Source organism: Cricetulus griseus, chromosome 7, assembly GCF_003668045.3.
Source record: "Cricetulus griseus strain 17A/GY chromosome 7, alternate assembly CriGri-PICRH-1.0, whole genome shotgun sequence".
Lineage (NCBI taxonomy): Eukaryota > Metazoa > Chordata > Mammalia > Rodentia > Cricetidae > Cricetulus > Cricetulus griseus.
Window position 1 is genome coordinate 10,190,255 of NC_048600.1, and position 144,179 is coordinate 10,334,433.

General features: G+C 43.7%; 1 protein-coding gene across 1 annotated transcript; it reads left to right on the forward strand.

Moving 5' to 3' along the window:
• The first annotated feature begins 40,095 nt into the window (after positions 1 to 40,095).
• On the forward strand, positions 40,096 to 100,470 carry Capn13 (calpain 13). The gene is made up of 21 exons (XM_035447609.1): positions 40,096 to 40,293; positions 51,503 to 51,575; positions 53,056 to 53,171; positions 58,447 to 58,583; positions 64,976 to 65,150; positions 65,982 to 66,056; positions 71,193 to 71,278; positions 75,436 to 75,510; positions 77,185 to 77,330; positions 79,235 to 79,377; positions 83,528 to 83,539; positions 85,750 to 85,952; positions 86,849 to 86,885; positions 87,292 to 87,348; positions 90,221 to 90,278; positions 90,366 to 90,424; positions 91,991 to 92,059; positions 95,346 to 95,421; positions 97,267 to 97,395; positions 99,436 to 99,491; positions 100,444 to 100,470. The coding sequence occupies exons 1-21, from the start codon at positions 40,096 to 40,098 to the stop codon at positions 100,468 to 100,470; spliced, it is 2,007 nt and encodes a 668-aa protein (XP_035303500.1).
• Positions 100,471 to 144,179: the final 43,709 nt, after the last annotated feature.

Consider the following 144,179-nt stretch of genomic DNA (forward strand, 5'->3'; position numbering starts at 1 on the left):
AAACTCAATGTTCATCTTAAGATAGAAAAATAACAGTGATATAAACCAGTTTGGTGAAGGAAACAAAAACAGGATGGCTGAAATCAAAGATATATTTAAAGCCTCATGTCTTCCTTGCTGTGCCTCTTCTCTCTCCTATGAGGTCAAGGCCAAGGTCTCAGCCTAAGCATGATATCTGAAGCCATTCATGTTTTCTCATCTCTGTCTCTTTGCCCCACTGGTTCACACTCCCTACATGCTTCATGACACATAGATGCCAATTTTCTCATCTTTCCCTAAATACCTTCTTTCTGATGCCTTCATTTTATTAGTCCTGTTTCATTCTGTGTGAAATTATTCCTACCCACTTCCTCCCAGCAAGCATCTTATAATCTTTTAAATTTCAGATGAATAGTGTTTTGTCAGAAGTTTCTGCCACTTCTCTACCAGGTAGAACACAAGTTTCTTCCTCTCTGCTACACAAGGACTAGTATATACACCTCATTGCCTGTATCTCAGTGATGACTACCTCGAAAGCAAGATATCTACATTACCAATCCCTACAAGGATGCTCTAGCTAAATGCCTAGAATATACAAGGAAGTAAGAAAGAACATTTATTAAAATGATAAATAATAAATGGTTATAATGACCATAATATTGAGTGATCTCTACCCTTTCTTGGCTGGAATATTTCTTCATGTTTGTATAACTTCTTTCTCTACCTTGGACTTGGGGCACTTGTGAGCTTCTGTTTACTGTTACCTGCTTCTAGTACATCAACAAATGACTTAATCCATCCTGTTGGTGACTTAAATGGTCTCTCCTCCCTGATTTTGAACAGACTAGGGACAATATGTCTCCCTTTTTCTTTTGTTTTCTTTTCTTTTTCCCTTGATTCTGGCACATTCTACCTGCGAGCATATTCTAAATTTCTTCAATTGTCCCATTCTGGGAGAATTTTGTTGGGTGGCTTAGTCAACTTCCTCCTTACTTTTTCTGAGTAGCTTGACTGATTCCTGTGGTTTTTGATGTAAAGTTTTAGATGGAAGTATTTCTAGTCACTAGCCCCAGCAACTGTTTCCTGTGTGAATTCCACGTTGGTAATTATCAGCTTAACTGCCAGGCACTCGTGGCTCAGATTCATTCCTTTTCTTTACAGCCTGCCCACTGGCTTCTCCATCTTTGAGTCTGGTCTGAATATTCCCCACATCACTGGATCACAATCATCTGCACCTCTGTATTGCTGGATGCTGACATCACCAAGTCTTGCTCATGTCTCCAGAATACCTTCCATGTTTCTCTCCTTGCCCTCATTCCCATGCAGAGAGTCCTATATCTGTTCTCATCATTTCTCTTAGATTACAGACTAACATTCTAATTGCTGCTCAGCACCCAGTATCTTTCCATCTAATGTAGTCTTGGTTTAGTTCTAAAACATAAAGCCGGCATGCTTCCCACATTAAAACATCTTTGTCAGCTCCTTGATACCCATTACCCATGGGAGACAATGTAAATGCCTTAGTCTGAAGTTAAGACACTGAAAAATTATTGGGTTTGAATCATATTTTGCTTAATTTTTTGAGATTTCATACATGAGTATTATATTTACACCATTCCACTCTTCTTTTCCCCCTCCAACTCTTCCCGTTGTCCCCCTCTACTCCCTCTCAAGTTTATGACCTCCTCCTCTTTATCATTCTCTCTCTCTCTCTCTCTCTCTCTCTCTCTCTCTCTCTCTCTCTCTCTCTCACACACACACACACACAGACACACACACAGACACACACACAGACACACACACACACACACACACACACACACACACACACACACACACACTTCAGACACAGAATTTAGAGAAATGTAATGTAAGTGGACTGACCTAGAAGCCTCCTCCCTGAGGACATCTCTCATAGTATTGGAAGGTGCTATGCCAGTTGCCAAGAGAGAAAAACAACCGGTAGCCCAACCCAGCTGTTAAGCCTGTGAGCCACAATGATGACCAGCCACAGCAAGATAGCCCCCAGAGTGTAAATTGTAGAACTTAAGTCTTGAGGACCATCTAATTGAACTTATGCCCCACTCAATAGGAGGGAATTTCTAGTTGTATAAACCTAACCAACCACTCATAGCAAGTGAGGTCATGGACCCTAGAGGAGAACCTGCTATTGCCACTTTCCTAAACCATTGCAAATTTGACTGCATTCTAAAAACATGTCTTTATACACACAGGTAAGTGTAGCTCTCAGCCTTCCCTGAGGAAGCTTCTGTTAGGGCTTGCATCTTTTCAAGTTCATTTCCAAGTTCTCCCTAGACTGTACCTTGTGCTTGAAGCTGCCTGCATTTCCTAATCCCAGGTCAGTAGTATCAGGGGCTCTGCTGTAGCCCTAATGCTGCTGCACCTCTGGCATACAGTGAGTGAGGACACTTTTAGTCCTTTTGTCTTAGCTGGACAATTGTTCTGGGATGCCCTACCCCTGGTCCCTCAGGTGTCACTGTCAAATCACCATCCTTTACGATCAAATTCACATATGAAATCTCTATGAAGGTTGATATAAATACACCCTAACCAACTCCAAAAACATGTGACTTTCTTTCCCTCTGTACCTAAGGCACTTGCTTCAAAATGTCAGTTTAACATTTTCCTTGTGGTTATTTGAATATGTATCTTTTTGATAGATTTGAATTCTTAAGAGGGTCCCTGTGTCCTGCTTATGGAAAGTTTTGAACATTGAACTTCATAGTGTCAGAAAATTCCCAATAAACATTGAGATGGAAGAAGGTGGAGTTGGCTTTCTACCTTTTGTTGATATGGAGACATCCCTTCATGGACTGGTGATATGAAGACAGTCCTCCAGTGCAGACAATGGACTGGTGATGTGAAGACAGTCAGTCCTCCAGTGTAGACAAGGGACTGATGATGTGGAGACCATCCTCCAATATGGACAAGGACCCGCCTCTGCTTATTTTCTTTCCCCCTTGTATCCATATACCTTCTGTTTGTCTCCACTGAGCTGTAGGTGCAAAGTGAGAATGCAAAGGGGAAACTGAGGTACATCAGTTGAAATGACGTATCAGAGGCCACATAGTAAGAATGAGCCAAAGCTGGGAATACAGCAGCTGTCCTTTTCAGAACAGTGCCTTTCTATTTTACCCTCCCTCTCAGAAGCTATTCACTTTGGCATCATTTTCAACCAATTGTTTCTCAGTAGAAGGACAAAGTCAGGGAGTGGAAGAAACCCATGTTTTCTAAGGAGTGATGCCATTGAGAGAGGGAGAATGGGGGAGAGGGAGAGAGGGAAAGGAAAGAAGGAGAAAGAAGGGAGGAGAGAAAAGGATTTTTCTACTTCTGATTCTACCACCATCTGCAATGGCCAATTCTACTACTATCTGCAGTTGCAATAAACTCCTAACATTGAGCAAAGAAATCTATAACCTTGAAAGAAGTGGTGAAAACTCAATTGCTTCCTGGTTCTTCCCAACTCATTCAGTTTACTCTTTAGAGCAAGCCCAGTGCCTACACAAGCTGAGCTATGGCATCAACCTCGTCACATCTATGGTAGGTCCCTAGACAGAATGGAAATGATAAGCTGTATTCCCTCCATCTTCTGGACAGATAACAACTTAAAGACAGCCTCTGACCCCCTGTGGCCTAGACAAGAAGCAAAGAATAGCTCCAAGGGATGTCAAGTTTCAGTCATTCTCTTATATCAGATGGGGGGGCACTTTACCCTCAATAGACACAGTTTTATTGTAATTGCTTGAAATTTGAATAGCATGCCATAACCATCCCCATAAATTGGACTTCTTTAGATTTATTAAGCTATTTATTGAATGTTGGGTAATAAACATCTAGGATTAACAGCTCTGCAACTGTTCTGCACCAGTTTCACATAGAGTTACTAAACTCCCATAAAATAATTATGAATCAGTTACCATGCTGACAAACCATAATTGTCGAAAGTTCAATGCAGACTCAGGGCCTTGTTTCAACATTTGTTCTTGTCTGCAGCTTTGGTTCTCATCATTGCTGGTTGCAGGCTCTGCCTGGTTTCCATTTCCCTACACTTTCTCCTCAGTCCCTGTGATGTCTTCTTCTCCTCTCTTGCCTTTCATTCATTATATATAAGGTCGACATACTGTGAAAGAAAGTGCAGTGATCTGGGGATCTGGGTCATCTCTACCATCCCTGGGATGCTGAGCAAGTCATTTCTCTTAGTTATTATCTTCTTAGCCATTGTCTCATTGTCTTTCCCGGTGTGGTGCTAAGATACATTGACAAGAGCAATTCAGTGAAGAAAGGGGTCATTTTGGCTTACATTTCAAAGGTTTAGTCCATCACAGTGGTGAAGTCAAGTGGTCAAGGGCTTAAGCTGCTGTTGTAATGCCTCAACAATCAGGAAACAGAGAATGATGAATGCATGCTATGTCTCAGTTCCCCTTCTCTATGCAGTCAGTGATCCTAACTAGGGAATGGTGCTACCCACAGTGGGTGTATCATCCCAACTCAAGATTAAGTTATCAGAATACACATCCCTTGGCTCGTTCAGATGTCCATCCTCCATGTGAATCTAGAGCCTGTCAAGCTGACTACACTGACCATCATAGCCATCAAAGTGGAAGCCTATGGCACTGTCAGCAGCTTTGACTTTCTTCCCCTCTGTGGCTCCTGCATCCTCAACTTCACTATCCCATTGGCCCTGCAGCTCAGCTGGGTCCAGTGACCCTCTTCAACATCCCATCCAGCCGTCAAACCTCTCAGCGATTGCCACACCACCTTGTAACTTTGTTACTGACTGTATCAACTCATATAGCCCCCCAGTGTTACATGGACTTTAACTCCTATTAAATGAAAATGTTTTTTTAATTGTGATAAAATATTCATAACCTTAAACTTTCCTTGTTAACCATGATTAAGTGCACAGTTTAGTGGCATTTTGAGAACACTCTCACTGTGCAAACATCATCATCATCATTCATCTTCAGAAATCATTTCATTTAGCAAAACTGTCCAGGAAACGTTAACTCTTCATTCCTTTCTCCCTACTGTTGTCAGCCTCCATTCCATTTTCTGCCTTTGACTTTGACTGCAGTAAATGAAATTATACAGGATTTTCCTTTGAATGACCTGCTTAGTTCAGCTAATAGAATGTCTTCAGGATTTCCCCCGTATCAGAACTTTCTTCCTTCTTAAGACTGAACAAGACTATACGTACTTTGTTTACCATCTGCCCACAGATAGACATTTGTGTCACATGTTTCATTGGCTGTTGTGAATAATGCCACTACAAACATGTGGACACACATCTGTTGGAGTCACTGCTTCCAAGGCTTCTGGGTCTACATGCAGAAGCGGAGTCACTACATTATATGATAATCCAGTATTTAATTTTATGGAATTGCCTTCTATTTTCCCCATGGTAAAAAATTTACAACTTTCAATTAGGTTAGAATTTTAAGCTTAAATTACTTTTTTCATTTAAATTTTTAAGAATACCTTGAATTTTCAATTTTATAGATAATTTGAAAAACATAGAAAAATTTGTATAATAAATAAATTTCTTATAACAACATCATTCAGAGTTAAGCAGGTTTTACTTTCTGGAAGAATCCCAGCTAATCTTCTTTTTCTATATAAAATTTCATTCATGGATTTCTTTGGCTTTAATTTTCAAACAGAATTATTTAGTTTGTGCTATCTATATAATCTTTTTTTTCTTTTTCTCTACATTATACTATAAACAGTTCCCATTGTTGTTAACTGTTGTATAGGTATGTAGGTGTGTGTGTGTGTGTCTATACAATGTTTCAATACTCAAATATACAATTGTTTATAAGGCACAAGTAAAGAAGATGAATAAAAATGCCACTGAAATTTTTTCCTGGGGTTGGAGAGCACTTGCTGCTCTTTTAGAAGACTGAGATTTGGTTCCCAGAACCCACTTCAGGTGCTTAATACTCTGGCTCCTAAAGCTCTGACTCCCTTCTCTGGCCTCCCTGGGCACACACGGCAGACTCCCAAAAATAGACACACAATAATGAAAATAAATCCTTTAAAAACTATTCTCAGACAAAATTATCTTTCGTTTTAGAAAAGTGGGGCAATGGTGACAAATTTATGTCAGTAATCATCTCCCTCTTTGAATGTTTCCAAGTATTGTAAAACTCAAAATATCTGTTTGCTCAATACCTATATCTCTGGTCCCAGTGACTTGTAAACAAAATAGTGACTATCATCTTGAAACAGTATACCATGAAAATTTACAAAGAAACAAAGAGAAAATGGCTTACCATCCTGGCTATTGGAAGTTGCAGGCTTTGTTTTGTGAGCCCTGGGTGGTGGTTGGCTTTCTTTCTCTCCTTTCCTGTGACTGTCATGCATTAGCTGATGGTGATGGAGCTTTCCATGCATAACCATACTCTTAACATAACCTTGCCATAACCTACTCTTAACAAAATTAAATGTGATGGTTTGATACTATCCCCCTGAGGACACATATCATAATTTACCTACATCCTGGCACTGATTTGAGAGAACTCATTTTCCACCCATTATCCACGGGTTTCCCCATTTTCTAGAAGTCCTTCCCTTTTGGGGAACTATGGCTTTTTTTTTTCCGGGTACCATTGTTTCCCTCCTCCTGGAAGCTCACTCATCTGATGTGACTTGTTTCAACACTTTTTAATCCTGTTAGTGTGTGGATGCATATTCCGTGAGAGAATTTCAGGATAAATCCTGGAATGCACCTCTTTAAACCGATCCCCTCCAAACCCAGGTTCTCATGGGTCATTCTCTCCATTCGCTTAATGGACTTTATATGTGGATGCCCCTACCCCTGAACACCCAGCACCCTCACAAAAGAAGTTAATAGACCATTTCAAAAGGAATATCCCTGCACGCTGACTGAGGCTAGATCTTATTATCTGCATATTATTCTCCTTAGACCCCCAACTAGATAAAAAAAAAACACATTTTTTTAAAAGAAGTTTCAGAAATGGAACATTGTCCACTGGGAAATCAGAACATTACATTTCCATTGTTACATAAATGGACCCATTTGCAAACTGCATCCAAATTCAGTCTGCCAAAATCCTACTGAATCTTTGCAAATAAAATTAAATTGTCTCCTTAAAATAAATCACAGGTAACTTTGGGTCATCTATTCAGACTAATTCCTTCAAAAACTTTGGTGATGTGAAACTTTCTAGAATCCTCATTTTCTCCTAACATTTTGACACTAAATGATAATGCCCTCTATCCAATAGTCCAGAGCCAATTTTATCTCAGGAACCAACATGGGAAAAGCTTTTCAGTAGCACCAGTCCCAAGGGGGAAAGATCAATCTGTTTGTAGGCCTGCTGCAATCAGCCTGGTGATCCAAGCTGGGCACGGTTACCTCCGTGCTGAGACACTCAAGAATAAAACATCTCTATTAAATCCATGAGCAGTTTACAGTTGTATGATGCACTTGCATTGAGATTTGGGTTATTTAAGTCTTAGGTTGAGTCTTCTGATACACCTTAGAGCAGTGGTCTGTGGGTCTCCACACCTTTGGGGGTCAAATAACCCATCACAAAGTGACTTAAGACCATTGGGAAACACAGATATTTACATTTCCATTCATGACAGTAGCAAAATTATAGTTATGCAGTTGCAATGAAAATTATTTTCTGGTTGGGGGGTCACCACAACATGAGGAACTGTATTAAAGGGTTGCAGCATTAGGAAGGTTGAGAGCCACTGCTTTAGAGTCACAGTCAATGAATTCGTTTTCTGTTTAAGAATTATTTTTTTTCTGTGTATGAGCGTTTTTGCCACATGCATGTCTGTGCACTACACCACATGTCTGTGTAGTACCCACTTCAGATACCCTGGGGCTAGATTACACTTGCTGAAAGAGCAGCAAGTATTCTTAACCACTGAGTGATCTCCCCAGCTTCTAGATAGTGAATTCCTAAGAACGGAGTTTTATTTCCTTATGGTTGTTTATACTGCTTTATAACTTGTAAAAGCAAAATATTGCATTTAGTAACTGACAAAGGAGAGGGGACAGGGTAGGGACCAGAAACTCCTGAGTTGTTTTAATGGTACATCTCAGGCAGGCAGTTGCCCCAGCCAGGAAAGCTCTGCTTGGGATCTTGACTGACCAAGGCCAGTGTGTGATGAACCCAAATATCTTGACTTCAAACACCTGTCAGCCATAGTCTGGGTTTCTTTCAGAGTCCTCTGAGGTACTCGAGAGACTGTACCTAGGAGAGGGGTGTAGCAGGGAAAACCTCATTTGGAAGCCCCAATATAGAAAATCAGATTTATACAAAAATCCAAAGGAAGGTCCAGAGAAGTGGTTCAGTGGACACTTGCTGGATTTGATCCTTGGGATCCACATAGTGGGAGGACAGTTCCTGCAAGTTGTCCTCTGGCCTCTACACACAGCTAATGAAACACACACACTCCCTACATGCATACATTCCACACACGTGCATCCTAAATAAGTAAACAAAAATTCAGAGAAGCTCTTTATCAGTGTTACCAATGTTCTAGATGTATAATACACATGCATATTGTCATGGTTACACATATACACATATTAGGAGTCTGACCTCTGTAGGTACCCATCTTTGGAGAGTCCTACAGTGTTTGTACTTTTTGTGGCTGGCTTATCCACTTAGCATAATGTCTCCGAGATTTATCCACATGGCAACATATGTCAGGATTTCCCACCTTTTAACAGTGTAAACAATTCCATTGTGTATATAGACCACATTTTAACCATCAATGGATACCAGGATTGTTTTCATGTTTAAGTGTTGCAAATACTACTATTGTCATCAGTGGCATTCAAATATGTGTTTGAGCTCCTGCTCTCAGTCCTTTTGTGTATCACCTGGAGCAGAATTGCAAGGTTATATGGTGTTTCTGGTTTTGTTCCTCTGAGCCATTGCCCATCCATCATGCCTTCCAGCAGAGCACAATTTCTAATTTCTCCAAATTATTGACAACACTATCTTTTCTATTTACTGTCATTGTCATGGAGGTGGTATTTCATCATAGTGTGGATTCCCATTTCTCTGATGCCTTTTGATGGTCTTGATCTTGTCATGTGTTGAATGGCCTCTTCTCTATCTTCTATGGAGGGAATGTTTGAGTCATTTGCCCATTTTTAAACTGGAGCAACTCATTTTAAAAAAGTATTTTAAATTCATGTTTCAAATTAAGATTTGAAGAAACAACTCCAGTGATTGAGAATAGATGAAAAGGCATATTTAAAACCATTAATCTATGCCATCTGCCATTTTACACACCAGAACCCTCCATCTGAGCTTAGGAGTGGGCTGTGAGAGTTCTATCCTGCCTTTTCCACAAGTACCTCTCTACGGGGATAAACCTCCGGGTTCCATATTGCTGTTCAATCATTAAAGGTAATTTCCCCCACATTCCTGATGCTGCATTTTGCAAACTAAATCACTGGGTTTGGCAATGTATCAATGGATTCGATTTCAGGATATTTTCCTGGAAATTGAGATGTGTAAGGCAATTTCTGTTCCAGGGTCTCCTCACTACTTTATGGATCATACAGTTTGCACAGATGTGATATGTACACTGAAGAAAGAGAGAAAGAATGCAAAATGAAGCCTAAAGACACATGTGTAAGATTAGTCCTGGTCAGGAAGTAACTTGGACAGCAAGGTGTCCCTATCTTTCATTTCCTGCTAATAAGAAGACCTTACAGGTAAAGAGAAAGGATTTATGAGGAAGTCAGTTGAAATGGAGACATGAATTGTATTGCCTCCATTTGACATCCCACCCTCCTCCCCTAAGCTCCTCTGCTCTTTTATATTCTATACCTGTCATTGAGCCCAGCATGTCTGCTTTGACTCCTTGGTTAATGATACTTGTGGGCTTATTCTGGCCTTAGAATAACATCTATGTTTGAAATTCAAGAAGCAATAGAACAAAATGTCCAATCCTGTTTGGAGGTCATACCCTGGGCTGAGTCCTTCTCTGTGTCCAGAGGCAGCCATCTGGTCTTGTCTCCTCGTCCATGATAGTCTGCCTTTAACTAACTGTACCAAAACACAATCTTGCCTTCTTGGCATAGCTGTTTATATTGTTTTATAACTTGGGAAAATGAAACACTGCATTTAGTTACTGTCAAGTGAGAGAGAGGACAGGGTAGAGAAGAGGAGACCCCAACGTGTTTTAATGACACTTGCCATAGGCAGGGAAGTGTAGATCTTCACTAACAAAGCCAGTGTGTGGTGAACCCTGAGATCTCGAAGACATCTCAGTTTCTGAATGACCTAGTTTATCTGTGTCTTTCCCAGCCCCAGTTATTAATGATCGTGTAGCACAAGCTGGAGTGGATTACTAGAATGAAGAGATTTTCTCCCCAGTAGGACCAATGGTAGAAATCCCTTTGAGAAACCTGTGTTAATCTCCCAGTTGCCTGTAAACGCTACACTGAGGAGCTTAAGCAATAAAAAGTTACTGCCCCAAACTTTTGGAGGCCAGAAATCCGAGGTCAAGTTTTGGCAGCCCCTGTTCCCTCTAAGTCTCTAGAATTGGTATTCCAGGCTCCACTCCTGACTTCTTAGTAGGAATTTGCAACAACACTACCTCATTTTCTCAGTCATGCAAACTTGTCCCATTTCCTGACATGCCAACCATGTTGAACTGTCCTGGTGACCTCATTTTTAACTTGGTTACCTCTGCAAAGACCCCTTCTCCCATTGGCATCACCTGATAAGGCACTATGGTTAAGATTACAGTGAATGGTGTTAGTTGTTTAGGTGGGGGAATAGAAAGGCTGTTGAGTTCAACCTAAGCTACAACCTGTAGCTTAGAATTTTGGTCTGGATTCAGACATGCAGATCCAGGCTTTTCATGAGTCTTTCTGGATTTTAGGTCTCTGTAAAATAAAGTGTAGGACAGGTAAAGCCCATAATGTCCCCCAACTTCTTAAGTTACCCAAGTTTGAATAGTTCTTTTTATTCTCAGACTTCCTCAGATTTCTACTAAGGGTTCTGACAATAATGGATTAAACACAGGAAAGACACTTGAGATCTGGGGAGATAGAGCACCCAGAGAAGTGCTTGCTGTCAAGGAATAAAGACCAGAGTTTGATACCCAGAACCCACTATAAGAAAGAATCTGGGTGTGGTGGTATGTAACTATAATCATAGTGCTGGGGAGGCAGAGATGGGCAGATTCTTGGGGATCACTCATCAGCCAGCTTAGCTGACTTAATGAATCTCAAAACCAACAAGAAGCCTCTCCCCTCCCAAAAGGTGAACAATACTTAAAAAAAAAATAACAACTGAAATTACCCCCCTGATTTCTATGAACACACATGTGCACATACACCACATGAATGTGCACAGGAAAGACACATGAAATCAGAAACATAGTACTTGTTCCCAAAGTCCCAAGACAAGGATCAAGAAACTTTAAGAGTGGTACAGCTGCCACGGATTATACTTCAAGACAGATAGCACCCATGAAACCTCCTTCCATGCCACCCTGCTTCTCAGTGCCTCCCTGTGCTAAATACAGCCTCCTCTCCCCCATGACATCTTGTGCCAGACTTCTCAGCCTTTTCAGTCTCAGCCCTGGTCCCCGAGCATTTGCCTCCTCTCTTTATCACACCAGGAGAGCCACTCATGCAGAACTGCAAATGTTGTCCTCGGTGATAAAATTATCCTGTGCGGCTGGGAAATCCACCCCACGCAGCAGGCAGCCCTCAGCTGACAATGCAGCCCCCAGAAAATACCCAGCATCCTGGCTCAGAACGGTGATTAGCACAAGTATGTATTTTGCTTCTGTCTCTGCACACAGACACTTTAACTCTGGTGAGTGGTAAGGATGCCCAGCTTTGCCTTCCTCACTGTGTGGCAATGTCATCTAGGGAGAAGCTTGTGGGAGGGATGGCATGAGGGACCCCCTGCTGAGAACATATTTCCTGCTTTCTTTTTCCATTTTTTGTACCCAACTCCCTGCTCATTGTGGGGAAATGTGTAACTGTAGAGACAGGTGAAGAAGGCAGGGAGAAAAGAAATCAGCCATGATCTTACTATAAAGAGGCAATTTTGGCAACATCTTGGTACTTGTGCTTCTAGAATTTTCCTAAGCTATTAAGTAGCAGAGTTGGAATCATATCGAATGTATTATTTTGATTCACACTTTTTCTTTGCACTTGACATGCTCACAGAATTCCTCCAAGTCTAGTTACTAATCAGCCACTCAATGAATAATACTTGGGAGACTTATGACCTGTGGGCCCTCTCAGATTTAGCCCTCCACATTGGCTTGGATTTCCTCAGATCCAGGAGGATGGTGGTAGGTCTCCTGTTACATTGTAACAGTGTTCTTATATTGCAAGTCTCCCTGCTCTTTAAAGGAAAATAGGCCAAGGCACTTCTTTATGTTGCAGTAAGAAATTTGGAAATCTAAGATTCAAGTCCAGGACCAAATGTGAACAATGTTCCCAGTAGAGGTGTTATTATCAATGCTCTCATGTTCTCAGCTACCAGGACATTGTGAGAATTGAAGAGAAATGGCTCATTAGTGTCCAAAGATCATGTTGTCATATGGAAAAATAGAGACCAGGGCAGGAAAGCCCACTCAGGATGGAGACTGAGGGTATACACCCTATGTCCCAGATATTGTCATACCAGGAACTTCAGACCTCATTAACTTTGCATTGAACCCATTTATGACCCTATGTTAAAGATAAGTCAACTGAGACTAAGGTTTTAAGTGACTTGACTAGAATCCTAACTTTTGGAAGTGGCTGTACTAGCCTAGCATTTCAATCCAAGCCCAAGATGTCTTACAACATTCCCAGGTTGCCTTTCAAGGGCCCCGGGTTCCCTAATAGCTAGTTAGATTCATATTGCAAGCATCTCTCAAAAAAACAAAACAAAAAACAAAAACAAAAACTTTGAGGCATGGCCAGTGTCATGGATAATGGGGTGGGTGATAGGTAAATTGTGATTAAAGATTGAGGTACCTAGTTTTCCACTTGTTCAGCTTGTTTACACGAGTTTCCAGTGAAGCTTTCTCTGGGCACTGCTTCAGTTTCCATTAACTAAAGAGGACTACCTCATCACAGGTCAAGGCCACGTAGGGGACTCAACAAACCTGCTTTTGGCTTCCGAGTAGGCATGTTCCTAGGAACTGCATGGATTGCCCTTGCAAAAGGCTTTGCTTCAAGTACACCCATGATAACTTCTACTCCCACCTATCCATGCCATCCTATATTCCTGCCTTCATTCTCTCACAGGCACTGATTCTCCCCATCAGTGCTTCCCTAGAAACCTGTGCATGATTTCCCTCAGTGTTTGCCTCACAGGCTTTGACTAAGACCATTAGATCTCTAGACATTTAGGCTAATGGAAAGGCTGTAGACATGCATAACTTCCCTTGGGGACTCCTCCAAACAACATCTTCTCTTAGGGGCTCAGTGCTGGAGAAGAGCATTTTGTCTATGCGAGAGGAGAAGAGGAGGGCTTAGGGGCCCTGAGAAAGAACACGGTTCAGTGGGATGGTTAGCATTATGCATGTGGGCAGCCAGGTCATGTAGTTCCAATGCCGAATTCTCAGAGGAGTGTCCACCCTTCAGAACCAGAAAGAAAGAACCCAGAAGGCAAAAAATGAAAAAGCCTGTAGTTCTTAACCCTCACTGTGTAGCCCTTGTTGACAGGAGTGCCCTCATTCCACTGCCATGATCCTGATGACTGCTCCAAGGCACAGCTCAGGCATAAACATCTTTAAAAATTCTCTCAGAGATCTAAGGCGCAGCCAGGACTGATAAATTTGTCTCTGGAGACTAAGAAGCCGCAAAAGCCAATAGTCCACTGAAATCTATTCCACAAGTTTGCTCTGACCCCTGGGTGATCAGCTTTGAACTTACCATCCAAGATCAGTTGCTGAGCAGTGCTCATGGGGATAACCATGTCTCCCAGTCTACTGAAGGTCAGATGTGCAGTGGTTCTCAACCTTCCTAACACTGTGAACCCTTTAATACAGTTCCTCATCTTGTGGTGACCCCCAACCATAAAATTATTCTTGTTGCAACTCCATAAGTATAATTTTGCTACTGATATGAATTGAAATATAAATATCTGTGTTTTCTGATGGTCTTAAGCCACCCCTGTGGAAGGGTCATTTGATGCCCCCAAGGGATTTGCGACCCACAGGTTGAGAACCACTGCCCTATAGGTACCTGGGTCCTCCCTAAGGGCCTACATATGTAAGTGGTAATCTAAGTAGCTAACCAGTCAGAAGCAAGATGAGCACAGGGAGTCTTAAGGCAGGATCTTCTGAGATGCTAATTAAGCCTGTGGATTCTCTGACCCCAACCCATACATAACCAGAATCTGTAGGGTAAGGTTGGGAATCCAAATTGCTTATCAGACACCCGAGTGAATCTTCCCCACAGGAGTTTGAGACCTGTGGCTCAGAACTCACTGCCAGGCACTGTTTACCAACATGTTTCCTGTGTCTAAAAAGAAAGGAAAAACCTTTCTGTTTATGTGTTGCCTAGATCACACTGCATTTTCCAAAGCACACTCAAGGACTCATTCCCGAACAGATGTATCAACTTGTCGATGAATATCTAAGGCTGAGAATATTCTTCAGCACATTCCTTTTAGCTCATTTTTTCCCTGCTAGCTGGTGTGGTAAACATATCTCGTGAATTGTTCCAAATATTTTTTTGTCATTGTGCAATGGAATTGACAGTTTTGTATAATAAAAGGTTAACATAATGAGCTGAAAAGGAAATGAATAAAGCTTGATTGCTCTGTTCAGAGGCAGTATTTGCAACTGAGCACACTGTACTTATCTTCATGCTTGGCCCATTGTCTAATGATTGTCTTCTTGGGATGTAAGATGGCTCTCACAAGGACAAAAATAGATATTACGAGACTTGTGTACACTTACCCAATAGTGTTCCCTTATCAAAGTAATACAAATATTCCTCTGACCACAGTGTAAAAACAACAGCATATGTGAGCATGCTTAAGGCTCTCTCATAGGGCATGTTTGTGCCTTCTTCATACCCAGCTCCCATGACTCTTCTAACTTCTTTAATTATTTGGTGATGACATGAGCGTTCATATAAATGAAATGATTTTCATTATCTTTCACAGTAAATGCCAGCAGGAAGCAGGCCTAGAAAGAGCCCTAAAATTGAATGTAATGTGGAGTCAGAACTAGATTGATAACAGATAGTTTATTAAGAAAGTACTCATGCAACAGAACCAGTGGCCAGGTTTACACCCTGCTCTGCTGTTCAGCCAGGTGGGAGAGAGAAAAGAGAGACCTGCCTGCATGTGTCTCTGATATTTAAACCCTTGCTATGTCACTCTGACCACACCCAAGAGGGCATGGTCAGTGGCATCTGTGCCAGCCCCAAGCAGGCGTGTCAGCATTTCCCCCTACAGAGCCCCAAGTGGACCCTACACTAGTCTGGCTCCAGCGTTCCCCTCTTCTTTCTTTAAAATCGGTTTATCTCCTGGGGATTCAGTTATCTATTGGGTAGTCCTTCTGTTATCCCCAACCTAGGTGGAGACTGAGACAGCTCCATCCCAACATCCCTTTCTTTCTTCCCACACCCAAATGAGCACAGGCATCCCTTTTGCTAATTTTCTTGTTTAGCACCTTAGGGAGCACAGAGACAGGCCCAAGAGTCCATGAGAAGTTATACCAGGCCACTTGGACTGTCCAAGATCATTTTCTTAAAGGGTCCTGTGATGGTCAGTGTTAACTATCATTTCAACATGAGCTACAATCACCTGGGAAGAGAATCTCAATGAGGGATTGTTTAGATTAAGTTGCTTTGGGGACATGTCTGTGGAGATTATCATGATTATGTTCATGCCTACCCACTGTGGGTGGCACCATTACCTAGGCTAAGGATTCTAAACTGTATAGGGGAGAAAATGTGAGCTGAGCATAGTTTCATTAGTTACTCTCGGTCTCTGATTATGGATGATTCGAAGTGACCAGCTTGCTTAAGGTTCTGCTACCTTCTCTAATATGATGGTTTGAGTCCAGGAGCTATAAGCTAACTTAACTCCCTCAAGTTGTTTTTCTCAGAATGTTTTATCAGAGCAACAGGACTAGAAACTAAAAGACAAGTACTAACAGGCTCTCCTGTGGGGACTGGGAGTCTCTCTTCAGAGGACAAACTAAAAACAATGCACCTGTCATATCAGTCCAATGTGTTCCATAAATTTCAAGTGGTAGGAATGAGTTCTCAGTGTGATAGAGTGGAGGTGGGGAGCTAATAAGTAGATTAGTGTTATTACCATGGAATCAAAGTATCTGTTGTAAGAGTATATTTGATATAAAAGTGACTTCATCTCTCTCATTCATCTGTTGCTGGGCTGTCCTGCCCTCCTGCCTCCTACCATGGAATGACACAGTATGTCAACTCAAGGTATTCTGTTGCCTTGATATTGCACTTCCTATGAGAGTGCCAGAACTACAAGACAATTAAACTTAAATTGTATATAAATCAGTCTCTCTGTAAATATTGCTGTACTAGGGAAAAAAAAACAGACTAAACATCTACCAACTACCCTAGTCAGGGCTTCTGCTACTAGGACAAAATACAGAGTTGACCTCTTTTTAGACTATGCTTTCATGGATCTGGGTGGCAACTACAAGAACACAATGTGATGGGTACTAAAACATGGCAAGCTCGCAGTCACCCTGCCCTGGTGTAGATACATTCCCCTCCAGGTGTCAACTCCCTACTCCTTCAGTGTAACCAGAACTTAGTTCCTCTGAGGCCCCTGCACCACGGCTGCTATACCAAAAGGAATGAGATGGCTGTTTTCCTTTCCTTTCCTGTTAATTCATTACCATAGCTTCCCTGTAAGGAACTGGGTTCATTTCTCTTTGGTTAGATTCTTCTGTCTTTCTGTGTATAGCAACACATGGTAACTCCAGAAATGGATATATTGCCAGTCCCTCAATCTCTTCTGGAAATCCTTAGCAATACTGGCTTTCTTATTCTCAAAGCAGTTGAAAATGTGCCCCCTATCTTCTAAGGAATTTCCTACTCTGCTCATTGCCAGGGCCTACTTATCTGCCCTAGGTCACCACATTTCTCCTTCCCAGGAGTAACCTTGGTTTCCACAATAGGAGTCACAGCTTCTCTACTAATTAGGTTCTCTTAAGGATAAGGTAGAGTCCACTTTACCTGCTTTTGGCTTTAGCAGTTCCATCATACCTGATAAGGACACAGGCTAATAGTTAACAAATTTGTCCCAGCTCCCACAGGTATGTGTCAAGACCAGGAGAAACTGGCTTGAAAACTTGAGTTCTTGTAACTTCCTATTAAGCATAATACCAGATTTACTATTCATGGTAAATCTCATCTATGGTATTCTCTTAGCCTAAGAGCGTGGCAATGCCTATACTTCATAGAGACTATAAAGATCAATGGGCTCCATCATTCTGGAGGCCAACTACCTTGAGTAGTACTCCCCAGGCTTCCATGTCACTTCCAGACTCTACTCTGGGAACTGAAACTTACACTTCATTTGCCTAGGTGAAATAATTGTTACAGCCCAAGATAAATGAATGGTCTACCTCACTCGAATAAGCCACTTGATTTAGGAACTGCACTTCATGCCACACAGATTTATTGTGTACCTACTGTAGGCCATGGATCTGCTAGGAGGTTGAGATATGGAAGATATATTATCCATGCCTTATAAGTAACTCAAAGACTAGTTGGGAAATGATCAAGTGCCTAATAGTCAATGCGAGAGAGAAAATGATTGCATGGTACAGGGAGGTGAGAGGAGGCTGGAGAAAATTCCATAGAGGGTAGGATCCTGTAGTCTTTGAAGTAAGAGTGAACCAAGTTCAAATCACGATTGACTATTTACAGCTATGCGATCTTGAGTAAATGATTTAACCTTTAAAATGCACTGTGTGTGTGTGTGTGTGTGTGTGGGTGGGTGGGTGTGGGTGTGGGTGTGGGTGTGTTTGTGTGTGTGTGTGTGTGTGTGTGTAAAATGAGGACAGTAGTCTCTTCTCATAGAGTTAGGAGAATTAAATGAAATATTTAACCAAGTCTCCTATATAGAATCCCATGAAGAAGTAATAACAATAATCGTGATTGCTAAGATACACTGAATACTTGCTCCTGATAGATGGTAAGAAGAGACATCATATTTGAACAACGCTTTGAAAGTAATTTGGGCTAGACTGGGCAAGAGAGGTGTGATGATAAATTTTCTGCAGGGGAGCAACGTAGCAAAAGTCTTGTGAACATGGAAATACAAGACTGTCCCAAGGATTGTCAAGGCCTCCCATGGCTGGGAACTGTCCATGGAGCATGGAGCATAGAGGAGATGACATGGCTGGGAGCTGACTATAGATCATGGAGGAGATGACATGGCTGGGAACTGACTATAGAGCATGGAGCATGGAGGGGATGAGACTGAAGAAGTGGCACTGGCTGTCTGAGCATGTGAGCTTCCTTCCCTTGTTGTAGTTCACTTCTCCACTGCCCAGTGCCACGTCTTCCTCCCATATTCCAAGCAGGGTGCAGCAATGCAGCAATGCCTCCGTGGGTAAAGAAGCTGCCATACAAGCACAAGGACAGGAGTTTTGATTCCCCAGATAAATGTAGATACCAGATGAGTATTTACAGTGATTCCTGGAGCAAGTTGATACGTTACAATAGTCACTTTGGCAACCTCTTTGTTCAACTTAGAGATGTGGCCAGGCGTTGGTGGCGCACGCCTTTAATCCCACCACTTAGGAGGCAGAGGCAGGCAGATCTCTATGAGTTCGAGGCCAGCACAGTCTACAAAGCTACACAGAGAAACACTGTCTCGAAAAACCAAAATAAATAAATAAACAAAAAATTCTGCTCAACTTAGAGATGCTGCCTCAATGAACAAGGTATAGAGTTATTGATAAAGAGCCCCAATATCAACTTTAGGACTCCACACACAATCACACATATGTGTTGTGCACCTGTACATACACATTGCCCACACACATTAAGCATGAATATACACATGCACATACACCACACATGCAGAGCTATATCAGAAAAACTGTCAGGATAAAAGAATGGCCTTTGTGTAGTGCTAGAAGGGTATGGCCTTTTGAAAGCATATTTCAGCAATAGAAACCAGAATATTGGGCCAGTGAGATGGTTCACTGGGTAAAAGCACTTTCTACCTTGGACTGTCATGGAGGAAAGGGAGAAAAAACCTTCTAAATGATTTCTCTAACCTCTACACATGCATTATACTACACACACACACACACACACACACACACACACACACACACACACACACACAAATAAATGTAATTTTAAAAAGAAATCAAAATCATTCATAGTGTTCATAACTCTTAACCCAGTGCTTTCACTTTTAGAAGTTTAGCATAAGAAATCCATCAACGCCATTTAGGGAGATTGATGCAAGCAGATTTGTAGTGGATAACATTCAGAAATGATTTAAATGTTCAGAAATGCAAGATGAGTTAGTGTCACCAAATGTGAGTCAAGGAGCTTGAAGCATGGAAAAACCAATGCCTGAAGATGAATTTAGGAAAGAAAAGAGATAGGCTTTATGGAGGATGCTATCAGGGAGGCAGCTATTTTAATATCTCAAGAGCCACCTTGTCCATCATTGGAAAGGTAGAGGCATTTATAAGAGGACCCAATGAAGGGTCATATGCAGATATCAGTATTTCCTAGGATTGGAGTCATTGAGACACTAACCAGAATTGAGGGCAGGACATTCCATTCTTTTCAATTAATGTTTTAAAATTAAATGTAATCAAAGTATTCATATAATATAATCATATAATATAATCATAATATATAGTATAATTATAATGTAATTGTAATTAATTAAAATATATCACTTTCTCCCTTCCCTTTCCTTCCTATGTGACTCTCTTATTATTTCTCAAATTCACATCCTCTTTTCTTTATTTGTTTTATATATGTGTATGTATACATACACACTCTCCTTTGCACTTTCTCTCAAATTAACATCCTCTTTTCCTTTGTTTTATACAAATATCATCTCCCCCACAAGGCAAGGGGACATGATTATTGAATCTTATAGCTGTGGCCCATCATGGAGTTTGACGGTTATGACTCCTCTATCACAAAACAATATTCACACATTGAAGAGCTACTTAGTCATTAGGAGCTGTGGTTCCAAAGATTAGATAGTAGCATAGAAGGAGCATGTTTGTGGTTGAATTTTAAGGGAGAAGGGTGGGATGTAGAATGATATTATAATCTGAGGTTTGTTTAAAATGTCAAGGAAATGATGTATCAAGAGACACAGGAAAGAGTACTAATGCTGGGAACAAGTTTCCTTTGGAAGGCTGAGAGTCTTAATACACACCCTACCCCTAGAGATGTATCATTGCAGCAATGGTTGTAAGGGAGAAGGTTCCAAAAGCCTTTGGAAGAGGAAGAACTAGAGCTAGAGACAAAAAAATGAGTCAGAGACCTGCAGCCTGGGCAAGGTGGGTCTTCTCTGGCACCCAAAGGGAAGAGAACATGTTCTGTGGAGACCCACAAGACACCCCAGGACCCACCAGAAACATGGAGAAAGTCTTGACAGAGAGAAGGCTGAGTTGACCTGTTTCAAGTGTAACTGCTGACTGGAAGGCTGGGAATTTCTGAATTCTTGATGGATGGGTGTAGAAACACAGACATAAAGGAGTAAGAGCTGCCATGTCATTTAAAAACCACCTCTGGATCCCCTGTCCCTGATGCTTTCACCCTCCACCCATTTGTGCACACTCTCATTTCTGCTCCACTGGACATGCAAATGGGACTCTTGGTTGCTGATGGGGCCCTGCCCTGCAAGGGACAGTAAGAAATCAGAGTGGAACAGACTTGGGCCTGGCTTGGGTCTGCAGTAAGTCCAGTAGGCTGAGCTCTGTCTCTTCATAAGTCTTTGCACTAACAAAAATCAGCTCACTGTTGTTTCCACCCAGCTTGAAATTTGTTAGATGATACTGTTAACTGTGTGGCAAGTGCTCTGTAGACCTGTTTACCCTGTCAATTGTGCCCTTTGTCATGTTTTCACATAGACATTTTTAATCCCCTAAATCAACATTGCTGTTTTCTTATAAAGGAAAAGAGAATAAGGTTTATCAGAACCAACCAGACCAAGAGCATTTTACCTTGGGGTGCCTTAAAGGATCAGTCTGCCCAGCAAACTTCTGGGTACCCATTATACTCATTCTCTCTCTCTTTTTCTTTCTCTCTTCCTTCCTTCCTTTCTTTCTTTTTTTTAAAGCAGGGTCTGTATTATATAGCTCTGACTATCCTGGGACTACCTATGTAGACCAGGCTGGCCTTGAACTCACAGAGATCCACCCACCTCTGCTCTTCCATATACTGGGATTAAAGGTGTACATCACCATACCTAGTCCCCATAGCACTGTTTCTTAACCTGAGTGCTGGTATCCTGGGTTTCATGTGGAGAAAAGTCATGAAGTAAGCACAGGATTGTGCTTTCCTATCTCTCTGCTTCATCTGTACACATTTCACCATGCCCATCTCCCCACTAGCTCTTTGGCATCCTCCACACAAGAAAGAGAGAGCTAGAGAGAGAGAGAGAGAGAGAGAGAGAGAGAGAGAGAGAGAGAGAGAGAGAGAGAGAGAGAGATGTCCCATGACTCCTACTTCAAGGAGTCTTCCCTTTTTGGAACTTCATTGAAGGTACTAATGAATATCACAACACTCATATCAAGTCACACTGTGTGTGTCTCTATCATTAAAATAGTCAGAAGTGCCAAGTTCCACAGCTATGTGTCCTAAGCCTGGCAAAGAGCCTGGGAAATACAGTAGCATAGGAGCCAGTAGTTTGTGATGGACTGATGAGGGGGCAGAGAGGGAAAGTCCAACACAGGGCTCCAGGAAAAAGATAAGGAAAAGCCAGGAGAGGGAGCTAGGAAAGGCTTTGCCTCTTTTACTCATGTGTGGGTATGTTGAGACCTGGAGGAGGCTGGGTTTATATTTACATGGGTAAGCAAAGGAGATTCCAGAAAAGCAGTCTTTCCTTGGGAAGGTTGGCTGACCCAAGGACTGTAGCCCGGGCTAAGCTCAGAGTGTAGCTCCTAATCCTAGTCTCTCTCGGGCTTTTTTCTGGCTCCAAATACTAGAAAAAGAAAAACCCTTCCCTCTGTTGCTTCTACAGGACATTGAGCAAGAGATGTGAAAAGCACAGACCTGGGATCAGCCATGGCAGAGACAGCCAAGCCATTGTCCAGAGAAGGTGGGCATTGTCATAGGCCATGGAAAACACAGTCCTGGCTTGGGCCACCACAGTATCTGTGTGGCTATTACAAATTGTGACAGTGGTGGGAGATGCTTCAGGAGGCCTCCATGACATAGTTGCCACTGTGCTACTGTGCCATGACAGGAAATGGGTGGCTATTGTGCCTCCCACTTGGGAACCAATGGGCTGCATTTCACAGCAGGTATGAAGTAAGGAGTCTACCACATTCTTCCAGAGCAGGAAGTCCAGTTAAGATTTTATGGTGAAGTTTATAGTTTCAGGATAGAATTCACTAGAAACGCAGATCACTGGGAGCTGACTGCTAGGGAGCATACAGGAGAGGGAGAGGAGAATACTAACAAATCAGCAAACAGCTCCTTCACGGCTGCTCTTCTCTGTTCTTACAGCCCAACTGTCAGCAAAAGGGACTTAGCTTCTGCATCAAACACTCCATCAGAAGAACATTTCCCTTTGAACTCAGTCCTCCAGTGACTATTGTAAGCACAAGGACTCTTGCTTTTAGGAGAAGAAATATTTCATGAGATGAGAGAAGACAAATCCATCATCAGTAAGCCAGAGAAAAAAAAGCCCAATTATTTTCCTGGAGGTGCGATCTTAATATAGGATTGTGTGGGTGGGGTTTTCTGAGATATTTTTCACTATTCTGTTTTCTGATATGACGGCATTCAAATGTTTTTGACTACATATTCAATCAGTAAAATCATTTAGAGCATGTACCACAAACATACATATGTATGCATATTTATTCATAGTTATTATAGAAAGTGTGCTGTTTGTTGTGTCTATAGTCAAAGTCCTAATGGTCTGTCCCAATAAATAAATAAGACTCATCTCATAGACTGGCAAATGAAGACTTACAGGAAGAGTCTTCCTCAGATCTGATTGAACTTGTAAGGATGGATTAAAGCCCACTGTAAGTCAAGCCAGGGACCTCCCCCACCAGCTTACTCACTCACTACCCTGTCTCCATGCGTGGTCTAAGCCGCATCCCCCAAGTAGTCAGGGTCTTCCTTCTGTGTCCCAAGTCTCCTTGCTCCCCACCCCTCTCAGTTTGGGAACAGACCGTTCATGTTAGCTTCTAGTAGTTTTCACATTTGTCCTGCTTTGCCCGTTTTCCCATCAACTTCTGTAACCCAGGCTGAACCACAGTCTCAGGGTTCTGCAACTGGGAGGCACAGGCTTCATGGGCCCCATCCATTTCCCCATGCTCCATTAGGCAGAGATGATGTGGAGTCCATCTGCGGGTCTCACCATGCCCAGGGGTTAATGTATTCTGAAATTTATTTGTAAAAAGAAAATGTGTTGTTTGGCAGAAGGAACATGAGATGTGACTTGCTCTGAGTGACCACACCTGGCAGGGAAGTCAAGGAACTTTTTAGTTTCCGGGATACCATGAGACATGAAGGAGAACTGCTTCCCTGGTCTTGTAAAATCACCAAGTTCCAGAAACAGAGTAAAGATGAAGCCGTCTTCAGGAATACCTGAAAACAAGGAAAATCCCAGTAAGGCAGGTGAGAAATCAGCAGTTAGTGTGTCAGAAGTTAGGCAGGGTTGGGTATGGATGGAGTTGGGGCCAGGGGTGGAGGGGGCAGTGGGAGTGAGGGCTGGGGGATCTGGGAGATCTCACAGTTGAAAGCATATTCAGCTCTCTGTGTGTCTAGGCACCAAGGCTGGAATTACTGTTTAACTAAGGTGAGGCTGCAGTGCCTGCTGAACCCATATAAGGAAGCACCGGAGAGGAAGAAGTAAGCAGAACCTGCCTGGCATTGCCAGTTGTCTTGTATTTCCTCCAAAGTGACAGCACTCTCCTCCATGGTCCCCTCTGCCACTCTCCAACCTTCAAGAAGGCTGCTGCTCAGTGTGTGCAACTGATTCATCCCAGTGGGCTTCCTGCAGGAATACAGCCCACCTGCAGAGGACACAGGTGAGGTGCTCTGGACCTAGATAATCCTCCTGCCATTAGTGAGTCTGTGTGTTTCCCCAGAAACCTGTCTCACCTTGTGATACTGGTTCTGGGTCCTGTCCCAGGGCTATGATGCAGGAAGCAGGGGCTCTGAAGACCATGCCTTTCCTGTGTACCTGGTCCAAGGAGATAGATGCTTCCAGAGGGAAGAGTCAGAAAGAGGGGAACTCGTGATCAGAATATATTGTATTTAAAACGTCTATTTTCAATTAAAAAGTATTAGGGACAAACACAAGTCTTGTAGAGAGGAATATCACAATTTTGCCCCAGTTCACAAAGAGTGAGGGTCTGAGTCATTTAGTCACCTTGGCTTTCTATTGATTCAGGGCCACGACCTTGAGGTTGTTGTTGGCCATAGGAACACTCTGATGACAGGAGTCATTACTTCTTTCTTATCTATCGTGTGTGTGTGTGTGTGTGTGTGTGTGTGTGTGTGTGTGTGTCTATGTAGGTATGTGTGCATACATGTACTTAGGTGTGGAAGTTCAAAGGTCGACCTTGGTGTCATTTCTCAGACATTGTCCACCTTATTTGTTTACTTATTTATTATGTGTATAAGTGTGTGTGTAGGTGTGTGTGTGTGTGTGTGTGTGTGTGTGTGTGTGTGTGTGTGTGTTCAGAGGCCAGAGACCAAACTTGGGTGCAACTCCAGTAGTCACCTGCTTTGTTTTGTGAATCAGGGTCACTGGGACCCAAGTCTCAATATTCCTACTAGACTGATTGGCTAGCGAGTTTCAGGGACCTGCCTATCTCTAATCTCTGCTGGAATAAGTGTGTGCCACCATGCCCAACTTTCTACATAGGTGCTGAGAATCTAAGTTGGGTACTCATGCTCCTAGCCCAGTAATTGTGACTTCTATGTCCACGGATTCATAGGTCTGGGGAGTAGGCATTATATATATATATATATATATATATATATATATATATATATATATATATATGGAAGCATGGAGCATGGACACTGTTTTCTAATAATCTGGTATAATAGCTACAAGAATGAAGTTGAAAAAAATCTGAGCTCAACACAAAAGGCAGGTCACGGCCACTGCTAGAGGTTCAGGTGACTTCCATAACCTCCTGCTATGTCATAGTCACTTGAGTGCCTCTGTTGTTGCTGAAGTGACCCAGTCTTTGAGATGTGATGCTGTTGTCAGGGTGACACTTCCAGTGGGATAAGTCAACCCCATGCTTCCCAGATTAGAACAAAGGCATATTTCCCTTTGTGCTTAGAATGGGGTCACAATGACAGGTGGACCTCTGTTTACCCCCAAGAGGCAGTGACGGGATCTTCAGCCAGAATACTGTGTACTCGGCTTGACCTCCCTGCTTTCTATGGGGAGGTTTGGCAACTATACGAGGGCTTATTTATTACTATGTGAAGTGGTGAGATACAAGAACTACTTTGTGTAATGGGCAGGTGTTATAAGTACTGTGAGTTCATTATTCCCAATTTGTAGATGGAGAAGGTGACTGTTAAGCTCTTACTAAATGCAAATGACAGAGCCAGAGTTCTGTCACGCCTTGGTTTGCTCCCTGGTTCCTTGATTGTGTTTAGTGACCCTCTTAGGCAAACAACTTGGAAGAGAAGGTACTGGGAGGTGATGCATAGTAGAATGTCCCCTCATTGGCACTGAGGGCAAACTTTGTATCCTTACTACCTTATCTGTTGGAAGTGTCCCAGTTTCCTCTTCGCTAAGATGAGGTAGCCACAGTACCCTCCTCTGAAGACTAAAAAGTTAAATAAGATGGTAAGTACAAAGGACTTTGCAGTATATGGAATGTGGTTATTGCTCAAGAAAGTTGAGTCCTTATTAGTGAAGATACTTTATCCTGGGGTCCCTGTTAACCAGCTACTGGCAAAGATTAAGTGCTCCCGTACTAACATCGGGAGCTACCATCCAGGCAAGCAAGAGTGAGGGAAATGGAAAGTAACCAGAGAGACTCACCCATCTGGTATCTCTTCACACAGAGACTTAGCCCAGTCACTTAGCTCTGGATTGGCTGTACATCTTGTCTTTGCATGGAGACAAGAGGAGAAGTGACGCACATTCTGTCTCCCTCATTTTCCTTGTTCAGATGAACTTACTCTCCTGCTCTCCTGCCTGTGTTACATGGTTCATTGCCCCACTTTGAGAAACCTACATCATCTAGCTTTTTAGGGTGGGCACCTCTTCAGAGTCTGAGCAGTTGGCAAAGGTGTTTCCTTGTCTGGGGTAGAAAAAAAAAAACTGAGAGGCTGAGTAACAATTTCTTTTTTGTTGCTGTGAGAAAACATTTTGGCAGGAGCCACTTCCAGTGGGAAAGGATTTCAGTTCACAGTTCCAGGTTACAGTCCATCACTGTGGAAGAAGTCAGCACAGCAAGAACAATTCACATTATGTCTACAGCCAAAGGATGAGATCAATGAATATAAGCATATTAGCATTTAGCTTACTTTTTCAACTCTTACACAGTCCTGCCTGGGAAATAGTTTCACCCACAATGGGTGGGTCTTCTTACTTCAATAAAGGTAGTCAAGATAATACCCCATAGACATATCCAGAGGCCTATCTCCCAGGTGGCTATACCCTCTTACCAACACTAACTGTTCACACTAAGCATGGAGGCACAGGCAATGAAATATGCCTCTTCATTGAGATAGTGGCGTTGAGGCCATCCTGAGCTACATGAGATGTGTCCGAACAAAACAAAATAAAAACCAGGCAAATAAGCAAAGGAGTAAGTAGGGAAGAAAGAGGGAGGGAGAGAAAGAAAGAAGGGAAGAGGGGCAAGGAAGGAGGGAGGGAAGGAAGGAGGGAGGGAGAGACCAAGAGTCCCAAAAGACAGGTGAAACTACAAGAACCCGGAACAAAATGTAAGTTCAAAAAGGATCAAATAATCATTTTAGTATTTTACTAATTACCAATTTTCTCAGCACAATGTAGTATACTAGTATTTTCTATGGGGTCATCTCTTTCACCCATGAGAGAACCATGAGGGTTTCAGATGGCCCCATGTCTTGTGCGTTTGTAAGAAGTCAGATGATGTGCATACCAAAGTTCTGAAACTCCTCATGGCAGAACATGCAGCAAGCGGTTGACAGGCAGAAGAAAGCCTGGAGCCATAAGAAACCCAGAGTAGAGCATGGCTTTCCTGCTATGCTCTGCCACCTGCCCCCTTCAGACAGACTCTTGTGTAGCTTAGAGTCTTGTTATGGACTTGAAGGTGGCCTTGAATTTCTGATCCTCTTACAGGTCCTGAGTGCTGGATTACAGAAAGCACCACCATGCTGTTTACCTAGGACATTGTGTGTGGAAGGCAAACACTCAATCAATCAATCAATCAAATGCCCTGCTCCACTCTACCTCTTCAACAGTGCTGCCTAAAATACAGTACACAGAGTGAAAGTAGCAATCAAGTAATAATAAACAAGAAAGAAAGAAAAAGGAAGGAATGAAAGAAAGAAAAGTGAAGAGGGAATGGAGAAAGAGAGGGAAGAAGGGAGGGACAGAGGAAGGAAGAAAAGAGGGAGAGAGGGAGGGAGAAGGAAGGAAGGAAGGAAGGATGGAAGGAAGGAAGGAAGGAAGGAAGGAAACAAAGGGGACTAAGACACCCAAAAGATAGATGAAGCTAAAAGAGTCAGAGATAAATAGTAAATGACTTCCGAAAGCTGTAGTTGGGAGCTCCTTGGTATAAGGGGTTGATGCCAACATTTGGGCTAATGTTGCATTCTCTCTTTCCTTTGCCTGGAGGGTTATTATTCAAATCTGCATATAAAGGCTATGAAAAGGCCAGAAGAAAGGCATTGAACCCACCACCTCTTCCTTTACTGAATACCTATAGGAAGCACTGCTTTTGACCATGGTAGTTGTGAGCAGGCCTTGATCTCCTTCTGCCTTGATCCCTGAATTCCCAAGGGACTTTACTATGTTCTTTTTTTTTCTGTTGCATAGTTTTTTTGCAGAAAAATTCTGCAATAATGAGAAACCAAGCAGTATGTAGAAAGTTCATCAACCTGCACGGCTGAATATCCCAGTAAACATCTGGGTCCTGGTTCCTCATCTTAATGATGAAGACAGTTGTATGTGAGATGTGTGAGGGGCCTTCTAGCCTTCTGTAACAGCGATATGTTCAAAAACAGCTGTAAACCAATTCATCCAGCTCCTGCATTGCCTCAGAGACAATCTAATTGTCTTCTTTTGTTTAAATCTATATTTATTACTTATATCCAGCAATGGATCCAACTTTTTAAAGAGCTGGTGTAGGGTACAAAGTAAGTTGGTCGCACTAGCTGCCTGTTTGTCACACTGGCTGCCTATCTGGTAGAGTCACACATGAGAAGAATATCGTATAATAACACAGATGTCCAGGTGTTCTGTTGTGCTGTTGGGTACATGGATATTACCAGGGATGGTCCTGTTCTAGTACCAGTGTCTACCTTGGACCTGTGCATGAACCCTATCCACCTACTCAGTGAGGTTGCTTTTCCCAAATGGACACAGGGCCCCCAATGACTCCCTGTCAACCTCAGGTATCTTAAAAGGTGGTTCAAGCAACAGGAGAGGTCTTGACAGCATCCCTATCTCTTCTCAGAGAGAGGCTTCAAGCCTGTTGGTATTCACAAGGGCTGGCCTGTCCATCCCAGCCCTCTGCCTTTTTACCTCCAGGCTCCTAAACCATTCCTTTCTTTCTATTACTGTCCTTCCTTCTTAGACACTGTTCTCTCGGAAGTTACCTGGCCCCACTTAAAAATCTAAAATCTGGGGAGTGTGAATGGATGAAGAAAGGCAAATAGGATGCCTTACAAGCTTAGTCATCCTTCCAAGCTTGCTTGCCTCTGCCTCCCTCACTCATTAATACATTCACACTCTTATGTGTACACACAGACTCGTATTCTAAGTCCATTCTCTTTCGTACTATTCTTTGACACATTAAATGTAGAGGTTCTGTTTTCTGAAAACTCCCACAGGTCCATGCCCTGTCCCTTACTCTGAGAGGTGACCTTATCTACTTGGAAACTTGGCTTGAGAACCTGGGATCATCATCAGGTGTCCCAGATTGCTTCTCAGGAAAAGAGAATGATCCCCTTGGTCAAAGTGCTCTTTGGCTGTTGGTACGGCTTACTCCTCCTTTCCCGCCTCACCACTCCCATACCACGTTGGGAGGCGCCACTGATAGAGTCAGAGTTGGGCTGGGTTTCCATTCCAGGGCTCTGCCATACACTTGTGAGGCTAACACTGACCAGGATAGCCAGGCCAAAAGTTAGTATGTCAAGCCAACTGGCAAGCCAGAAGCAGAGATAGAGGGGTGGGGGCTATCTTTAAAAGCACCATGTAGAGATGCGTCACAGCAATGCATGCTTTATGGATGCATATGAATGGATGAAGAAAGGCATACAGGATGCCCTCCAGGCTTGAATTCACATACTTGAATGCTCACTGTGGAGAGGTAGGAGACTCCTGGCACTGCACAGTTTCAGCACTGGAATTATAAGAGAATGCCTTCCCAAGACAGATTCTGTCCCTCCCTGCATCTTGCCTTAGGCCTCCTCTTCACAGTGTCTTCCCCACTGAGTGGCTGTCTCTGGCTTCCTTTCTGACTGTCTCTGGCCCCTTTCTGTCTAGGTCTCTGGGCCATTCTCTTTCTCTTTGTGTTCTCCCTGCCTTTGTCTGCCTCTCTCATCTATTTGCTCTTTGTTTCATGTTAATGAAAGACCAAGAAGAAAGGCCAAAAGGCGATCTTTTAAGAATAAATGTGACCTTACTATCTAAATGTGACCTTAACTTTGTGGTTTCTTTTTCTTTAGGAAAGGAAATGGTAGAAAGACTCTGAACCTGTGCTGTCTGATTTAGCTTTTGGGAAGTGACCAGGAGTAGCGGGGTTCAGTCCTTCCAATGGAGCTTGGTTGTAACACAGAAGCTCACTCATCATGACCCAGTATTTTAGCTTGGCACATGCCCAGCACCAATGTCCGAAGTCTTCCTGACTTACTTAAGAAAAAATTGGAATGAGCTAAGTTTGAGTGTGAAGTACATGCTTTCTTCATAGGGGAAAAAAAGTCTATGCCCAGAAATCTAGGAACATAGCAAATACTATACAGTGTCTCTCAGATGCATCCAGCTGTAGAACCCAGAAAGAATATCCTACCTTGTTGGTAGAATACAGCTAACAGTCTACCCGAGAGCCTTCTAGGTATGTTTCCTAATAGAGTGATATTTATCAAAGATCTTTGGAGACAGGAGAGACACCAAGACAAATGTCTTTTCTTTATGAGTGTTGGGACACAAACTTAAACACAGTAAAAAGGATCTCACCTTACTGCCTGGTAGTACTTAGAATATATAAGAGTTCATACATATTCTCAGCACCAGAAACACAGAGCATACATTTAAAAGGCGCGGGGGGGGGGGGAGACTTTGAAGAGACAGTCCAATTTGCTTTCAAAGGGAAAAACTAAGGCTAAGGGAGACAATGCTATATATGAGATCAGAATAGTGACACAGATCCTCTCTGTTCTTTCTGTCACCTAGAATTTCCTGAGATATTCCCATTGGTTAAGATCTGTGTGCTTCCTGAGGCTGTGAGGGAGGGAGATTGTGAGGGAGAGGGTTGGGAGGCTATGTTCACGAGCCAGGCAGGTGGGAAAGAGAGTGGTATGGCTGCCATGTCTGCTGACCCACAGAAGGTATCTTCCACACTCTGTGCTCTCAATGCCAAGCTGTCAGTCTCCTTGGCAGCCAGCTCTGAGGCTAAACCCAGTCACTGGCAGAATGCATAGTTCTATTCTGAGCACTTACTTCTCTGGCACCTGCTACAGAGCCGAGATGCTTCGCTGCTTCTAAATCTGAGCATGGAGAGAAGCTTCTTTCATGTCTCCCACTCCCGTGTCCAGTTGGTGGATTAGAGATTATCTCGGAGGATGGCAGTCACTTGCTTCTTCCCATCCCTTTCAGCTCTGATTAAGCAGAAGGGGAAATGGACAGATGCCATGTGTTACTGCAGGGCGGATTTCCAGCCCTGAAACCAGGGATAGTGCAGACGCCCCCCAAGTGTTACCCAACTTATCCCGCTTAACTTTGAACCTCAGTTTCCTCCTCTGCAAATGGAACACACTACAATTTTTGTGATGATAAATCTCGCTTGTCAGCTTAACTGGATCTATAATACACTATGAGTTAAGATCCTGGAGAGACCTGTGAGGGATTATCTTCATCACATAAATTTGTAACTGTGGGTGGCACCATTCCCCAGCAGGGGAGTCCTACACTGTATAAAGTGGAGAAAGCAAACAGTCCATGCATGCACCACTCCATTGCAGTCTCCTGCTATCTTGACTTCCCCACTGTGATAGACTATACCTTGAATTATGAGATAAAACAGCCCCCTTCTCTCTTAAGTTGCTTTTGTCAAAGTATTTATATAGCAGCAGAAAAAGAAACTATGAGAGTTTTCCTCTGAGATCTGCTTTTCTGGGAGACATAACCCCCAGCCATGGCTTTAGATTGTAAAGGGCTGGGAACTCCCTGAGATGTCTGAAGCATGAACATAATTCAGGCTCAACATTCACCTAGGAGTTTAATTCCATCTTCAAGACCTGTCACCGATGCTCATTCTCACACTGGCACCATCTCCCTCAAGCCCTCTTTGAGAACAGTTCTGAGCCTTCCACCAACGGCAGGTTAGCCTATGCACAAGGGCCTCTTTCTTCCTTCCTTTCTCATGCTCCTTTGCTTTACTCTCCTCTTGCTTCCCCCTCCTCCTTCTCCCCCATCTTTCTCTGTCCCCAGTTCTCCCTCCCCCTTTGCTCTGTGGACTGGCCTCTCTCTCTTCTCCCCTCAATCCTTCCTTCTTTCTCTCTCCCTGAAGCTCCTAGGCGTGTCAAGGTGGCAGATAGCTTAAAGTGGTTTGCACCGGGTGTTTTTCCGCCAGAGAGCAGTTAAGTGCCTTATTTTCTCCACTCCGGTAACTAAATTATTCTCCATGTGTTAAACAGTGTAATTAAACACATACACATGAGAGTGAGCAGGCCCCTTCCCCCACCCTTCCTTGTTCCTTGTCAGCAGAGAGTGTGTCAGCCCCAGCCTTCAAGCTCTGTTAGTTTTAATTTGAGTTGTGGAATTAGTAATGGGTTTTGCTGTAACACTGTTGTGGGAAATAGATCGCTCCTCATACAGGGTTTGGGCACCATTTCAAATGAGTATTTGTTAAGGGGAAAGCCGTCCCTTGTCGTGTTCTGCTACATTACATCAGATTTATTTCCATTGTTCTGAAAAACACCAGCCAGGAGAGGGCTGTGTGCATCACTCCTGGGCAAGCAACAATTGAACACTTCTTCCTGTTTCTTAGCTGACTTGAAAAAAAAAAAGCAAACCAACTCACCCTTTGTGGCTAGAATATTCCAAGTACTTCCTGTAGGCAGGAACACCAGGACAGCTCAGGCACCTGTCAGTGCAAGCCTGGGGGAGCTGCTTTTCTGGGCCTGTCATTGGAAGGAAGTGACTGAGTGAGTCTGTGGTGGGAAAATTGGATGCTGGAGAAAAGTAATTGAGTGGAGAGCGCCCAGCAGGCCAAAGTTGAAAGAGCTCTGCAGGCTGCAAAGATTCTTCTGCATCTTTTTGCAGTGGTCCTCCTCTGTTTGATGAGTCTGACTGAAATTCTCTCATGTTCTTCCTTGTCATGTTCTTCCTTCCATTTCATGTCATTAGCAGCTCTTTTCCTGGGAGCTGCCCAATAAGGCAGCCACTAGTTGCACATAGATGGGCACAGTTAAATGCAATTTAAATGTAAATGAAATGAAATGGAATCAAATTAAAAGTCAGTCACTTGCCTTATACCAAGAGCTCAAGAGCCACATGTGCCTAGTGATTCTTGTGTTGTATGTGACAGTGTGTTAATCAGAGTTCTCTAGGGCAACAGAGCCAAGAGAAAGAATATATATTAAAATCATGCTTATTAGACTGGCTTGCATGATATGGCCTGATTATTGCAACAATGGCTGTCTCACACCAGAGAGTCTAAGAACCCAGTAGCTGTTCAGGGTCTAGAGACAGTCAAACTTCTGCCTTCCTAGAACAGCTGTGTTCTGAAAGGCTTGGGAACTGGGATGCAGGGGCTGGGGACAATGACATTTCTGTGCCCTCCCTCCCAGGAAACTTATTTAGATACTGATGTGGTCTCTAGGCCCCTTGTCTGCTTGACTGGACTTCCTCCAGCCTGTATATCTTATTTGTTCAAATTCAATAAAGTCACCCACTGCTCCAGGTGGATATGACTAACATGTCAAAAAGCCTGCCTGCAAGTAGAATGAGTACTTGCCTCCCTAGCCAAATTTCAGAGAGAGAGAGAGAGAGAGAGAGAGAGAGAGAGAGAGAGAGAGACGAAGACAGAGACAGAGACACAGAGAGGGACAGAGAGAAAGAGAAAAACACAGAGAGGGACAGAGAGAGAGAGAGAGAGAGAGAGAGAGAGAGAGAGAGAGAGAGAGAGAGAACAGCAATGGGCCACTTGGAATGTAGCCTCTGGTATGGAAGCCACACATTCAACACCCCAGTAGACCAAGATCAGCTTAATATACAAGACTAGAGCCATTCCCTCTAGAGCAACTCATTGACTTTGAAGTTCAGACCCCAAACATAGTCCTGCTCCATTTTAAGCAGGAAATTAGATATACAGAGTGTTTTCTTTTTGCTTTTGTGTCCAACATAATCTTTTTAGTGAATATATGGGAATTTCATACAATGCTCCCAAATAACATTTGCTTCCCAGGCCTCTCAGGTCTATCCCCACCCTTGTGACTGCCCCCCCCCAAGAAAAGAAGAAAAAATATGCCAAGTCCAGTTTGTGTTGCCCATATACTTATTGGAACATGGTCCAATGCCCAGAGTATTTTCAAAACGAAGTCATGCTAACTTTGACCCTGCGCTCTTTAAATGTGTACAGTTAGCCTTCACATGCAAAGACAGCTTTGTGGCAGGCTGGGTCACACTTCATTACCATAGTTCTGAGGTGGTGTAGAGCTTGGATTCCGACAAATCTTGGGTTGTGGCTTTCTTGTATTAGACATGATGAAAAAATTGCAAAGGATCTTCATTTAAATCTCAGCATTTGTCTTTGGTGACTGAGGTAGAAATGTAAGCAGGCCAGGGCAAGGACCATAATTTGATAACCATGATGGTACAGTGATTCCAAGGTAATTCTGACTCCCTTATCTGCATCTCTGGGTCAAAATGTGAACTGTGGATTTTGTTTACTGTGCTACATTGCACAGTGCTTCCATCTGGCAGAATGCACAACCTGCCCAAGCCAGCCTGAGGTTACCACCTTACATGTGCAGGGTAAGATGAGATTTTTACAAAAGATTGCTTTTAAAGACAGGAACCACACACACACACACACACACACACACACACACACACACACACACACACACTTTCTCCAGCATTATTTGCTAAATACTCAAAATGTTCCTTGTGAGTCTATTTCAGTTTTTTTTACCAGACTTGTTAAAGTTGCCATAGAGCTATAAAAATCCTTAAATCAGAAAATTTGTAGTGTTAATTAAAAATCAACTTTAAACAAACAAAAAAGGAGAAAAGCTCACAGTGTTTTATATTAAATACCCACAACTGTTAGCATTTGGCTCAGTTTATAACATCTAAACTGATACTTTAATATGTTTGTGTAAATTAGAAGATAGTCGTGTTCTTCAAAATGCCACTGTGAAAGGAGATGAAGCCACAAGCTGGACAAAGACATTTGCCACATATACCCAATCAAAGACGACTACTCAAGAAGACAAAGAAGTCCTACAAATCAAAGAGAGAAGGACAAGCCAGTCGATAAATGTGCATAAGATATGAATATTCATTTCTCAAGGGAAGGAGCATGAATAGAGAAGAAACATATTGAAAAATGCTCAGTCTTACCACTAATCAGGGAAACAAATTAAGACCACAAGGAGTTGGTTGCTATTTGCTCACACTAGATGGATACTAATGAGAAACTTGCCAATACCCAGAATCATTCATGATATACAACAGTGCAGACTCTTCCTTGGAAAATAATGTACCGGCTTTGACTGTACATGTACACATTCTACACTCAAAACTTCCACTTCACAAGATCCAACCTTGAGACATTAGGGAGAGGTATGCCCAACCATATTTATGGCATAACTTTTCATTACAGCGAAGAGAACTTCTAATATCAATGGAGAGGTGGCTATGTAAGTTGTAGGATAATGTGTGAGATAGGAAGGAAAATGAATGATGAATATTATATAAAAGCTATGGACAGCACCTACTTTTAGATACAACTAATGCATAACTGTACATATTTAAAGTACAGACATGGATGGAATTTGAAAGCTGCCACACATGTGCTGTCCTTACCACACTCAAGATGAGTATCAGTGTCACCCTCAAAAGTTGTAATGCATTCATTCTTCTCCCTCAATTTATGGGTAACCGCCAAAAATTTTCTGTCACAATCACATTAGTTAAATGTGCTTGTATGGTGTGTGTTCTTTTCATCTCATTTTCTTCATTCAGCATGATGATTTTTGAGCTTTATTAGTGTTGTTGCATATGGCAACAAGTATCAGCACTATTCCATTAAAGAGGCCTTACCATCTTTCCATTCATTCAAATATTTGTATACTTAGTACTGGTAAGTGCTGCCTGGCCAATCTTCCTCATGTCCACTGACATCCATTCCCTTCTACCCCAAGGTCCTAATTAATATTCCTCAATTCCCTTGGATCTGCAAACTTCTTAGAATATATATGTAATCAGTACCAGGAAAGTTGTTGAGTCAAACTGGAGTGAATTAGCCACTACTGCAGATTGAGCTGAATTCCCTCCACCCCTACCAAGACTGGTATGAAGGAAACCTAGCATGACTGCATCCAGAGATGAAATCATAAGGAACTAGCTTGTGTTAAGAGTAAGGCCTTATCAGATGTGCCATCCTAGAGCCTTTATCCAGTAGCTGATGGAAGCAGAAGCAGACACCCACAGCTAAACACTGAGCTGAACTCTGGAATCCAGTTGCAGAGAGGGAGGAGTGATGAGCAAAGGGGTCAAGACCAGGCTGGAGAAATCCACAGAAACAGCTGACCTGAACAAGGGGAAGCTCATGGACCCCAGACTGATAGCTGGGAAACCAGCATAGGACTGCTCCAGACCCCCTGTTCGTAGGTGTCAGTTTGGAGGCCTGGGCAGTCTATGGGACCTCTGGTAGTGGATCAGTATTTATCGCTAGTATGAATGGACTTTGGGAGCCAACTCCACATGGAGGGATACTCTCACAGTCTAGACACACTGGGGAGGGTCTAGGCCCTGCTCCAAATGATATGACAGACTTTGAAGATTCCCCCATGGAAGGCCTCACCCTCCCTGGGGAGGGGATGGGATAGGGAGTCTGTGGGGGCAGGGGAGGAGGGGAGGGAGAGGGAACTGAGATTGACATGTGAAACAAGCTTGTTTCTAATTTAAATTTCAAAAAAGGAAAGAAAAAGAGTAAGGCCTTATATAAAAGACTGTGGCCATGTATAAAAAGGAATTGAGAACACAAAACTAGGCCTCACTTCTAGCCTCCAGATGGAATCAATAAAATCTGTTGCTAGTTGGCCCAGTTTGTGGTGTTTTGTTATGCAGCACAAACTGACTAAGACAGTTTTCCCCTCTGCAGAGGAGTGTAGAGAAGGCTGGATCCAGCCTGTTTCATAGATGCAAAATTCAGCGGAAGGGGAGGTTTCATAGCCCCACAACCTCCATTCTTCTTGAAGCCTGACTAACTAACTTACACAGTTTGTCAGTTTCTACCCATTCTGCCATTGCCATACCTCCCTATGCCATTTTTCTTGGAATAACCCCCAAGGATACCCAGCAGCCAGCTAGACTTTAATCTGAGCATCAGGCAGGGCTTTCCTCTCTTTCATTGTCTTTCTCACATCAGTGCAGTCGAGTCTTCACTTGTTTTTGTTTCTCTTACACTGTGAGGCAAGTAGGGGGAAGAAGAGAGAAAGCAAAGCGACAAGTGGGAAAACTAGTGGGCCCTTTCTGGGACACATCAAGTTCTGCAAATGAATAACTCAGGAGAAGACATGGTAGGTGTGAGATATGAGTGCTATATGTCTGTATGTGCACAAATATGTTTCTGTTAGCTGAATGAACCTCCCTGTCTGTCCTTTCTGTTACCAATCACGATCCCCCCTCCCCACCCTGCAGAGGTGGACATGAAGTCCCACCCCTGACTGAGGCACCCTTGGTAATTGATAGCTTCTGAGAAAGGGAAAGACAGCTATCATTAAGGGTGGGACCTCTGGTTGGTCAAGCATGCTGCAGGAGATGGCCCTATGCCCTAGTGAATGTGGGCAGCACACAGTGGACTCAGTGGGTTTAAAAAGAAAAGAAAATGAGGGCAAGAAATTGAGTGAGCAGGGAGATAGAGGTGGATCTGGGAGAAGATGGGTGGTGAATATGTATGCAACTCTCCAAGAATTAATAAAACACGTTGTTTTAAAAAAGCAGGATTGAAAAGAAAAAGATTCTTCCCTGGAGTATCCTACCTCCTTCAGCAGCAGACATCATCTGCCATTGCCCTCGGAGCATTGTCCTTCCCCCTAGGCCTAGACAGCCCAGTGAATGAGCAAACAGTGGAGAACAAATAGCAAGAAAGGTATGTTCACACTCTTACCCTCATCCCTCAAGTAATCCTATTCTGGAATACAATGCAGTTCTTGCCTTAGACCATGTCAGCCACTATGTAACCCACTTATCCTGAAATGACAATGGTCACTGTGCTAATAACAATTACCCATTGACCACTTTCTATTTACCAGTTACGGTGTTGTGCATTCTACAGGCATAGTTTTTTCTGGGTCTCAGAATGACCCTATTATGTATGTAAAAATTGTCTCCATCTTACAAATCAGGACAGTGACTCTTAAATGGACATGCCTAAAGTCTGGCCAACCCCCTACCCAGTAGTGGGCAACGGGAGCTCTCTAGAATAGGCTAGGGACTCATTCCCCACTTGTAAGACCTTTGAATGATTCTGAAAAATAAATGAAACAAAAATCCTTTAAACTTTAATTTTTACATGCAATTATGGGCTCCTTACTAGCAATCCCATAATTGTGTTATTAAGGGTAACTATAGTGTTGTTTTCATATGCTAAAATTAGGTCATTGCTAAAGTTTTTCACATACTCCAATTCAATATTTGATGGAGAGGCAGGAGGCTGGGTAATACCGTGTTGGTTCCCCAGTCCTTGAGCACGCACACAGTTGGCAAACCCACAATTTCCTAACTCTTCATTATCAGGTGTCATTGCCATTGTCTTGAATTGACAAGCAATTTCTATCACTGTTTTCCTGCTCTTGAATGATAGCTTGCTGTTACTTCAGCTCTGTCATTACTATTTAATTTGTTGTAGGCTCTCTGTATAACCCCATTGCAGGTGGTGAGGTGTACAAAATACTTTAGTTTGTTTTTTTCCCAAGAATTAAACTGAAGAAATATATATACCATACTAGGTGAAGAGAAATTAATTGGCCTGTAGTTAACCATTATTTTACCTTAGGTTAAACTATATGTATCTGACTATATTTTACTATTTTGATCCACAATGCCAGTTTTGTAGCTCTCAGTCTAATAATGCCAATGTAAATTATTCATACCTTATTTGGGAGAAATTATAAGTACAATTTCCCTCTGAATGTGCTCGTACAATGACACTTAACTGGTGATAGTCTGCCTGTGAATTCACGCTCAGTAATTTGCCACAACCACTACCAAGTAACTGCAAGATAATTGCAAAGTTATTTTAAGTTTGCATATGTTTTTCTGGGATTCACAAGTCTTGGCTGTCAGTTCCTGTTATTCCCTTATAAGTTACTTCCCTGTGTTCTCTTATTCTTTCTCGCCTGATTTATTCACTGTGAAGCAATAGCAGGTGGAGAAAAAATGGACATTTGGACTTTATGTGCCACCTAAGTATACCTGTGCCAAAGAAGCTTCAATAGCAGGACTTTAAGACCTGCCAGGGGTTTTCTTATCCCACTAATAAGGTGAATTTTGGACTGTGATCCAAGCTAGCTTGACAGATAGAGGATGGGATGTGTATGTTCAGTCTGCCTTTCTAGCCATTTCCCCTAATACTTAACTATTCCAACCCCAACCCCACTAAACCCTCCAAGTCACTTCCTATTTTCCCATATCCTATGATTTCACAAGTCAGCTTCCAGGGACTCTGTGTTGCACTTGCTATTCAGGGCAACCACAGATACTTAAAACATTACCTGCCATTTTTCCATCTGGTAAATTCTTCTTCCTTCAAGGCTGATTCAGATGTCACCACCTATGGAAATGTCCTCCCGGGCTGTCAGAATTATGGTGCTTTCTCTTTAGGGCCCCAGACTCCGTGCACAGTTTTAATTGAGTGGTGTCTGTTGAATGATAGCGGGTTGTTGAAATGTCTAATCCGTCTTTCTCACTTGATAATGAGCCCCTAGAGGATAAAGATCATGGTGTATTTATCTTTGGATTGCCAACGTTCAGAAAAGTGCCTGGCACAAGGTTAATGCTCAACAAATGTTCATTAAAGGGACAAATGCCCTCATAGTCTCTGGTTCACACAAGAACACACGGAGATGCTAATTCAGTACATCAAGTTGAATGTAACCAGGAAGTAGGGATGTTGAATTTTAGTTGAAGCTTGCCCACCCCGGGGCTCTATGCCAGGGACAGCAGAGATCTGAAAGTGGATGCATCAAAATGAGCTGGTGCTAATCGTTTTTCTTTTTCTCACTAGAAAGAACGGATTCCAAACATCTCTCTAGAGGTAGTCATGGCACATAACCCAGAACCTCCAATAGAGACCTCCGTGGTCAAGTTCAAGAATCAAGACTTTAGGACCTTACGGGATCGGTGCCTGAACAGGGGTCAGCTGTTTATAGATGACACATTCCCTGCCGAGGCGTCTTCCATAGGCCAGAAGCTGCTCAAGGGAAAACACCTTTCAAAACTGGAGTGGAAGCGACCACAGGTGAGGGTGCTCTGTCTGGGGACAAGCCAAGATCTGCCAATCTGGGATCTGTGGACCATGGCATCTCCTAGTGAAAAGAGGGTAGTCCAGCCACAAAACAAACCAGAAAGAAAATAAGGTCATCTGGTTTCTCCGCTGTAGTCCCTTGTCCAGTCCAAGGAATAAGAAGGCTCTGTTCTCAGAGTCTGAACCTGGACCACTGCTGCTAACTCAGTTCTAATAATGACCTCATCAGCAGATTAAAACATCTCAGTCCCATGACTAGAAAAATGGCATGTCATGAATTGGGAGGCTGTGCTAGTTGGTCCCTGGGGTCTCTCCACCTCTTTAATTGAGCCCATCTATCAGTCTGTCACCCTTTATTCTCTTCAGGTGTCAGTGTCTTTATGCTCCTTTCTTCTTACCTACTAGAATTTACTCAAAAGGAATGTATCGTGTCAGTCATTTATACTATAGGATGAATTTAAATAATTGCTTTGCCTGTCTTTTATAATCATATTCTCAGTTCTTGTAAAAAGCCTTCAGACATTTCCTGTGACATCAGAATGGTAGTGCAGCATTCAAATCACCCTGACTCCCCCAACTCAGCAGACAGCCACTAACTCTACTTTGCAGTAGGGTGAGCCCTGCTGGTTTCGAGAACTATCTCAATTTTAGTGCAGGAAGCTCTGTAGGAAACATTTCAGTAAGTTGAAGTTTCTCATGATCTCATCAGGACTCTCATGAATGCAAAGGAGCTAAACAGGAAATGCTTTGGGATGCCTGATTCTTCCTCATCATACCTCCAAATCTGCCAGTGGAGCCTTAAACAAGAAAATAGTACAAACTCTATCAGTGGATTGTGAGAACAGTTCAAAGCACTGCTTACATGCCAAGCACTGTACTGGGCACACTGGGCAACACCAGACTAGCCTCTAGTGATTCTGGGAAGAGGTTTGGAGACCTGGGAGATGCTACAGTGTCTCTCTCATGCAAGGCTATGCAATTTAGTTGTGCACACAGAAAAGAGAACTCAAGACACTGAGCTCCAAAGAGAAAACTTCTTGCCTGAGCCTGAACAGTTCTATCTCTGGGAAAGGAAAGGGCCAATGGAAACCAGGTGGGGTTTTCAATGCTAGTTCAAGAAGTTCAAGAAAGCTGGATGCATTAATAAGTCTTGTGTGGTTTATCCCATCAGTCCTTGGCAGCAGGTCCTTAGCTATGGCTCTTCTTTTGTCTTTACCACCTAAGGAAGTAAACAACTCTAAAGAAATTATGAGGGGTCATTTTTCCTCCTCTGTTGTTTTGAAAAGATGAGGTTCATTTAGAAAGTATTTTTGTTTCCCTCACAAGGTGCTGAGCAGTCTGTGTGAGGTCTTATAGTGTTGAGAACTTAATAACATTCCTATTTAGAAAGGTGGACAGTGCCTGATTATAAATTCCCATCAACATCTCAACTTGTGATGTCTGTGGGGAGCAAGGAGAAACTGAGGCAAGTAGAAATGACTCATACAGAATCAGACCAGCAATCCAGAGGTAAGACAGAAGCCATGTTCATTTTCCCATTATGCCCCACTCCAGGGGCTTACCCATATTCTACTAATGGTCATGGTTTATTTCATCATATATTTTCAAATATCATATTTCCTAATGTGTTCCTTAATCAAGTTTAGCAATGCCTGTATTTATATATGAGTTTCTAAAGCTTTCCTGTAGCTTATCTTACTTGAAGCCTTTATGTTTTTAATGTTACAAGAAAGATAACAGGGCCAGGTGGTGGTGGCACACTCCTTTAATCCCAGCACTCGGGAGGCAGAGACAGGCGATCCCTGTGAATTTGAGGCCAGCCTGGTCTACAGAGTAAGTTCCAGGACAGGCTCCCAAGCAACAGAGAAACCATCTCAGAAAGGAAGGAAGAAAGAAAGAAAGAAAGAAAGAAAGGAAGGAAGGAAGGAAGGAAGGAAGGAAGGAAGAAAGAAAGAAAGAAAGAAAGAAAGAAAGAAAGAAAGAAAGAAAGAAAGGTAATAAGGATGAAAACTGGACCTGCACTATACTCCATATGATTATTTTAGGAGGAACTGAATGCAATGCTTAGTATCTAACACATTGTAAGCACTTACTACACAGTACCTATTGCTTCTTTGATCCCTCAATGTTCTTGGGCTTTCACAGTCAGAGAATTTCAGTTTCAAACCTCAGACAAAAATTAGTAATGTTTCCAAGGAGAAATGTAGGTCAGAGAAAACCGTTAGGGGAGCTAAGTGGCTTCTGGGAAGGGATGTGCAACGTACGTTTCTTCACATGTTCTGTATCCCATCTCTGTTTTCACAGTCAAACCTCCCCCTCCTACAGCCTGCTTGATGCTTGTCCCTGGATCTTATTGGTTCACCTTCTCCAAGGCTCGATAGCCCGTCTCCATATTCTAGCCTGTTCTAGATAATGGAGAAACTCCATACTCTAAGCAACTGCTAAGCTACCAAGGATATTAGTCTTCCTGGAGTATCTATCCCAGTTCAGTAGATTCAACAATAACCTACATGTCAGGGGCCTGAGATCCAGGCTGTTTTCTGGCCCTATCACAGAAAAGTTGTTTTGTGTCCCGTAACTCTTTTTCTCTCTTCCTCTTTCCCTTTACCTACTGTATTAGTTACTTTTCTTGTTGATGGTCCAAAATACCTGACATAAGCAGCTTAAGGAAAAAAAGAGCTTTTTCCAACTGATGGTTTAAGGGTATTGTCCATCATGGCTAGGAAGGCATTGCAGCAGGAACAGAAGGTGGCTGGTTGCATTATGTCTCACAGACAGGAAGCAGAGGTGATGTTGATGTTCAGGAACCTTTATTCTTTATATTTAGTTCAGGACTTTAGCCCATGAAGTGGTTCCACCCACATCAAGGATGGGTCTTCCCACTAGATTAACATAATCTAGAAAATCCCTCATAGATATGCCCACATGTTTGTTTCCCAGGTAGTCCTTAATCCCATCAGGTTGACAGTCCAGATGGGACTGTTAACCATCAGCCTTACATTTCTTCTTCTCTCCTCCCCTTCCCTCTAACAATGAATCCAGTATGTTTTTCTGCTGTAATGTTGTGGAAGGGGAATGTTTCTCACAGCCTGGTGCATCCCGTTTCTCTGGAAGGAATGCCCAACCCTGCTCCTCACTTCAGCTTGGGCTCTGCAGTAGCCTGTGACCTTGTAGGGAGGAAACTCAAGGATTCATCATTCTTAATGTTTCCTATAACCTCTGCTCTCAGTAAGAGATAATGCCAAGAATTAAACATGAGGTGTGTATGTAATACATTCTCTAAATTAAACTTGGTACTTAGATGGCCCCCTTTTAGGAGAAATTTTATTCTGTGGATAATAGTAATAAATCCCACTTACTGAGTATGTACATAGTTGAGGTATTATACTAAGTGCTTACATCCAATTTGTCATTTAATTGCCCTCACCGTCCTGTAAGGTGGATGATAATATTATGCTAACTAAATAGATCAGCAGTGTCCTGTAGTCCTTTCAACAATGATGGAGGTGCTCACTATGCTCCATTCACTGCATGGGCACCAATAAAATGTGTTTACTGAGTACTTGAAATGTAAATCGTTTTGCTTGGGAGATGGAAATCTTAAGGTTGTTTAAGTCTAAATCAGTGGTTCTCGACCTTCCTAATGCTGCAACCCTTTAATACAGTTCCTCATGTTGTAGTGACCCCCAACCATAAAATTATTTAATTGCTATTTCATCATCTGTAATTTTGCTACTATTATGAATTATAATGCAAATATTTGATATGAAAGATATCTGATATGAGACCCCCCCAAATGATTTCAACCCAAAGGTTAATAACTGCTGATCTAAATCAACAAGTATAACTATAACTATCATAGTGGTCAGCACAAAGCTGAAGATGGTAGATTCTCACCTCGTCACCAATGTCGATAGACCAAGGAATTGGAATGTCGTCTTTGACCCTGTTCAGGGAAAAAATAATCCACTTCTCTACCAAAGAATGAGATGGTATGTCTGAAGCATGTTCTCCAGCAGATTCTAGTCAGTTCATAGCTTCATTGTGGACCCAGTCTATGGTCACTCCAGAAAAATTAATTTGCCTGCCCAGGAAATATCTTCATGTAGTCAGAATAGTTTCTGATGGGATCATTCACTCACTATAAGTGACTCACCAAAATGTATTGTTCATAAAAAGAAGAGGAGAAAAAAGAGATGGAGTTCTGAATGTGGGTAAATAGTAAAGATGTCCCATCATGTAACAGTTAACAGAAGGTACCGGAAGTAACTGTGCCAACAGCTAATTGCCATGGAGCCAAAAAATCTTTGATGACAACACATCAGAATTCTCTCAGAAAAACAGGAAAGGAATTATATTGCCACCTGTCCAAGTAAAAGCCTAGTCACCATCTGGAAGGACTGAGTGACAAGATGATGAGTCTAATTGTTACCGACTGAATATGAAATGTTCCATGGGCTTAGGTGCTGAGTGCTTAGTCTACAGCTGATGGCAGCATTTTGGATGATTCTGAAAACATTAAGAGGTGAGGAAGTAGGTAGGAGGAAGTAGGTCATTGAAGGGCATGCCTCTGAAATTTATACCTATTCTCCAATCCCTTGGCTGTTCTCTACTTCCTGTCTACTATACTGTGAACAGCCTTGCTTTAACACACCATCTCACTACTCAATGTTACAGCTAAGGGCATCAATGAACCAACCCCCACAAATGGTGTTTTGAAATAAACCCTTCTTCTTCTAAACTTTCCCCAGGTATTTAAGTCACAAAGGAAACTAGTATACAGGTTTTCTTACCCAAGACCAGCACTTTGTGTGGGAAATTCATACATATATTCAAAAAATACTGTGAGGCAAATGTTCTCATACTGGGGTGATATCTCCAAAGATGATCAGGAACAGTGGCTTCTGTAGTGCCACTTAACTGATGTTTGCCAAGATTTGCATTCCATGGGTTTCTGATATTCGTAATACAAGAGAGAGTAACCCAAACTTGACCAGGAGAAAAGGACCTACAGCCTAGACTTAAGTTACTATGATTACTTAATGAGACAATTACTTAGTTTGATGATTATTGATGGCTTATGTAGTATTCAGATTTTCCAAATACATGACAAAATCTATAGTATATGTGTATGTATATGCATATCTATATAGCACTGATGTATAATTATATATTATCAGTGGACTTACCAACATCCATATTGATAACATGTGCTCATATACTAACCCTATTAATATACCTATCTATAACCTATTGATGTATTTATTAGGAGAAATTTATTTTAGTAATTGGCTTGTGTAGTTCTGGAGGCTAAGCAAGTAATAGCACAATGTACAGTCTGCATCCTAGAGGCATAAAGTCTTAAGTTAGTGGCCTGGGAGCTGGGGAAACCACAGGTGTGATTCCTAGTCTGGGACCAGGAGAACATTTTGTCAGCTCAAGCTGAGAGCAGGCAAATTCTTTTTCCCCTTTGTTACAGACAAGTACCAGATGAGTTGGATAGGATCAGATAGATGTTCCCACCCACAGTGGGGAGGGTAGACTGTAGTCTACAAATCCAGATATCAGTCTACCCACCCTTTCTTTAACAGACACACCCAGATAAAATATTTACCAAATAAATGACTCCCTGTGACCCAGTTAAGTTGACATATCAAATTAGCTTCTACAGTTTCCTTTGGTATACCTAACATGTCTAAGCCTTCAGCAGCTCTGTCTATCTCAAAGAGTCAAAAACTTCAAGCTGAGAAAGACTCTAACTACTGGGGTGTTTTAGAGGGGAAGAGAGAACCATGGAGGCAAACTGACATGGAGCATACCACTGAACTTCTCTGAGCCTGGTTCCTTGCCCTGGATGGCCTCAGAGTCACCTGAAATTCCTGTTGGTCTATAATGCTACCTCTAGCTGACCTGCTGATTCATAGGGGTGGGAAGTGGGGCTCCACAGCCTTCAGGTCTACAAGGCTGCCAGCCGACTCTGAGTCACCATCTGGTGGTAGTTTAACACAGATCTCTTCTAGGATCTTATCATGATAACTTTCCACTGCCCTGCTTTGCCGAGTTCCCAGAGTTCCCAGGCCCAGAGCTCGTGCTTTCTCAGTCACAATTACACGTGTTCCACATGGGTCTTTTTTTGAGGAAGCCAGATGGACAACCTGAAAGGCTCTGATTGAGGGTGGAGGTTGTAGAGCCCAGCATGAGGCATGGGGCAGACACTTGAGGGACAGGAGTTGGAGATACTGTGTCCACCATTGATGGGTCCACAAGTTAGCTTGCAAACTTGATGTTAGCTATTGATTTCAGATCTATTCTGTCCATGGTGAGTAACTTTTTGTTCTTTTGCTTATAACTCCCATTATTTTGGTGAAAGGTTGTGTATTCATCTAATGCCTTCATAGCATTTAGCAAAAGAGTATAAAATTTACTCCTTTTGTCCCATGTAAGTACATTTTGTGTTATCAGAGATCCTGAAATGAAAATATCCATGCATTTTTCATTCCTGTGCAACTTCCTTCTTGGTTATAAGTTAGTCTAAGTCAGTCTAGTTTGTGATGTCAGCATGTGTGTGCATGCATGTCTGTGTGCACATGTGTATATATTTGTGTAGTTGTGTTTACTCTCAGGTTGTACATAAGACTTCACTGGCTTCTTAAATGGCAGGACAGTTCTAACTCTGAAACTGTAAATGATACAAGGCTTGTTTACCCCCTGAAAGTTTGAGAGAATGCAACAGGAAAACTATATAGATATGTATACTTGGGTGATAGTCTTTGCAATCCTAAAAATAATGACCAAGATCGTTGATTTGGGGTGTTACTTATTAATTTAAGTCATTTTGTCGTTGTTAGTATTTTTAATTGATCAGCATAAAATTTTCTGCTGTGTTTTTATATTTCTAAAGCCCATTTTTATTTCCAATTGTATTTGGGTTTCTCTACCATATTTATCAAAGGTCAGTTCTATGTGAAGTCACTATCCAGAGCAGAACAATTTATTTACCTTATTATTTTTTTCTGTGTTTCTGGCTTCTGTGTTTTATAGCTTACAGGTTGTTTTCTTTATCACTTCCTTCCTCCCATTTTTGTCCCTTTCTTTCTATTATCTATGAATTGACTGCTTAATTTATGTTTGATTCTGTCTTGTTTAATAATGGATGCATTCAGGGCTATGGGTTTGTCTATGAGCATAGCCATTTTAATTTTGCAGCTGTCACACAGGAGAAAGGAATCAATAATTATTGAACACACACTCTGTCAGAGGCTGTATTAAAGCGTTCCACATCCTTCCTCATTTGCAAATGTAAGGACTCATCCTGCTTTGGGAGTCTATTCCGAGATTGCAGGGAACAGCCTAGGAGCGCAGCATCTACCACTTATTGAGAGTTTTAGAAAAGGTGACTGTCACCTGCTTCAGAGTTTGATTCTCTCAGCTGTCCCTCTGCTTTTGTCACCACTACACATGAAGATATTGAGCTACAGCAAAGAAGAAGAAAGTGTTCAAGGTCTCCAGGTCACCTGGGGAGAAATGTCAGGGCAAGATTCCATATGCATGTGGTCTGTCTGTTCAAGTCCCCTCCTGTGCAAGTCACTGAAGCAAAGCCAACAGAGCAGCTGCTAAAGGGCTGAAAATTAACTACAGGATTGGCCATGCTCCTGCTCCAAACCTCCATTGTCTACACCTTGTCCTGTTACATGTGTATGCATGTGCGCATGTATGTGTATAGGTCACTGGTACATATGTGCACATGGAAGCTTAAGGGCAATTTCGGCTGTCATCTTTCCTAAGGGACCATCCACCTTGATTTTTGAAATGAGGTCTCTCACTTTTACCTGAAATTTGCCAAGTGGGCTAGGCTAGTTGGTGGGTAAGCCACAGGAATCTGCTTGTCTCTGTCTCCCTAGTGCTGGGATTATAAGTATACCACACCACTCCATATACATATATATATATATATATACATATATATATATATATATATATATAATTTACATCATTCCCTCCTTCACTCTCCTCCTATTAACTCCTCCATGTGTCTCCTCCCCTTGCTCTTTTTCTTTAATTATTGTTACACACATACACATGCACACACACTCCTAAAATATAAATGCATCATAATCAATCTGTATAGTGTTGCTTGTATGTGTACGATTTCAGGGATGACCATTCAGGATTGAATAACCAATTTGGGGGCTGTTACCTGGCCCCTTGACTACCTGTACTTTTCTGTCTAGCGTCAAGACCTCATGGGCTTTCCCCTTCCATGTATCATGGCTATTGGCACCATCATTGGTCAGCTCATGTTTAGGCAACCATGCTGAGGAGATTTCACAGGAGTAGCTTCTCTGGCATTCTAGGAGACAGAATCTCACAGTAAACTTCCTGTTCCTTTGCCTCTTATCATCTTTCTGACCCTCTTCCTCAATCATCCCTGAGCCTTAGGTGCCCGAATTGTGTTATGGATGTATTGGTTGGCACTGAGCACCGCAGGATCTCTTTGTTTTCTACATTTTAAGCAGTCGTGGTTTTCTGTAATGGTCTCCACCTGTTGCAAAGGGAAGTTTCTTTGATAAGGGGGAAGAGCTATATTTACCTGTGAGTATAAGGATAAATATTTAGAACATAGTTATGGATTCTGCTGGTTTAGTAAGGCAGTTGTTGTAGCCTTTCCTTCAAGATTCATGACTTTACTCGTCCTGGGTACCTGGCTAGATGTCAGGTACAAAGCATGGTTTCCCTCTCGTTGAGCAAGCCTTTAATATGGGGTCTGGGGCCCAAACTCAGGTCATCATGCTAGCTCAAAAGGCAAGCACATTACACTGAACTGTCTCCCCAGGTTTCCACCTTCTTTCCCACTTCCTATGTGGCGTATCAGAACTGATAGCAGACCTCCTTTGAGATCTCTAGTTCCTTTTCCCAGTAGAAAAAGGGACAATCCATGGTCAATAAAGTGCACCCACATTGTTTTAAAACCAACTCCACATCCAGTGCACAGGACCATGGTCCCTCAGAGCAGTCGTTTCTACTTGTGTGAATTGGGAAGGTTTCCAATTACACCCGGTGTTAGGAATAAAGCGTGAAGAACCTTGGCAGGCAAGAGTGACCAAGGCTGGGGGACAAAAATGCCAGGTAGACAGAGCTTAAGTGAGAAGTTTTATTAGAAAGGGAAGGGGGGAGGAAAGAGAAAAAAGGTAAAGAGACACAGAGACAGAGAAAAGGACAGAAGAGAAGAGGGAACAGTCCTAGGGGAACAGCAGGAAAGAGAGTGGGAAAGAAAGAGGAAAAAAAGAGAGAAGAAAAGAGAGAGCAGAAAGGTAGTGTAAGTGGACAGAGGTCTTTTGTTTTTGTTTTGGATTTATTTATTTATTTATGAATTTATTTGGTTTTTTGGAGACAGGGTTTCTCTGTGGCCTTGGAGGTTGTCCTGGAACTAGCTCTTGTAGACCAGGCTGGTCTCGAACTCACAGAGATCTGCCTTCCTCTGCCTCCCAAGTGCTAGGATTAAAGGTGTGCGCCACCAACGCCCTGCGGAGGTCTTTCTTTTAAAGGGGTCCTTTGCACCTGGGCTGCCCAGGGTACTGCCTGAGTGCATTCTGCAAGGTGACAGGTAGACCAAATAATGCTTGAATCCTTATACCCTGGCCATGGCTGTAACAGGGGGTCTCATCGGTGAGCCAAACTGTGCCTCTCCTGGCTTATAATGGGGCTTATAATTCACTGCCAAGAAAGCGAGTGAAGGCTGGTAGGAAGATGCCCTTACTCGATAAAACAGGAAGGTGGGTGCACCCTTGCTTGTCCTCAGTCCATGTTCTCACCAGGAACCTTTGTCAGCACAGGACAGGCTGGTAGGGTTGTCCATGGTGTAGGTCTCTGTTCTTTTGTGGCTGCTAGGGCCCTGCTCTCTGGGGACTTAGGCGTCAGTGTGAAAGGAAACGATAGTGGAACAGTTACCCAATTACACAAACATACACAGTAGAAGAGCCACACAGAGAGGTTACAGGGGAAAACCCCATGGCCTCCCTGAAGGAAACAAATTTAGAGAGCTGGGGGACTCTGGAGAAGGAGCATAGCTTTACTCTGGTGTGTCATAAAAGTGTCTGGAGATCCCCCTTAGGAATTTTGTAATATTCATATCTGCCGAGAGTCCTCAAAATTCACCCAGATATCATATTTTGACAATATCATATTTTACCTTCTGTGGCAGGTAAGTGTGTATCGGGGGTGTGGGATGGGGGACTAGATGCCAGGGGCAGATAGAGGTTTCTCAGACTTAGTCTGTGAGTGGGCGAGGGGGTGGCCAAAGATCTGAGTAATTTGAACCATAGGTCCTATATAGCATTTGAGTTGTTACTGGGCACGCTGATTTCTGAGGTATGCAGTTGTACTGGCTGGTCAACTTGATACAAGCTGGAGTCATCAGAATTGAAGGAGCCTCAAATAAGGAAATGTCTCTATGAGATCCACCCACAAGGCATTTTTTCAATTAGTGATTGATGCTGAGGGCCCAGCGCATGATGGATGGGGCCATCCCTGGGCTGGTGGTTCTGGGTTCTACAAGAAGGTGGGTTGAGCAAGCCATGGGAAACAAGCCAGTAAGCAGCTCCACTCTATGGCCTCTGCATCAGCTCCTGCCTCCAGGTTCCTGAACTGTTTGATTTCTTGTCCTGACCTCCTTCAATAATAAACAGCAATGCAGAAGTGTAAGCCAAGTACACCCTTTCCTCCCCAACTTGGTTTTTGGTCATGGTGTTCCATTGCGGCAATAGAAATTCCAACGATGACAGCCATTTTCTAGGAAAAGCTTTACTCAGAGAAAGTGTAGTTCTGATATTTTTCAAAGTCTCTCCTGACGAATGGATCCTATTCACTTTTATTTGTTTATAACCATCTAATAAAACACAGGCTTGTTGGGAGCAGACAGGCTGACTACTATTTGATATAAAGATTTTCAGACCTTATTTATGAAGTTTCCTTGTGTAGTTTCTTTGTGCATTTATTGCCTGTCTTGTCAGCTACATACACACCCCTTTGACACCTGCTTTCCCGAGACCCATAAAACCCAAAGAACAAAGGAAAGTTTCCTAATTCATATTTTAAGCACCTACTTAAGAATTAACCTCTGTCTCTCAAAGATGAAGTGAGTGATGCTGTGGGTACCATATTGAGGCAAAAAGGAATAAAAGAGGCTTTCATTGTCTTTTGTAAGGATTTGTCAGAGGATCCCCCTCACTTCATCCTGGAAGGTGCAAGCAGATTTGACATCCAGCAAGGAAGAGCAGGTAAGAACTCCACAGCTCCCATCCCAGTCTTTTGACTTGGCCTTCACATGGGAAATCATGGTCTCCTCCCCCTCTTCCTCCTCCTCCCCCTCCTCCTTCCTTTCTTCCCTCCTCCTCCTCCTCCTCCTCCTCCTCCTCCTTCTCTTCCTCCTCCGCCTCCTTCTTCTTCTTCTTCTTCTTCTTCTTCTTCTTCTTCTTCTTCTTCTTCTTCTTCTTCTTCTTCTTCTTCTTCTTTCTTCTGGGGGGCACATTTTGAGACTGGGTTTCTCTGTGCAACAACAGCCCTACCTGTCCTGGAACTAGCACTGTGACCAGGCTGGCCTCAAATTCACAGAAATCAGTCTGGTTCTCTCTCCCAAGTACTGGGACTAAAGGCGTGCACCACCACTACCCCTCAGCTGGGAAATTATAGTCTTAAGCCAAGTTCATAGACACTTAGCCAGCTTCCAGCCTGTCATCTGCCCATTAGTTTCCCCTAACTGGAGAAGGAAAGGACTCCTCTGAAGCTCTCTTTGCCATTTCCTCTCTGAGCACAGTGCCTGGCATTCAGAGAATTGATGGTGTTGACAATGAAGGGGGAGCCTGAGACAGGAGGGAAGCATAGTTAGAAGGGCTCGCATCAATACTTGTGGAGAAGGTCAAGGCTACTCATCCATCAAGAGGAAGCACAGAAAATTCCTGCATGGGCTGGAGAATCCCTACATAGGAAGGGGCCGGGCAAATATTAGCAAAGAAAAATGCAGGTGCATTTTCTGCAATGCATAAAGTACCATTGCTGATTCTGCTCGGTGATTTAAAAAATTGCTGGATGTCAGCCCTGGAAACTCTAGGAAAAAGAATCAGGGAGCAAGTTGAACCCCTTAATGCCAAAGCCGAGCTGGGGCTTCCCTGGCCTTCCTCACCAGAACTTACCCCACCCTCTGTCTCCCAATACTTACATCACCAGCACTGGTTCCTCTTCTCCATCTCACTCGGAACTGGCTTGGTAAATTCTTTCCCCAACTTTCCTCCCTCAGAGGGCAAAACTTCAGCATAGCTTGGCTACCCTTAGCTCGAAACCCCCAAATTTTCACTGCTCCAAACTCTGAATTCTGTGAATTCCGAGAGTAGGACACGGAATCACAGGAAGAAAATTACATACCTGAGCTCACATGACAGGTCACGGTCAAAACACAGGTGTGAAAAATAAGCCTTAAGTTTACCTCCAGTCTGAGTATATGAGAGAAATACATGTGAAGCATAAAGGAAGTCATATTTAAATGTGGGTCACATTCCCACAATAGTTTATTATGTGTGCAAAAATAGTCCAAAATTTAAAATCATTTGATTTCAAAATCATGTTCTGGTCTCAAAGATTTCTGACTGATATTCACTCCATTGGTAGGAAGATTTGCTAACTCTGGTATCCACGACCAGTAAAACTCAGGAGGTGTGATTTCTGGTTATGACCAGTCTCCATTATGGCTTTATTTCCTCCCAGGAGACTGCTGGTTTCTGGCAGCACTGGGCTCCCTGACCCAGAACCCAAAGTGTCTGCAGAAGATTCTGATGGACCAAAGCTATTCACAGCAGTATGCTGGGATTTTCCATTTCCGGGTATGTGCACAACTATACTGCTGGGGAACTCTTGTGAGTCAGGCCTGGGAACCTGAGCTGGAGGTGACATCTGTATGTCAGTGACCCTTCGTCCTCCAAAACAGGGTTCCACCTTTCATTTATGGCCCAGCCACACACAGAGAAGATGAGGGGTGAGATGTTTGCATGGGATAGAGATAGTAGGAACAGGATGCTAAGGAGTCCCCTTGGGCATACTTTGAGGGGTGTGTGACAAGAAGTAAAAGAACCACTGACCTAGAAGCTAAAGGTAATGACCACCGAGTTCTTGCATCTTATTCCTGTGCCATACCTTGATGTCAGTGACAGGAGAACTGTAGGAAATCACAGCATCTGGGAGGATATGCTCTGCCTTGTGATTCATTCTTCTTTTCTCAAATACCTTGGTAACCCTTGCACATTTCTCTTCCTGGGGAATTTTAAAATAATTTTGTCTAATTAAACAGAGAAGCCACTGTGATGTAGAATGGAACAGTGTGCAATTTATGTATTAATTTGGAAAAATTACATTTTATTGTTTTAATTATTCCTTTCCAGAAGCATGGTATATCTTTCTATTTATTCAGAACTGATTTTATGCCTGCCCATAAAATGTTACAGTTATGCTTTCGTATTGGCACCGTACCTTTTTTGGTAAATGTATTCTCAAATATTTTACAACTGTATAGCCAGTGTGGAGTTCCTTTTGTTCTTCTCCCCCACTTTCCAAGTAGATGTTGCTAAAAAAAGAGAAAAATGGCCACCTATTGCAGTAAACTGTCTGGACACCTTACAAAATTCTCTCTCTAGTCCTCCTTTTTTTCCTATGGTTGAATCTGGATTATTTTAATTACCTCATGATGTGATCTTCAAGCAGATGGAGTTGTTTCTCCTCCCTTAATGCCCCTAGTTGTTATTTTGTTCTTTTGTCATGTCACAGCCTTTGAATCAGAGTGCCAAGAGTCAAACTCTTACTGCCTCTTGATTTTAGTAAGAGGCATTCCTGATGCCACCAGCTTCAGTTTGTTAAGGGTTTCATTAGAATTTCTGTGCCTATGTCATGTCAGAAGTTATTTTCTGCATTATGTTATTTTTAAATCATGCTTGAGTTATACTAGCTTTGTAAAGTTAACTATTACACACTTGGTTATTTGAAATAATTTGAGTAATGTTTGCTAGTCAAACATTCAGCAAAGTAGACAAAAGTGAAAGTATAATAGACAATAGTTAGATTACCTCACTCCACCTCTTTTTAAAATATGACTTCCTTAACTCTACTAGTTAGTGTATTCAGCAGCTATTAATTGGTTTGCACCATTTGTTTCTCTTGGAGTTATTTCTTTTTTAATTGTTATTTTTAAGATAATAATATAATTGCAACATTTTTGCCTTTTCTCCATCCAAACTCTCTTATATATCTCTCTTTGCTCTCTGTCAAACTCATGGCCTCTTTTTTCATTAATCATGAATATATGCCTATATGTATACATACATACATACATCATACACACACACACACACACACACACATACATACATACCTAAACATAACCAGATCCATCTGTTTTATGTTACTCACATGTATGAGAACTAGCTTTCAGGGTACCAGAAGGCACCATGCATGCTTCCAAAGGAGGGAGACAACCAACAATCCTACCTTGCTATGATGCCTATGAACCATAACAAGGACCAGCGTTGCACAATAACTCTGAGGGTGCAGTAGTGGTACACAAACCTTGGAGGTAACCAACAGCTCTCTAATTGGACTTAAACCTTCTCAACAAGAGGGAAAACATTCTTGGTACTGGGGACCTAGCTAACTAATCAGTGCTAATGAAGTCATTTATCTTGGAGGAGAATCTAAAACCACTACTTTACTAAATCAACATAATCCCTGACAACAATTTGAAGATTTGTCCTTATACCCACAGATAGCTAGAGTTACCTACTAATATTTATGCTTTGCCAGAAGGAGTGTTTCCCAATATAATGTCCTGAGATCCTCTGATAGTTCATTTAATATCTTGTTATCTGTGGGCCAAAAAGATGTTTCAACAGGCTTGGGCCAACCAAACCCGATGACCCAGGATCTACATGGTAGAAGGAGAAAATCACTTCCAGATGGTAATCCTCTGACCTCCACATATGCCACATCATGCACACAGACACACCTTCTGCCATCTGGTTATCTTGTCAAGTTCCTTTACCTCAAAATTCCCATTGTCTCATTGTCTTATTTCCATTGATGTAGAAAAGTCCAGTGTCAGTCTACTTTACATGTAGCATGTGCTGTCAAACTTCAAGTATCTAAGTGGTTGTCTCTCCCTGGAATTCAGAAATTTCTTTAGAGTACATTCAGATGTACACCATTTAAAAATTACTCATGGGGGATGGAGAGATGACTCAGCAGTTGACAGCAATACTGCTCCCACAGGGAACCTGAGTTCAGTTCCTAGCATTCACATTGAATGGTTTCCAACTGCCCTCAACTCTAGCTCCTGAGGAACTGATATCATCTTCTGGCCTCTATGAACATGCACACATTCGTGCATGCGCCCCCACACACACACGTAACTTTTTAAGCATAAAAAAATATTCTTGAGCTAGGGAGATGGCTCAGTCATGGCACTATGAACACACAGAGACATACATACACATATGCCCATCTACACAAATGTAGACACATAAATACACACATACTCTTTCTTGAAGGTGAATGAGACATTCAGCCTAAACACTAGCCTCCTTCTGTTGCTACTTTTCATTCTATCATTGCTGGTTCTCTTTTTTTCTTACTCCTGTTCCCCACTTCACAAAGTCCAACTAGGTAATATTTCTGACAGGGTCACTAGTGATGTTGGTACTGGTAGTGATCCAAGGGCCACACTGAGGGGCACCAGAGAACATCTGGGACTGAACTGAGCACCAGCTCACCATAGGACTGCTAGCATTGCTGGGTCATGCCTTAGGTGGTTAGGATAACCAGAGACCCAGCAGAATACACTCTACCTTTGCCCTAAGGTAAGCCAACCAATAACCCAGTCCCTTTGGGTGGTAAGATGACTCTATACTTACCCTAAGTCTGATGTTATGTTCAAGCCCCAGGACCCACGTGGCAAAAAAAGACAGCTGGCTCCTACAAGTTGTCCTTTGACCTCCACACACAAGCAGTGGTACACACACACACACACACACACACACACACACACACACACACACACACACACACGTAGTAAATACTCCCCAGTATCAGCTCCAGTTCTGACTTCCATAGGTCTCTCCCTAGCACTCTGAACTTGGACTCCACTTCTAGAAAGCACACAGTGCCCAAGCACCCCAGAAGAATTCTTATTTCCCAGCTGGGCACATGACATTGGCAAAATGGCACCTGCATGGTTTTTGAAGGGTTTAAACACTGTCCATATGTCTGTCCTCTTCACCCAGGAAATAGGACATGGCCTTATTCCTGACCATCAGTCAGCTTGCTTTATTTTTTTATCTTTATATTACGTTATTTATACATATGTATCAATACATATATATACATAATATATATACACATACATATATAAATACATATAATTACAATGAAAGCTCATCATGTTTTACATAATTAATAATATACATATGCCGTGTGTGTGTGTGTGTGTGTGTGTGTGTGTGTGTGTGTGTGTGTGTGTGTGTATTCTTGATCTCTAGCAACAGCAACCTTACCTAGTCTTCTTACACAGAGAAAGCATGTTTGATCAGTCTACATGAGAGTAGTTTCTAAGACAAAGCTGGCTATAATGGTTTCCTTGTCCCAGGGCACTCTCATTTGTGACACCATCCTAGTTGCTGAACAAAGCAGCCATAGGATTCCACACATCATAGTGGCTCAAAACCCACCCTGTTCCTCTCACTGTCTCACCTGGTCTCAGTATTAGCCTCTTAAGTAGTTCTTTCATCTTACCATCATTTGACAGATTGGAAATGGAGTCAAGGTTAAGGAAGAAGTGTCTTGCTTAATAACTGTTACTAGATTAATGAGAGATAAAACCAAAATTCAGGCATAGTTCTACCAACTGGACATTATCCTCTCTATGTTTACCCAGCTAAATCCAAAGTTTGAATGGCCTTCTTGTCTACTCTCTGGGAACTGTGACTAGCTTTCCTTGATGGCTCTCAATAGCATTCCTGTTTCCTGAACTTCACTGCCTACACAGCTTACTGGTTGAGAAACATTTATCTAGTTGTGTCCAAGCCCTGGCTCATTAATGACCATGAAAACATCTTTACCTTGTTTCCACTGACTTCTCAGTCTCTGTTTCCATCTTTGCTCTGATAGTGTGTCCTCAGGTTGGTGTGACAACCCTGAGACATCCAGCTGTGGAAAGGGTGGTGTGAATGAGAGTTCATGTCCACCACACTTTAGCAAGCCCACCTGGAGAAGACTTACCTTCATCCAGTTCAGCCCTAAACCAGAAGTCCTGCTGCTCCATCCAGCCCAATGGAAACCATCAAAGAAACTTAAAGGGCTACCTTTGGAATGAATGTTCCTCATTTGCCAATGTCCCTGGGCGAACCGTTTAGAGTTGAATACTAAAGATGAAAGCAGTCTGCTTTGGAGAGGAACATCTGGCTCATTTGTGCTCTTAGCAGGAAAAGTGTCAGCCAGTTTCATTTCTCTATTATAATAGCAAGGCCAGTGTGACATGAGGACAGAAGGGCCAGAGTTAGGCTGTCTCCACTCAGTCCTCCTGAGCCAGCTACACCATTCTGCCTTGAGGCCTTTGTCCATTCTGTCTTCATCATTTGAGGTGCATTTGCAATATGCCTGTCATGCTTCCTTCCTGGAGCCCCCAGCTCCAGGTCAATAGTCCTGCCCTGCCACAGCCCTGAACCTACCGCTCTTCTTGTTATTTAACATATGTTCCCCCTGCTGCCCTGTGAGTGCAAGAAAGATCTGGATTCTCCTGTGTCTGTTCATAGCTTGCAAAGGATTTGTCAAAATAAGGCTATAGTTAATTGCAAAGTTGAAGTAGACCCCACACATTCATCTTCGCTGCCTAGATTCCCCTTAGTTAATTGACTTGTATTCTTGATTGCTATCTCATTTTTCCCTCTTACCATTGGAGATGATGTGCATACGTCCTTTGGGCTGTGATATTGCTCTGGATCGAGTCTGTTATTGGGTCATGGGAGTCAAATTACAAAAATGTTTTGGCTTAGGTCAGAAAGTTACAGAAACTCCCTGCTGCTCCAGCTATACTAAGACACATCCTTATCTTTCTTCCAGTTCTGGCAGTGTGGCCAGTGGGTGGAAGTAGTGGTTGATGACCGATTGCCTGTCATAGGCAAGAACTTCCTCTTTGTTCATCCTCGAAGAGGCAACCAGGAATTTTGGCCCTGCCTGATGGAAAAAGCCTATGCCAAGTAAGTGTGAGCAAGCCTCTCTGCCCAGTTTCAGTGCTGGCTTTGCCTGCCCAATGTCTTGCCCTCACGGATGCAACTTAATAGTATCTGTTTTGAATGTAAGCAATGTCTTGGGCATGCTTTGATCCCACCATTGGGAAGCTGAGGCAGGTGGATCTTTGTAACCAGCTTGGTCTACATAGTGGGACCCAGGTCAGCCAAGGGCACATTAGAGAGACCTTGTCTCAAAACAAATAAACAAACACTGTCCATTTGAGCATCAGAGGCCTTGTCACCCAGTGAAACAATCTCTGTAAACAATCACCAAATTCAAGGTTTGGTCCTAGAGCCATCAGGAGGGACCCACAAACACATAGTGAGGTGTGGACTCATGGGCTCTAGGCCCATGTAACATGAATGATTAGACAAATATAAGAATCTAGATGAAATATAGTTGTCCTTGGTATCTGAAGGAGATATCAAGAATCCTCCCATGGATATTAGAAGCCATGATGTCGAAGATCCTTACATGAAATGAAATAGTATTTACATATAAACTACACATATCCTGTATGCTCTAAATCATCTATACATACATTACATATAATGCCTGATACAATATAAATTCTATACAATTAGTCATTATACTGTATTGTATAGGAAGTAATGACAAGGGATGTTTATGAATGCTCATTACTGACAAAATTTGTTTCCAATACTTTCATTCTGCAGTTGGTTTAATGGTGGGTGCCAAGACTGCAGAGCCAAAAGACTGGACTGGCTATAATCTGCTCACAATATGATGTGGTATAGAGGAGAAACTGATCCTGACTCCCTGGCCTACAGAGAAGCAAGCCAGGGTTGACTCAAGACAGGACATTTGAGTGAGATGGAAGGATGGGTAGGACTCTACAGTGAAGGAAGACATGGGTGGAGGCAGTGAGAGGAGACAGACTTGGGTGGAACACTTAAACTGTGGTCCAGGAACTGAGTGTCCCATGTGGCTACTATGAGATTTCATTTGTGTGGGGGAACAGTAGATGAACAGAACTTTCTCCTCCTCTTGTGGTCCACACAGGAAGCTCAGGGACCACCTTGTGGTCCTGACAAGCTCAGAATTTGCATGCACCCCAGCTCGCTTGTTTTCCTGAGGCTTTCAGGGTTACTTATTCAACAGATGCCCACTGAACATTTTACCATATGCCAGGCACTGTGTTTGGCACTGCCTCAGACACTTGAGCAGTTTGGCTCAAGCAAATGTGTATAATGATATGCATGCACACATCTATATAGAGCAAGGCACTGTTCTAAAGACTCATACAATGCCTGAGAGAGGTTCAGCCTTTCTACAACCAAAACAGAAAAAAATGCAAATTTTAAAAAGTAAGATATCATCCTTCTATGTTCTAGACTGCAAAAGTCAAAGCTAGGCAAGGCCAAATGAATGCCAGTATTGGGGAATCTAGGATTCCCCTGATGGATACAGCCTGAGATCACCTCCTAGGGCCACTTGACTACTCTTAGATTACTCCCAGGCATGTGTCACACCCCAGGACACTCCTAGAGGGGCTTTAAGAGGCAGACCTGGGCTGTTCCCGATGGCACTGTGGATGTGGTATGAGGTATCCATGCCAGGATCCCCACATACCCTCGGGTGGGTGTACACCATGGACAGCCACACAGCAGTCAGAAGCCATATATGCAGTCTAAGCCCAGGCTAATCTTTGGAGGGTGGGCTCTAAACAAATGGGGCAAGAAACACTGAGCAGTAAACTATGAACTGTTTATGGACATGTACATTACAGCCACTGTGGTATGTATTTTTTTTCAAGAGCACAGAAGAAAGAAACATTGTAGATTAAGCATTCTGCAATGGTTGGAAGGAGTAAGAAACCCAGTGGCCTACCTGACTCCGGGTCTCATCTCTGCTTGCGCCACTAACTTCATCTCCCTCAGGATGTTCTTCCTCTTGGCTCCTCATAGCAGAACTTGGCCTCATGGTCTTGCTCTTTATCTCTCCCTCAGGCTTCAGTCTACTCCTTTAGCCCTATCTTCTGTTCTTTACGAGGCTCCAGTTGCAGAGACTGGCAATCAAGCTGGCCAGTCTTACACTGGGTCCCCATTGGCCTTTTCAACCATGGCCAGGGCTCAGTGGCCATAGAGCCCTGTGAGCAAGCACTGTGGAAGAGAGTGTTTTCCCCAGGAGGATGCAGGGGTAGAGACAGAGAAAAAAACACTTAGCGGGGAGGCAGGGGTTTCATAGCTCACAGGAGGAAGACCATGATACAGTCCACATCCTTGGGGGAGAAAGGGGACAGGAGAAAGGGATATAGGGTTGGAAGGCTCCTCGTTCACACATGAAGCTGAGCCTCTGAGCTGCCACTAGCCAACAGGTGCAGGCAGTTGAATCCCTCGGTCACCTGCCTGGGACTCCACCTCCAGGGCTGCAGCCTGGCTGGGTTCACAATCTAGATGAGGAGGTTCCTCCAGACCTCTTTGTATGTGTTCTTTTTTTTTTTTTTCTTTAAGGCAATTTGCAGGAAAACTAAAGTTGTTTCTCCTTTCTTTTGTTGGGAAGAGCCATGCACTCGCATTGGAAAAAGAAGTCTAGATAACAGCCAGGGCTGTTGAACCAGAGCAGGCGTTCTGGGAGGTTAATTCACTCCTAAGCTACTTACACAAACATTGCCATTATCTTCCCAGGCTAGATCCCACCCTTATCACTTCTGGGCTTTTATTTTTCCTTATGTAAAAAGAGGGAGCCCAAGAGAATTAGAAAGCTTGAGGACAGAAATGATGACTTTGACCCCATTTTGTTAACAGCTGACCTAAAGCAATCATTCAGCTTGAAAAGAAATGGGAGAATGGGCCTAAATCCCACATTTCTCCCACCTAAAGAAATTTAGCTGGGGATAAAATGTTTCAAACTATTAAAGCTATTTAAAAGCTTTGCCCCTACACACACACACTCACAAAGAAGAGATTTGCAGAATGCAAAAGTGAATGCCAGCATCTCAGAGCCTCCCTCCTATGAGAGATGAGAAAGCTGAGGCTTAGGGGACACATCACCTGCACAAGGTCACAGAGTGGTCAAGACCAAGCTGGGACCAAGAGCCGACACCCCCTCTCCCCCCACACACACACCAGTTTCTTTCTGAAAGGTTCTTGATCTTTCCAGAAAGAGGTCCATCTTGTTTGTTGCCTGACAGGGGGACCCCACACAAACGTGGAGAGCACAGCTGTCTGTGATAGAAGCCACTGCCCCTCGGAGGGCATGGAAACGGCCCAGTGGACATGCAGACTCCCAATTCTCATGTATCACTGTGCTGGGGAGTCTGGAAGTAAATTAATCAGATCAGTCAAGTGTCAGGCAGAGTAACCTGTGTTTGGAGATTGAAGAGATGGGGACAAGATCTGGCAGGCTGCATATGGGCCATTTCAGTGTTTCTGTGGGTCAGAACTGTAGCATCTCAGCCTCCTGTTAGGCTCAGGTTTAGACATCTGGAGTCTTCTATTTTGTCAGAGCATGGAGACAGTCATTTCCTCAAGACAAGGCTCAAGCAGAGGGATCCAGACAGGCTTGCTCAGAATTCCTGGGTTCAGCTGACAGGGCATGATGACAGATGTGATGAGCAAGGCTCTCTCTCTCTCTCCCTCTCTCTGTCTCTCTGTCTCTCTCTCTCTCTCTCTCTCTCTCTCTCTCTCTCTCTCTCTCTCTCTCTCTCTCTCTCTCATTTTTCCTGTCAGCAACCTGGGCTAAGAATAGTTGCCATGTTCCTGGCGCATCAGCAGGATCCATAAGCCCGCACCTTTAAAGAAAACCAACTCCTTGTCAAAACATCTAACTGCTACTAGGACAAGCTTTGTAGGCACCAAGGACAGACACAGAGAGAAGGTTCTGGAAGACACTTCTGGAGAAGTGCTGAGTGTGGGAGGGGGACAGGGAGTCCTTCCATTGTGTGTGGTATCTCTGTGGTGACAGCAGAATAATGTGGGTACCAGACCTCAAGTAAATCCCAGGGCCACCGAGATGGGGTTCATCAGTGAAGAGGACCGGGTCAAAACCCCCAGTTGTTTTCCTTGAGAAGCCACCTTCATGGGTCTGTCTTAGAGCTGGGAGGGCCCCTTGGTACAGGAATGAAGGACTGGTGCAGTGAAACACTAGTAGACTTTGGAATGATCCTTGTTAACTTAGCTGTCCTCAGTAAAGACCTGTGACATAAAGAGTCAAGTCTTCAGACCTAACTGGGCATAACCCTGATCAAAGAGAATCTGTGTCACTGACTGAGCAAACACTGTGGAGATAAAAAGAATTTAAAGCCAATTAGATTCTGAGGTCTCAGGGAGGCCAGGGAGGGGATAAGATCAGCACTCATTTTAAACAATGTGGGTAAACATCACAAGTGTCCCTGTCCATTTGTCCTTTTAGTCTGTGGATCCTTAGGTTTCTGTAATAATAGGTTTTTTTCTTAGCAACCCTTGGCATGTGTGCCTGGGACACAGTGGCTGCTTAACACATATTTGCTAACATGATTTTGCTAGAATTCTATGTGATTCTAGGAGGAGAGTGACCAAGGTAGAAACAGGATGAGAAAGGAATATCTGTGGGCCCCAGTGTGAGCCAGTCCATCCTGCAGTGTCTAGTGGAAATTCCAAGAACAAAATGGAGGAGGGTCATCTCCAAGGCCAAATACCTTGTTATAGGCAGTGGTGACAATGGACCCAGGCCCAGACTCCCATTTGATTTTATAGTAGGAGAAGAAGCAAAGAGTCAAGGTGGGGGCTCTGACCCTTACCAGTGAAAACATCTGCATCTGCTTGCCAGTAGGGGACAGACGCACAGGACCTGTCAGGGGCAGAGGGAAGGGCAGCTCCTACATCCAGGAGACTACCCACAGACCTCCATCTCCATCCTTCATGTCTTGCTATGGCTATAGTTTAGAAACCCACAGTCCCCACCTGAAAGTCTGACCCTATGACCCCAGCTTTATTGATACCATTGTTACTGTTCCAATGCCCTATCTCCCAGAGAATACAGACTTCCCCCAGCCCTGTTGTCTACACTCTAGGTCCACCATGCTTTTCTGCAGCAGTTCTCAACCCATGGGTTGAAAGCCCTTTCATGGGGTCACATATCAGATACCCTTGCGTATCAAATATCTACATTACAATTCATGACAACAGCAAGATTACAGTTATAAAGTAGCAATGAAAATACTTCCTGGTTGGGGGTCATCACAACACAGGGAACTGTACTACAGTGTCATAGCATTAGGAAAGTTGAGAACCGCTGTTCTACTGGCTCTGGGATCCTCCCTCCCTGGGATGCCCCTGGCACTCTCTTTACCCACATGAAACTCAACTCCAAGTGGAGGAGCCCAGACTGGGACCAGTCTGTCTTCTGTCTCCCATGGTTACTTATTTGTTTCTTGTAGGAAATAGATATTCCATCAGGTCAAAGAGCTTGATTTGTGATCACTGACAACCCTTTCTAAAGAGATTAAGTCTTGATGCCAAGCTCTGGTGTGGAGGATAGAATGATCTGGAACAGGGAAAAGGAGACACACAGACCATTGTGACCCATGATGCTGGTGGTGGCCAGAGGTTTTCTCTGTGCTGCTTACATCCACCTCAGTGTGGCATATATAAACGTCTTCTCCTCCAACAGGCAAAGGGAGCCTGAGAAAGCTCAGTCTCCTTCCAGGCAATGGGAAAGCCTATGAAGGGAGCCAAGGGAACCTCGATAATGTGTGATAGGGTCCTGAAACAGGCCCAGAGAGGCTAAGTCAAATCCTGCCATCACACAGCCAGGAGGTGATGAGCAGGGTTCAAACACTGAGATCTGAAGGAAAATCAGAAAGAAAGCAAAGCTGAGACAATGAGGCCAGGGATTTCTGAGGTGCAGATGCAGAAACAGAAGGCCCAAAGGCTGTGGGGGTGGGGGAGGTGTCTAGAGAACAGGTCTGAGGGTGTGTCATGTATGCCCAGACTCATGTCTTCCTAGGCTACCTTCACTAAAGCCTTTCTCCCTCCTAATTTCCAAGGAGATGGGTGGCATTATAAACAAGAGTTCTGAGTCAGTTTTCTAAGAGTGAAAACAAAGGCAGCTCATTGCCAGGCTGAACTTGGGGGTGTTGGTTGTAACTTCTTTGAGGGTGGGGAGGAAGTCTTGTTCATCTTTGAGCATGTACCTAGGGTGGCCCTGCACATGCCAGTGCCCACTGTGTCTTCAGAACAAGGACACAACAACAAAGATTCTCAACAAAATAGCATTCATTGTTTTCTAGGGGCTGGCTCATCCTGGCCTTCCCTCTTCCTTGCGGTGTGGTGTGTGTGGTTCCTCATCTAGGGGACATGCATAGGGTTGATGTGCAATCTCCTGCTCCAGGTCTAACCTGACCTCCTCCTCCCAGGCTGCTTGGCTCCTATTCCCAGATACACTATGGCTACCTTCCTGATGCCCTGGTGGACCTCACAGGAGGAGTAGTCACCATCGTCAACCTGCACTCCTCCCCTTCTGAGATACTTACAGCAGTGAAGACTGCAGTCAAGGCAGGCTCAATGGTGGCCTGTGCCACCCCAAAGGGGGTGAGTAGTTGGGGCTTCCTTGGTACCCAAGACATTTGTCTTCTCCTGGGAGTGTCTATCCAGAGTCCTTAGCTTGGGAGGAGACAGGGATTCCAAAATCATACCATCCAGGAGGAAATGAACTCAGAGAGATTAAGTGAAGTTTCAGAGTCACACAGCTAGAGGGCACTGTGCATAATTGGGATGCAGTGGACCCCCAAATCCTCACATACTGCTTCTTTATGACCAAGAGCAGCATGTGGTACAGGGTGACAAGGTTTTCAAGGTGTCAGGAAAGGCAACTATATCTACAGATAGCTCCATTGTTTTTTCTTTTATTTATAAAAAGCCCTGGTTCTCACCAGCCTAAGAGTGGCATGTCTCATAGTTTGCATGCCCTCCAAATTATTTGAATCTATTCTAAGATGCCTGGGTCCCTGTCTACACAGCACTTCCTGTACTCTTAAACATTGGCCAAATCACACTGCCCCTTCCAGGAAGCAGGAGTGTTGTTTGGGGTGGGAGACCCTGCAGGCATGTGTTATTCTGTGTCTTGCTCATGCAAATAGTCAGTGGAGCAAGCAGCCAATGTTCTCAGAGTCCTGTGAGTTTCATAGTCAGTGAGGTAGGTAGCTCCTGGGCATGAAACATTGGGACCTCCCAACCAGTAGCCTCCACACTCCTGGCAAGGGTTTTACACACACACACACACACACATGCACGCATGCACGCACGCACGCACACACGCGCACACACACACTTCCTGCTGGGGGTGCAGATAGTTCACCAGTTCTGCTGCTACCCAAATGTGTATTTCTGTGTTTCCAAAGAGCTCTGTCTTCTCTTCTGCAGCTGACAGAGGAGTCTGAGGTGATGGAGAATGGACTGGTGAGCCAGCATGCCTACACAGTGACCGGAGCTGAGCAGGTAAGGCTGAACTAGCCTGTCATCTGTCCCCTGGAGTCCCCTGATTGGAGTATTTCTGTCTCCCACCCTCCCATAACCCCCACCTCCAGCAGTCTCAGTCCCTTGTCTAAAGTTATGGTGCCTAGGGTCACTTCTCCCCCATGGCTCTTCTCCCCCTATGTTTTTGTTCTCTGTGAAGTCATCACAGAGGGAGGTATCTAGTTAGATAGGGTATTTACTTCAAAGGGAGCTAGCATGAATCACCTCATTGACTCTGAAGAACACTTTACCCTGAAATTTGTCATTTGTGACACATAAAAACTAAACTGATAGAACAAAGGCCCTCTAAACTACACATACTTAAAGAAGATAGCATATACTTCTCTCTCAGGTAAGCAGGTGATCCTGGATCAGTGGGTGTCTTAATCACTGTTCCATTGCTGTGAAGAGATACCATGACCAAGGCAACTCTTATAAATCAAAGCATTTAACTGGGGCTGTCTTACAGATTTCAAGGGTTAGACTATAATTGCCATGGTGAGAAGCAGACAGGCATGGTGCTAGAGCAGTAGCTGAGAGTTTTACATTATTATTATTATTATTATTATTATTATTATTATTATTATTATTACTATTATTATTATTGTTATTATTATTATTACTATTATTATTATTGTTGTTATTATTATTATTGTTATTATTATTATTATTATTATTATTATTATTATTATTTTGGTTTTTCAAGACAGGGTTTCTCTGTGCAGCTTTGGAGCCTATCTTGGCACTCGCTCTGGAGACCAGGCTGGCCTTGAACTCACAGAGATCTGCCTGCCTCTGCCTCCCAAGTGCTGGGATTAAAGGCGTGCACCACGGGAACTAGCATTCACCACGGGGCTGAATTTTACATCTTGATCCACAGGAGAGGCAGAGAGAGAGAGAGAGAGAGAGAGAGAGAGAGAGAGAGAGAGAGAGAGAGAGAGAGAGAGAGAGAGAGAGAACACCTGGGCCTGGTGTAGGCTTTTGTAACCTCAAAACCCTTTCCAGTTACACACTTCCTCCAACAAGACCACACCTCCTAATCCTTCCCAAATGGTTCCACTAACTGGGGACCAATCATTCAAATATATGAGCCCGTGGGGGCCATTCTCCTTCAAACCACCACAGTGAGTAACTCTGACATCTAGAGCATGGGATTCTATCTGTGAATTCAAGACACATGGTACCCTTGTCTTCTGCCTTGGAGAAAGAAAGAGGCTAGCGGCCACCCTTTGCTCCCCATAGTGGACAAGAATAAGAAGAGATCCACCCACCCACCTCCACAGCACACTAACCTGCATTTAATCCCCCAGCCATACAGTGACTCATAGGATTCTGGGAAGTGCTCTTTGTGGCTGCTTCTATCTGCTCAGGTGCAACTTTACTCCATGAAGAGGAGGGCAGTCTATAGAACTGACTCCAAATGAATAAAAATGTGTGTGGTTTCTGCATAAAGTATGATCCATCTAGAAAACACTATGGAAGTCCAGCTCCCTCCATTCTGAAATGAAGATGCTAAGAGCTGATGGGAGGAAGATCTCTCTGAAAGTCACAAAGATGGCTACCTGTGGCATAGCTGCCTGGTAGTTAGCCTGCATGTTTGCATCTGCAATCATCAAACAGCTATACAGTGACAGAATTTCCTGACCTCCCAAGGGTTTCCCACAGCACTCTCTGTCACTGTATTTCCCACTACTATTGAAGACATGCATGGCTTCTATACCCTAAGAGACAGAGTTCCAAACCCCTGGGCAGATCTCCCAGGTACCTGTAAACTAAGGAATGCAGAGTGCCAAGTGCCCTCTGTGGCCTTCTCAACTTGTCTTGACTCTTTTGTGCCAATCTGTCTCTCCCATCCACCAACTTAAAGCTAGTTACCCTATTGTTTCACATCCCAGTTCACAGCATGGGGGACCTTCTTCTGTACCCTGCCTGCCTGCCTCCAAAATGGCAAATCAACATCGATATACTTGAAGACAGTAGGCATCTAATAAATGTTTCTTGAATGGATGAATGCAATCGCATGCATGAATGAACACATTTGCCCTTGGCCTGAGAAGATGACATTGCTATTCCCCTGTCATGGAATATATGAGAATAGCCTAGAAGGCATTTATATGAGCAAGGTCATGATGGCTGCAGACTCCAGTCCTCAGAGCTGTGCACCAGACCCTCTGTTCTACTATTCCATGAATAGTCAATATTGTCATCACACTGGCCATGTGTAGACACTCCATTTCCTATGGCCCCACTATCCCAGATGTAGATGAGTCTCCAGACTGCAAATAGAATTTCTCTCTTGTGGCAGCTGTTATCACTTAACTACGCTGTTTGAGTTTCTAGGTTGACAAGACTTTGATATTGCTTACAGAATTGGAGAAAGAGAGCTGTAATCAGTTAGTCATATCTGTGGTGAGCATGGGATGAGAGAGTGGTCTGAACAGAGCACCTGACCTGGGATGACAGGTGATCAAAACCATGTGGCCTGCATAATCCTGCCCTGAATTTCTGAGCAGGTGTCACATCGCAGAATATACCTCTAGGAGATGTTCTTTTAAAATGAATACATTTGGAGACTGTTTCTCACCATTCCTGCCTCTTGCAGATGCAGTGTACAGTCACAGATTAAAGGTTCTGAGAGTACCTTCTTTAGTGCTACTCGGTTTTAATCAACCATTAATAACAAAACCACTCCTTTTGGAGTAGAGCTATTAATAGTCAATGGGACTATCATTCATTCAGAAAAATGCATATAAGAAGCTGTTATTTAGAACAGATGGCCGGGTCTACCTCTTGTCCAGTGACACCTTTGCTGAGGTTGACCAAGGTCAAGAGGATGCTTGGGAGCACTGAAGCCATGAGCCACCCCATTCTTATCGCTATCCATGGCCTTAGCTTTGACTGTGTGACCTCTACACCCCTGGCCACAGCATGCATAGCTACCAACTGGGCAGGGTCATAAAGGACACAGGGCTCAGGGATTTGACTTTGTGAGCAACTCCCTCCCCCTTCGGAGCGAGAAGGCTATAACTCTGAGCCACAAGTACTAAGATTAAAGCAGCCTGTAAATGTAGTATGCTTTTTAATCTGCTCATCCTCCCTCCAGGCAGGACACAGACAGGAAGATAAATGAAATTGGCATTTTTTATTATGCACCTAGCTCTGCTGGCAACTCCCCTGGGCCAAGGGGTGAGTGTTTATCTGCATGCCTCATTTAGCCCTGCTCTCAGCCCTTCTGAATCACTGGCTACTTCTCCTCCCTATGCCCAACTGAGCCCCTGACTCCACTGGGCACCAAAGGGGCACTCATTAAGCTCTGTGGCACACAAGGTGACCCTGCTTTGTGGGTACCAGAAGATGCTGGCAGTTGAGGGGAGGCTTGAGATAGGTCAGAAAAGATGAGAACCTGGACTTGTGTCAGGAGCCTCTGCCCTCTGGAGGAACTGTAAACTTCCAGTGCATGCTGGTGAGAAACAGGGCAGACCTGAAAAGAAAAAAAAAATGACCTTTTTCCAAGCCAAGGTCCAGGCCCTGTACCATGCTGTTCTTCAGAGCTTACCTATGAGAGATCACGTGGGCCTCAGCAAGGTGACTCAAGGGTTTATCAGAGGCCAATGTCACAGCCACATCAAGGAGTCTTTATCTATATCTAATTCCAAAATTTAGAGCTAGGCCTAGGGGACTAACAGCAGCTTCAACGGGAATTCTCCCCCTGCCTGCCACTTGTCTACTCAGTGGTCTTGGGAAAGTTTATTTACCACCATGATTCTGTTTCTTCCTCTGCATGACAAGGATTGTAGAACTACCCACCTCAGAGAACTTAGAGTAACTTAGCGGGAGCCTCAGCACAGTCTCTCCTTGTCCAGAGACAGGCTGTTGAGTTTCTCAGCTGCCTCTGCCATGAAGCCAGTGGGCAGCTCCTCCTTCCCTAGGCCTTCCATCTCCGTAGACAGCATTAGCATGGATCAATAGCCCAGCTACAACTCAATCATGTTTCATTCCCTCTCTCCAGGCTGAGGGCTCCTTGCTCCTAGAAGTGTGGGCTGGATGGTTTGTTGCTGTCTGATGTAACATCCCACAGTCCCTACACTCTAACTAATGCAAGAGCACAAATGAAACCTTGCATGATGATGAAGGGTGTCGCTGGTCCCACAGCCGATTAGCCCCAAATAAGCACAAAGGGAGAGATTAATTATGAACTGTTTGGCTGATGGCTCAGGCTTCTTATTGGCTAGCTCTCTCTTAATTATTAACCCATTTCTATTTACCTAAGCATTTCCACGTGGTCTTCCCAGACAAGGGTCCAAAACTGTTACTCCTTCCTCGGCTACATGGCGTCTCCGCAGCTTCTCTCCACCTCCTCTCACCGGAATTCTCTTCTGGCAGCCCTGCCCACACCCCCTGCCTGGCTACTGGGCAACCAGTGCTCCACTCATCAACCAATAAGAGAAACATACATACAGAAGGACACTCCCCCATCAGAAGAGAGGGTTAGTCAGGCTATTAGAGGCCACCTTCTTATAGACTGGGGCATCTGGTCAGGAGCAAAATGGGGAATAAGGAAGGCTAGCTAGCCTTGGCTATCCCAGCTCCAAGGATATCCCTGTCTTGGTCACATCAGCCTTCTCACTCACAACAAGACTATAGTGCAGCCCCTGGTAGGCTGCTGGCATGGATTTAGCCAGGCTGTATGGTGGGATGGAGATGCCTTCTGTGAGAGGGATTAGAAGAGGCAGGGGACCACAAAGCTATCTCCCCTACAGCCAAATGCAGAAGCCCATGCTAGGTGTCTGCAGTTAAACCTGAGTTCACCCAACTCCAGGAGACAGCATCCAACATGATGGAGCTACCCATGTGCCTACTGGAGGCTGAGCAAAACAAGGGTCATTTTCATCCCCCCTCCCTCTTTCATTCCAGCTCCACGAAGGCAGCAAGAGAGACATTGATTTTTTTTCTTCTTTTCATTTTTCTCCTGGCTGCAGCCAAATGAGGTCAGAAGTTAAATTAGTCCTGGGAGGTAAAAAAAAAAAAAAAAGGGGGGGGAGCTGCATTCATACTTCAGCTCTCTGCTGACTTTTGCCGGAGAGCCCTGACTGTTGTTTTTTCTGTTCCTCTTTACAGATTCAGTACCAGAGGGGCTGGGAAGAAATCATCCGCCTTTGGAACCCCTGGGGCAACACAGAATGGAAAGGGCGCTGGAGAGATGGGTATGAGTGCTGAAAATACGGGCAGGTGGGGGTTCTTCGCTGAGGCTCTGGGCAGTGTCTAGCCCACCCACTGCAGTCTTCACTATGGACCTGGCCAGTTCATCACTGGTTATGGCTGTGAATGTACTTACATTCCCAGGGATCATTTTCCAGGCATTCATTACACACCTATTATGTGCATGTGACTGGGTACACTGGGTTAGGTAGGTGCTGTGATATGTATACAAATGGGAAGACCCAATGTCTGTCTCCCAAAAGGCTCTGAAATCTCACATAGCCAAGATTAGCAAAGAGGGAAAAGAGGCAGGATGGGAGCCAAGCTCCCCCCTGGGAAAAGACAAGGGCAGAATAAAAGCATCCTTCCTGGAAGGGATTCTTTGGATTCAGATGCTGATGATGCCACAGGATCAGAGCAGAGTAGGCTCATACCAGGTAGAGCTAAGGGACTAAGACAATGATCTGGTGATCTCTTTATTGAGTAGGTTCAGATGCTCACCCCTGACGCTTGACCTGGACTCAGTGTACCCATGTGCCTGTAGTGCACCTTGCTCATGATGGGCGTTGCTGAGTAGCTAGGTCTCCAACACCCTGTTGAGCATCTGGGTACCCAGCATCTTCATCCAGGTTCTGGAATGGTCATTCTCAGCTGCCAAAGCCTGACCTCCGGCACCCTTCTGCCTGCTATGAACAATCAAGTTTCCACATGTGAGAGAGAACATTCAATATTTGTCTTTCTTTTGTCCCTCCCGTTGTTTTCTCTTCCTCCCATCTCAGTCCCCAGTGCCTTGGTGACTGAAAGGGAGAAGGTGAGAGAAGGACAGAGGCAGCAATACTTTATTTGCTTCTCTGGTGGCCAGTGGGGATGGATCTGTCACATTCTACTCAGGATCTGTGCAGACCTGTAAAAGCCATCACTGCACAGTGGCTGCAGCTTCATTGCCAGCCAGGGGTGGGAACATGATCAGAAAGGAAATGCAATGTGTCAGACAAACAGAACAGGACCCAACAAGTAGTGAAAATCAATAGTTTTCACAGCGAGCTCTGGAAGGCACATGCAGACAGCCAGTGTAACTGGACCAGCTGCCAACACCCCAGTTGGACTCTCTGGGCCAAGCTGAGGCAAGTCCCCTTGATTCATTGTGGGCCCTGCAGCTGGTGTGACCCTGGCTTCACTTAGAAAATAGTGTGAGATGAAGGTATGATGGGAGTGGGGAGAGAAGGAGAAAAAAGGAAGCAAGCAAGGAAGGAAGGAAAGAGGGAGGAAGGAGGGAGGGAAGGGAAGGAAGGGGAAGGGAAGGGGAGGGGAAGGAAGGGGAAAGAGAAGGGAAGGGAAGGGAAGAAGGGAAGGGAAGAAGGGAAGGGAAGAGGAGGGGAGAGGAGGGGAGGGGAGGGAAGGGAAACATCAGGACAGTTCTGTAGAATAAGCATGGCTGGTGCCTCTGATGCTCCCTGGAGAACAGGAGAAGTGAAATGAACTTGGGAAAACGTGTGCCCATGCACCAACCCAGCCTCACAATGCCTCCCCTACTGCCATCTTTCTTCTTTTCTCTTGCTCTATTCTTAAAATTATTATTTTTTCTTCTTTCTTCCATTCTGGGGATTAAACATAAGGCTCATGCATGCCAGGCAAGCTCTTAACCACTTCACTACACTCTCAGGCTTCTTGGTGATCTGTTTGAGGTAGAGTCTTCCTTTATTGCTTAGTCAAAGCTTGGTTTATTCTGTCACCCAAGCTGACCTTGAACTTGCCACCCTTTAGTCTTAGCCTCTGGAATGGCTAAAATTACACACCTGTGCCACCCAACCTGGATTATCCTTACTTTTTCCAAAGTAAATCTGAGTAAGCTCTGGCTGTCCCCAGTTCTCCATGCCCAGCACCCAAACTGCTGAATGCGGCCCAAAGGACATTTTGATTGGCTGTTAGAAATAAAACAAATCAGACCACTGACAACAGGTTCCCTGGGGTGAGGGCAGATAATAAACTCAAAATGGTTAATATCTCCCTTGTGTCCTCCACCACCAGCAAAGGCCACAAGAGACATCGGAGCTCAGAGAAGAAAAAGGCCCTGTGGGTGGGCATATTCGGGGAAAGTGTGACAGATGGCAATGAACAGGAGTTGTCCTTGTGACAAGGGTATAGGGTGTGCTTCAGAAAAGACACTGAGTAGGGCCCCTCTCCCTAGTCAAGAACCTGCTGGGCTATAGCAGAGGAAGCAAGGTTGGGGAGAATGGGCCTAAATCTTGGATTCAGACCCCTACAGGAATGAACATGGATGGAGCCCCTAAACAGGAGCAGTATCCACCCTGTGGGATCAAGTCCCTTAGCTGACTGTCAGCCCCCTCTTGCCAGAACCAGGCTGGAAGGAAGTGGTGGGGACCGCATAATCACTGTCTCTATGCAGGTGGTCGATTTCTTCCCTACTCCTTAGGAATGGAGACGGATGGTGAGAGCCGGATGGTCTAATCTCAGCCATAATTGAAATTTCAGTCGCACACACTTAAAGGCAAACTTGCATGAATCAATAGCGTATTGATTTACACTACATTTATTTTCCCTTACACACTGCAGAAAATGTAATTATCGCTTAATTATAAAATTGCCATTTTACAATAACACATCTGACTGCTTCAGCCAGCAGCTGGAAGCTTGGGTGGTGGTCTCTGCCTTGCTGTCCTGACATAGAGGTGACCCGGGTTCCCAATACAGGATTCTCTATGGGAAAGATCTCATTAAACTGTTATGCCTCTGGGGCCTGTAGCCTATGGAGCTTGCTTCTACTTTGAGGCACAAGCTGAAGGAGGAACAGCTGTTGCCTTTTGCCTGGAAGGGTCTGTTTCCCATCATGCCCCAGAAATTGCTTCTGGAACACATCACCTCTGTAGTTTAGTTAACTAAGAAAAAAAAAAAGAGAGAGAGAGAGAAAGTCATTGCATGGAGGACATGTCATGGTGTGTGTTAGATGCCAGTGATGGTATGGTGAAAAGCAAGGCCACTGCTCTCTGGGCACCTGGGGTCTAAAAAGAGGAAGAAATAAAAAGCAATGGAACAATAGCTACACAGAGGACTAGGTGATTGGGAGACCAAAGGAAGGGCCAGGTCTCAGTATGAAGCAAGTGAGCTCTAGCCAGGCTTCTCACACAGAGTATCCATTAGGTGAAAAGACGTATCAGTATTGATAAGAGTGTTCCCAATGCTTGAGCATTGTGATGGAAGCCTAGAGGTGCATGTGGGCGGGCACAGGGGTAACCCTCTTTAAGGAAATGAAGATATTCATGATTGTGGAACAGGATATTCACAGGTGGGGGTTGGACAGGAGCAGCCCAGTTAAACCTGGAGAAGTTGGCTGGCAGAGGCCATGGTTTTCTTAAAGAGTTGGAACTTTGCCTTGGCAGCAACTGGATGCCACCAGCATGTTTTAAGCTTGGATGTGACATGATCAAGCTCCCTCTTTGGAGGGCTCGTTTCAGTGGCAGTGTGGAGAATGGCTAGCAAAGTGGGCAGGACTATGTTCAGGGAGAACAACTGCATGTCCATGAGGGAGGAAAAGAGTAGGCTGAAGCAGGGTAACAGAAAGAAGAGTGGGACCAGAGCATCTGTGAGATAAGCCTAGGAGGTAGACTCAATAAATGAATAATATTTGGTGACTGTCAAGAAGTAGACACAGCAAAAGGCTCTTGTGTTCAAGCCTGGTAATAGGAGTAAGTAAAATGTGGTTGAAGATAGGAGGTAGTTTTTATTAGTGTGCATTAATTATATAAATTATGGCATCTTTATACATGTATAAGATGTATTTTGATCATTTCTTCCACTTTATTACCCTCTCATGTCCTCCCTCCCCTTTCCCATTGTTAATTTATGGAGTTGGCCTAGGCAGCCACCAGTCGATACATTGGTAAACAAAGTGTAGTATATATACAACAGAGTTTTATTCAATCATAAAGAAGACGAAAACCATGCTATTAGCAAGAAAATGGACAGAACTAGAGACTATCACATTGAGTGGGAAAAGCCAGATCTTCAAGGATAGATGTCTGGTATTCTCTCTCATTTGTGACATCTAGAGTTTAACAAAAGTGGGCAGGTGATTTGAGGTCACCATGGGCCTTTTGCAGTGATGTGGGAGAGGTCTCACTCTGGTCTTTCTCTCCATACTCAGGTCCCAGGAGTGGGAAGAAACCCATGACCCACGGAAAAGCCAACTGTATGAGAACAAGGATGATGGCGAGTTTTGGTATTTATCCTTCTCTAATGATGTTTGAAGTATTCATTTCCCAAGCCCTCCATCCCAACTGCTTCCCTTAAACTTTTGTGAGGATGGGAATTGGTGTTGCAAAGACCTCCTTAGAGGGAGCCTATTTTCTGTACCAAGGCACAACAGCTTTGAATGACAAATGGCTGTTTCCCCTCTCCTTGGTGGGAAGGTTATTTTGGAGATGAGACATGGGATCTCCTGGACATTTTGATGCCTAAAGGTAGTTTCTCAGAGGTTTGAGTTTGGAGGCATGATTGTCACCTCTGATTTCCTTCAGGTAGGGACTTAGCACTCCAGTTTGCTTTGACAAGACTCTCCCAGAAAAGTAACTGGGGGTGCATCTTCTAGCCTGGCTCTGGGTGGGATATCACTGTCCTTAGCTAGTGGCTATTCAATACTCCATACCTTGAAAACACATGTCATGCCTTATGTGCACATATTAGAGAAGATGGCCATTTCTTGGAGGGTTCTCTGGTTTACTTAGTGCCCATGTGTTGACTTGCCATAGGCTTACCCAAAGACAAAAGTCTGTATCTGGCACATTCATTCACTTATTTTGTATTTTGGTGAGATGTAACATGTGTACATGAAAATGGAGAGAAACATCAGGACAAATCTCTAGAATATGCTTTGCTGGGACCTCACATGCTCCCTAGATAACAGAAGAAAGGAAATGAACTTGGGAAAGCATAGCTAAGACAGAATACACAGACCTACGCAGGTTCAAACTCACAGGTTTTGAGCTAAACAAAAATCCCAACACCGAGAAGAGGAAGTGGACACAAAGTCCCAGCCTTAACCAAGGAGCCCTTTGCAATTAATACCTGCCAGGAAAGGGAATGTCTATTTTCTACAGTGGAGTGTCACTGGGCATATCAACCTTACCCCTAGGGCAGACCCCAAGCCAAGAAGTAGTAAACCAACAGACTCTAGTTTTTGGTGTGTTTCTTTGGGGATTTGTTTGTTTTTTAGTTTGTCTTTTTTGATTTTCATTTTTTTGTCTTGTTCTTTTTTGAGAATGATAAAGGATATGATGTTGGGTGGGTAGGGCAGTGGGGAGGAGTTGTAGAAGAGTTAAGAACATAGTCAAAATAGACTGAACAAATTTAAATAATTAAAAAAGAAGAAATAGATCATGTGTGAAATAATAAAGAAAGCCAGGATCTAAGTTACTAAGAGTCAGAGAGGCAAGTGTCAATTGGAAGGGCAAATCTTCCCCAATATCTCTATTTTAATCCTGGCACAAGGCCAGGGTTTCACTGTGACATCCATGTGTTTTCTTAAAGACATTGGCAATGGGTTTACAATTAGGAAAGGCAAGATTGCTGACAGTGTAAAGGACCAAGTGGAGAGAGCCTGGCCTTTGTCCCACTGACCCTAAAAGGACTCAGTTGGATTATTGGGTTGAGTAAGTGGTTTTGCCAGGTGACATAATACCCAGACTTGTATTTTCCAGTGCCCTGTCAAGCGTGGGAGAGGAGAGTCTCGAGGCAGGAGCATATGACACTGAATGTGCCAGATACAGACTTTGGTCTCTGGGTAGGCCTATGGCAACGTTGGGCACTTCTGCTGACTGGAGAAGTGCAGTGATGTGGTAGGAAGCTGAACCTGGGGACGCAGCCAGAGGTGACTTGGGCTGTGTGTTTTCCACAGGATGTCATGTCAAGATTTCCAGGAGAACTTCTCGAGCCTGTTCATCTGTAACCAGATCCCGGTCACCCTGGATCATGGAGTCACACCCAATGAAAGATGGCGCCAAATGATGTTCAAGAACCAAGTGATCTCAGGAAACATGGCAGGTGGTCATTCTGCTAGACCAGTAGCTGTCAGCCCTAGCTCTGCCCTGACTTCTCTCTGACTCTTTCGTCAGGCAAGACCACTAGCCCGATGAAGAAAGCAAAAGAGTTAGCTTCAAGGAACAACTAACACTTTTCCAAGCACAGTGGCTGCTAGTGGGAGTAGACAGGGTAATCACCTCTCCTGGCTTCCACACCCTACAGGTCCTGCTACTTAGCACAGGGTGGAGAGCTGGCTCTCTGCTCTCCAGTAAACACCCAAGACAGGAGGAAGGGCTGTAAAAAGAGCATGGAAAAGGAATTCAGAGCCTGGTTTAACCATCATCATTTCCACACACTAGTTTTGTGCCTGGGAATATCACTGTTTTCTCTGTCCTCAGCCTCCATGGCTGTAAATGGTATAAATAGTAATCCCTGCTTGCACCCTTGAGCCCACAGAGCACCAGCCAGACACAGGGTGGATAGTCTTGTCCTGCTCATGAGTTAGCAGTGGCAGGAACGTCTCTCATGACCTTTCACTGTCCATCAAGTTCCCTGTTTGTGACATCTATGACTGAAACTGCTTCCTGCGGTGTAGAGTCTGAGTGACACAGTACATCCTCCAGAAAGGAGGCTGTAAGCGTGTTGTTGTGAGAAAATGCATGTTTACACTTGCCTGTCCAGAAAGGTTTCCTTGAAAACCCCCAGACCTCAAGGTGTGCTTCATTTTTGATCTCCAGGCTCTTTTGATGACTCTACTCAGAGAGCCTTCTAAGGTAGACCACGGGCAGACTATATGCAACTGCTGAGTCATTCTTACTTATTCATCTCCCAAAGCACTGCCCACCTGACCATGCCACAAAAGCCCTTTCCTCTGGATATAATGTGCATTAGTGAACTAACCAGACTTACACAGCAAGGCCATTTACAATTACAAGGCCATTTGTAATACCTCACAAGGAAGCGAAGGAAGGAAGTCAGCAATTGAGTACCTGCTATATGCTGCTAAGTGCATTTTGATCAGCATCTGGTTCAGTACTCATATGAAGGCCATGACCATGGCCATCTTCTATGTCTCTCTACTCATTTTCCAGAGCTCACTGGTGACCCATGCATTCTGAAGAATATCCACCTATCTATATCCTGACTGGCCTGGCCTGCCCTGCTTCATGCACTTGAATCTAATAGTTTCCATAGAGCCCCCTCTTGCTCTGGCTTGGATAAGCATGCTTGGGTATAAGAGCACTGTAGATGACCATCTTACCACCTGGTTTCTGCTATCTTCACCAGTGCTTGGCTCTAATGGTTGTTTCCAGAAGAAAAGGTTCATGCACACTTGGAGATTTTACTTATAAATAGCCCTTAGAGATGGCCATGATGGTGGACTCTTATAATCCTAGTACTGGGGGGAGGTGAAGACAGATAGGTTCCTGGGGCTCACTAACCAGCCAGCCTAGCCTGCTGGAAAGTCCTAGGCCACTGGGAGACCCTGTCTCACAAAAATTAAATACATACATACATACATACATACATACAGCAGTGGGCAGAACATGAGAAATGGTTCTTGAGGTTGGCCTCTGACCTCCATAAATGTTTACACACACCCACACACACACACACACACACACACACAGAGAGAGAGAGAGAGAGAGAGAGAGAGAGAGAGAGAGAGAGAGAGAGAGAGAGAGAGCTTAATTTATTGCTTAGGAGATATTTTCGTTCAAGTAGGGATACTACTCCCATCTCTGTTTTTTAAGAGAAAGAAACTGAAGCTCAGGATATAAAGAATTGTTTCACAACTACTGACTGTGGCTATGTGGACCCAGGCCTTAGCTTTCCAAACAGAGTTTAGAACCCAATCCCATAAAGCACTGCACTGAGAGCCCAGGGGTGTTTCTGAGTCCTAGTAATGGCTTATTCTCTTCTAGGAGGACATGGGAGGGATATTCAGTATTTCTTTGGTGTCCAAGAGCCCACTGATGGCAACAATGTTGTTGTGGCCTTCACCATCATGTCACAAAGCTTGAAGACAGAAGAGGAGATATTTCCATTACAGTTCCAGGTGTTCAAGGTATGCAGTCTGTTTTGGGACTTGCTCTTTGTAGATACTAGGTACACTTGGAGCTGGATAGAGACCCTGGTCAGGCTGGAAGATTTAGTAATAAAAGCCAAAAGGCTCTGTAGCATTCATGTATCCATCCCTAATATTTTAAGAAAGATTTAAACTAAAGGAGAATCAGACCTAACTATTTATTAAATTTTTATTCTGTCGTGTCTATTTCTATGTGTGGCTATGTGCACATGTGAGTGATGATGCCCATGGAGTCCAGAAGAGGGTTGGATTCTTCCAGAGCTAGAGTTACAGGCAGTTGTGAGCTGCACTATGCAGATACTGGGAACAGAACTCTGTAAGAGCAGCATTTCTTCTCAACCCTGAGCCATCCCTCTAGCCTCTTGACCATGTTTTAAATGACATATACCCCTTACCTGTGCCACTTGTGTGATACAACTTTTCCAGGTATGTTTTAGACTATGTCTGTGTCTCAAGAGGTGCTCAAGTCTAAGACAAGCTTCTATGATTATGTGGATTTTTTTTAAAGATTTTATTTATTTATTTATTTATTTATTTATTTATTTATTTATTATACAACATTCTGCTTTCATGTATATCTGCACACCAGAGGAGGGCACCAGATCTCATAATGGATGGTTGTGAGCCACCAAGTGGTTACTGGGCATTGAACTCAGGACCACTGGAAGAACAGTCAGTGCTCTTAACCTCTGAGCTATCTCTCCAGCCCCTGATTATGCAGATTCTTGAGCCAGTCCCAGACCCCCTGAATTGGAATCTTAGTGCAGTGTCTAATGATTTGCATTTTAACAAGTTCCTCAGAGGCTGGCTGGTTATATTTTCATTTTTGAAAATCATTCATTAAAATTAAACACACACACACACACACATTTAAATCCAATAGGTAAAATCTTTTTCCTCCTATGTTTACACCAAAGGCCAGATACAGCTCAGTAGTTGACATTCAAGCTGTTTGACGGCACATCAAAAGCCAGGTTTTCCTTCAACCCAGATTCCTCTTTTCCACTGCACTCCCAGCCAGCTCCCTCAGTCCCACCAATGACCACACACACACACACACACACACACACACACACACACACACACACACACACACACACACACACACACGAGACAGATAACTAAGGAACTCGTTTAAAAGAAAAAGTTAGAAAGAAAAAGAAAATCTAATGGCTCTGCTGTCTCATCTCCCAAGAAATTCAAGGCATTCCAAAAGTAGAGTGAGTGACTCTCAAATCATCCATCCCACAGCCTCATTGTACCAGTAAGACTGTGGATCTCTGTGATGTTAGTAGTATTCCTCCCACCCCATTAGAGTTGAAGACACAAGTGCACAAGGATATGAAATGACATACCAGAATTGATGGTGAAGCTGAGACTGGGTACCAATTGCCCTTCAATCCTACAATCACACACACACACACCTGTCACCTTTAATGGGTACCACAGAGCTCAAAAGCCTATTGACACATTAGGCTAGAGATGGGACTAGCCTCCCAAACACCAGTTGCTAGCTGAGAAAAAGCAAATTTCAAAGACATTGCCCTCAGCCCATTTATGACCAGACAAGTTTCCTGCCTCCTCTGCTCATGGAGAACTGTCCAGCTCACAGCTGTGGCTCTTGCTAGTGAGAAGGCCTCATGGATGTGGCACTGCAGAGTCACAAGCATGTTCTCATTTAGTGTCTCAAAACCAAGGATATCCCTACTTTCATAGATATGAAATCCAGAGCTCAGAGAAGAAGAATCTTCTTTCCCATTGGGAGTGATGGGTAAAGTTTGATCTCAGCACCTATAGCCCAGGCTTGGGGTTCTCAGCAGGGCTTACATACTTGCTTTTCTCATGGTACTCAGAGCAACAAGGGAAACAAAGATTCTAGCTTTGAAGGAAAGCCTGTTGAGCTTCACTCTCTCAACATAGTTCAGAACTCTTGCTTATTCTCACCCCTTTTACTTAATTCTTCAAGAGTTGGAGCTCCTACAGAAGATTGTTGGGATTTAAGACAATACTTTTAAGTTTCCTCAGGCCTGCCAAGACTTTCAAAGGACATCTTCTAAGGATGCAATAATAGACAGATGTCATTGGAATAACTATTCAACACCTGCCTCCAATTTAATGGGATGAAACATGCAGGCTTTCACTACAGTAGCTTTAAAAAAGCCAAATACCCCATATCCAGGCCTTAGATGCAAAAGGAGATCTTCTGTGACCTGGGTGTTTCCAGTTGGGTATCCTTTCCACCTCCATTCCAACCAACTCACCATACACGCATGCCTGTTCATGCCAATACTCAACTGTTGAATAATTAAACAAAAAAAAAAGGCAGGAAGAAGCAGGTGTAATTTACAACAAATCTCTTGGCCCAGAAGTAGCCATATAGGCCAGTTTGTAACATCATGTCTAGATGTGGAACCATCTTGTTCAACTCCCACCTGCCTTCTGAGCTTTGTTTTCTAAATTATCCCATCCATAACCAATGGGCAAACATGCTTATGGTTCAGAAGCCATCGTGAGATAACCAACTCCATCTTTAAAAATTCCCAAAGCTCCCTTCTCTCCTTTGTATGTGAGAGATGCATTATCTCTCAGCTGACACTACCAAAATTGCACTCAGGCCAGAGACTTCCTCAGGCTGCCTAGACCTCGGCAGGATCCTGATTGAGTTACATGCCAATAGCAAGTCTAGATCTCATCATAAGATGCTTGGGGGACTGCAGAGAAGGCTCAGCAGTTAAGAGTGCCTGCTGCTCCTGTAGAGGACCTAGGTTGGGTTCCTAATACCCACATGGTAGCTCACAACTATCTATACCTACAGTTCCAGAGTTTTCAATGCCTTCTTCCTTCTTGGGCACTGGGTATGCACTTGGTGCATACCTGTATATACTGGCAAACACTCAGATCCATACATTTTTTAATCTTAAAAAAAAAGATACTTAGGTTCTATTTGCATCCCAGCCAGAAACAATGAGTTTGCCAGTATCTGGGCTTATGGGAGTCCCTAGGGCAGAGTGATTATAATGCTGACACAGTTGAAATAGGATTCCAAGCTTAGTGTGAGCCTGTGACACCCTCACCCCCACCCCAGCAGCAGTGGGCACACTACTCTGTTTTACATCAGCTGGATACCAGTGGCGTGTGAACAGACAGGAAAAAGGACGGATAAAAGGGACAAGAGTACATGCTATTTCATCCTTACTCCCCAAAAGTTTTCCTGCAAGCCAGGGTTTGACACCTCCCTCCCAGCATCTATGGCTAAAATGTGTCTGATCTCACCCACAAAGTGGTTAGTCTGCATGTGTAGAACCGCAACTCACAGTAGAAAGTAATCAAAACTCAGGCTAACTGGAAAGGACTGTGCTTGATGGGAAGTGAGACACCATTGCAAAGGAAGCAACCCAGCTTGCCCTTTTCCCTTCTTTGCTTCTCGCCTTCCTAGCCTCCATTTCCTCACACATGGAGCAAGACCCAAACATCTGTTCAAAGGACTGTGCTGGATAGCCAGAATATCACACATAGCCAGCATATCACACAGAAGGACTTTGAAAATTGTAGAGGAGCATAAAGCCAGAACTCTGTCTTGGTGCTTCCTTCCACCAGATGGAATGTAAGAGTAGAACATAAGTGTCCCCCATCCATATGTGAACATACATTCCCTACAAGGGGAGGGGGATAGCCACAGAACAAATGCCTATCATGTTTATACTTGGGGAGATCAAAGTTGTCTTCTCAAATCCAGATTGAGCGATTTGTTCTTGACTTTGAGAAATCTGCCCTTGACTGAGATTACATGTTCTCTCTGGTCCTGTTAGTATCCTCCACCTTCCTCCTATATTACCATCATAACTATGAACAATAACTAAATCTTGCTCTAAGATATAAAGAGCAGGCCGCCTCCTCCTGGCTACCTTCTTTCTTCTTCAGTTTCCAACCCTTTGCTGCTCCCTTCAACAGTGTAGGTCTCCTTTTCTCCAACTCAGCAAAATGAATACTCTGTCCCCATTCCTAACACATGCCCTACATGGCAGACAGGCTGGCCACACGAGAAGTAGCATGTGCCCTGAGCTAGGATGAGAGACCCAGTTGTCTTTCCATTGTATCTTTCTGAAGCCTCTTTTCCTCTCTCCCACAGGTAGACTCCCAGGTATGGCTCACTGCTGTCCTCATTGACTTCCCACACTTCTGATGCTGTCCCTTGGGAAACTATTGTGCCTCTTCCAACACTGGGAACTCCACATGCCCCAAGTCCACAAATCCGCTCTTACTGCATCTTGAATGAGCTGTCAGCTTAGCATCTCCAAACAGGTCAACAAACTAGGGTAGGATTTATCATCTTGGTATGTGGATTGGACCCTATTAGTGTTCTTTGTTTAACATCCAAGAGGAGCTGTAACTGTGAAAGCATCCTGAAGCATTTGGTTCCCATAGAGAAGCTTGGTCCAGTAAGTTCCTATGCATTTAAGATGAGGGCAGTAGTAAGGGGTACCCAGGGAGGACCTTCAGACTCTTAAATTAGTCCCCCTCTAATACAAGCTGATGCTTGCTGGCTACATAGAGCTTCAAGGCATACCCTCTACCTCTTCTCTTGAGCAAATGGATATATTTTTATTCATTAACCAGACTGGGTCACATATTGATAAAATATCTGAAGTCTATAAGGATGAAAAGGGACAACCCTGATCCCACAGACACAGACTGTGAACTCTGCAGTAACTTTTCTCTGCCTCCAAGGGGGAGGTACAATGTATGGACTATGGTCAAGATGTGGCCAGAGCCTGCAAATGGTAACATTGCCCTACCCCAAAGCTGTTACAAGGTCCCAAGAAGTAGACAGTGTCTAGAGTAGCATCTCTCAGATCAGGGAGACTCAGAAATAGAAAGTTGGCAGCAAAGAGGTCTGTCCCTTAGCCATAGCCCAGCCACAAAGCTGGGGCTTAGAATATGCCTCTGGTCCCTGGTACCCCAGCCATAGAAAAACACCTAGAAGGGTCCTGAGGGAAGCTCTCAAGTGAATGGAACGGATCAGAGTTCCAGTTCCCTGAGCTGGAGAACACAGAACACAGTGGGGACTTGAGTGAGAAAAGGGTACAAGCCCCAAAGCTAGGATAATAGGGCCAGCTCTGTACCTTGCTGGCCATGAATTTGTATGAAGCAGGCGGTTCCTCTGCACACTACACCAAGGTCTCCTATCACTCCCTAGTCACACCTCTCACTGCCTCCGAGCAAGTCTGCTCTGAACAGGGCTGCAAAAATATGATGGGGCAGAGGGAGGCAGCTGAGCAAGGCCATCCTAACCTAGCTTGTAGGAGGAAGTCTGCTCACACACCTCTGCAGACACATTAGTACCTGGTGCCAGAGGGCAGAGCTGCCCTTTTAGAAAAGAACTGGCCCTATCATTCATTACTTCTGTCAAAGGACCTAAGAAAACCAGCTTCCCAAACCTACAAGGGCTGCTGTTGAGAGTAGGAAAACCACTTTGGGGGTTTCACCTTCCCTCTGCTGTCCACCTGGGACAGTGGCCCACCTCCTGTCTAGCCTTATCCCTATCCCCTGATAGAAACTTCTGCATTCCCCCTATTCTTCCCCCAAGGCAGAGCCCATCAATAACCATTTCATGCTGTATAACCATTCTAAATGGAATCCCGATGCTCACATGTTGTAGGAAAATTTGTTTAGTAAGGGGTTTTTATTATATAATATGTATGTGACATCTAGTAATAGGAATTGCGCTATATTTATTGTTTTATCTGTAAGAAAATTTGAAATAAAAGGAAAATGATTGAGACCCATTATCTTCCAATGAGAAGGAATCCCGAGGCTCTGCTAGAGAGATGAAAGAGAGGGAGAGAAGAAAATTCAACCTTGCAGTCCTGTGGCAGCACAGAGAATGTGATTAAAGGTTTAGAGGAGAACTAGCTGTGGGGACCCCAGAAGGAATTCAACACTGGAACACTGCCACTAATTCCCATGCCTTCTTTGCACATAAATAAGAAAGAAAACCAGAACCCCGGGATGCTATTAGATTAGTGAGATAAAATTACCTGTCAAATTTTGGTGCATACACTGTAGTGTCTGGAATCTGCCGCGTCCAACCTTTGACATTGTGACATGATTTTATCATCTATAAATGTGTTAGGCCACATCCCTGGCAACAGGGTAGGACACACCTGGTAGTTAAGATACTTTTGGGGTTTTTTGTTTGTTTCATTTTGGATCTGAGTCACCACTGTCTCCTTTTCTAGGACTTGTAATGCTAGTCAATGAGCAGAGAAGGGTCTAGAAGGCTGTAGCCTGTCCTGGTGCTGGGTTTCAGGTATAGAAAGGTCTTTCTCACAATAATCTTGTTTCTTCTAGTTCCAGAAGTTCCAGGAAAGACTGCCACCTGCATTTTTCTCCCCATTTAGAAATGCTGCCCAGGGCATAGACTTTGTATCCAAGTGTAACTTCACGAAGTCCTTCCACCTGAGCCCCGGGACCTATGTAGTGGTTCCCTCAGCACACAGAAGAGAAGTTGAGTTCCTGCTCCGAATATTCCTCAAAATGCCAGACAAAGACAGGTATAGAAGCCCTGGGGTCCTGAGTATTTTATTATATTCCAGTGTGTCTTTATGCAGAGGGCTCTGTGTGTCATATGCAGAGCATGGTGTGCTAAGGACACAATATGAATCTTGCTCTTGAAACACTGATTACAGTGGGGAATGAGAAAGTCCATGAGCCTACAGCTTGGCCCCAGGAATAATGTAAAACTGCATGAAAAGACAGAGTTGAAGGACTGCTTCTGGCCTTAGGGGCTAGAAAGGGCTTCTCAGAGGAACTGGCACTTGGGCTGGTCCTTGAAGATAAACATATGTTAGTAACTTCGAGAGAAGACCATGTACATAGAAAGAAAGAGCCTGAGAAGAAGCAGGGACATAGCAGTGCCCATGGCTTTTGAAGTACTGTCAGTCATATGCATAGGAAGATCGTACCATGTATTATATTCACTTGTCTGAAACATGGCCAGAATATGGGGTAGACCAGAAGGACAGAGAGACCTGACAAACAGACAAACATTCTACAGGGTCTTGGATGTTAAATTATGGGTCAAAATTGGGATCAACAAGTCCTGTCGCTTTGAGCCTGAGGCAGGAGTTACTATAGTTAGAGAGGTCTTTACAATGAATGAGTAAGGGTAGCTAATGCCAATTCAAGATGGAGAATGAGCCAAAGGTCTTCTGCATTCTGGCAGTAGAAGTCACTGTCTATGTGCATCTCAGGATGAACAAGACAGTGTGGCTAGAAAACCAGACCACGCCCACTTCAAATGTACATGAGATTGTTGTATGTCTACTGCCATGCTGCCTTCTACCCACCCTTGCTGGAGATGTTAGGTGCCTTTGGGTGCCCTCCACAGATAGACTCCTTGGAATAAAGTGTGGGTCATTTTTGTCACACTTTTCCCCTGGTTTTCTAGGAATGTGAGCAGCAGTTTCAACCTCAGAGCCCTTAAGGTAGGTGTGCAGGTCCTGTTTGCTGTCTTCGTTAGCTACATCACACCTCCACACACACTAGACCCCACACACAAGAGCTTCTTTGTCTTTCCTGGCCTTGCTGCTGACTAAGGAAAGCAGAAATGCTATGATAGGCATCTAGTAGCTCTAAGGGGTGGGGCAGAAGAGAAGACCAGCCCCCCAAGAACAGATTGGATTCAAGTATCCTCCTTCCAAAAAACTTTAGTTTTCAAATCCCCTTCAAATTTGATTTCCCCCACTCAACCCCTACAACCACCAGGTAAAGTTTCTATCTTAGATTCAGGTGAGGCTAATTATACCATTCATCAGGCCAACTCTTGCCGAAACAAGGCTGTACTGGATGAGTGGCCAAAAGTCTGACATAACTATTTTCCCTTTGAACCAGGGAAGTCTCTCAGATAATGGATCCCAAAAAAGCATTTTCTACAGATACGTGGATCAGGTATGTTACCTAACACCCATCAACCTTCCTTATCTGGGGGTGGAGGGACACAAACATCTCAAGTTGCTTGTCAGAATGCATAGAACGAAAAGGACTTGATCATATCTGCCACTTTCTCTCCCTGGACCATCCCCAGATGTTCTGGCTGCCAAGCTCTAGAGACAAGAGATGTCCCAATGTGGGTGGAATCCATTGGGATATAGAACTTAGGAAAGGAGATGATAATTATGGGCTGTGGATAAGGGATATATTGTGGCTTGAGCCTTTAGACAAGCAGTTGGCAGCACCCCTTGAAATCTTCCTTTCTCTGGCTCAGCCATCACTCTCCCTACCCCCACCAAACCTGGCGTTGTTCCTCCCGGGAGCTGGCCAGCTTCAGAAATCCCCAACAGCTCTCTCCCTGCCAAGCCACCTATGTGCATGTGGGGCTCTCCTAATGGTTTAATAAACTGTTATAAAGAACTCCTTGACTCCTCAGGATAAAAGAGCTGCCAGTGGTTCCGTGGGATGGGCCTTTTACCATTAATAACTGTGTCGGTGTGGGAAGTGGAAAGTAATATAGATGATTTTGTGTACAGTGAGCCAAGCAGAGGCTGAGGAAGGAGGGCTGTCATCCCATGCTTCTGCACTCAGAGGGCTAATGGCATAGTGGTACCTCAGGCACAGAATGGACCACAGGCAAAAGGGGGTGGGTGCAGATGAGAGTGTGGCTGGAATGAGGGGTGAGTGCTGCAAAGAACAGCCCATCTGCACTTGCCCAGGATTCAGACCAGCTCTCACTGAAACCAGACTGACCCAGAAGACCATTGTCCCCTGACTGAGTTCCCAAAGGCAGAGATGGCTTCATACGCATTCCTTCTCCCCGAGTACCGATCACTGTCCTTGGCCCGGAGCAGGTACTCAATCACTTCTGTCAGCTTGAATTAAGACAGATTAGCTCCCCTGGAGCAGACACCCAAGCTTAGATTAGCTGCTCTGAGGTGGCCAGCAGGACCTGATTAGGATGCCTGAGACCAAGCTTCTCCAGGGCAGGTGCTGCATCTTCACACAGGTCCATGCACCTGGACTTCTAAAATAAAAATGTAATTTGTCAAATGATAGGATGGTACAGACTCCCTAATCAGGACGTTTCCAAGAGACAGACAAATGTTGGGCTCACCCTAGAGTGACTGTTGCTGGTATTGAACAGTGGTCAGAATTAAAATAAGATACCAATACAGTATTGTGCCTAGGCCACCTCTTAGGCAGGCATCCTTGAGCAAGGCATCCTGACAGCATGTTGTACAACATGCAAACTGTGCTCAGAGGTTGAGACTGCCCAAGACATTTTTAAGCAAACCATTCTCATGCACTTACTGTCTTCCCAAAAGGCATCTCACATTGGTGTAACTAGCTCTATTAATACAGTCATCTATCACCACTCATTGTCACTAGTTGCCTTTGTTAGCCATGGTAGTGGGGATGTAATAGCCAGGCTTGCCTGTCAGAAAGGAATCATGTGTTTGGGTTCTTGATTAGACAGAGCAAATTGAACCACCATCCTTTATGAATTCAATAGGCAAGCGTTTTCCAAACTCCCAGGATATGCCCCAAGTACCTACTTCACTAAGCTTTGGAAGTACCACAGCCCCAACCTTTGAGGGTCCCATAGTTCATGCATGCAATTCTTGGTGAACTCTTCTGAGTAACCACCATTGCCATCCCTGCCATCAGTTCCTCAAATGCTCCTGGTGGGGAATAGAGTGTGGAGTCCTGGTGGGAAATATGGAGAAGGAAGCAGGCATGCTCCATGCTCTGTTCAGCTTATTGGCTGATGGGCAACTCCATGAAGGCAAGTCCCTCCTTAGCATAGTAACTTCTATGCAAGATTCTTTGAAAGAAAAACTTGGCTGATGTTGGTACTTAAAGCCAACTTTACTGGTATTTCCAAACTATGTGAAGTTAGAAGAAAGGCCTGAGGACCAGCACGAGACACTGGCATCTTAGAGGCTTTTGCTTCTCACTGTGAGTGGAGCCTTACAATGACAGGCTTTGGAGATGCTCCTGCTTTCAGGGCTGCCATTACTACCCACCCTAAGAGGAGAAAGGGACTGTGTGGGGCTGTGAGGGCAGTTGTCTGTAAGGAGGGACCTTCTAAGCCATGGAATACCACTCTACAAGTCTACCTGCTGAGAAACCTTACTCCAGTGCCAGCTGCCCCAAGTACAGCAGCCATGCTTCCCTGTAAAATTGTCGTCAAAGACACTGCTACCAGGCTGCCCAGTGCCTGTCTTCAGGGAAAGGTTAGTGCCATGACTCCTTCTGAGATCAGGCCTAGAAAACAACCTGTTTACCACCACTTTAGCTGCTTTCTGCTTTTAATCTAAGGAAAGCCTCAGTACCTGGAAGACTAAGTAATGTGCTCCAAAGTAATGTGCTCCATGATAGCAGTTTCTAGTAGCCTAGATTTTGAGTGTGTTTAGCACCTATTATCACACACAGGCACACACAAAGTCATTGCATCTTCTAGTAGTGCCTCTAGATGTGGAGAACACACCTGAAGAGCTGCATTGGTCATCCTGCCATGGTCCTTCTGATGGGGATCTGCCAGTGGCAGCCACAGTGAGAAGGGGAGGAAGAAGCATGCTTTCTAACAATAAGTGAAGCGAAGCAGTGTGATGGATCCCACACCAGGAGCCCAGTGTCAGGACCATCATGTTGGATGTCAGGGAGGGGGTTATCAACATGACCAGAACCCAGAACAAAGAGCAGGTAGACATGCTACAGGAAGGAAGGGTATAAAACTCAGAGAGATGCTACAGAGCTGGGTGGATCTGTCCCTTGGTTCCCGATTCCCATCTCACACCCATTTTTCTCTTGCGTTTTGGACCAGGGGCTGAACATTGATGCCACCCAACTTCAGAGACTTCTCAACCAGGAGTTCTTGATAGGTATGTCAACTCAGAGGCCTGCTGTCTCTGGCCTCATCCCCCATGAAGCCACCCTCAATGGCACTTCGGTCCTTTCTTTTTCCTCAGGGTCTCCAGGGGATACTTTCTCCTTGGACCAGTGTCAAAGCATCGTGGCTCTGATGGATGTATCCTTTGCCATCACCCTCTCCTGCAGCCTTAGGAACCCACCTGCCCTGAGGGCTTCCCTGGGTTTCTGATTATAGATCAGCACATGGATCCTGTACCTTTTCTCCCAACTTACTCTAGACTCTGGCTCATCATAGCAGCAATAGCAATAGTCACTACTGACCAAACTTCTGGGATCCCTAAGGAAATGTGTTTGTAATGCTTGCAACAACCCTTATGATGCAACAGCTGTTAATCCAGTTGCACAATGAAAGACGAAGAGGTCGAGTATTTTTTTCCCAGCTTACACAGTTAGTTGAAAGCCACACATGGATTTGAAAATAGGAGTTTTAGCTTCCAAAGTCTGTGTCCTATCCTCAGCCTGTACTACATCCTCCAATTGGAACTATTTTCCCTTTGAGCTTTTCTTCAATACTAGAGAAATCTTCACTGCTTGGATTCCTTACTCAGAAGGCCACCAATTTAAAAAGATAATATCTGAAAACTCTGAAACCTCCTTGGTCTGCAGTGCACAGCAGTGGTACCCCCTTGTGGCTTACATGGCATTTTTGCATGTGTAGACTGTGGCCTTGAGGCAATTCGGTGGCTAGCCCAGCTCCATGACCACAGGGAACAGGACCAGGAATCAAACTTTAACTGCTAAATTCTCATCTTAACACCCTCTCCAAGGGGCCTTTCTCCTTTATCCAACCTCTCTCTCTTCAGGCCCAAGAGACACTGGTCATGTAGGATGGATTCCCAAGCCTGGCATTTCTTCCCCAGGCTGTGGCTGTCTCCAGAGAGAGACAGATCACCCCCTCTCACACTGTTAACAAGGCTCGATTGTGAATGCGAAGCCAGCTATTGTAGAACAAGAAGGCTTCGTGATGGAATCATAAATCAGCCCTGTCTTAGCTGGCTGTGGTCTGGAGTCACTCAGAGCCACAGATGAATCCAAATGGCCCTTGCAGCCCCATGGCCAGGACACCCAGCTGAGGGAAGAAAAAAAAGAGAGGGTAGAAAAGACCCGTGGCATTTCGTTGTACTCGGGAACTGCAAATAGGGCCTTCCCTGGGGTTGAATGCTTGAGTAGGGTGCTAGCTCTCATGGTTCAATTATTTTTCCTGCATTAGTTGCCTACTATAACAGGTATCTGGGGAAGCATTAATACACAGGAAACATCCCAGCCACACACATGGCCCAGGGATGGCACCTTTACTCATCCACACTACTTCTGCATTGCAAGGTCCCTGCAAGCTCCTCTAGACCTTACCCTGCCAGGGAGCACAGCCCAACTGGTAAAGGCCATGTTGTGGTATGGTGGGAGAGGGGTCCCTTTCTTCTTCTAGATATAACTGAAATTGATGCCTCTTTCTCAGGGTTCCTTCCTTGTAACAATACTTTTATTTTGTAAAACAAATTTAAACCAGGTCACCTTCATATAGAGTTGGAGCCAGCTGGCATGGGGCCAACATGGCACTGGGTTACTAGCTGAAGGACAAAGCTGCTCTGGCTTTGTTGCCAGAACAAATAGTACCCTTTCCCCATTGCCCTCTGGACTGCTTGGCACTTAACTCCTCCTCCAGGTGAAGGTGAATGGGCGGCTGGATCAGGACGAGTTTGCAAGACTGTGGAGTCGCCTTACCCACTGCCAGGTATGGTCACACTTTCTATGACATGACTAATGCTCTTATTAAACCCAGCTGAGCAAATATTTATTGGGTGTCCCACACTAGGGTATGAAAGGATGGGAAGCATCAACCGATCCCCTAAGTCACTTCACATTTTGTTTAGGGAGACACACAAGGGCTGAAGTGCTGTCAGAGAGGCAGGATGCAGAATGTTCTGGGAGGCTGGATACCATGGACAGTGTAGAACTGCCATGATATAGATTGAAACACCCATTAGCCTGAACCCATCTCCTTCTATCCCAGTGCCTCTGTGGGCGAACCTACCAAATAGATGTGGTTGGCCTGTGATCTCCCATTGTCCTCAGGACAAAGTCTAATGCATCAAACCATTTTTACTCATCCTATTTCCTCTGAAACTCAAGTCTAAGATGCCTTGCTGTCTGCAATAAACCCTATGCCTTTGTTCCTCTGGTCTGCCCTTCTTCTTTCCCATTTCCATACCCCACGCCTGGCCATCGCTCATCCACCCTAAGAATACAGGAAACTTTAGACATGCCTTCCCTGCCAAGTCTTTCTTGTCAGTCCCTATGACCTGATTACTGTCTGTTCTGACTCCTCACCTTGTAGACGATACCTGTAGGGCAGGCCACATTGTCTAGCCTAATATTTTGTACTTAAAAAGAACTTTTCCTTATTTTAAAAGTGGTGCCTATAGACAACAGAAAACATAGATGAGGAAAAGCAAACTCAAAAAGGAAAACATGATCTTGCTAAAAGGAAAGTATTAAGAACCTAGTTAATATGTTCCAGAGTGTGTCCGATAATAGGCATATTTATACACACTAAATAAAAGGATAATCTGGTCAGGTTTGATGGACACATCTGTAATCCCAGTACTCAGAAAGCTGTAGCAAGAAGATTATGAGTTTGAAAGCAGCTTTAGCTACATAGAGAAGCCCTACATCAAATAAATAAATGAGTACATAAATAAATAAGGCAATCAATCATATAACATATACATACATACAAGCTGCTTTTAAAAAATAAAGAGTACCAATGTATCATATCATGTCACTGTCTCTGAACATTTTGAAAGACTGAATTAAGTACCCCTCTGTGGCTATGCCAAAAATGCATCACCTGAGCACTGACAGGGGGCTGTTGAACATCTCATCAGACAATAGAATGGTTGACAGGCTGTAGTTGTTTGTCTTTTATTCTTTTCTCTTTTGCTCTTCAGGGGCCTGCCACCCAGCCTCCAAATAAATTCAGAGACTTATTATTACTTATAAATTATTACTTATAAACAAGCCTTACCTTGGCTTGTTTCTAACCAGCTTTTTTTTTTTTTTTTGAGACAGGGTTTCTCTGTGTAGCTTTGGAGCCTATCCTGGCACTTGCTCTGGAGACCAGGCTGGCCTTGAACTCACAGAGATCTGCCTGCCTCTGCCTCCTGAGTGCCGGGATTAAAGGCGTGCGCCACCTGCCCGGCTCTAACCAGCTTTTCTTAACTTAAATTATCCCATCTATCTTTTGCCTCTGGGCTTTTACCCTTCTCTATTTCTGTATATCTTTTCTTTCCTTCTTATTCCATATCTGGCTGGATGACTGAGTGGCTGGGTGACTGGGTGGCTGGGTGGCTGGGTGGCTGGGTGGCTGGGTGGCTGGGTGGCTGGGTGCCCGACCCTCATCACCCTCCTCTCCTTTTTCTCACTCCTCCCTTTTCTCTCTTCCTATTTACTCTCTTTGTCTGTCAGCCCTGCCTGTTTCTCCTGCCTAGCTATTGGCTGTTCAGCTCCTCATTAAACCAATGGGTGTTTTAGACAGGCAAAGTAACACAGTTTCACATAGCTAAACAAATGCTGCATAAAAGAATGCAACACATCTTTGTATCACTAAACAAATGTTCCACAGCATAAACAAATGTAATACATCTTTAACTAATATTCCACAACAATAGGCTCCTCCTATCCTTACATTGCTAGGTCTTCCTTTGCAGGGTCTTCCTCATGTTCATCTTTCCCCAGAGACCCCCTTGGTGTTTAGAATTGTTCAATAAATGACCTAGCTAATCAGCTACTAAATGAATGAGATAATGGAAATCACTTGAAGTCTGTATTCAAAGCTACCAGTAACAAAGTAAGGCCAAGGGGAGGTTCTCAAGCTTTCATTCCCTGTCCCACTCCAGTTGGCCTTGCCTTGCATACCTGGGATTTGCTGTTTGGACATGGAAAAACTCCCATGAGGCAGAGGTACTGACCACAGTCAGGCACTCTGGGCTCAGTTGTGGGCAGCTGCCCACTTAATCGAATACCAGGTCTTCACCTGCCTGAGGGTCAATTTCCTCATATAGGAAGCACAACACAGACCGGGATTGCAGTGAACACTTGGTTGAAAGGAAAGTCTCCAGTAAATACAAGAGTGGTACAACAGTGGCTTCTGTCTACTTTCTGCATCTGTGCTGAGGCCAGGACACAGCTCTAGCCTGCTGTTGGTATTTTCTATACAGCACTCACTAACACACACGTGAGGGGCTTCATATATATATGAGCATGTACACTTAGGTATTAGTGAATGACAGGCATTTTATGGATTTGTAACTTATAGATGTTTGCTCCTTGGCTTCTTGTAACAAACCTAGGAGATAGTCACTGTAACTAGTCCTATACTTTAGATGAAGAAACTGAGGCCTAGAGAGATGAAGTAACCTAATAAAAATAGTTACACAGCTAGCTGGTCAATAGTTGAGCTGAACTTCAGTCCAGCAGATCATCTGTTATGGCTGTGCTCTTAATCACTACTAGACACAAACTCTTTAGAGAAGAGGTTCTCAACCTGTGGGTCATGACCCCTTTGGCAAATTTTCATCTCCAAAAATATTTATATTATGATACTAACAGTAGCAATATTAGTTATGAAGTAGCAACAAAAGTAATTTTATGGTTGGCATTTGCCACAACATGAAGAACTGTATTAAAGGATTGCAGCATTAGGAAGGGTGAGAACCACTAGTCTAGAGAGGAACCTTGTGCTTTCCCAAAGACAGCCAAATGTCCCATGTGTCTGGAGTGAGAAGAGCAAAGGAGAGTGGTTGCAAGAGAGGAGTTTCAGGCCCAGCCATGACCAGACTGATGAACTTAAAGGGTGTGGCCATTCCCATCTGCGCCACTCCCTCCTCCACCTCTCTGTAAGCTGGCTCCTTGCACACTTTAGTAAGGCCTCCTCTGGGAGTGGAGAACAGATTTACAGAGCCTCTCCCCTCTACATCTTCTGGGTCCTTACAGGCTTCTTGCTTCTTTCTCCCCATCAGCATGTTTTCCAGAACATCCAGAGGAGCCCTGGAGTTCTCCTGAGCTCAGACCTGTGGAAGGTCATAGAGAATACAGGTAACATGGGGCTCATGAACCTGGATGACTGGGGGTCATAATAGGGCATGCATGAAGCCCATATTGCCATCATGCCATATGCAAGGCTGGCATGGTGAGACTGGGCAGCTGGGAGAAAAGAGAGCTCTACCTCCGTGTTCTACCTACATTGACCTTGCTAAGTTTCTAGACTCATATATGAGCCCCCTCCTCTCCACTGCAGCCTGAGCAGTCCTGTACCAGTCAATCTCCTCAGTCACCTTTTCTCCCCAACACAGCTCACAGTGGGGGAGGACCCACATGACTAAGAGACTACAAGGAATCTTCCAGGAGCTTCCAGTTCACTGTCTGGTCTGTTGGGGTTAAATGCCTACAGCAGGCTGGAGATCTCACTTCTCTCTCTTTCACATAAGATTCAAGGATAAATTAAACCAAATGCCATGTGTTGGCTTTAAGTCAGCACAATTCCATCCTGGAGTAATGCTAACAATACTTTAGGGTACATTAGTGCTTCATAGTTCACCAAGAACTGTTCACATCACCTCGTTTCATTGTCTCCACTTGGCTGTGACCCGGGAAGGGCAGGAATCATTGCTTCCCCTGTAGCAGTGGGGAAGACAGATCACATAAAGGTTATATAAGGAAATGGCCACCTTCCTTAATAAGCCGTAGAATAATGTTCCCCCAGGTTAACTGTGGAAAGAGCACCTCCATAATTCTTCTTCCCATGTTCCTGGCATAGACAGTAGTAGAAACACAAGATACTGTTCTCCATTTGAGCAGAGGTCCTCCCCTTAATTATGATGGTCAGCTGCTGAACCCCAGCATCATAGGTCTGCAGCATAGCAGAAGCCTGAGATGCTCAGAGCTGAGCTGCCCTGCTAGCCTTGCTAGACCTAGGAAAGCTGAGCTATCCCTCCATTTCTGGCAAGTTCCAAGGCATAATTTCTGTAGCTAACATGGGGCCACACTTGGAGAAACATTGAAGAGCCATTAAAGATGGAACCATCAGAGCAGCCTCACGACCTCAGAATAAAACAAGGGGGTGAAATAGAGACCACTTCCAATTCAACTCAGAAACGCTCAGAAGCTAGGCGGGCAACTATTAGGAAAACTCAAGCCCAATCCGAAGGCATTTGGTTCCTATTTTATCAGTTTTACTGCAGAAGTCAAATATGACTCTAACTACATATGTCCCAAGCTTATCCCTGCATAGATTTCAAGTGCCTGTCTTTCACCAGAGCAACAACTGTTGGCCACTCTCCCCTTGTCTCCTCTGTGGTTGGTGTCTCCCTGGAGCTTATAACTAGAGACACAAAATAACAAGGTCAAAGAGAGAGGACAAGAGGCCTATCTTCTGCCCAGCTAAGGCCGCCTTTCCTTGGTGGAGCACTATAGAACTGCATCCCCCTCTTGCAGAGAAACCACACCTGCCTACATTAGCAGGTGCTTACAGAGAGTTCTGACATCTAGCTGGAAGACGGTTTAATGTGATCACCAGCAAAGAGAAACCTGGCGGAGGCAAGGCTGGACTTCAGCCCTTAGGTGTCCTGGCAGCTCCATGCTACATGGAGATTGTCTAATAATTGGAAAAGACAATGTGTTTTCACAGTAGGTCAGTGTCTTAAGTCCCTTGAGTTGGTCTCTGGCCAAGCTGCAAGCTATGACACTAGGACACAACAGCCAGCGATCAGGAGAAAAAGGCAAGACCCTGAGTGAGGTGGGACTGGCTGATACACTGGACTGAGCAGGGGGTGTGATAGAAGGCTGCTGGGCCCTCTTAACAGGTTCATTGAGCCTCATGATGCAGAGGAACACCCCATGTCCAGTCTCCTCTCAGCTCACCAACTTACCTTCCCATCCCAGACTTCCTTTCAGGAGTCTTCATCAGCAATGAGCTGCTGAGTCTCATGACACTCCGGTACAGTGATAACTCTGGCCGAGTCAACTTCCCCAGTCTTGTCTGCTTCCTGATACGACTGGAAACCATGGCAAGTAAGTGACTCCGGGGGCATTCTGTAGACCTTCACGATGACCAATGAACTCAGATGATCAGGAAAGCACTGATGCCCAGTACCTGGGTGAAGACTCAGGAGCAGGCAGGCTGGTGAGTCCTGAGATGTAAGAGGGCCCAGCCAGTAAGACTGCAAGTAGTATTGTGGCAAGGAATAGGGCAGAGAATGAGGTCTGCAAAACCCCCTACACCGCTGCTGTAAGATTGACATCTGAAAGAACAGGTTGACTAAGAGGAAGACTGGAAATCTCCCCAACAAAAGCAAACAGAATAGATTGTGCATTCTCAAAAGGAAAAGAAAACAAAAAGCCCATCGTATGCAAATTTCTGTGGTAACTGATGATATGCAAATGACCCAGAAAGGATCACTGCCCTCCTAAGACCATGCCATTGAGTCTGTAACCTTCCTCTGTGTTCCGGCCTACTTCCTCTCTTGCAAGTTGTCTTACTTGCCTTCACCCTTACTATGATGGAATACTCTGACCAAAGCAAACTAAGGGAAAAGAGGCTTTGTCTTTGGCTTTTTCCCTTTGTTTTTTTTTCTGGCTCCTATTTGCAGATTACAGTAGGGAAGACAGGTTAGCCAGAATTTGAAGCCACTGGTTATGTTGCATGTGCAACCAGGAAGAAAGCAATGAATGTGTGCTGCTGTGCATCTCCCTTTCTCTACTTACACAGACCAGGATCTAGAATCCCAGCCAGAGGATGCTGCCAGCCAGGGTGGTTCCTACCTCAATACAATCAAGACATGCCCAGAGCCCCACTTCTCCTGGTGATTCTAGAGTCTGTCAAGTTTGTCCATTAGCACTGACCATCATGGGCCTATATTCTTAATAAACTATCTCTACCTTTTCTCTTCTCCACATGTCTATCCATTTTGTTGTTTTTAATTCTCACAGTGAGGACCTGGAAATTCCAGAAGGTATCAGCCTCTGATAACCAGTAACAGTGCTGTTGTCTGTATCCACATGCCTCCTTCCATACTCTTTCTTGTTCCTACATCTCCTTTCAACTTCCTCACCCTATTCAGGCTCTGTCTCAGGACAAGGTCCATTAAAGTCACCTTGCCCCCACTCTGGGTTGTATTAAGAACTAAATCTGATTTTTAGTTATGCAGTGAAGGATTCAGTCTCTGGTGAAAGAATATCACATAAGCAAATACTGGAATCGGGAGGTCTTTCTTCAAGCTATAGAACTCCAAAGATGGAGGCCAGAGGGCTCCACACTTTCTAGCAGAATAGCTTTTGTTCTAAGTGAAAACCTTGTGTGAAGTTCCAACTCCAAATCTCAAAACAGCTGTTGCAAATGTGGAAATGGTAGAGTGGGATCCAGAAACTCCCCTGAACCCTGATACCTCCACAGCCATGGGACACTTCTAAAAAGCCCAAGGCTCTAAGTTAAGACTGAGATAATAGAACCTTAAGGCTAACAGGAAGCCTGTTGTAGATCAGGGAGATCCCTAACTGTGCCCAGGAAACAAAAAATCAGCCCACTGGGCATGGTGACACTCATCTTTAGTCACAGCACTTGGGAGGCAGAGACAGGTGGATCTCTGTGAGTTCTAGGCCAACCTGGTCTACAGAGAGAGTTCTAGGACATCCAAGGCTACACAGAGAAACCCTGTCTCAAAAGGAAAAAAATTCAGCCCACTGAGTGTGGTGGCACACACTTTTAATCCGAGCACTCTAGGAGGCAGAGGCAGGTGGGTCTCTGTATACAAGGTCAGCCTGATCTATAGAGTGAGTTCTGTAGGACAGCCAAGGCTACACAGACAAACCCTGTTTCAAAAAAAAAAAAAAAATCAGTCCATAACCCTCCACAAGACACAGTGGAAGGAAGCAGGGTATGTGGGATCTGGAAGGGGAGAGGTGAGACAATCACAACTGTCCTGAGGGAAGAACCTTAAACCACCCCACAGCATAGAGCTGGACCAAACAGGAGAACGGAGTAAAGGCACATTCTGGGGACAGTGATGACCTATGGCCTGTCAGCCAGTCAAAACCTTTCTTCCTCTATCCTAGAGGCATTCCGCAACCTCTCCAAGGATGGTAAAGGAGTCTACCTGACAGAAATGGAGGTGAGGCACCTTCCTCTTCTGGGACCAAGCACAGTCCCTGGCTACATTATCCTGATCCAGTTCCAAGGGACATTTTTCTCCCCAGGGTGTTAATAGTCCATCAAAGGCCAGCCAAGCTGGTGGTGGCGGGGTGGGGGAGGGGGAGCTGCCTCCAATTACTGCTTTTATATATTGCAGGCTGCCAGGCTGCTTTAGGATCTTGGCAGAGAGATTTTATTTTTTTCCAATAGCTTAATAAAGCAGAGGATTATGTGGGAGTCATAAATCCAAGAGAGAAGTAAAGAACAATCCACCAAGCTCACTGTACATTAAGCCTGAATTTTAGAGCTATCTAACCAGCCAGCTGGTCAACCCCCATACACCTCTCTCTGCTGGGCTATTTAGAAAATAATATATGCCCTTCAATTGCTCAGGTGATAGAGTGGAGGATTGTAAAGTTACCTAGAAAGTTTGGGGAACGATGTATTGTGACAGAACACTGAGGGTGGAGTTATCTGGGAAAAAGCATTGATACTGGACTGAGATCTTCCAAGGGAGGAGGTGTACATTTGCCCTGTTCCATGTTAAATGAACTGGCTCTAAGAACTGGTGACACAAGGCTGGGGCTCAGTTGGTAAGTACTTTCCACACAAGCATGAGGACCTGAGTTTAGAACCGTAGTACCCATGGAAGAAGCCAGGCATGGTGGTGCTTGCCGATATCCCCAGAGCCCTGGAGAGATGGAGACAGGGGGATCCAAAATGTTTGCTGGTCAGCTAGCGTCACCCCATTGGTAAACTCTAGGTTCAATGAGAGACTTTGTTTCAAAGGAAGATACCTGGCATCAACATCTGCCCCCAAGCCCACATATTTCACATGTACAGGAATCTGCATATATGGAGATCTACACACTGGAGAGAAGGGGGGAGAGAAAGAGAGGATATCTGCTCTAATTATGATGCTTGTTTCTCAGTGGATGAACCTGGTCATGTATGGCTGAGACGAAGAATGCAGCCGAGCCCTCTGGACCAGGTAAGACATGGCACCCTTGGAGTCCTTTCTTCTTCCTATGAACATTGCCTCTCTTTCTCTAAGAATGACCCATAAAACTCCGTGGAGACAGCCTCTCAGAGACACCAGAAAGCTTATTTTATGAGCCAAGGCCCTGCTGCTCATGGCTCCTGAGTTTCAAGGCCAAATGCTCAGATTTCATCCAGACACGTTCACAAAGAGAGCAGCCTGAAAGTCATGAATGGAGATTTACAACATTTAATTAATGTTCCAAAGAGAAGTGTGATGACTCATTCCAGACAGGGACTCGATATGATGAAAATAGAATATTGTAGAGCAATATGAACAGTTGACCTTTCGGGAAAAGAGAGCTGGCCACTCCAGCTCTACCACTGCCTAGCTGGTTTGGGACAGTAGTGGATATGTGAGTCATTGTTGTTTATACTTCTAGTCTATGCTCAACAAGAAGCATATGGCCATTTCCTCTTTGACTTCGATGGGATGAACTAGAATTTCAAGAGGTCTGTTATCACATTGTCCAATCCTGCCATAGCAGAAATTCTGGCTGAGTGTTCTAGAATTCTGATAAGCATAAGACTTCATGCTCCCACTTTCTGGAAATCTTCAAGTCTATGTATTCCTTATTTAGAGACAAGTATCTAGGTCTCTGGAAATTTCTATCATGCTTCCATAGAAACTCTACCCCCTAGACCACTGTAGAAAAAAAAAAAAAAAGACTGGACATTCCAGACCTTGAGGTCCTTGAAGAAACTTCTGCTGCCTGACCCAAAGCCTCTCATTTAATTATCACTGTTGGTTCTCCATGAAACAATACTGTAGTCAATGACCTCTCTACTAGTAACTTGCGGCTGTGACAAAATGCTTGATAGCAGCAATTAACAGAAGAAAGGATTCATTTCTGTCTGAAAGGGCATAGTATGTCATGGTAGGGGGAACTCAGGGTGGCTGGTGTTTTGCATCCATAGGCGGGAAGCAGAGAAAAATGAACTCACACATACTCAACTGGTTGTCTTCTTTTTCCCTTTTGTGTTTCTAGTTTGTGGGACAGTACCTCTCCATCACATTCAGAACAGGTTCTACTCCCTCAGTCAGCCCTCTCTGGAAGTACCCTCACAGACACACAGAAAAGTGCACTCTACTAACCCTATAGATGTTTCTTACTCCAATTAAGTTGATAATCAAAATTCACCACCAGACCCTCTGAAATGTTACTTCTAGAAATAGTGTTTGCATAATCTATGAATCATTGTGTGTGCCTTGAAACTGTGAGAAAGGTACTCTGCATAAATATATACTATTTGAGCATCAATACTTCCTGATGAACATTTGATGGTTACTGGTGATTACAAGTTGACAAGAGTCAATTTTACTCAACTGCATTGAATTCCCCTCTCGCTCCTTTTAAAAAATAGATCATTTCCAGTTTCATTGTGCCTATCACAGTCTGCAGGGGTTTAATATAAAGGATGACTCTTTAATTGTATCTTGAAACTAATTTGGCACTCGAGGTCCACATCCTTGAACTTTTAAAGTGGCCGAATTCTCTCTATCTTGTCTCTTCTGGGGAGTCCCAGTTCTCTTTTCACCAATTTTTCCAGTTCCCTGTTCTGAACAGTGTGCAAGGATGGAGTATAATTCAAGATGCATATGTATTTATCTCTTGCATTAATGCCTGTCATTACACTGAGAGCAGTCCATATCCTTGTTTACAGTTAACTCTCTGACATCACAATATTGCATATATCCTCTCACACATGGCTCATGAGTTTCACTGAGGAACTAGAGGCAGGAAAATGAAGAAGCTCTGCCTGAAAATGTGCAAATTCACCTGCTTTGGTACCCCACCCCCACCCCCAAGTGCTGTTACACAGCATCTCCCTCTGGGGTCGTTCCGTAATTCATTACCATCACCTTTGAATGAATTTTCTCCTCTATCTTCTGAATACTTAATCTCTCTCTCTCTCTCTCTCTCTCTCTCTCTCTCTCTCTCTCTCTCTCTCTCTCTCTCTCTCTCCATTCTCTGGGGGTTTTCTAAGCATCATTCAAACACGTCTTTTGAATTTCTCCCACCTAATAATCCCTTCCAGCTACTACCGCTCTCTCCCCCCATTACAGCCAAACTTCATAAAGGAATTCATTGTCTCTACATCCTCACTTCCTACTCTCTCTTCAAGCTATTTCAATTTTGATTTCTCAGAAATGATCAGTCTCCCTGAATTTTGCATTGGCTTATGATCTTATTTTTCTATATCCATTCATATCCCTCAAATCAATTTCCTGAAGCCAGAGCTATGCTCTTAAAAAATTCAAATCCATTTACTGCATTCCCCAAGTGAAAAAAACCCTTCAACATACCCCCTCTTGCTATACAAGGTAATTCTGGAGTCCTTAACATCAATCCCTGGATTGATACCATCTGCCCTTGCCCATCCATCTGATCACAACACACCTTGTTCCTTCATCTACATCCACCATATGTATTGCCTTCTATCCTCTGTTATTCCCAGCCTTGGATCTCAGGCCTTACTGTCTGTTCTGCCCTGACTATTAGTAGCCCAACACCTGCCATGTCTTGCTGTAGCCCAACTGGCAACTCCCATAAAATTTCTCACATACCCTTTCCCTGGTTATAAAACTCAGCACGTAGTTTTCTTGTTGTCATTTTCTCCCTTTATTCTTAGTGAGGTTTGTTGAAATGCAATCCACAGCATAAAGTTTGCCCACATACAGTGCGGAATTCAAGCTAAACCCAGGGGTACACGCCTAGAAACTTAAAGCACAGGAAGCAGAGGGAGGAGACCACAAATTCCAATCCAGCTTAGGCAACATAGTGAGCTCCAGACCTGCCAGAACTGCATGATGAGACACTGTCTTAAACAAACAAACAACATGCATTGTATTTGTGACTTTAGTATAATTGCAGGTCTGCATGACCATTCCAATAATATAATTTTATAGCACTTTTCATCTCCATGTAAAGAAATGAATTAACCCCCCACCACAGTCACTCCCTAGTTGCATCCAACCTTTAGTCTTAGGAAAGCTCTAATCTACATTATGACTCTGTAGATTTGCCTATTCTGTGTGTTTCATACAAGTGGAATCATAAAATGAGCCATCCATAGTAACTGTGTCTTTCAGTTACCATGGTGTTCTCAGGGTTCACCTACATTGAAGCATGCCTTAAGTCTTCATTCCATTTTAGTTCTAAGTAGTATTTCGTTGATACTGCTCCATATTTGATTCATCATTCAACAACTGGTAGATGTTGAAGTTATTTGTACTTTGTGGAGACTATCATTAATTATCATATTGTGGATGTTTGTAGGCGAGCTTTGAGGTGGATGTATGTTTTCACTTCATATAGCTAGGGATGGCCCTGAAGAAGCACATGGTAAGTCTGTGATACTCTGAGGAGTGGCTTGCCCTTTGTATCTTCCCACAGGCAGTGAATGGGAATTTAAAAAGCTTTTGGTGTTGTCTGTCTCTGTGGGTTTGAACTGGTACCTCACTGTGGGTTTGGCTGGCACTTCCTTGATATCAAATGATACTGAATCTCTTTCCCATTAATTTTGGGTTAGTTGTATGCTCTGAAGAAGGCAGACCCTCCCTCTCTCAGCAGCCTGCGAGAGTTGCTCTCTTACCGATTGCCAGTAGCAATCGGCTCCTTGGCTAGGGGCAGGATTTTGTGGCCACCTCTCACTCCATGCTGTAATTTTGTCTACCTTGACCTTGCATGGGTCCTGAGTTACAGTTACAGCTCTTTGAGCTCCTATGAACAACTGCCCTGTCATGTCTGGGAGACAGTGTTTCATAGCAGTGCTCTGCCACCTCCAGCTTTTACATTCTTTCTGTCCTCTATTATGTCATGATCCCTGAGCCTTGGGAGAAGGGGGTATGATGTGGATGTCCCGTTTAACTTTGAGTTTTTAATAGATACCATCCATCAGGTTTGGAAACCTCCAGTCTGTTCGTAGCTGGCTAATACACTTTTAGTTATTTGCTTGACGACCACCTCCCCTGCTAGATACTAAGCCTACATGTGTCTTAATTATTGCTGCCTGAGCACAAAGTAGAGTGTGGGGAGAGAGAATCACTCAGTAATCATTTCCCAGGTTTTAAAAGAAATTGTGCTTTCATTTTAAATTTTATTTTAATTAAAATATAATTACATCACTCCTCTACTTCTCTTTCGTCCCTTTAATCCCTCCCATGCCCCATCTTCATTCCTTCTCAAATTGATGACTTCTTCTTTTATTATAATTACATATATCTATGCATATGTAAATGCACAAATATATAACTAAAACCTGCTGAGACTCTTGAGTGTTGCTTGTGAGTGTAGGATTTCAGGGGTAAACAATTAGGGCCCCCATCCATCACTAGGAGAGAATAACTTTCCCTTTCTCAGCAGTCATTAGTTGCCCGTAGTTCTCTGCATAGAGGCCTGGGACCCTGTGAAATGGCCCCCTTCCATGCTGGTATTCTGTTGGTATTGTCATTATTCAGATCTTGTTAATTCAGTCATATTGTTGCTGGAATAAGCAAAGGATTTGTCATTTTCATTACATGAGCTTCTTCCCCAGAGAAGGAAATAACAGAACCCTGTTGCCAGGCTATTCTGTTTCTGGGTCACATTGTACAAACCATACAAGAAGACTTACATGTGCCTTGCTGAGTAGGTTGGCTTGAACTACCATTGTTAGAATTGTATTTTCCTCTATTTCTGCCTCATCTTTAGCACCCCACTCACTTCTGACTTAGCTTAGGTATGAGTAAGCACGGCCAGGCAGAACAACTCTTCTACTCTCCCCTGGAACCTATTTGTTTTGAAGAAGACATGTGCCTCCACTGCCACATGGTGGGTGATATGTGTGTTAAAATATTAAGTTCAGAAATGCTAGTGATGCATTGAGACAGGTGAGGCCATGTTGATTCAAACTGCTTTCAGAGTCTATAGGTTTAATGCATTGTGATTTGCATCTTGCTGAGAACTTGTCTGGCCAATGCCATCTGCATCCATGTTGATGTATTGGCAATATGGCAGTAGAATACTTTCTAACAAAGTTGGTATTTGTACTAATTTCCACTGCACAGCAATCTTTAATCTCTGAGAAAATGAAAAATAGGAAGCAATGTCCTTCATCTTGCTGACTGCTGTCAGCTATTCCTCAGAGTGGGTCTGCTTCTACCCCAATAAATCCATCTCTCCTAACCTTCAGACCAAGAAATCCCTCTGAGATGGCTGGCTAGACTTTGGGTTGAAGAATGGCAACACAACAGATGAGAGCATCAGAAGTTTGGATCAAACTCTCCCATGTAGGTCGTATTAACATGAAAACTCCAGATCCCACTAAAACAGTATAGACACAATGGTTTCCAGTCACCCCAGAAAATCAGCTTCCAGCTTTCTGGACTAGCTTTAGAAGAGAAATGGTCTCAGCTGAGAACCGAACATGCACCCTCTGAGAGAATAATCAGAGGGTGGGGGTGGGATCCAAACTCATGAGGTCCTCTGCTAGAAAAGTAGAGTTAGTGGCATTAGACACAGCACAGAGGGCAAGCAGACCCCCTGAGGAACAGAAAGGTGAACTGAGGGAAGAGCAAACCAGAATAACTCCTTGGATGGCTTCATCATGCGGAAAGCTTTGAAATCCTGCTGGAGACTTTAGGAAGAATTATTAAGATAATGACAGACTATACAGACAAAAAAAATGAGGCAATTAGTAACTCCTGGAAGAACAAAAAGTTACAGAAGAAAGGAAATGTGATCCAAGAATATTTCTTCACTCAGCGGTGAACAGTACATATATAATTGTAATAAAGTAGAAATTAAATATTGATTTAACAAAAAGTGGAATATAAATATATTAGAAGAATGAAGAGGATAGAGATACGAAAGTGGGCTAGGAACACCCAGCTCCGTCTTCCATCACAGAAATCGATGGGCATTTAAAATTGACAGGTGAGGGGGCCAGCGTCTGAGCTGAGTGTTTAGAAATGTAGACTGAGGCTTCCAAAGCAAGTCTGAGGAGAACCAAGGACAGGAAGGGACACAGCCATCTGCCCCTTTTCCTTCGTGGCTTGTAGTATGATTGAGTTTTCAAATTATATGTGTTAAATGGAATTCTTACTAGAAAATAAATCTAAGAAGCCGGAAAAGGCCTGAAAGTCAAATGACTAAGGCTTGCAAGAGGAGACCAGCGGGGAAGGAAATCTGAGGCTCCTAACTGCTGTGAGCAGGAACAAATTACAGTTGCAGGAGAAATACATATGAAGGATTGTTACTCAATATGAGCCATATATACTTAAGAAAAGACGCTCTTCTGTAGAAGTTCACAGCCAGAAGACTGGAACACACTGAGGACAGAGGGCAGGGAACAGAGGGCAGAGGGCAGGGGGCAGGGGGCAGGGGGCAGGGAGAAGAACTTCCTTTCTGGTCTGCCCCGAGGAGGACAAATCCAGGGCCGACCTTCATAGTGCTGCAGGCACACACAGAGCCAGGTGAGCTGTGGCTTAGATTCCAGCTGCAGGCAGGGTGAAGCAGATAGAAAGTAGCCTCTAAGAATTTTGAAGAGAGAAATGTCTGTTGGGGCACTCTGTGAGGGAACCAGTCACACTCAAGGTCACCATTTGTAAGTGATCTACTAGATATGTCTAGTAGACAAACAACAAGCATACCAACTAATACACACATTGTAAGAAATGCCCAGGCTTGCTATGCTGGTCCACATGGTGGGAATGGGGCTGAGCCTCCATGGTTGCTTGAAGAAATGAACAGTTTATTTCCCTAGGATCTCTTGCTTATGACCTTCTGTGTTTCTCTAGGACAAGCTCCTGGTGGTCACTCAAGGAACTGGCTTTCTCCTCCATGTGCCAACCCCTGTGGCAGGTCTGCAGCTAAGCTTGGCATTTGAAATGGAGTCAACCAACCTCTCTGGCAGATCTGCAGCTAAGCCTGGCATTTGAATGCCTTTCAAGAACCTGGGCTGACTTCCTAGCTGGGTTCCTTGGGTAAGTCCAAGGCCACTAGGTAATCGGAGCACTTTCTGATATCAGTAGGCACTTCCGGGAAAACAAAGCAGGAAGATAAAGGAGGAAGAAACCTACACTACCATCTTGCTGGATCCATTTCTTGGGAAAGCCAGACTGACTTAGTTTATCCACTGCCCAGGTGGCGTTGGTGACCCAGGAATGTTGTATTCAGTGTCATTTGCCAATAATCATATTCATTTGTATCTGCATTCTAACTGTTTGACAGCTAAATGGCAAAATAAAATATATTCCACAAAAGGACTCTTGGTGCAAAAGAAGAGCCTTAGGTCTGGATTTAAAAGTACAAGTGAGGAAAAGACAGTCTAGCCAGCAAAGGAGGTGCCTTCCTTCTCCGTGTTCATCATGCCGTCTTGGGTATCTCAAAGGGGTCATTTTGAACCATGGTCATTTCAGAAAATAACCAGGCCAGACCCTCCATAGGAATATGTACCATCTAAGAGCTCAATTCTGGAAGCATCTCCCAATGGGGGATTGTATTGCTTGTTTTCCTCATCTGTGTGATGGAATACCTGATACAACAACTTCCAGGGGAAAAAAGTTTATTTTGATGTATCATGAAATATTAGTCTACTATGGCAATGTTCATAGTGACTGGAGCATGTTGTACAGGTTCCTTACACCATAGTGGGCTAGGAAGCAGAAACAGTAAGGCCAGAACCAGGAGCCAGGCTATATAGACTTCGAAACCCACTTCTACAGACCTACACCTACCTTACCACCTGAGGGTCCCACAACCTCCAAAAATAGCGCCACCTGCTGGAGAATAAATATTGATTCAACACATGAGCTTTAGGGAAACCGTTTGGATTTAAACCACAATAAAAACAGCAAATGTCTGTGTGAAAAGGACAGGGAGATGAAAAACTTCCCCAGTGTGACTTTTTGAGAGGACTCCATTTGAAAACAAATGGCATGGGCAGGATTGCTCCATCACACACACACACATACACACACACACACACACACACACACACACACACACACACACACTCATGCCACAACAAGGTTACCATTTGGAAGTGACCACATCTAGTATACAAACAACAAGCATACCAACTAATACATACATTGCAGGGTGTTATTGGTCATTTCATGTCCCCTGCATGGAATTTAGAATGAAATAGCTAATGGGCTGGGTTGCCCTGTTCCATAAGATCTTTTGCATGCAAAAATATTGGGCCCATGGGTCAACTTGAGCTCTTCTACAAGGGAAAATCCAGAAGACTGAACCACCCATCTCAGAGGAAGGTCAAAGGTGACCTTCTTCTGAATTAGATTTTTTAATTAGAAAGTCCAGCATACCTGAATTCTTGGCTGCCTTGGCCACATGTTACCCTGTGCCTCTTCTGAGTCTGCTTGGGTTTGAGGAACCAAGAAAGAACAGTTCATTTTACAACCACAGGGCCAACAGCAAGTAGTCCTGGGGTTGACCAAGCCTCTTTTGCATTGACTAGACTGATGTCCCTCTTGAGGTTCTGCTTGGGAGCCAGGCTTTAATTTTATCATTAAAGTAGCAAGACATAAGCAGAGAGGCTATTTGGTCACTTGGTTGAAATGCTGACTCACAGAGCCACACTGAGCTCCAGAGGACTCAGTGGCCATGACATGACACATAGACTCTTCCTGTCTGGAGTTTTGAGTTCCTTTACCCAGTCCCTTGGCACAGGACAGACAAGCCAGCACATTCCCTTGCTCTACCTTCCCCTGGTTCTTTGCATCCCTCAGAAAAAGTCAAGAAAGGCCCCAACACAAGGGCAGTGTCATGTTCACAGCCCTGCCAGATTGTCACAGTGCCCTGGTGACAAGGCCTCTGTGATTGCCTTCTGTGAATACTGCCTTTATTTTTCAAGGACCTGGAAGAGCTGAGAACTGAGTTTGGCTTCATTTCTGTTTTAGGGAGACGCAAAGGAGTCCCCTATCCCACCCCCCAAAACAAAACAAAAACAAAAACAACAAAACACAGAGTGTACAGTTTCAGCTGCTTTCTGGGACCCAGCCTCCCTGGGTAATGAGGCTTCTTCTTGTGCCTTCCAAGCCCCACAAAAGCCAATTGATGGTGGACCTGCAAATGTATCTGGAATTCTCTCTGCAAAGTCATTCTCGGACTTCCAGCCCCTTCCAGCTGGAAAAGAATATATAGAGCAGTGTAAAAGTGCCTGATGCCAAGAGATGGCCACCTGCACAGGTGGAAAAGAAGTGTGGGGGAAAGAGAGTGACATGCATGGAAGCTGATAGCCATGCTGCAGTGAAAGCCCACCCCAGCCCCTGCCCGCTGCAGTGAAAGCCCACCTCAGCCCACTGCAGTGAAAGTCCACCCCAGCCTGCTGCAGTGAAAGCCCATGCCCTGCTTGCTACAGTGAAAGTCCAACCCAGCCTGCTGTAGTGAAAGTCCACCCCCGCCTGTGTGAAATGCATATCTGCTGGAAAGGAACGACCTGCTCATCACACATCAGACTCAAGTAACTCTCAAACCTTCAAGGCCATGGCTCCCACACTCTGCTATGAACAAAACCCATTTGGAGTAACTTGTCTTCAAAACAAAAATCTTCCAAGATGCTGATCGAGAAAGTTCAAATCCAGGCCTGGGGATCTGAATTTTTAAAGCTCCCGGGCTAGTGGATGTGGTCCTGGAATGACACACATGGTCAGGAACCATTGCTCTTTGGTGTCATGGCATGGTGTCTCTCTCCAGGCTGTGGTAGCCAGAGAGGACAGCAATGTCTGGTGAATTCAAGCATAAAGTTCGCTTGGGTCAGAGGCCCCCCTCCCACCCTGCTCAAGACACAGGGTGCTACCCAAGAGAGCTCCAAGGTCCCTACCACCTCCCTCACTTTCCCCTTTGCTTCTGGCTTGCAGAGAGCTAATGTCCTGGCTGATTTTCTTGCCCCAAACAAGCTAATTAAGCAATAATCCTAACAGAATCCATCACTCTGACAAGGTTGGTGATTAATGGTCCCCCAGCCAAGCCCAAGGTGCTTAATATCCCAGCAGAATGGTCAATAAGGAGTGCTGCAGTAGCGCGGCTGCCGCAGAGCACAAAAGATGAATTCAGAATGGGCAGTGGGGCCCAGCTTTGCAGCCCGGTATAAGGCAAAGGAGGGAAAACAAGACTGACCTGGCTCTGGCGGGGGGCGGGGGTGGGGTGCACAGACCAGAGTAGCTCTAACCACGGGCAGCAGTGCAGTGTGCAAGCTTTCCACACTGTGACATGAGGTCATCATCTACAAATGTGTTTGGACACATTGGTTGCTCTCCTGAGACTTGTGTAGCCCGCGTTCATGGAACTCTATATCCTTCCATCTGAGACCACAAAATTCTCTCCAAGTGTGACCCTGAATAACTCTGGACCACAGAAGGACCCCACGCAAGGTAGATGAACACATGGATGCTTTGGTTTTGCAGTGATATCAACTCCATAGCTGCTGGAGTGAAAGGTGAGACAGGCAAGATGATACAATGACTGCCTTTGAGAGGCAGATTTCAAGTCCAGACTGATAGACATTCATTTTCTGCACCCAGAACACTATTGTAAACACTCTGATCCCTAAAAAGATCCCAAAGTATCTTTAGTGTCAAATGTGATGAAATATTGCCCCCTGGTGGCCACAGCTGCAGCTTCCACCCCATCCTCAGTGTCATCTAAGCTGGCCACAGCAACACAAGTGCCCATATGATTATGTATTGCCCATTACGAAGATTTCCCTTTAATGGCGTCTTTCAGGGCTGTCCCAGAGAGGGGTTGTAATGCTGCAGCTGTCCACTTCTGGGAGGTGCCTGCGTAGCATGCAGAACCATCAGTAAACCAGGACCTACTCTTCATTCTCTTCCTCAGTCAACTGGCCATAGGGCACCCCATGAGGCTATAGATGCATGCTTTAGAGCAGGAGGCATTGAAACAGAGGTAGAAAACATAGGTTTCTGGGCAACTTCTTCATGTAACTTGCTTGTGCCCTCAGGGAGTGAGTGTGTGTGTGTGTGTGTGTGTGTGTGTGTGTGTGTGTGTGTCTTTTGATGATGAGATTGTCTGTGAAACTGCCCCATCATCTTTGAATCTTCTGTCATCTTTTGCAGAAAAAGTGGATGGTCTTGGCAAAGCACTCTTGACCAAAGAGAGGGAAATGGCCTGCTCCTTAGCTATGCTGCACGCCACAATGCACTGACTGGGTATATCACATGCCAGGGCATCTTATGTCTATACAGGTGTCCAGTTCTGTTTAGCTACAAAGAACAATGATTGCTCCGTGAATGGTAACAGCATAGTTGATGGAGCATAGTGTAAAACAGGGAACATGGTGGAGTAGACAGAGCCTTGCACTGAACCTCTGGGTCTAAGGCTCAGGTCTATTCTTTGTCTATTTAGGTATATATCCTCAGAGAAAGGCTTTTTCCTTCTGGGCCTCTTCTTAAAAGAGAGAGAGAGAGAGAGAGAGAGAGAGAGAGAGAGAGAGAGAGAGAGAGAGACTCTGCCTCCAAGATCTCCAAGGTCTCTTCCTGCAACAGTGTTAAGTTCCTAGTAGTCTAATCAGCAATCAGTGTTGTGGACAGCCATTAAGCCATGAAATAAAGATACTTGGCACCATAACAACCAGAGACTCCCACTGTCTAGGACAGTAAGCTGAAGAGTGCTCTCTCCCCACAGTGTAGGAGCAGATGCTTCTCTGCTTTGGATGTTTACGAGCATGGAAAAGAAACAAAACAAAGCACACCCTTCCACCTACCTGGAGCTGGCCATCAGCCAGTGTATTTCCCTGGACAGATGCTGGTGGGACAGTGACATCTAGTGACTATCTCTACTAATTACTCTCCAGCCCCACCCCTCTGCCCTGAAGGCAAGGAGGCTACCAAGACTAAACCAACAGCATTAACTCACATTGTGAGCATTGCAGGCTGGTATAAGCTAGGTCTCGAAGCTGTGCCTCAGTCTAGCTTTAATCAGTTTCTTCAGTTAGTTCGGCCTGGCCCCAGAATCCTTCCCTTGTTCCCCAAGACTCTCTCATGCTTATAAAACAGGTGTTTTGTTTTGTTTTTGTTTCTGTTTTTGCCAGTTAGAAGTAGCCCAAACCCCATTATGGAACCCTGGATTTCACCGATGTCACCGTATCTGTCAATGCCCACCTCCATACGGCTGAATAGCAGAACCACACAACTGTCTATTGACTGCAGATATTGCATGTCAAGGCTTCCCTTCATGCCAGATGCAAGCTGCTGCAGTGAGAAAAAAGCAGACACAACTGGGAAAGCCTATCCCTATACCACCACAGAGGTCTTGTGTGGCAGTAATGCATCACCACACTTCCAGAAGGAAGTGGTCATTGGCTCCAGCCGACGATACAAATTCTAGAGTTGCCATAGCTTCTGGCAGTATGTGGCCACTTTCTGTCATGAGATCATGTTTAGCACCTTCTAAAGGTGAGAGCCAGTGTGCTGCCATTTCAAAATGCCTGCTATGTATTTGTCAGAGTCCCCGTTGGGAACATAAGTCATACCCACACCTTGAATAGGGGAATCTAATTCATATGCATATACAACTGCCAAAGGTAAAATGCAGTTAACTTCTTTAAAGGATTGAAGTTGGAGCCCAGGAGGCTCCTTGCTGGGTACTGGGGACACTCACTGGAGATGGGACCTGGGACTCCCTTGAACTATGGTTATTACTGTAAGCCTTGCAATGTCTCACTGGCTCCCTCTGGTGATGAAGATGAGCACTGCACCAGTAGGGAAAGGAACTGTACACAGGGCATCTAAGGACAAATTTTGAGTTGAGAGGCAATGCTAGGCCCTGTGTTTTGTATGTCTCTTGTGAATTTATCATTACTTCATTTATAAACCTTGGAATTAGAGATTAAAATCCATTTTAACATTGGAAAAACACTAAAAAATAAAAGAAGTAACTTGAGGCGAGTGTGCAACTAATTGCTGAACTAGTATTTAAACTGATTTATGTGTGGAACTAGTGTGCATTTCCACATCCAGCCGAGGGCCTCTGCCTATAAAGAATTTGGGACAGTAATGTTTTTAAAGCTGAAATAAATAATAAGACTTTATTCCTCTCTTCCCAATTCTCCCAGCTCTCCTTGGAGAGACAGACATGAGGCAACCATCCCATGGGTACAGTGACACTCAAACCAGAGTCACTGGGGAGCTTTGTGATGAGTAACCTGGGCCTGCTCTAGAGAGTCTCGTAATAGACCTGGGGTGCTGGTAGAAGTCTGGGATCTGCATTTAAACCTCCCCAAGTCACTGTGGCACCCCAGAGAAAGATCATTGCTCCCCACTGGGCTAGAAGTGGCAAGTGAAACACTGCCTACTGGATTATAGGAGGGGGAGGGGGCAGGCACCTCGCAGGAAGACTGGTAGTGATAGCTGGTGTCTGCAGTGGAAATCCAATAGGACTGTAGATCTGCTTCATGAATGATGAAAAGTTGAAATGCCTCTAACAGAGACAAAACTGATTGCTGTTTTTCAGGCTGATGATAAGAGAACCGGGCTTTGAGGTGCCCTGGCATTTGTCTGGCAGCCCTGTCTGGCATCTTTTCTAGATTGGAGGTACTTCAGAGCTAGGACATATTGCTCAGGGTTGAGTGCTGCCAGCTGCTGAATGCACCTGTGCAGTAATAGGAATTGTTTCTGATCCCTAAGCATTCTTCACGGACTTACACCACAATTGTCAACTAAGAACACAGGGTTGTGCCCAAAGCCTTGAGCTAAAAGGGCAAAGTATGGATGACTGTACAAAGCCACATTCTTTCCACTGGTCTACACAAATGTCAAGAAAAGGAAAGTCTAGGCTGGCTGTCCACAGGCCTATACCGGGTGAGCACTTGCAGATCTGAATGGCTGGACAGCCTATCAAGAGGCAGAGCTTGACCAGAAGAACCCAGAAATGTCCTACAGGAGCAAGAATCATTGGACAGCCTAGGGATTCACCTTCCTATGGGCAGGGATCCAATTCAGCAGACACCCACCAGTGTTATATCAGACCAGGAGTCCTGAGTTGGTGCAGGAATGCTTCTGGTACCAGCCTGTCCAATGATTCTGTTTGTCTGCAACCTATGCTCCATGAGAGACACCCCAGTGAGTGTGGGCTGACAAGAGGCCTCTTACTACAAGATAGCCCAATTGAGTGGCCCCACAAGACTCTGGCCCTGCAAGGTGGAACCTCCATCCCGCAACCAGCGTATGTCTGTCACATGGTGGACCCTTGTCAGAAAGTCACAAAGCTGGGTACAAAATCCTGCAAATCCAGGCTGGGATCCCTACCACCTCCTGCTGTGTGACCTTCATCCTAACTCTGGTCCCAGCTGCCCTCCTCTGTAAATAGGCATTCAAACATACAACCACTTGTTACATGACTCCAGTACCCAGAGTGCCCTACAACAGAATCCATGGACTTTAGGGAATAATGAGGTGTCAATGTTGATCCATCCCTTGCATCAAAAGGACCATTCTGGTGGGAGATACTGATGTTGACGGAGGCTGAAGGGGCATAGGAAAGAAGTCTACACTTTCTGCTTAATTTTGCTATGAATCTAAAACCTCTTAGGGAAAATGTACTTTTTAAAGTATGTGTCTGGGGAGATATTACCTCTTAAGGTTAATATGAGAATTACTTAAGACAATGTTGTCAAACAACCTCACCTGGTCTTTTTAACACTGTTGGTTCCACTCTAGCTGAATAGCAGATTATCACCCTCTTACAACCCCCCCCACACACACACACAGCAAGGGGGACACCTGGTTCCATCACATGTCATCTTCCACAGAAAACCTCCGGAGTGGGGACAGGCATAAGAACCAAGGAATAGACCTGGCCAAAGAATAGCAAGTCCTCCCCTACTCCCCAGTAGCCATATGGCACACAGATCACTTGCTCAACCCTGTTGTCGCTCCAGGTACCACTCAGCAAAACAAATAGAGAACAGGCTGGTGTCTGGAGACTTGAATTTCAAGGCTGACTTCATGTTTAAGTATGTGGTTTTATAATTGTCTCTTTCCTCTCTGTGCCTGGTATGCAACAGGTGACATCTAAAGGCCCTTCCTCTTGTGATAGGATACATGTTTAAGTGATATGTCAACATACTAGAAGAAATAGAGAAGGCACAATGCACAAAGCCACAAAAGCAAACGTCTCCATCACCGCCTGTCCCAGAGCTGGTTTCTTCCCTTACTTGCCTTTTGAATCTACACTGTTGTGGGACTGTGAATGTGAGTGCTTGTTTGGACAACACTTGGCTAGCTTTGAAGACATCAAGGCTCTGATCCTACCATCAGTATCTGTTCGTGGCTGGTCACTCTCCAGTCTCTGCAATGAGGGCAGCATGAAGCAAAGACAGGCACAAAGGCTTCCTGGACCACACATTTGATTTCACTTATGTCTCCCTTTTTGGCCACGCCTGTCCTTCCCGCCAGATGCCTACCTTATCCCAGAGCAGGGGTTCTAACCTTCCTAATTCTGTGACCCTTTAATTCAGTTCCTCATGTTCTGGTGACCCTAACCATAAAATATTTTTGTTTCTACTCCATAACTGTAAATTTGTTACTATTATGAACTGTAATGTAAATATCAGTGTTTTCTGATGGTCTTAGGTGATCCCTGTGAAAGGGCTGTTCAACCCCAAGGGTTCGTGACCCACTGGTTGAGAACCGGTGCTGTAGAGGAATCCAAAGCTTCTCTGGGGGAGGTAAAATGTAGAGGGACAAGCATAAATTTTGGTTCTAATCCTAGATCAGTCTTTTACTGGCTGTGTGGTCCTGGGAAGGTATTTAGCATCTCTGGCTTCGTCGTGTGGTGCTATATCTCAGTAGTGGAGAGGATAAATCTCCATCTGATAGGGTCATAAAGACTAAGTGACAATGGTGATACCTCCAACCACATACACTTTATTGAGTGAAGGGCTGAATCTAATCATTAAGTAGAGTAAATCATGTCAAGTGTTGGACCCATGCCTAGATAATTATGCTGTATCTAATAGTGTGATCAACATCTTTAATTTTCTTCATCTTCAGTTGTTTTTATTTCCTTTCCCATGACCTCCAGATGGCAGCATGGGCCACAGAACCAGAGCTTTGCTTTTACAGGCTGTTGCTTCACAGGATGCAGATGCTGGCTGAACCAGAGTATCAATAACCACAAGGCTGTTTGCTGGGTTCTTACTGTGTTTGGGATGTAGGAAGCATTTCACACAAACAAAGTTTGAGTGCTTTGGCTTTATGAGGAATGAAAGGGGTCTCTGATAGAAAGAACCCCTGACAGGGAGAACCAGGAACCAGGCAAGTCCCATCTCCAAGGCTGCTGGTCTTCTGTGAGTATAGTATCCTCCTTCAGTAATGAGGAAAGTAAGGTAGAAGAACAGACTGGACCAGCTTAGAGCCCAGGCTCCTGAAAATGTCCTGCCATGCAGGGCACTGGTCAGTAAGAGGCTTGGCATAGGCGTAGGAAAGCTGAACCCCTGAATCACCAGAGCGAACCACTTTCATTCTCAAAGCAATCTTTGCCAAAAGCCAAAATGGATTGTAGAAAAGTCTCTCCCCTCATCTCTCTGCTGAGCATCCTCTGTCTCTAGGCCCTTTCTCCACTGCATTTGAAACTCAGCCTCTAATCCCTTTACCCCAAATGTTCCTGGGGAGTCTCTCGGCCAGACACATGTTTAAACATGGGTCCCTGGTGGGGCTTTTGGGCCCAGCTGGTCAGGCTGAAGCACACTTGTGATCATAGCTTCTCCCATTCTTAGCTTACTTTCTCATCCCATGAAAGCAGCCTAGGACAACACCTCAGACCTGTGTATGGTGTTTCTGGATCCGGCATACTGTAAACAAAGAAAGCACAGCTCTCTTCCCACTGTGCTCTGACTGGCTCTCAGAGAGATGCATATGTGTAAAGTCAGGGCCTCAGTTTCTTCCTCTTTGAAATGAGAAGAGCTATAGTGTTACTTTGGAAGGAAAGCTATGAAGAACAAGGTAATTTATGGGGTCATAGAAAGCAATTGGAGTTAGCAGTGTGTAGTGATTTTGAATAAGAATAGCCCCCACAGGCTCATAGATTTGAATGCTTGGTCTCACCAGGGAGTGGCACTATTTGAAAGGATTAGGAGGAGTGGCCTTGAAGTAGGTGTGACCTTATTGGAGGAAATGTGTCACTGAGGCTGGGCTTTGAGGTTTCAAGGACTCAGCCCAGGCCCATTGTCTCTCTCTCTCTTCCTGCAGCGTGTGGATCTGGATGTAGAACTCTCAAATACTTCTCCAGCATCATGTCTACCTGTGTGCTGCCATGCTCCTTGCCACAATGAAAGTGGGCTATTCCTCCAAAACTATAAGCCAGCCCTAATTAAACGCTTTCCTTTATGAGAGTTGCTGTGGTCATGGTGTCTCTTAGAAGCAGGAGAACACTAAGACACTGGGTCTAGCCTAGAGCATCCATAGAGGCTGTTTTTATCCCTAGAACGCTGCCACCACCCACTTCCATCTCCACCTCTAGAAGTGTGGAACCCAGCTCCCCAGAAGCTGAAAGACATGCTGGTATGGGCAGTTGCTAAATATTCTGTGCCCATCAATGATTCGGGTGCACAGAGATGGGGTTGGACGAACCAGCAGTTACGACATGGTCTTTGAACAGAAGAGATATTCAAGGTGCAGGTACCATTGGGCTTGGAGCTCAATGCCTTGAGAGATGTGAGGGTACAGGTCTAGGGAGGGAGACCCTGAGCTGGGACCACCCTGCATTCCCACCAGCCTAGCTGAACTAAGGGGAGATTTCCAGACAAGGGGAGGCTGGTTAGGTAGCTCTGCAGACTGGGTAGTTAGCGTTTATGTTGTAAACCACAGATTAATGGGGCCCCAACTGCCCCTGAAGAATAAAATTCAATTGGTTCAAGCCCTGTGTGGCAGGGAGCTTGACTCTCCCCCTCAGATTTATGCCCATGCCCTGACTTCCTGCCCTGGCACTCTGTCTCTGCTCTGGGACCAGATGCTGGTCCCTTATCTCCTCCACTGCCACCTTAGTCATAGACTCTTGTTTTCCTTTATGAAACAAATAAAGTGAAAATGAAACTCCCACTCCTCAAAGCCAAGGGTCCTCTGCATTTTCTAGAGCCATCTTTTACCTAGCCTACACCACAGAAATGTGCCCTAGTCAGCCAGGGGCAGCTCCCTTACAGGAAAACACTAACTCAGCTTCCACCATACCATAGAGATGTACCCTGAGCTGGTCTGTCCAAGAAACTCAGCCTGGACCATGAGGAAGCCTATACTTCAAATCCCCCATAAAAGCACCTTAACTCAGTCCCTAAAATCTCACCCATCTGAACCAGAAATGCTCACCCCTCTAGTCACTAAGGGACTGATCCCTACAGATGAAAGGAGTACAACAGGGGACCATCCCTGAACAGCCTCAAAGTGATTCAAAATGACATTGTTTCAATCAGTAATTTTCTGTTTTTTTTTTAATTTAACAGAGGTGACTCCCTCTCCCTCTCCCTCTCCCTCTCCCCCTCCCCCTCCCCCTCCCTCTCCCTCTCCCTCTCCCTCTCCCTCTCTGTCTCTCTCTCATAGCCCACACCCATATCTTAAATATGCACTTCCCTTTTCCAACCATCTCTCTCCCCCTTAATACCTGTGCTTCAATTTATATGCAAATTTTCAAAGTTAGTTGATAAAATCCACTTCTGCAAATAAGTAAGTAAATGTAACCGAAATATTTTACACACACTAAGATGTCACACAGTAATTCCAATCTTCTTATCTGAATCTAGAGAAGGCATAGGGATGGAGAAAGTGTGATCCTAGGGAAGGTCTTCCCCAAACTGCACAAAGCCATCCCAAGCCCCTCCAACCTTGGAAGAACTAAAAGATGAATGCAAGTGTTTCTTTAGCCTATGTCAAGATGCCTGGTTCAACTCTTAGGAATACAAATGCAGATGAAGTCCACACTGAGATGCTGTTTCAGCTCTATCAAGTCAGTAGAGGAGGACATTCTACCCTGACAGAAGTGCGAGAACAGGCAAATTCTCCTGAGCTGAGGAAGAGAATTGCAATGGGTGCAGCCCCAGCTGAGGCTAGTTTGGCAATGACTGTAATACAAATGCACATGTGTGTAAGTCCAGGAAGAGCATGGGCAGACATGTATGCCACAGATCATCTCTGTACATAAGGGAAATGAATTTTAGCACCATTTGTAAACAGGGTCAAGTCCAGTAACCAATCTAAATGGCCATCAAGAGGAGGTAACTGCATTATGATTTCCAATTAAATATTATGCCAATATAATGGAATGTTCTATAGCTTTTAAAAGAAAACCCCTGATTTTATTTTTTAGATTTGTTTTATTTTATTTTATGTTTTCCATGTCTGCATGTATGTGTGTGCACCATGTACTTGTTTGGTACCCATGAATGTCAGAAGAGGGTATCAGATCCCCTGGAACCAGAGTTATAGCTGCTTGTGAGCCGCCATGGAGGCGCTGGCAACTGAACAAGGACTCTTAACTGCTGAGCCATCTCTCCAGCCCCCGGACTCCTTATTTTCATTAGAAAAGAGGGCCTGGAGAGATGTCTCAGTGGTTAAGAGCACTGGCTGCTCTGCTAGAGGACCCAGGCTTGATTCCCAGCTGTCTCTCTTCCATGAACCACTTTAAGTGTTCGAAAGAACTAATAGGGAAAGGTAAGACCCTCACCATCCTCTCTCCTGGTTGAGACCTGGGAGAGAGGGACAGTACTGAAGCAATTCCAAGAAGACCCTTCTCTAATCCTTTGGGGAAAAACAAGCCACTAGGGAAAGACATCACACCCTGAATATTTAAAGCATGGTGGAACACCTGTTGCAGCTGAAGGAAAGGCCAAAGAAAAATCCTCTATCCCCGGTTTAAGAATTGGAAGCACAAGCAGATAGAGAAAGCTCAGGAAGAAGAAAAATATCTCCATGGAGAGTCAGAGCTCTATTAAAGACTGAAGCCAGAACATAGCAGTCAGACTATTTCTCTTTTCCCAAGTACTAACTCCTATCTCAAATCCATCAAGTAATAAGTAGCAGCAATCTAGTCAGGAAGAGGATTTTTTAAAGAGACCAAAACAAACCAAAAAAAATGAACAATTTTCTTGGTCTGTAAGCAAAAGGAAAGCCCTAAAGGTGAAATAGAACTTACCTTAAGAAAAGCCTGCTGCCCAATAAGGCAATGTGAGAAAAATTAAATCTGTGGTGCACTGGGGGTAACCATTGAAACAACAAAGCCCAAATGTATCTTGACTCCTGATGAGACTTTTCAATCCTTCATAAAGAAGACCCAATAAAAGATAAGTAGGTCTGGCCACTCCCAGTATCTACTTCAATCCATAGTGTTCTACACAAGATGCTCAGCTCTCAGCAGCAACACAGCTGATGAAGCACACAATGAAGCAAGAAAAAAACATGATAGATAGATAAATAGATGGGTGGATAGATGATAGATAGATGGATAGATGGAATATAGATATATAATGATAGAAAGATAGATGATAGATGATATATAGACAGATAATGATAGATGGTAGATAGATGATAGATTATAGATAGATAATAATAGAAAGGTAAATGATACATGACAAATTGATTGATTGATTGATTGAAAAACTAGATAAACAGATGACAGAAAGACAGACAAATAGATAGACCCACCAATAGAACTAAACTTAAATATGATGCAGATATTTAAGCTAGCAGATAATAAATTCAAAATAACTATGGCTAATGTGTTAAAACTTTCAGCAAAAAAGTGAGCAATATGTGCGTTCCAGATGGTAATTCTAGAAAAGAGATACAATCTGTAAGTAGCAGGTGGTGGGGATGGGGAGTAGAAAGACTAGAAATGGAAAACAAAGAGAATGGCATCAAAAGTCTCATCCACAGACTTGATAGAGCAGAGGAAATGGTGAACCAAGACAGAGCAATAGAAATCATGCAAACTGAAAAAGCAAAGGGGAAAACAGAACAGCATTGAAGACTAGTGGGGCAATGTCCAAAAGTCAAACATAGAACTAGAAGGTGAACAAAAGAGCAAGCAGGGCTAACATTTTATGACATGTTTACTGGGAGCAATGAGATGTCTCAGAGTGTAAAGAGCTTGTTGTCCAAGCCTGATGCCCTGAGCTTGATACACATGTAGAGGTGTCCGAAGAGAACAGACTTCACAAAGTTGCCCTCTGACCACCCCACACACAATTTTATGTGTGTATTTCTATATGAACTTAAAAATTAGTAACAGATACTAAACCTTACAGATCTATCAATCAATAAAAATGATAGAAGAAAACAAGGCGTTGAAGGATAAAGAGGAAAAAGAACAAAGGAAAGAAGAGGGAGAAATTTGACCACATTATAGTTAAAGAATTAAAATCAATACCCAAAAACAAAATTATGAAAATAGACAGAAAATGACAAAGAGGACATAGAGAACAAATGACAGGACACACACACTTGTCTGCAAAGTCTAAGCAAGCCAAAGACCACGGAATGACATCTATAAAGTTCTGGAAGAGGATGTGGGAAGAGGTGGAGACTGCCCACCCAGATTTCCACTCCATGTGATGGGACCTTTCCATCACAAATGTCCAGAAAAAGCTGTTTCTGTTTAAAATTAAAACTGAAAGAATCTGTTGCCAGCAGACTGACACTCAAGGAAATAATAAAACATTCTTCAGGACAAAATTTGTGATAACAAGCAGAAGCCAAGAATAGCAAAAGGAAGCAAGGAACACAGAAATGGCAAACACGGAGGCAAATCTTAAACTGCTGTAAAAGGTTGAAAGAGCCACTATGTCTCAGCACACGAGTCAAACATAAGACAGTAATGGCCCAAAGGATGTGGAAGTCAGGACTGTATTGTGGTGAGAGCCCCACAGTTTAAGTGAAGCACAAGTACGGCTTTTGGGGGTATTCTATAACTTAGGGTAACGAGTAAAAGTAAATTTTAAATTAAATAAATAACCCAATAGTAGAGGATAAAGGATAATAATAACCAACATTCAATCTGGAAAAAAATGTGAACTAAAGAAACAGAACATACAAAACTACTACCAGGAGCCAGGAGCATAGATTTTAAACCAAACATAACTATTGCTACATTATGACTTGTGGACTGACTTGTAAACCTCAAGAATTTGTATATTGAACCCCTAATATCTAGTCCTGTGGTTCTCAACCCTCCAAATACTGTGACCCTTTAATACAACACCTCATGTGGTGACCCCCACCCCCAACCACAAAATTATTTTTGCTGCTACTTCACAACTGTAACTTTTCTACTGTTATGAATCATGGCGTAAATATCTGTGTTTTCCAATGGTCTTAGACCACCACCATCACCTCCCTCCCCCCCACCCCCGTGAAAGGGTCATTTGACCCCAGGAGGTCGTGACACAACAGGTTGAGAACTGCTGACCTAGCCTATTAGAATTTGACTGTGTTTAGGGCTTTGGGAAGTAAATAAACTAAAGTTAATCTCCGAACCACAGAGAGGGGTCTCAGGAGAAAACAATACTTGCTGGCTGCTGGCATCTTCAGTCTGGACCTCTAGCCTCTAGGACTGAGAAAACTAAGTGATGTTTAAGGTACCTCATTGGTGGCAGTGATGACAGCCCTAGCTAATGAATGCATATGTTAATTAAAAGATGCCATTGCAGGGGGGACAAGTGGCTCAGTGATTAAGAGTATTTGCTGCTCTTCTGGAAGACGCAAATTTAGTCCCAGTACCCATTTTGGATTGCTCACAACTATCCAGCAATTCCAGCTCCAGGAGATCAGATGCCTTCTTCTGGCTTCCATGGGCACCTGTACACAAGAGGCATACACACAAACATGCAGAGAGACATAAGAAGAAAAGAATTGCTTTAAAGATACAATTGCCAGATTGGAGAGACAGACAGACAGACGAAAAGACAGAGAGAAAGAGATCTTGTTTGTATGTGTATATCTAGGTGTGTAGAAGTGAGAGGTTGATGCTGTATGTCTTCCTCTATCACTCTCCATCTTATTTTTTACTTAGTTTCTTTTTTTTTAGAATTTCATGCATGAAGTACTGTATTTACATCATTTCCTCCCTCTGCCCCTTTCAGCTTCTCCCTTAGTCCCTCCTTCTCAAATTCATAACCTCGTCTTTAAATATTGTTTTTTTTTTGTGTGTGTGTGTGTGCGCGCGCGCGTGCATGTGTACGCATGTATAGCACAATCACACACACACACACACACACACACACACACACACACACACATATATATATATATATATATATATATATATATATATATATATATATCCTGCTTCATCCATTTGGTGTTGCTCATATGCATATGTTTCTAGAGCCAACTGCTTGGAACTGGATGACTTATCACAGGTGGTCTTGTCTCAGGAGAAGACTGATTTTCCTTCTCTTGGCAGTCATTGATTGCCTGCAGCTTTTCTTCTATGAGTAAGAACTTGTGAGATTTCTCCCACCTACTTTGGCATGTCAAATGGTGTTGTCAATGTGCAGATCTTGTTCTATCAACCATATTGTTGAGATTTCATGTCATATATAAAAGACACTATCTCACAGCAGATATCCTGGTCCTCTGGCTCTTAAAATCTTCCTGCCTGATCCTCTTTCTGAAATGTTTGTTAAGACTTGGGAATAGGGTTTGTGTTGTAAACGTATCAGTTGAAGTTGGTGAACCCACAGTAAGTTTTTATCTGAATTTTGACCAGTTGTGGCTTTATGTAAGTGAATCTGTCTGTGGCAAAAAGAACTTTCATTGTTGGGGGCAGGGGAGGAGCTACTTAGCTGTGTGTTTAAGAATAAGTATTTAAATACAGTTAAAAAGAATACTGGTTTAGGAAAGTGGCAGTAATAATTACTGCTTTAGGGTTCATGGCCTTAATACCCATGAGTAGTTGGTTAGATTTATAGTACCAGGCATAAATCCCTTGCTATTGAGTGGACCTTCAGTCCAATGAGACAGCTGTTGGTTGCCCCAAGATACAAGTGCCACTAATGCACCTTTTAGGATATCTGGCCATTCTAGTCATTGTTGTGGTTCATAGACATTACATTTGGGTGGAACTATTGGTTGCTTAAGTCACTCCTTCTAGAACTATGAGAGTTAATCCTCAAGGAGAAGACTTCTGGGTCATTTCCAGGTGGATTCCTCCAAGTCAAATATCTGAAGTGTGTGGGGTCTTCAGTAATGGAATCTCACTTTCAAGTTCTGGGACATAACCAAGGGCAACAGCAACAGACTATATTGTAATTTTAGAAGTCTCTTTAACTCCCCTGAGCAACAACTAGAAGGGAAGCTTCCCAGGCCTAGCTTTGGGGATTTTGTTAGATAGCTTCACCCCACCCCATTTGAGACATGGTCTCTTCTCTGAACCTGGAATTTACTAATTGGCTAGAATGGCTAGTCAAGAAGTTCCTGGAATCTACCTGTGTCTGATCCACTCCACCCCAACACCAGGGTTACAAATGTACACAGCCCTACGTGGCTATTTACACGGGTGCTGGGTATCTGAACAGCAACAAGCACTTTACCCACTGAACCCCAGACTGGACAATTTTGAGAGACAAAATTTAATTCTGTCTCTTAATATAAAGGCATAGATCAAACTAAACTGATAAAAAATATTGTGTCAAACCATTTGAAAGTAAGTTGGAGCACTCACATTAATGTCAAAGTAAACTTTAAAGAAAGGCTATTGCTAACAACAGAGGCTGGCAGTAGCAGGGATGGCAGGGTCATTCTCCAAATAGGATGACAATCCTACCCATGCATCTACTGAAGCCAGAGTGTCTGAAGGAAAGCCTGGAATAGCTAAGGGGGGACTAGAAACTCCACATTATGCTTAATGGCCACAATGGTTCTCTGAAAATAACAAATGCAACAAGTGGTCAAAAACAAGTCTCCAGAGACATAGAAGATCTAGAGACTATCTTAATCTGAGGGGTGCTTGTAGAACAGTCCACCAACAGCAGCAATGGGATACTCATTTTTTAAAGAGCATATGGAAACAATCACTAAAATAGACCATGTCCAAGGCTTAAAACAACAACAACAACAAAAAGCTAAATAACACCAAATATGTTCTTTGACCACAGCAGAATTAACCTAGCAACCAAATCCAGGAAGTATCTGAAAAATCCCCAAATATTTGGAGGTTTAAAATAACACTTCTAAATAACCAATGGGTCAAAGAGGCGGTAACAAGAAATTGGAAAATAATTTAGAGTGGAATAAAAGCCCACAAAGTACTCAGCTTCACATGAGACATTTAAGACAATCCTCTGAGGGGAATGGATAGCTTTAAATATGTAGGAAGAAGACATATATAAAATAAATGACTACTTTTCCACCTTAGGAGGCTGAAATAGAAAAACACAACTCGGTTTCCAGCCCATCTTCCAGTGCCCTGCTCGGAACCTCCTGAGGCCTAAGGACTGCACATGGGGGGAACCGGTGCCTGCCAACCAGCCTACCCAGAGTCTGCCAGCATCAAGGTGCTAGTCCCACCTTCATCCAGGGGAAAAGGAGAGCTATCGGATTATTGGACCTGCTTGCACCCACTAAAAGAGAACCTTGAAACTGTACCTACCAGGAGAGGGAGAGACCCCACACGTACCCACTGGAAAAAGGGATGGGAAGGTAAAAGTATAAGAACACAGTCAACAACAGAAAGATCAATATGATGGAACCAGAGTCTAGGGACTCCACACAAACAAGATCTAAACATCTCAACACAGATGAAGTAGAAGAGAACGACGACCCTGAACACAATTTTATGAAGATGATAGAGACACTCAGAGTTGTAATGAGAAAATCCCTTAAAGAAATGAAGATTCCATCTTTTTTTCTGCTGAGTAGTACTACATTGTGTAAATGTACCACATTTTCTCTATCCATTCTTCAGTTAAGGGGCATCTAGGTTGCTTCCAGGTTCTGGCTATTACAAATAGTGCTTCTATGAACATCGTTGAACAGACATCCTTGTTGTATGAATGTGCATCTTTTGGGTATATGCCTAAGAGTGGAATTGCTGGATCTTGTGGTAGATTGATTCCCATGCCCCTCAAGTGAAGAATGGATAGAGAAAATGTGGTGCATTTACTCAATGGAGTACTACTCAGCAAGAAAAAAACAATGGAATCTTGAAATTTGCAGGAAAATGGATGGAAGGAACTAGAAGGAACCATTCTGAGCAAGGTAACCCAATCACAAAAAGACAAACATGATATGTACTCACTCATATGTGGATTTTAGACATAGCGTAAAGGATTACCAGCCTACAATCCACACTGCCAGAGAAGCTAGGAAACAAGGAGGACCATAAGAGAGACATACATGGTCCCCTGGAGAAGGGGGAAGGGTCAAGAATAAGAGAATAAGCAGGAGAGAAGAAGAGGGATGCAGAGGAACATGAGGGAGCAGAAAGGTTGAGTCAGGGGAAGAATAGAAGAAAACAAGAAACGAGATACCATAATAGAGGGAGACATTTTAGGTTTAAAGAGAAATCAGGCACTAGGGAAAGATCTGGAGATCTACAAAGATGACACCAACTAACAATCTAAGCAACAGAGGAAAGGCTAACTTAAATGCCCTCCCCTGATAATGAGATTGATGACTGTCTTATATGCCATCCTATAGCCTTCATCCAGCAGCTGGTGGAAGTAGAAGCAGACACCCACAAGTAATCAATAAATGGAACTGGAATCCAGTTGCAGAGAAGAATGAGTGATGGGCAAGGGGGGTCAAGACCAGGCTGGTGAAACCCACAGAAACAGCTGACCTGAACAATGGGGAGCTCTTGGTCCTCAGACTGATAGCTGGAATACCAGCATGGGATTGACCCCAGGAACGTGGGTTTCAGTGAGGAGACCTCAGAAATCTACAGGACCTCCTGTAGTATTTCAGTACTTATCCCTAGCATAAGTGTGGACTTTGGGAGCCCAATCCACATACAGGGATACTCCTTGAGCCAAGACACATTGGGGTGGGCCTATGCCCTATCCCAAATGATAAGATAGACTCTGATGACTCCCTGTGGAAGGCCTCACCCTCCCTGGGGAGCAGAAAGGATATGTGATAGGTAGGGTATTAGTTAGAGGAGGTGGTCAGGGAGGAGGGGAGGCAGTGGGAACTGGGATTGACATGTAAAACAAATTTGTTTCTAATTCAAATAAAAAAGAAATGGAAGAAAAAACAAACAAAATAATTCAAGAAATGGAGGAAAAGACAAACCAAAAATTGCAAGAAATAAATAAATCTCTTAAAGAAAACAAGGAAAGCCAAGAAAAAAAAAACAACAACAACCAAACAAGTGAAGGAAACAATTCAAACAGTACAGGCTTGAAAGCTGCAATAGAGACAATTAAAAAAGCACAGTCTGAGGAAATGCTGGAAATAGAAAAGCTTGGTAAACAATCAGGAACTACAGATGCAAGCATAACCAACAGAATACAAGAGATGGAACTAAGAATCTCAAGTGTAGAAGATACACTAAGAGAAATAGATTCATCGACCAAAGAAAATCTTAAGTCCAACAAATCCCTAACACAAAATATCCAGGAAATATGGAACACCATTAAAAGGCCAAACCTAAGAATAATAGGTATAGAAGAAGGTGAAGAAACCCACCTCAAAGGTGCAGAAAACATATTCAACAAAATCAAAGAAGAAAACTTTCCCAACCTAAAGAAAGACCTGCCAATGAAAGTACAAGAAGCTTACAGAACACTAAATAGAGTGGACCATAAAAAAGTCCCCTTGCCGCATAATAATCAAAACACCAATAACACAGAAAAAGAAAGAATATTTAGAGCCACAAAGGAAAAAGGCCAAGTAACATATAAAGGCAAACCTATCAGAATTATACCTGACTTCTCCATGGAAACTCTGAAAGCCAAAAAGTCCTGCATAGATATTCTACCAACACTAAGAGACAACGGATGCCAGCCCAGACTACTATATCCAGCAAAGCTTTCAATCACTATAGATGGAGAAAACAAGATATTACATGACAAAAACCAGATTTAAACAATATATATCCACTAATCCAGCCCTACAGAAAGTTCTGGAAGGAAAATTCTAACCCAAGGAAGTTAACTACAACCAGAAAAACATAGGCAATAGATAACCCCACTTTACCAACAGTCAAAAGAAAAAAAGGGGAGGGGAAATCCACACACAATACCACCAACAACAACAAATCGAAAACAAACAAGAATTAAAAATCAATGGTCATTAATATCCCTCAATATTAATGGTCTTAACTAACCTATAAAAAGACACAGGCTACCGGAATGGATACAAAGACAGAATCCATCCTTCTGCTGCATACAAGAAACACACCTCAACTTCAAAGACAGACGGTACCTCAGAGTTAAGGATTGGGAAAAGATATTCCAATCAAATGGACCCAAGAAACAAGCAGGGGTAGCAATCCTAATATCTAACAAATTAGACTTTAAACTAAAATCAATCAAAAGAGAGGAAGAAGATCATTTCATATTCATCACAGGAGAAATCCATAAAGATGAAGTCTCAATTCTGAACATCTTTGCCCCAAATACAAAGTCATCCACATTCGTAAAAGAAACATTACCAAAATTCAAATCACACATAAAACTTCACACACTTATAGTGGGAGACTTTAACACCCCACTCACTACTAGACAGGACCACCAGACAGAAACTTAACAAAGAAACAAAGGAATTAACAGAAGTTAAGGCCCAATTGGGTTTAACAGACATCTATAGAACATTACATCCAAACAGAAAAGAATTTACATTTTTCTCAGCACCACATGGAACTTTCTCTAAAATTGAACACATAATCAGCAACATAGCAAACCTCAACAGGTACAAAAAAATTGGAATAACCACCTGTACCTTATCAGACCACCATGCTTTAAAGTTAGAATTCAACAACACAAATTGAAGAAACCCTACAAACTCATGGAAATTGAACAATGTGCAATTGCACTGTCCCTGGGTCAAGGAAGAAATAAAAAAAGAAATTAAAGACTTTCTAGAATTTGGTGAGAATGAAGACACAACATACACAAATTTATGGGACACTTTGAAAGCAGTGCTAGGAGGAAAGATCATAACACTAAGTACCCACATGAAAAAACCGAGGAATAGTCACACTAGAGAATTAACAGCACAACTGAAAGCTCTAGAACAAAAAGAAGCAAACCCACCCAGGAGTAGTAGATGCCAGGAAATAATCAAATTGAGGGCTGAAATCTATAAAGTAGAAACAAAGAAAACAATATGAAGAATCAATGTAACAAAAATCCAGAATGTAATCCACCATATAAACAAGATAGACAAACCTTTATCCAAAGTAACAAAATGGCAGAGAGAGAACATGCAAATTAACAAAATCAGAAATGAAAAGGAGGAAATAACAACGGACACTGAGGAAATCCAGAGCATCATCAGGTCATACTTTTTAAACCTGTACTCCACAAAATTGGAAAATTTAAAGGAAATGAACAATTTTCTAGATAGATATCACTTACCAAAATTAAATCAAGAAAAGATTAGCAATTTAAATAGGCCTATAACCCCTAGTGAAATAGAAGCTGTCATCAAAAGTCTCCCAACCAAAAAAAAAAAAAAAAAAAAAAAAAGCCCAGGGCCAGATGGCTTCAGTGCAGAATTCTACCAGAAATTCAAAGAAGAGCTAATACCAATATTCCTCAAAGTGTTCCACACAATAGAAGCAGAAGGGTCATTGCCAAACTCTTTTTAAGAGGCTAAAATTACCTTGGTACCCAAGTCACACAAAGGCACAACTAAGAAAGAGAACCACAGATAAATATCCCTCATGAACATTGATGTAAAAATACTCAATAAAATACTGGCAAATCAAATCCAAGAACACATCAGAGAAATCATCCACCATGTTCAAGTAGGCTTCATCCCAAGGATGCAGGGATGGTTCAACATACGAAAATCTATTAATGTAATCCACCACATAAATAACCTGAAAAAGAAAAACTACATGATCCTCTCACCAGATGCTAAAAAAAAGCCTTTGACAAAATACAACACCCCTTGGAGAGATCAGTGATAACAGGAATATACCTAAACATGATAAAAAGCAATATACAGCAAACCAACAGCCAACATCAAAATAAATGGAGAGAAACTCAAAGCGATAACTCTAAAATCAGGAACAAGACAAGGTTGTCCACTCTCTACATATCTCTTCAATATTGTACTTGAGGTTCTAGGTAGAGCAATAAGACAACAAAAGGATATCAAGGGGATTCAAATTGGGGAAGAAATCAAACTATTTGCAAATGATATGATAGTTTACATAAGTGACCCAAAAAACTCTACCAGGTAACTCCTACAGCTGATAAACATCTTAAGCAAAGGGGCAAGATACAAGATTAACTCCAAAAAATCAGTAGCCCTACTATATACAAACGATAAATGGTCTGAGAAAGAAATCAGAGAAACATCGTCCTTTACAATAGCCACAAACAACATAAAATAACTTGGGATACCACAAACTAAACAAGTGAAAGACCTATAAAGCAAGAACTTTGAGTCTTTAAAGAAAGAAATTGAAGAAGATACCAGAAAATAGAAAGATCTCCCATGCTCTTGGATAGGTAGGATCAACATAGTAAAAATGGCAATCTTGCCAAAAGCAATCTACAGATTCAATGCAATCCCCATCAAAATCCCAGCCCAATTCTTCACAGACTTTGAAAGAAAAATACATAATTTTATATGGAAAAACAAAAGACCCAGGATAGCCAAAAACAATCCTGTACAATAAAGGAACTTCCGGGGGCATCACCATCCCTAACTTCAAGCGCTATTATAGAGATATAGTCCTGAAAACAGCTTGGTATTGGAACAAAAATACACAGGTAGACAAATGGAATTGAATCGAAAACCCTAATATTGATGCACGCACCTACAGACACCTGATTTTTGACAAAGAAGCTAAAATTAGACAATGGAAAAAAGAAAGCATCTTCAACAAATTGTCCTGGCATAATTGGATGCTGGCATAATTATCTGCAGAAGACTGCAGATAGATACGTATCTATCGCCATGCACAAAACTTAAGTCTAAATGGATCAAAGACCTCAAAATAAATCCAGCCAAACTGAACCTTTTAAAAGAGAAAGTGGGAGTACCCATGAACACATTGGTAAAGGAGACCACTTCCTGACCATAACACCAGTAGCACAGACACTGAGATCAACAAAAGACGCTGAGCCCCACTGCCACCTGTGTGCTTTACGCCAGCCGCCTGCCCAAGTTACGGCCCCAATTAATGCACAGAGAGACTTGTATTAGGTACAAATGCTGCTTGGCCAATGACTAGGATTTCTCATCTGCTAGCTCAGTCTTAATTATCATAAATGTATATATTTTATAAGACTTATCTTATCGGACACCTTCCATTGGCATCCTCCTCCCTTGCCGGTGGATCACATTGCACCGCTGGAGGAAGAGCAGAGGGGAGAAAAGGCACACTTCCTGTTTGTCCTTCCTTAAATATGAGTCTCCCTGCTATGTCACTTCCTGCCTGGATCACCATTTCCCAGAATCCTCCTCAACTCCTAGTTCAGCCTAACTTGCTGCCTCATTGGCCAAACAGTACTTCATTCAGCAATCAATAAGATGAACATACACAGTACATTCCCCATCAACCACAGACTGAATGGTTTGAACAGTGAGAATTTCCATCTCATGGTTCTGAAAGCTAGAAATCCAAGGTCAAATGCCAGAACCTTCTCAAGCAAATCCCTTTCCTCACTTGCACATTGCTGTCCTCTGGCTGTGTAGGAAGGAAAAGACTCTCTGCTAACTTTTCTTCTGGGGACAATAGTCATATTAGATCTAGCCCTGGCCTTAGGGCCTCATTTAACATGAATTCTTCCTAAAAGGCCAATTTCCAGATACAGCTACACTGAAGTTGGGAATTTTAAAGGAATATAAACATCAGTCAATAACATCTTTAAAAAACAGAAAGACGTGGGTTCTCTTTCAGTTTCTATCCATTCAACTGTGTGGTTTTGGGGGTAAATCATGCCTTGAGTGTTAGATTCCTACATGTGGATACTGACATAACTGCCACTGGTTTAAAACAACACATTGTAGTTCTGAAGTCAGAAACCAAACTCAGTCTCACTAAGTTAAAATTATAAGCCTTCTGGCTCCAAGGCTCTGTATCCTGGCCTTTTCCAACATCTAGAAGCTGTTCTTGCTCTTCAATTTCAAGTCCTGCATCAATTATACAACAGTTTCCATGGACATGTCTCCCTAACTCTAAACCGAAGCCACCCTTTCAGAAGGCCCCATGAGTGACATTGGACCCACCATACAGCTTTTCTCATCTCAAAACCCTTCACTCAGTTGTCTCTGCAACAGTCTTTCTTCCATGTAAAGTAAGTCACAAGTTTTGGAGATGATGATGTGGACATTAGTGCAATATTTACTCAGCCTGCCATGCCTCAGTTTCCCCAGTTGTAAAATGAGAATGACAGTGCTGTATAGGGAGGTCTTAGAATGTTGTGAACTGCTCAGCACTGTACCTAGCACAAAGGTTGTTTGAGTACATGGACAGGTCGTTCCTGCCCTTTTACATTTTGAGAGCATCTGGGGTTCCCAAGACCCAACCCCATGCCTACTTCCAAGTGGTGAGTCAAGATGCCTGGCTGAAATAGTGAGCCCAGTGGTGATTGATGGCTCCAGCCCTCAGACACTGCAGTTGGACTCTGCTTGCCCATCCGAAGTGTCTAGGTGGCAACAGCAGGACTGTGCAGGGACACAAATTCCATGACATTTTGTTAAGAATGCTGGACATAAAGTGATTCCATCTACCCTTCCCATATTGGAACTGCTCTCCCAGGTCACCTTTGATGGAGACCCATTCTAGCCCCCAAACCTCTCTGGGGCAGAAGTGAATGCCTCTACAAGCAAGCACAGAAACCTGAGTCCTGTGTCCCTGCAGAAGCAGTTGCTGTGCCACTGTCTGGGCTGAGGACAGCGGTGGATCACAGTGGTGGGAGCTGAGCAGCATGTGTTAAGTCAAAGCACATAGTTGGAAAGATGTCTGACCTCATGTTCTCCCCACCAGTTTGCCATGTTACAAATGACTTAATAACTGATATTGTATACCAGTAGAAAATACATGGTACACAGCTGGTGCCCAATAAAGTCAGGAAACAGTTTCTAAACACCTTGGAACTTAGCTTTACAGAAGGTCCCTCAAAGAACAAGACAGAGCACCCACTTTTCCTGTACCTCAGAGTCCCAAAAGAGTTGGTCACACACATCCTTGTTTCTCCCCAGTACCACACATGTCATAACAGCGTGGCTGGGAACCCCTTGCCCAATCCCTGAAGTGTGTGGTGATGTTCTTCTAGCTTCAGGTCTAGATCTCAGGGTAAGCCTGGAACCTGGGGCTGCTCCAAGCTGAGAGGGCCATGCCTGTCCTCAGATGAAGCTTCAAATGCTTTTATGGTAGTGGGCTTGCACTTCAGAGTTAGCCTTACTCCAGAGGCTGAGACAAATTGTTCACTGCCCATTTACAGAGTCTCTGGCCAAGTGTTTTATTTGAGGGCCCATGGAGTGGCAACAAAAAGTCTTGGAGGCTGGGTCGAATGCAACATCTGCTTGGTGCAGGGCAGGGTTGAATGCAACATCTGCTTGGTGCAGGGCTGGGTTGAATGAAATACCCTATTGGTACCTTAAAGTCATTCTGAGAATAGACTTGGAGAACAGGAGACCCAAAGTGGAGGCTTACGTGAGTCCAAGAAGTGTAAAGCAAGATTCAACAGCTTGATACAGCAAAAAGCTGGCACTGGTCACACTGGCTACACCACAACCCACACAGCTGAAAGACAAATCTTACCTTGAAGGCGGTCCATTTCCATACACTGGCATTGGATGGTGCTAGATCAGGGATGAAGTTTAAGTCAGAGTCCTTGATGCCTCCATCACCAGGTCAGAATGGCTTTGTCAGTCTGCATGGGAAGGGCCACTATATGAGGAACCAGGGCCAGATCCACCATACTATGAAGGGGGAAGGGAGGTAGCTGAGCACTTATGGTTCAAACCATCGCACCAGAGTATTCAGGCTCCATATCAGGTCTGACTAGAACAGGTGCAAGGGCTGCAGGAATTTGTTCTGCCCTGAATCCCTAGAATCCAGTTTTGCTCTCCTTTTTTTGGCACAGAAAAGATGGGCTGCATATCCTCTGATGTCTCACCTGAACATTCTTGGCTTTGGGGCTGGGTAGGGGAATCATTTGAGCCCTCGCTATCTCCTAGCCTGAGCTAGGACCTAGTAAACCGTATGGCACCTAGAGGTGATTTGGCACTACTAGTGGGATTCTGGGACATGAAAAAGGACTGCATTTACTTCCTGAGAGGTAGGAGAGGCAAGTCTTGTTCTTCCCCACTGTACACTACTTTAAGCACTGGAGAAAGTAGCACTCTGGTAACCACTATAATGGGAAATTACCAATACGGAGTCAGGTAGAAATATAAGGGTATTTAATAGGGAAAAGCCTTACTTACAGAGCAACATAGCCAGTCAGCACAGCAGCAGTCTGTCCAGCCAGTACAAAAGTGAAACCGAAAAAGAAAATGCAGTCCCATGCAAGTATCGATCTATGTCACCCTGACCACGCCCTCACAAGCATGGTCAGGCACACCTGTAGCCAGCCCCTAAGTAGTTGTGGCTACAGCTTCCCCTACAATTCCCCTTTTAGTCTAAAAGAGGATTAAAACTTAACAGTGTAAAGTATCCAAAATTAACAATCATAAAGGTAAAATATAAGAAGATACAACAATCTGCTTATGTCACATCCTAACTATCTATTTTAACCTAACCCTAAAGTCACCTGAAAGAGGTGTCCAAGCCTGAGCACCTCCTTCCAATCCCAACCATAAACAATAGGAAACTATCCCTAACTAGGTATATACACTATTCTAAGTGACAACAATGGGGAAAGGAGGCATAGCATCCTCCAAGTTACTTCCTACTGAAATGGGACGATGATAGTCATGTGGGGTCCGGTAGGAAGAAAATATTAGTGTAGTAAAAGTCTTGAATGGATTGTATCCAGTCCATGTTAGATGGGATTCTCTTGATAGAAGATCTCACTTGAAATCCTCAACTTGATTGAAGTCAGTACCGGAACCTCTGGCCAGAGTGTCAGTTGAAATGGAGCAAGTTGGATCCAGTGCAGTCAAGGAGGTGTGGCTCATTTTCTTTCCAGGGTGTCTAGGGATTGCTGTCAGGCAGGTCTTCATTGGCTGTGTGGGACTCAAACATAAAAAGTTAGAAGGGAACTGTTTGCTTGTGTATGTGCACATACTGGGAAAGGCAACCATGGGAGAAAAACGATTAGGAGAGGGTGTACACCTTGAAAGAAAGATCCAAGAAAAGACAAAGACAGTCCCCAAATTCTTCTTTTATTCTGTATTATATCAATTGGCTTCTTGATACAATACAGAAACTCTAAAGTTTAGTTAAATAACGTGCTTGGATTTTAGAGGAAGAAAGCCAAATCCACCTCTAAATCCAGCGTTGGTTTAATTGAATAGGGACTAGGAAATAAAGAGAAATAGAGTTCTCTGAGAGACAGCTTTAAAGTTTACCATATGGCACGTTCCTTTTGTTTGATGATTATAGCTACCTTTTCTTCTTAAGCATCTACCCATGCAGTATCCTTTGCCTTCTGGAGATGAGTTTTCCTGTGAAGATAAAAGCAAAACACTTCCCTTTCCTTTGGGGGGGGTTCTATTTAGTTTATGAGATATACCTTAGTAGAATACCTGTCAATTGTCCTTGTTGAGAGGTTTATCCTTTTCAACTAGAATCTTGATCAACTTTGATTGTATCCAAAGTTTTTCTTCTCCTGTAGAAACCAATGCAAAACCCTACCCCAATGTAACACATGTCCTGGTTTACATACAGAGGTTAGTACATCTTTGATGTATACCGGCTGGTTCAGTTCAGCAGTTTTCTCTGTAGTCCAGTGTCTTTCTGCAGCTGTTTGTCCTTTCTCATTGGCGTTAAGAAAGTTTAGTGTTATTAAAGCATTATGCAACCTATATTTGGGGGGTTTAGTCTTCCAAGCTTGTTTGTTGAGCATCTCCTTAAGTGTTCTATTAGATCTCTCAACCACTGCTTGTCCTGTAGGATTGTGTGGTATACTGGTGACATGCTTTATGTTATAATATTTGAAAAATTGTTCTAATTTTGTGGAGACATATTCTAGAGCATTGTCAGTTTTTATTTGAGCAGGTATACCCATAACTGCCATCACCTCTAGCAGGTGTGTAATAACAGAATCAGCTTTTTCAGAGTTAAGAGCAGTAGCCCATTGGAACCCTGAGAATGTGTCTATAGTATGATGCACATAGTTCAAATTTCCAAACTCTGCAAAGTGAAATACACCCATCTGCCAAACCTCATTTTCCAAATGCCCTTAGGATTACAAGCTGATGGTAATGGAGTTTGGTTATAAAAGGAACAAGTAGGACAGTTTCTTACTATCTCCTTGGCTTGTTGCCAAGTGATGGAGAAGTCCTTTTTCAAACCTTTGCTATTTACATGATGTTTCTTATGAAATTCTGAGGCTTCTAGCACACTGCCAATTAATAAACAATCAATCTCATCATTGCCTTGTGCAAGTAGGCCTGGAAGACCCATATGGGATCTGTTATGTGTAATGTATATAGGATTACTTCTGTTTCTGATAGTTTCCTGTAATTGTGAAAACAGAGAAGTTAATTCTGTATTATCAGGAATGAATTCTGCAGTCTCAATGTGTAACACGACTCTCTCTGCATGTTGAGAATCAGTAACTATATTAAGAGGTTCTGTAAAATCCATAAGCACCATGAGAATTGCATATAATTCTGCCTTCTGTGCAGATGTATATGGACTTTGAACTACTTTACCTACCTCACCTGGTTTATAACTTGCCTTACCTGATTTGTTGGCACCAGTGTAGAAGGTAAGAACTCCAGAAATGGGAGTTTGTTTTACAATATGTGGAAGAATCCAGATTGTCTTTTTTATGAATTTAATTCTGTCAGTTTGGGGATAGTTGTTGCTAATTGTCCCCAAAAAGTCAGTAAGAGCTATTTGCCGATATTCATTATCCTTCCATAAGGAGGAAATTTCTTCATTAGTTAAAGGTACTATAATTTCTGCTGGATCTTTTCCAGTCAGTTGATGAAGTCTTAATTTTCCCTTTAAAATCAAATCAGAAATCTTTTCTATATATGTCTTTAACTTTTTATTCTGTTTATGTGGCAGAAATATCCATTCCAATATAGTGTCTTCCCTCTGCATCAGAATCCCAGAAGGGTATTCTCTGGATGGCAAGATAACCAGAATACAATCTAAATCAAGGTTTATCCTATCTATGTGTGCATCCAATATTCTGTTTTCTACCCATTGTAACTCTTTTTCTGCCTTGGGAGATAATATTCTCAGACTGTTTAGGTCTTTATCACCTTTAAGGGCCATTTTAAAATGCTTTAAGTCATGTCCTTCTACATCAATAATCGTCTGTACTTGAAAAATTTCCCCTAATAATTTCTGAAGAGAATTAAGAGTTTGATAACAATCTCTCCCAATTTGTACCTTTTGAGGTCTGATTCTTTGTAAGTCTATCTTGTAACCTAAATAGTTAATAGAATCTCCTCTTTGTATCTTTTCTGTGGCAATCTGTAACCCCCAACGAGGCAGAACTTCCTTCACCATTTGAAACATATGTTCCAAAGTTTCCTTATTAGAACATGATAAAAGAATGTCATCCATGTAATGATAAACAGGAGACTGTGAAAATTTCTTACGAATTATTTCCAAAGGTTGCTGTACAAAGTGTTGACACAAAGTAGGACTATTTAGCATTCCTTGTGGCAAAACCCTCCACTGATATCTCCTAACTGGCTGTGAATTATTAGGTTGCCATTCATAAGCCATCCATCCATGAGGGTGTTTCTTAGAAGCTGGCTTTTCTACCATGGTAGCTGGGTACACTAATGGTGTACGAGTAACAACCTTAGAGGACTAGTCATGATAACCTGGGTGGAGTAGCTGCCTGGGATTGGAGTGAGTCTGCTTCTGAGGCATCCCAATGATCTTTAAGCCTAGTAATGATATCCTTTCAAAAAGTTTCAATCTCCTTAATCATAAAAGATTCCAAGCATGTTAGTGAATCTGTAAATTGCTCATTTACTTGTTTCTCTAGGTCTTTAATACGATCATCCTTAGGCAGCATCTGGATGGCATGGAAACTGCCTTCTAGGTATTGGAGTCTAGATTCGAGTCATGATTTGCTGATTTTGAGTCCTCAGCAATCGACTGTATGGACCTTATGTAATCTGTCAGCCCTGTACTGTAAATTATCTTCCAAACATTCAAATCTAGACTCAAATTTGTGATCTGCTACCTTGGATGCTTCAATAATTGATTGAATAGCATTGTCCAATTCTTCAACCCTATCCTGGGTATCTTGCACCTTTGCATCTAATTTCTGGGTAACATTGCCTATCTGAGTTTCTAGCTTGCTACAGATATTCTTTAGTTCATCACGGTCTTCTGACAGCCTAGCCTCTAAGGCCTCAGACATGGCATAAATACGCTGCATCTTATCTTGGGTAACAGACAGCTCTATCTTTAGCGTATAGGACACAGACCCAAGCTTATCATCCAATTTCTGTTCCACTTGCTGCACAATTGTGGTCTGACCTAATCTGTTCTCCAAAACCTCATTGCATAAAGCTGTTATTTCCTGTAAGTAGGTGGTGAGGTTATCCTTATCCCTATTCCTGAGTCCTCTGGCTAGTAATACTATTTGTACCAGCAAGCTAACTGCCATTATGGCATATAGGCCAGTAATTGGCAAATTACCATCCTCCTCAAACAGTGAATTCATGTAATAAGCAAAAATATTACCAATTTTAGCAAATGATAAATATTCTGCCATAATTTTACCTGATTTCTACTCCAGATGCAGTAAGTATCTTTGACCAGTGGGTGGCACAGGTGTTCAGTTAGTCTGCGGCGTTTGGCAGTGGTGGGTGGCAGCTGTGGAGAGAGGTCACAAAAGTGGCTGTGCTTATCTTAGAGAGTATATGGCCTTGCAGCCACAACCACTGAATGAGGCATTGCTTTAAGGCCACTGCATGGACCCTGCTGAAAGCCAAGACCTACTCCAACTCGGTTCAAGGGCTGGAGGCCTCCGGGAGTGGGTAGGCAGCAGTCCGAGCTGGTCCCAAGCACACGGTGGTAAAACCGTAGGAGGTCTGTGTGAGTCTCCAAGCTGGGAGCAGCTCAGCGGCAACGGGTCGAGGGTCCTTTCCCCACCAAGGCCGCAGGCCCGGTGGGACCCACACCCTGTCCCAAATGGAGTGTAGGTTTCCAATATCCCACTCCTGACACCAGATATAGTGGGAAATTACCAATACAGAGTCAGGTAGAAATATAAGGGTATTTAATAGGGAAAAGCCTTACTTACAGAGCAACCTAGCCAGCTGGCGTGGCAGCAGTCTGTCCAGCCAGTACAAAAGTGAAACGGAAAGAGAAAACGCAGTCCCATGCAAGTATCGATCTATGTCACCCTGACCACGCCCTCACAAGCATGGTCAGGCACACCTGTAGCCAGCTCCTAAGTAGGCGTGGCTACAGCTTCTCCTACAAATCCCTGTGGCTTTCTGTAAGCCAGTCTAAAATACAACATTAGAGACAGGAAACCATAGCCACTCCTTTCCCAGTGACCCTCAGAAGCTCTGCCTGCCACCTCTTCCAGTGCCTTTGTCAAATATCCATTGGCTATTTTGACATGGAGGGTACCTGATGTATCTGGACAGTCTCCCTTAAAGGATGGGCTGCATCGGGAGAACAGACTGCATCAGGATCACAGGTTCTAGTTCTAGAGGGATGGACAGAACCATGGGCCTGGGATGGAAACACTGCAGGCTTCCTTCTATAACTTTCCTTGGTGGAGAGTTAGGCCACAGGCAGAGGCATGTTGACCAAAATCCTGTATAACAGAGATGGAGATATGTCCTATCTCACTAGTCCCCAGGACCTATGGCTGAGAACAAGGAGTAAGGAGTCACCAACACTGTGCCTGCAGAACACTCTAGCAATGATAATTAGCAACAATAATTCAAATGGCTAGCATACTCTGTGCTCATAGATTTCTATGTGGGGGGCATAGGGGCCAATGGATGGAAATCATGGGGTCTGTGAACTTGGATGGGAAAAGTTACATCCTTAGTTTCACTGCCCTTGCACTGAACTTTAGCTGCATTTGTGGACATAGAGGCACCTGTGATTTGTCAACCATAGAAATCAAAGTCCTCTTTTATATCATAGTGTGCTTGTTGAAAATATTTCACATTCCTGTTTCAGCTCATCATTACTCTGGAATTAGGGAAGCTGTTATACCTACTGTTGCCTTGTGTCTTAGCACACTTGTATTGCAGCATCTCGACTTTGGAGTTGTAAGAAATATATATAGCTTTTGTATTTGGATCTATTTGGTCTCCTGTGTGACCCCATGCATTCCATCTTATGCATTTCACACTGTTGCTCTGAGGAGGGGTTCTTAAGTTTGATGCAACTGTCTTACCAAATAGTATGTATCAGAGGCCAGAGAGATTGCTCAGCAGTTAAAGAGAGTCTTCTTGCTTCATCAGCATCACTTCCCATAATCCTCCCAACTAGCCAATGTGTTAAGGCAGAGCTGGAAGGACCTAAGTAGACCTGTGGACATTTTATGGATGCTAGTCCCTGTGTTCAAACAAAATGTTTATCAGGAAGCACCAGTATTGTGCCATCTGTATTGTTTGTTTAAAAAAAATATTCCAGGAAAAACAGGGCTTCCTGGCAGTTAGGAGTAGGAAACAGGAGCCAAAAGGTTCAAAAGCAGGAACCAGCACCTCCCATTAGCAAGGCATTTCATCCTCAGTGTTTATCGGCTAATTACAAATTAGTCCCCACAAAGTTGTTTTGAGTATTAAATTAAAGAACGAAGAAGTACTTAGTGGTATATGGCCAGCTGTTTCTCTCTGAGGAAGAGTCTAGCCTCCCCTCCCCACCCCACCCCCTCCACTCCTCCCCTCTCAGGAATCTATCTCCCTAACAGAGACCACCCACCCCCAGCCTTTCACCTTCCAAGCTTAAAGAATGTGGTTCTCTGTCTTTTAAAACATGACACTTGGCATCCTTGGCGTATTTTGGTAGCACTAGCATGTCTCACCCAGATGGTCCACACTGTAGTTATTGTCTAATCATCTAATAATTAGCTTGACATTTACAAAGGACTTCAAGGGTCTTGGGATGACTGTTGTCTTCAGATTCGAGGAGAGGGTGCTCTAGTCTTACATATGTATGTGCCAGACAAGATTCAAACAGAAGGGACCAGTGACCCATGTTTTAGCATACCCTCCATTGTCCCCAACATGTTTCAAGCAGAGGCACATTTGAAGGTACAGCACTGAGATACAACCTTCAGGATCCCTTAATTGTATAGTCCTACATTTGTATAGTCCTACAAATTAAGTTTCCTTCTTTCTTCTTTCCTTCTTTCTTTTTCTTCCCTTCCTTCCTTCCTTCCTTCCTTCCTTCCTTCCTTCCTTCCTTCCTTCCTTCTTTCCTTCCTTCCTTCCTTCCTTCTTCACTCTAAAGAGGCCCTCTAAAATTGAATAAACACAAAACCCAATCCACATGTGTTTAAAGAGACATTGTCTCTTAGCTCTATCTATCCTATTGTTGCTTTTAAAGACTTGCAGATGGGTTGCCAGGTACAAGTTCTAGGGAGCTAAGCAATTTGGTCATTTGTTAGACCAGAACAAAACCAGAGCCTGCCAAGGAGTCAGAGTGTTCTTCTCTGCCACCTAGTGGCTGGAAGACTCACATGCAGCCACACCATCTCAAACTGCAATGGAGAAGCCTACTCCACTCTCAGCAATTAGGTGTGAAGGTAACAGATGAGCTCTGTGCTGGTGTGCTACAGAAACACACAAAGCACTGAGTTAAGTATGGGATGAAGGAGCCAGAAATAAACTCTCCCCTATTCCCTGCCTAGTCATGCCTGAAACAACATACACAGAGTGTGTCCCCACCTCGGGCAGACTGCTCCATAGTCATCACTAATAAGAACACAGGTAATATGGAAGAAAGAAGTTGCCCATCCTACATGCCTGAAGGCAAATACTATAGTCACAAGCCTTTGGGTATAGAGCTGGGTATTGCATGTGTTTAGCTAAGACAGGAATAAAAGGAGTGAGCTAGAGATGCTCTTTTCCTACCTTAAATCAGTTGTTAAATCAAAAACATCCACTCTAGGTATCTGGTGTTGCTTTTGTGTGTGCCTACAAACTGTCTCTGTTTCTGGCTGGGGCAGTAGCAGAATCTAAGGGCCTTTAGCCAATCGGCTTATCTGTCACTCTAGCGGCAGACAGCCAGACCAGGCCTGGGGAGCTGTATCTTGTAGACCAGCATTTTGTAGCCTTAGGGGACTTTACTTGGTGTTCCCTGTGTGCAACTGAAATGTCATCATTTTTATGTTATCATATTTCTCTCTCTCTCTCTCTCTCTCTCTCTCTCTCTCTCTCTCTCTCTCTCTGTGTGTGTGTGTGTGTGTGTGTGTGTGTGTGTGTGTGTGTGTGTATTCTTTCTATGAAAAATTTGGAAAGCACCTATTTCCCAAGCACTCATTTTTCTGTTTTGTTTTGTTTTTGTCCTCTTGGCCATATCTCATTCCTATGGAATACAACTCCGATAGTGCAGCTCACTTTCAGAAGGGCCATCAAAATTCTGTGTGGCATGATGAAAGTGACTGAAACCCATATTCAGCCACTTCAAGGCCAGGATAGAGACCCAAAGCCAGGATCCATTCTTGCAGTACTGACCTGTGAATTGAGATATATAGAAAAAGGCAACCACTTGGGGGATGGGGAAAAGCTGTATCCCTACCTCCTCCTCCTGGGTGGTGATACTTAGACTTTACAGTCCACAATCATCACTGGTTACCTTATGGAAAACATGGATTCCAGGTCTCCTGCCTCCCTAGAATATTCATCCATCAAGGTTTTGAGCAGAGCCAGCAATCTGCATGTTAGAAAGGGCACTGGGGTGGATACTGGTATGATCCAGATTTAACTTAGAGAAAGTGTCTTCTATGACCTCCCCTAGTCATCCTGAAAGGTGAAACACCTAAGAACTTAAACCAAACAGATCATGGAAAAACATTCTTTAAGAGTAGGGGTCATTCAGTTGTGTAGTTTGGTCTGTTTGTGGGGCTCTTAGCAATGGGATCAAGACCTGTCCCTGGCACTTGAGCTGGCTTTGGGAAACCTATTCCCCATTCTGGGTTGCTTCACCCAGCTTTGGTGCAGGGGGAGGGGCTTGGTCCTCCATTGATGTGCCATGCTTTTGTTGACACCCATGGGAGGCTTGTGCCTTTCTGAATGCAGACAAGGTGGAAGAGTGGGGAAGGGGATGGAGGGGAGGTGGGGAGGGAGCTAGGGGAAAGGAAGGAGGGCAAACTGTGGTTGGGATGTAAAATAAATGAAAAATTTAATCAATAAAAATCAAAACAAAACAAAAAA

What these genes read in the sequence shown, in the direction of transcription:
- Capn13 (XM_035447609.1), top strand. Translation starts at nt 40,096, where the DNA reads ATGGCACATAACCCAGAACCTCCAATAGAGACCTCCGTGGTCAAGTTC. An exon ending in CAGTGACCGGAGCTGAGCAG is followed by an intron (nt 66,057 to 71,192) that starts GTAAGGCTGAAC and finishes TCCTCTTTACAG; the next exon opens with ATTCAGTACCAGAGGGGCTG. An exon ending in AAGGATGATGGCGAGTTTTG is followed by an intron (nt 75,511 to 77,184) that starts GTATTTATCCTT and finishes TGTTTTCCACAG; the next exon opens with GATGTCATGTCAAGATTTCC.